General features: G+C 36.8%; 4 protein-coding genes and 2 pseudogenes across 5 annotated transcripts; 1 reads left to right on the forward strand and 5 right to left on the reverse strand.

Moving 5' to 3' along the window:
- Positions 1 to 16,439: 16,439 nt before the first annotated feature.
- LOC149148483 (early light-induced protein 1, chloroplastic pseudogene) lies at positions 16,440 to 16,793 on the reverse strand (annotated as a pseudogene).
- A 26,913-nt stretch (positions 16,794 to 43,706) lies between these two features.
- Positions 43,707 to 44,547, reverse strand: LOC149148484 (early light-induced protein 1, chloroplastic pseudogene; annotated as a pseudogene). Its single transcript, XR_016263642.1, has 2 exons — positions 44,361 to 44,547; positions 43,707 to 44,269 (listed from the first exon to the last, which is right to left on the reverse strand). The product of XR_016263642.1 is annotated as an early light-induced protein 1, chloroplastic pseudogene (transcript).
- A 9,898-nt stretch (positions 44,548 to 54,445) lies between these two features.
- On the reverse strand, positions 54,446 to 55,179 carry LOC149148485 (early light-induced protein, chloroplastic-like). The gene is made up of 3 exons (XM_089442192.1): positions 55,153 to 55,179; positions 54,898 to 54,939; positions 54,446 to 54,775 (listed from the first exon to the last, which is right to left on the reverse strand). The coding sequence occupies exons 1-3, from the start codon at positions 55,177 to 55,179 to the stop codon at positions 54,446 to 54,448; spliced, it is 399 nt and encodes a 132-aa protein (XP_089298318.1).
- LOC149148486 (early light-induced protein 2, chloroplastic-like) lies at positions 55,108 to 61,568 on the reverse strand. Its single transcript, XM_089442193.1, has 5 exons — positions 61,431 to 61,568; positions 56,683 to 56,823; positions 56,526 to 56,594; positions 55,707 to 55,748; positions 55,108 to 55,613 (listed from the first exon to the last, which is right to left on the reverse strand). Exons 1-5 carry the CDS (start codon positions 61,566 to 61,568, stop codon positions 55,227 to 55,229), a joined length of 777 nt encoding a protein of 258 aa, XP_089298319.1. The 3' UTR covers positions 55,108 to 55,226.
- Positions 61,569 to 82,566: 20,998 nt separating this feature from the next.
- On the forward strand, positions 82,567 to 84,415 carry LOC149148487 (CCG-binding protein 1-like). The gene is made up of 2 exons (XM_089445203.1): positions 82,567 to 82,831; positions 84,314 to 84,415. Exons 1-2 carry the CDS (start codon positions 82,579 to 82,581, stop codon positions 84,391 to 84,393), a joined length of 333 nt encoding a protein of 110 aa, XP_089301329.1. The 5' UTR covers positions 82,567 to 82,578; the 3' UTR covers positions 84,394 to 84,415.
- Positions 84,416 to 109,224: 24,809 nt separating this feature from the next.
- On the reverse strand, positions 109,225 to 109,933 carry LOC149148488 (early light-induced protein, chloroplastic-like). Its single transcript, XM_089442194.1, has 3 exons — positions 109,779 to 109,933; positions 109,666 to 109,708; positions 109,225 to 109,572 (listed from the first exon to the last, which is right to left on the reverse strand). Exons 1-3 carry the CDS (start codon positions 109,931 to 109,933, stop codon positions 109,225 to 109,227), a joined length of 546 nt encoding a protein of 181 aa, XP_089298320.1.
- Positions 109,934 to 144,179: the final 34,246 nt, after the last annotated feature.

A 144,179-nucleotide genomic window follows, 5' to 3' on the forward strand; every position in this document is an offset into this window, starting at 1 on the left:
CATATATTTTCATAGACAAAGAGTTGAATCAATAGCAGAAGCATAGTGTACAAAGAACGCATCCCACAGAGGTGGATCTATAGATCCAAGTCTCTACATTCTCTTCACATGTATAAACATTCTATTTTTCAATAATCCAATCAAAGTTATGCTATTTCCATTGGGTTCTCAATATATCATTTTATGGTACATTGTAAGGATTTGATATTTTAAAATGCAAATCTAAAGAGAAATGACAACCATTCAGTTTTGTTGTTAGGGTTATATATCACTATTAACATAAGTGAAGGATTTTGGTGCAACTTCCAGGAAACTTCATACTAGCAAATGGAAACTCGAGTAGCTTAAAAAATTAGAAATCTAGTAATTGTTGTTTTGACATTTTTCAGCAATTTTCAAGATTTTTTCTTTTTTCTCAATTTTCACTTCTATTTTTTTATTTTTACTATTTGATTGAAGAATATTTGTTATGATGGGCTTCCTTGTATTTTTTTCAGGTCACATGTACCATTCATGCAGGAGATGACACTAGTTGCAACAGATTTATGAAGAAATACCTTTGGGGAGGGAGAACAATTTTTTGACAAAATATTGCACCCACCTGCACATGTTTTTAGCCTTTTTATGCTCAAGGATGCATTAAACATGTCAAAACCTACGCCCCTTAGGGTTCAAAGTACACCTCTACCATTTTGGAGAAAATTTGTTGAGTTGAGGAATCTGGTTTGCAGAACATTTAGCCATTGGTTTCTAGCATTATTGCCATCATCCTGCAGTCCTTTTTAGGGCATTTTTACAACACTTTGTTTCCTTTTGAGATCTAGCCTTATATCCTAGTCCCTTAGACATTAGATATTTTGGTATTTTAGTTTCTTTTGGTTGCTTGTATTCCTCATTTGTTCTTTTTGTTTCATAGCGTTTTGGGTGGGGAATTGCGTGCTTCCGTTTGTTGTTATTTTACTATTCATATCTACTATTATTTATAGTTTATGCACTTTATTTCTCATCAAAATTTCCATCATAAAACATGCGTTAATAAACCCATCCGCATACACATTATACACACACTCACACCCTAAGAAAACTAGCACTTTGTTACAACCACCAAGCCAAGACTTGAAACACTCCACATTAATTGTAACTTAACTCACATAGATTAAGGCAACTTGGGAAATAGGGAAAAAAATCTTGTGATTAGGTTTAGGATCGGTGGGATAGGGTTCCAAAAACCCCCATTGATCACTTACATCGAAAAATAGTAATTTGTTGTTTTAGGGAGCTTAAAAGCCTTCATAATCCCGCGGTCAAAACCAGAACATGCCAGAAACCCAATTTAGAGGGCGTTAGACTTAGGTCTAAGTGTGTGAAGCTATCAACAAGGCCACCTGACTAGTTGGTTTAGGCCTCTACATTACTGACTCACTACCAAGAAGCAAAAGATCATGTTGGAAATTTATTGACTAGTGAGGGGGCATGAATCAACAGTGATGGCCTTTATATCAATTTTAAAACTTTTACCACAATATCAAATAACCAGGCCCATTCACAACATTAGCTTAAGCGAATATGAAATAAAAGATAAACTCAAACATAATAACCATGAGAAACATCAACACAAGCATGCACGCATAAGAAAACAAGTATTTCTGTTGAAAACCATTTCAAGAGAAAAAGACCCTACTATTGTTGTGCTACTCAATTATTTTAATAATATGCTGAAAAAATTATACATGGATTATATTACACCCACAAGCCAGAAGACTTAGATTCCTTAAAAGTATGATGACACCTATGAGACCGGAAACTTGTTTCCTCTCATGGATATATGGAAATCTATCCCTTGGAATCTCCCACAACCAAGGATCCTCTCCCAACTACCAATGGACTATCCAAATCTTACTGGATGGAGAAATATCTTCCTTTTACTGAATATTCCAAATCAATTTCTACTATGAGCCCTCCATGCCTTCACTTCCTCCATGCGAACCACATTTCATAAGCATTTCATAATGGGTTCTCAATCTCCTCAACATGAGAAACCCGTGAACACCATCATTCTACACATAAAATATGAATAAAAAAAAAATTCGTTAACAGGGTTATTTCTTCTCTTCTAGTCACAATAATCTATGCTATATAACACACCACAAGCTATCAATTTTATGCCACAATCAAAACATAAAATGTGAATCTCCTTCTCGACTATATCTCTGATTGCTGCACACAATACACTGATAAAACACTGCCAAAAAATGCGAGTCATTGTTGCAATCTATACTCACTCTCATGACCGTCACAATGGAATACTCTAATATTCACAAGAAAACCAATCGATTACAACCGCCCTCTATTTATCACTTTTCTGTGTTGAGTAACTTAGTAAATTGTATAGGTTATGGATCACTCAACCATTATTTTCACACTCTTTAGATTTGATTAAGATAGGATTTTTGACTAAGTCAACCACTAACTCCACTATCCATTTGATATTTTCAACCTTAATAACCTTCTAGAGGTCCTACAAACTTTTCCAACCATATGCTGAAAAAGTTTGATCAAGAACATACCACAATGCCAAAATTAGCTGAACAACACAAGGAATGCTTAGGAAAACTCATGAAAAAACTCGGCCGCACCTAAAACATAGGTTAAATTTCACTAGATCTCCTTAGTCTCTCCCATAGGCCTACCTACCAACAACTGGAGCTTCTTAGTTGTCTCGTGACTCATCATCCGTGCAACTGGTGTAGAGGATGAAGGGAAACAACTTTCCCGAGCTCAGAAATTTCTCAACCCTCTTCCAAAGCTTAACAAGCCTCTAAATGACCTTTGGAAGTCACTGACACCTATACAGCACTTCACAAAATCACTTCCATATCGCTATCAACATCATCAGTCAAACAAGGTTGACTTTGATGCCAACCAACAACAATAGTAGCACCCGGGCCATAAAAATGCTCCACAAACAGTCTGCCTTCAATATGCATCTTTTTGGGTTGTTGGGACTTGACCCAGGTTGGGAGTTTAATTAGCCAAACAAATCCTTGTACTACTGGCCCTTTCGGCAACAGTCCGTGGAGCGCGGACGGAGGTCTCCCCTAAGGCAGTATGGGGGGATGCTGGGACCAGGTTTCTGCACCCTTGATATGTTTGAGGGGTTTGTTTAGTCCAACTGTGAATACCTTCAGACAGGTTACTTCGCGTAATTCCTGGACCTGCAGGGCCTTTGCGACCTGTTATCTTCGCCTTCGCGCAGCACTAACCAGGGACTATGGGGCTTTTGCACTGCTGGAGCAGCGATTTGCACTATTTCCCCAAGTCGCATCGTGGATCTTACTTATCTCCCTATAACAGTTAGTTATCTTCGCGTAAATATATACCTTATATTACATTCACTTACTTAGCATATTCATATAATTTTAGGGAGTAATTAACCAAAAAACATGCAATTCATAACCAGTATACTTTAATGCATAAAACAGGAAAAGATACACAGAAATATGGTAAAACTTCTATTTATTAATGTTTCAAACAGTTACAGACTCAACCTACCCTGCGCACTTAGCTGCAGGGGTCTACGCACTCAGCTGCGACCTACTAGGCCTATGACCACTCAACTACAGAGCATTCTCCTATTCTATGACCTCAAGACACAAACCTACACTTCAGATACTTTTCTATCCTTATATTCCATGATCCTCAATCCATTCTTTAACTACTTAGAGCCTCGCTATATTTATACAATCCCATGGTCTACAGACCATTGGTAGATCTCTCTATCTAACACTACATTTACAAAAGTAACGACGGACAACCCTATGACTCTATTACAACTTCGTGCCCCACACCCCCAACTCGTTGAGTCTTTAGAATGGAATTTAGCCCAGAAACTTGCCTTGGGGGGGATTACACGCCCAACAGACCCCCAACACAAGCATCGTGACCCACCCTCGAGTCACTTTGTCGGTGCAGAGATCTTCTCGTGGAGACCTCCCAACTCTGCTCGGACTACTGCAAGGTCAGCAGCGCACCGGGCGGCTGCCTATTGAAACAATTGTACCACAACCATGTTTGGTCTATTTTTCTTAAGTAGCAATTCACTGTGGAATAATAAAAAACATACACATTTTTGTGAGTTTTGATTTCCTTTCCTACCAACTTCCCATTCATATATGTTTATATCTCATAGTCCTTTGAGTGAAAAGTCACATCATAGTCATTTTCAAAGATTTTACTTACACACAATAGATTGTGCTTGAGACCGTCCACATATAGGAAAAAATTTTCTTGGTATTTTCATCTATACTAACTATTCCCTTTCCTTTAATTTTTTCTAAAGAATTATTTCCGAATGTGAGATCACCTTTTCTTTTCTATTTCAGAATCAAGAATTCACTCTTGTCTACAATCATATGCTTAGAGAAACCAATATCTACAAACCATTTTCTTTTTTGTTCATGTGCATATAAAGAAATTCCACACTCAACTTTCTCAGTCTTATGTTTCCACCTCTTCATGTCTCCACTAATTATTCAAAGATTTATTGTCTAGCTACAAAAACAATTTTTTTTTTCATGCATTTTCCTTATGTCCAAAGTTATTACATTTAGAAAATTAAATTTCATTTAGAAAGGGTTGGGGGGGGGGGGGGGGGGAGAGGATTTTTCATGGCCATCAAATTAATTTCTAGACCTAGGATTCTGATTATCTAGATATTAAATTTTCATATATTTCAACTTTGACACTTCTATGGTTAATGGATTTTTGACCCAAATTGTGACATGAAAAACAATGTAATTTTGGGTACCTGATATTTGAGAATTAATCAGCTTGAAAAAATCGATGGTACCTCTGTTTTCCTGTTGGTTTATTTACATATCTACGTGGAGGAATATTTGAAAATTTTAAAACCTTCTCCATTTCTAAGTGCTTATGTGACTTATATTTCATTTATCCTCACTAGTGTTTCCTTTTAATTCCATTGAAAATCTTTTGATACCTTTGGACCTGAAACTAACCTTTCCTTTAAAATATTCTTATGTTTCTTGATATCCCAGACCTACCTTATTTGTTAGAAAACCTTGACTACTCATAATATGGTTTAGTTTCTTTTTTCCTTCAACAACGTTTTTGTCTAATTCCATCTCAATTTTGGAATTATCAAGGTTTGTTCTCAGAGCTAATATTTGCTTCTAAATTTATGGCAGTTATTTCCCAATCAATGATTAATCCATTCAAAACCTCTTCTTCCCTTTTTTCATCATCAAGCTTGAGATTTAGAGACAAAATTTCCTTTTTATATATTTTTATAATCATTTTCTCCCATTTCTTGGTCAATTATTGTTTCAAGAGGTTACTCTCATCTTCTAGCTTCTTACAATTATTTTTCCTTTCTTCTAATTGTTGTGCCAGATTGTCTCCACTCTTAACAGCTTCCTCAAATTTTTTACTTTCATAAACAAACTCTTCATTATTAGAGTTGTACATACCTTCTTTATCTCACAAAAACTTCTCTTTTATTTTCTTTTTCTTCCTTCAGGTCATCTTTAATTCATCAAGAGCATTGATGAGCTCCCCTTCAAGATCTACTACACTTTTGTCTTCTTCTTCCTTGAGGTTTGATTCGTTCTTAGATTTAGATTTAGATTATAATCCATGAGTAAGAATTCATCAACCTCATCTTTTGGAGACTCTTGCCTATTTCCTTCTAATGCAAAACTATCCTCTTTGGAGTAGAGCCCATTTTTTCTTGAAAGGATTCTTCTTATGAGATTTTTGAGCTTTATCTCTGGGCTTTTGATCCTTTCCCTTTCTTGTCTTATCTCAATAAGGAAACTTGGAGGAATATTTCCCAAACCTTCCACATTCAAAGAATTGGAAGGGTATATTTCCCTTATACTTTCCTCAACCACGTTTTAGCTTTCTAGCAAACTAAGCCAACTCTTGATAGAATTCATAGTTGGAACATTCTTGGTGATATTTGTGTTCCTTAGTCTTCATTGAGGCTTTAAATTCTACCTCCTTTTGCTCAAACTTCTCTTTTTCTATTCTCATCTCATAGGAAATGAGAGTTCCATGTAGCTCCTTCATTAAAAGAGATATTAAGTTTGACATATCTTCTGTAGATCAGATCTTAGAATTGAATCTCATAGGAAGAGATATCAATACCTTCTGCAAAACTACTTCATTCCTGAGCTCTTCTCCAAATCCTCTAATCATATTTTCTACCTTTTCAATCTAAGAAAATATTCTGGTATATTTTCTTCTTTATTCATTCTTAAGCTCTCAAACCTCATTCTAATGGCTTGAAGTTTGGCTTGCTTAACTTTCTCATCTCCTTCATAACTCCTCTGGAGCTTGTAGCATACTTCCTTGGTTGACTTACATTGAATTACCTTTACTAGGTCATATTTATTAAGGCCAAAGAGAATTGCACTCTTCGCCTTTTCATTGTTCCCATAAACATTTTTACCATTTGCATTTGTAGGAGGGGTTTCTGGGACAATATAATCAACTAATACAAAACTCCAAACATCTACACCTAGGGACATGCAATAGGCTTCCATACAGACTTTCCAAAATACATAATTTGTACCATCAAGGACAGGTATCTTACGTGAATAAGCATCCTGAATTTTTGGTTTAGCCATGATGCCTTATCAATTTACCTTTTAGTGTTAAAGTTATTCGTAAAGGAACCTATATCTTATACCAATTTTTGGGATCATGATTTATGTTACACTAGAACTCACGGGTGTTAGTAAACAGACACATTTCTAGATCTAATAGATCCTCGGGCGATGGTTAAGCACATGTCATGAAACACACAGGGAACATTGCCAAGTACAATAAGGGTAGCTATAATTTTACCGTGATTGTTCACAATTATTTTGCAGTATCATTTATTTCCTAAAAATCCCCTTAAAATCTAAGTGCTTTAGGATGGGGCTAATCATGGATATTCAAACCTAGGATCCCAAAAGGCACCTTTTGAATGCTTCATAAATAAATTTTCATCTCGAAAGAGTTTGAATGACTTATCAACATTCTCTATGTGTAATTCCCATGCTTTATTGTAGACCATAATATCCTCAAAGAAGACTAGCAAAACTTGCATAGAAAGGCTTTGAAAATTTTGTTCATGAGGCTCTAGAAGGTTGATGAAGTGTAATAAATATTGAAAGTAATCACAAAAAACTCATATTGACCTTCTATGTTTATTATTGAAGATCATTAAATATTTTTTATCATTAAGAAGATCACTAATAATTAGGACACTTGCACTAAGTTCCTTCCTTCTTTAATATCAAGACTGCTACTCATGAGTAAGGGATTGTAGTAGGTTGTATGACCTCCACCTTCAATAGTTCTTGAGTGATATTTTCTCTTATATTAGTTTGTAGAAAAGGGTGTTAATAAGAATCTACATTTTTTAGTTGAATTCCTGGGATCAAGGGAATGTTATGTTAATGCTCTCTTTAAGAATGGATCAAGTTTTTGGTGTTTGAAAGACTTGATGATTTTTGTGAAGGAACAATTGAAAATGTAAGTGTATTTCTTATGTCAAATTATGGATTATCCATAACTTATATGGAATTAAATTGGCAAATAATTCTAGAGTCGCCTTTATTTAATAATTTTTCCATACTATGGGCGTTGACTATTTCAAGGGACCTTACCAAAATCCATTGAAGGGTGTATACATGTCCCCCTTTAGAGAAATCTATATAGATTTATTTGAAATACGTTATGAGTGATCCCAATGTGCATAGATACTCTACCCCTAATATTATATCATAACAACTCATATCAATGGAAACTAAATGGGGTTTGAGTTAATAGTCTCCAGTATAGAGTTTGACATTTTCACATTTTCCCCCACAGTTCATTATCCCTCAATTGGGGATCATGATTTAGAATTTGTGTCCTAGGTATTTCAAAAAATAGGTTTATTCTACCACTCTCTTATGAATGAAATATGAGTACGACCATTATCGATGAGGACTACAACATTATGGAGCTTGATGTGGTCTGTAAAGTTAGAATGCCTCATAATGCACACATAGAGATTAGGGTTTCATCATGGGGAAGTGGAGGTTCAATATGTGCCTAAGCTTGAGTGCTGGTGTATACAACCCATAATTATGATGTCTATTTAATAGTTATGAATTTGGGTATGGCCTGAGTGGTCACAACAATTTGGAACAATTTATTTTCTTTAAACCTATGAATTAAAGCATATTTTTCTTTAAACCTATACAACTTCATGTATTTTTTCTAACCTTGAGTATCTTCCAAATGAGGCTTCCTTCCATGTAACAAAACTATTCAGTTGCAAGGAGGTTGTAAAACCCATAAATGGAAATTACAAATGCATCACTAATGACAGGAATGTTAAGGCATGGGATATCGAAAACACGAGTTATGGATGGAATTCATATTCATTATTTATCTATGCATGGGAATCACAAATGCACTAGGTCTTAACTTAATCCAAAATTATCATTCATTAGCTTGAATCAAGTCTCTTGCGACTCCACAACGTTTACCATCATCAAATGGAAAAAATTTCAACAAGTAATTGCAAAAAATCAAATGTCTGGGTGATGAAAGGGAGTGGCCTGAAGGGTTTTAAAGCCTCTAAGACCTTCACTCGCTTGAGTTTAATGGATCTGAGCTATTTACAACAATTTATAATGAATTAAAGTGGTTTGAATTATGTCCCTAACAAGAACATGAGAGTCCCACCCAACTATAAATTCATATTTACTTTGAATGGCATTTTCTCACCTGAATCACTCTCAAGTTTCGGTGCCCGTAGTTGCTAACATAGCCATCGATTACAGGTATAAAAATAACCATAAAAGAGGCTTGTCAAGTCTTGCAGCGCATCCCTATTGTACTAGCATAAAATCCCATGGCTAAATTGTGTGGCCATCTAACTGTTCTATAAAACTTACCATTTTCCCAGAGTACAACAACTCATGACAAACAGAAAAAAATTATACACAAATGCCTAACCATTTAACATGGAAACTATAGGCACTGATACAAGTACATTGTTTCAACAGAGATCCCCGATTTTAAGCATATTTGATTCTCTTTTATCTGTACTATTCTAGTAAAAAATAATAATTTGGTAGGGGTAGTTTAATGGCTTTTTTTATTCCTTGAATTTTGCACACTATGCTTTTATCTTTTACTTTGGGTATTTTATGAATGATGTATCAATTTTTTTTTTTAATTGGGATTATATATGAAATTAAAATATCGCCACTTATCATTTATATATAAATTAAAATACACTATAAATAGATTTTAATTACTTTTTAGAAAAAAATAATATTAATTAATAATATACTATAAACCATAGATTTTATAATCCATTCATTTTAATTAAGTTTAAATGATTGTTTCCAAAATTGGTTATTCTATGTTTTTAGCATTTTCTTAAAAACATATCAAATTAATATTTTTAGCTTAATACATATATATAAAATTTAAATTATAGAAATACTTTATATATAGAGAGAAAAATATTAAGTAATTATATATAAATATGTACAACTTAATATATAATAAAAATTCATAAAACTAAAATATTAATTTTTACAATATTTATTTAAATTTAAATATGTAAATACATACAACATATGGCATATATGTGGACTAATAAATTCCTTGTACAATGTTTCCAATTTAATAAATTTTAGTTCTTTCTTTGCACTTTTGAAATAATTACTAGTATTTAGTTAGCATGGAATTTAGAAATTTACAAGTACCAAAGGAATAAAAGTTTGTTTGTGTTACCGATCGTTAGGCTTGTTTTTATCCTTCCATGTTAGATCAACCTGTTAGGAACCTGGTATGGTTGGAGTCAATTAATATCCATTCAAGATTAGTGTGCCAAATTGTAATCAGAGTTTCTGCCAAAGATGTACTCAGAAATATATTTATATGATTGACTCGGTAAATATTCTAATCAAAATGACACAGATTATGAATGAACGTGTCAAATATATCATAAGCTGCCAAAGCAATTTTTTACAGTGCCATCTCGTGATAGCAGAGTGAATACAAGTTGGGTTGGATTACAACCTACACTAAGATGTTGAAATTGTAATTTCAACTGCAGTGACAGTTGAACAGCAGCGGCATATTTTACTTCTACAAAACAGTCAGTTTTTTTCCCTGCGATGCGATCAGATCGTAGATCGCAAATCGCAGTACCCTTATGCTAAGCCCTTCGCCTTTCTGGGATGCGATCGCAAATCGCAGATCGCAAGTTTCGCCTTATGCGCGTTATGCTCCTGTCTCTTACAATGCGATATGTTTTAGCGATGCGATATTATCGCACATCGCTGATCGCTCATCTCTCAACTTGTCTCAGCCTCCCGATAGCCTTCCTCGATGTGATCCAATTGATGTCAATGGTTGAGTACAGGGCTGCAGCATGAATTTAATGTGAAGTGAAAGTTACATTTTTTACCGCCAGTAAATGTGAGTAAAACAGTAAATGCAATTTACTGTGGGTTGGTAAGTTTTGGTAAGGATTTTAATTTTATTTCAGCGGGAGTATGGGCACAAGAAAAAGTTGGTAAAACCATTTAATTTTTATTATTTCTTTTACGAAAGCATGGAAAGTGAAAGCGTGAAGTAATTTCTTTTGGTTGTCATATATATGTAAGTTCTGTTTGTTGACCATGTAAATTTTGAAATGAGAATTGTAATGCACAGCAGTGCGAATCAAAAAAATAGAACGCAACAGTGTGAGAAAAATTGATCTGAAATTTCCAGACAGCAGTGCGTTGATCTCTTTCGCAGAGACAAAAGTTTTTTTTTGTAATGCAATGTAAATCCTTTTAAAAGGAGGGACAAAGTAATTTTTGTGTTGAACTCAAATGTCCCTGTGTAATCCCTCAGAGAGAGGAAGAAGTTTGTAAACAGTAGTTGCCTTTATTAATGAATAGAAATTTTTTCATGTGTGAAACTCTGTCCGCTGTAAATTTATTTTAAGTTTCCACTGTGTTAAAGATCCTGTGCTGAAAAACAGAGCATTGTTCTCTGTTCAGCTTTTGTTTTTGGAATTTTAGCAGAAAAATTCCCAACAGTGGTATCGGAGCTAGTATAGGCTTTTTGAAGGTGTCAAAGAAGCTGAAGATAGGTTTCTTGCTGAAGCAGCTTCTCCAGCAGCGTGAAGACTCAGCAAAAGAATCCAAGTTGAAAGTGCAAGAATGGCTGGCACCAGCACCAGCAATAGCATGGTTATGCAGCTCCCATTATTTGATGGCAAAAACTATGACTATTGGGAAATGACAATGAAAGCCTTGTTTGCTTCCCAAGACTTATGGGAAATAGTTGAGGATGGTTTTGAACAACCAGCAGATGAAAATGAGTTTAATAATCTAACTCAGGGAGAGAAGGATCTGTTAAAGAGCTACAAGTAGAAGGACTCAAAAGCCCTCTTCTTCCTGTATCAAGCAGTGCATGGAAGCGTGTTTCCAAGGTTAGCAGCAGCTAAGACATCCAAATAAGCATGGCAAACTCTCAAGACAGCCTATCAAGGCATGGAGAAAGTGAAGATAGCAAAGCTACAGTTGCTGTGGAAAGATATTGAGAATCTTAACATGAAGGAGTCAAACAATATTGACTCATTCTTCACACATGTAATTGGTCTCGTCACACAAATAAGATCTCATGGAGAGATACTTGAAGAAAGGAGGATTGTGGAGAAACTATTGAGGTGCCTACCCTCAAGGTTCCATGTGATTGTCACCACCATAGAAGAGACAAAGGATCTCACAAATTTCTCAGTTGATGAGCTTCATGCATCACTGATCACACATGAGCAGAGGTTGAGTAGAAATGAAAACTCATCTCTAAAGCAAGCCTTCAAGACCCATATGACCTTTGGAAGAGGAAGAGGTCAAGGCAGAGGAAACAAGAGAGGAAGAGGCAGAAGCCAGAACAGAGGAGGAAGGAACAGTCCAACAAATGCTCAAGGAAGAGGCAGCAATCCAAATCAGAATCAAGGCCAAGGCAGCAGTGAACAAAGTGGACAACATCATGCTCAAGGACAAAGGTATGAAAAATCCAATGTCCAATGTTATTACAGTAAAAAATATGGGCGTTATGCCAATGAATGTAGGAAGAAGCAGCATGATGTGAGTAATAGATCAAATGCAAATATTACTAGAGAAAATATCAGCCAAGATAATGTGTTGTTAGCTTGTAATATGGCTGAAACAAATAGTGAAGACATATGGTTTCTAGACTCTGGTTGCAGCAACCATATGACAGGAATCATAGCCTTGTTTTCTACTTTATATCAAAGTGTGAAGTCACAAGTCACACTTGGGGCTGATAGCAAAATTTCTGTTATGGGTAAAGGAGAACTTAAAATATCTACAAAGCAAGGTGAAAAGAAAACCATAGCAGATGTCTATTATGTTCCTCGAATGAGATTAACCTCTTGAGTATTGGATAGCTTGTTCAAAAAGGTTACAATGTTTTCTTTGAGAACGACGTATGCACCATCATGGATAGAGCACCCAGCAAGAGATGCATTGCTGAAGTGAGGATGACGAGGAACAGGATGTTCCCTCTCAGAATAAGAGCAGAATTGAAAAACAAAGAAGTAATTACAGTTGTTACCCAAGAGGCTTTCCAAAACCAAACCAAAAGATGAAAATTGGTTGTTGAATTTGAGATTTGGACATCTCAACTTTGGAGGCCTTAATTTGTTGAGTAGAAAAGAAATGGTAAGAGGTTTACCATTGATAGAGAAACCGGACAGCCTTTATGAAGGTTGCATTTTGGGGAAACAACACAGAGAAAGCTTTCCATCAGGGAAAAGCATAAGGGAAAAAGTACCCTTAGAAATTGTCCACTCAGATTTGTGTGGACCGATGCAAAATCCATCTTTAGCTGATAGCCAATATTTTCTAACATTCATTGATGATTTTACAAGAAAGACTTGGGTTTATTTCTTGAAAAACAAAAGTGAAGTGTTTGAAAAATTTCGAAATTTCAAAGCACTTGTGGAAAATCAAAGTGGGCTGTACATCAAATTTTTGAGAACAGACAGAGGAGGTGAGTATATCTCCAAGGCATTCCTACAGTTTTGCAAAGAAAATGGAATTCACAAGCAATTTACAGTGAGGTACACCCCATAGCAAAATGGAGTTGCTGAAAGGAAGAACAGGACCATTATGGATATGGCGAGGAGCATGTTGAAGGCAAAGCATTTGCCAAATGATTATTGGGCTGAAGCCGTAAACTGTGCAGTATATATCTTGAATAGGTGTCCTACAAAAGTTGTGACGAACAAAGTGCCTGAAGAGGCATGGAGTGGGAGAAAGCAAGGAGTCACCCACATGAAAATTTTTGGATGTGTGGCCTATGCACACATTCCTGATCAGCTAAGGAGGAAGTTGGACAACAAAGGGGAGAAATGTATCTTCATTGGATACAGTGAGGAATCCAAAGCTTACAGGTTGTATATCCCATCAACCAAGAAATTCTTTGTGAGCAGAGATGTTCAGTTCATTGAGGAGGAAGCTTGGGATGGAAGCATAGAGAAAACAGTGAATGTTAAAAATTGTTTATCTCATGATGAAGATGATGAGGAGATCGTTGAAATACATCCCCAAACAGCAGCGCAAACACAAGGACAGCAAGGAACACCCTTGAGGAGAAATGAGAGTGCTTCTCCAAGCACACCAAAAGGAGGAAATTCAAGTGCATCTTCAAGCACTTTCACACCAAGTGAAAGAGATAAGAAGTTCAGAAACTTGAGTGATATTTATAATGAAGGAATGAATTCCTTATTTGCGTTGTATTTTCATGTTGATGATCCTAATCATTTTGAAGATGCTATTAAAGATAAGAAATGGATAGAAGCTATGGATGAGGAAATGAATGCCATAGAAAGAAACAAGACATGGGATTTGGTTGAGCTACCAAAAGGTAAAGAAGTCATTGGAGTCAAATGGGTCTATAAGACCAAATGCAATGCTGAAGGAAAAATTGAAAGACACAAGGCAAGGCTAGTTGTCGAGGGATAGAAGCAGCAGTATGGGAGAGATTATGAGGAGACTTTCGCACCAGTTGCAAGAATGGAAACCGTGAGAGCAGTGTTGTCCATAGCAGCACAAAACAAATGGAAAGTTTACCAAATGGATGTGAAGTCGACATTCCTAAATGGAGTGTTAAAGGAAGAGGTTTACATTGAACAACCACTATGCTATGAGAAGAAAGGTCAAGAACACAAAGTTTGCAGACTGAAGAAAGCTCTTTATGGACTCAAGCAAGCGCTAAGAGTGTGGTACAGTAGAATAGATTCCTATCTACTGGAAAATGAATTTGACAAATGTGAAGGAGAACCCACCGTCTACATCAATGAAAACGACGACAAGATTTTAATTGTTGTCTTGTATGTTGATGATGTGATTTTTACAGGCAATGATGACTACCTCATTGAAAACTTCAAATCAGTCATGAAAGAGGAATTTGAAATGACTGACATGGGTTTGCTGAGATACTTCTTAGGAATAGAAGTAGATCAAAATGAAAATGGAATTTTTATATCTCAAGCAAGATATGTAAATGATGTGTTGGGCAGATTTAATATGCAAGAGTGCAAGGCAGCATTCACTCCCACAGTAATGGGATTAAAACTCAGCAAAGAGGACAGCAACAAGGATTTTGATCCTAGCTTGTATAAGAGCATAGTTGGCAGCCTTATGTATTTAACTGCAACTAGGCCTGACATAATGTTTTCTATTAGTTTGATTTCTAGATTTATGGAGAGGCCAAAAGAGGCACATTGGCAGGCAGCCAAAAGAATTCTGAGGTATGTCAAAGGTACAAAAAGATTTGGCATTTTGTATACTTTTTTAGAAAGTTCAGATTTAGTTGGCTACACCGATAGCGATTGGGCTCGAAGTGGAGATGATCGGAAAAGCACATCCGGTTACGTTTTTCAGATGGGTTCAGGAGCCATTTCATGGGCTTCCAAGAAACAGCCAATTCTGGTGTTGTCTACAACAGAAGCAGAGTACGTGGCAGCTACAGCAGCAGCGTGTCAAGCGGTTTGGATGAGGAGACTGTTAAAAAGTATATGCCAAGAGTAGGCAATAGAAACAATGATTTTCTGCGACAATAGTTCAACGATTGCATTGTCCAAGAATTTTGTGTTTCACAAGCGAACGAAACACATTGATACAAGGTTTCACTACATAAGAGAATTGGTGAACAACGGAGAAATTGTTTTACATCATTGCAGCACTGAAGAACAGGTTGCTGAAATTTTGACCAAGCCTTTGGGACAGAAAAATTTTGAGTATTTAAGAAAAAGTTTGGGTATGATTGATAACCCTGCAGTTGAAATTAAAGGGGAGTGTTGAAATTGTAATTTCAACTACAGTGACAGTTGAACAACAGTGGCATATTTTACTTCTGCAAAACAGTCAGTTTTTTCCCTGCGATGCGATCAGATCACGGATCGCAAATCGCAGTACCCTTGTGCTAAGACCTTCGCCTTTCTGGGATGCGATCGCAAATCGCAGATCGCAATTTTCGCCTTACGCGCGTTATGCTCTTGTCTCTTACAATGCGATATGTTTTAGCGATGTGATATTATCGCACATCGCTGATCGCTCATCTCTCAACTTGTCTCGGCCTCCCGATAGCCTTCTGCGATGCAATCCAATTGAAGTCAATGGTTGAGTACAGGGCTGTAGCATGAATTTAATGTGAAGTGAAAGTTACATTTTTTACCGCCAGTAAATGTCAGTAAAACAGTAAATGCAATTTACTGTGGGTTGGTAAGTTTTGGTAAGGATTTTAATTTTATTTCAACGGGAGTATGGGCACAAGAAAAAGTTGGTAAAACCATTTAATTTTTATTATTTCTTTTACGGAAGCATGGCAAGTGAAAGCGTGAAGTAATTTCTTTTGGTTTTCATATATATGTAAGTTCTGTTTGTTGACCATGTAATTTTTGAAATGAGAATTGTAATGCACAGCAGTGCGAAGTAAAAAAATAGAATGCAACATCCTGAGAAAAATTGATGTGAAATTTCCACACAGCAGTGTGTTGATCTCTTTCGTAGAGACAAAAGTTTTTTTTTGTAATGCAGTGTAAATCCTTTTAAAAGGAGGGACAGAGTAATTTTTGTGTTGAACTCAAATGTTCCTGTGTAATCCCTCTGAGAGAGGAAGAAGTTTGTAAACAACAATTGCCTTTATTAATGAATAGAAATTTGTTCATGTGTGAAACTCTGTCCGCTGTAAATTTATTTTAAGTTTCCCCTATGTTAAAGGTCCTGTGTTGAAAAACAGAGCGTTGCTCTTTGTTCAGCTTTTGTTTTTGGAATTTTATCAGAAAAATTCCCAACATAAGAGGGGTATGAAGTTTGGTATATAGTTGATGATGATCATGAGATGAGAGGACCTCCCTTGAGGTATTTAGTCAAGGCCAGCGCAATGAGGCCAATCATGGAAAAACTCCCATTCAACATCTCTGCCCCAGAAGACATTATTTCCTGTGATTTGCTCTCTTTGGACACTCCCTTGAACATGGGTATCAAAGAAGCAAGCGTGAAGAGAAGCGCGCTTCCAATAAAAAGTGGAACTCCTCCACTGGCCAGTTGTGCGACGAGGTCTTTCCCGCTCGCTATCTCCACTCCGATAGCTGAGACGAATCCGAGCATGGTGAGTCTCCCATTTATGGTTTCTGGGGCTGGCTCACTGAAAGAAAACACGTCCTTAAATTTTGTTCTCACTTGCATTATTATTTATGTCAATTCAATTTAGTTCAGTGCATGGGCAGTGCAGTGCATGTTAATGTTAAAATTGGCGCCTGCATAATCGCTTACCGTCTCAGGAGGGGTAGAAGGCGATTTCCTTGACTCCTTCAGTTGTGGATCCACATGACCCAAATTAAGTTATATATAGAATAACATAAAACCTTATAGAATAACATAAAACCTTATATTCGTGTATACAGAGACAGCGACAGAATTACTAACCCCTGCCATTCATTTTGCTCGAAGCTGCCTGCTGGTTGTTGACCTCTCCGCTGGCCTCCATTGCAGGAGCGATGCTCCATTCATTGCCATTATTGATGCATTTACAGCGGCCATGATTGCAATATAATAATGAACACTATGTATGAGAAGGAATCTAATTTATATGGACTTTGAGAACAAGAAGATAATGAACATATGAAATAACTAAAGAAGAATAGCCACTATTGATCTATTATGAGACTCCGGCACTGGTTATTGATATATATATAAGGGCGTGGAGGCCATATGGAAAAAGCTACCGGCATTCATTGAACGGTAAAAGCTTAGCCAAGTCGAGGTTTCTCTTCCTCGGACTATGTTTCCACGGGTTTGGATAAAAATTGAGATGTAGATCGTGGAACAACTGGCGCAATGCACTTGTATAAATCGTTTCCAACTAATGAAATAGTAGAGGGCATCACCATCACTACTGGAGACAATCTAGATTATTCAACCTGTAGTAAGTCTCAACTTCGTGCTAGAATTTAGGAGTTCGTATAAATCACCTTTTGAATCATTTCTATCCTTTTTTTTATAAAGGGTTATCGTAACAGGTGTGAGTAGGTTTTTAATGTCCATAGGGAGTGGGGATTTTTATTAGTTAATAAAGGTTTTGAAACTATTTTGATAATTTTAAGGTTCATTTACGTTAAGTTTGTTTAAAATTTTTTAATTATGCTTTCAGAATATCAAAAGATCGATTTTCACCGAGGGAAAATATTGATTTTTTTTATATTTATTATGGGAATAAGTATGGAAAATATTGATTTTTTTAATGTTCTATTATAATAATATTTATTTGTGAATAAGTATGGAAAATATTAATCTTTTTATATTTTATTATAATAAAATTTATTTGTGAATAAGTAGGTTATTAAGAAAAATATTCATTTTTTATATTTTATTATAATAAAATTTATTTCTGAATAAGTAAGTTATTAAGGAAATTAGGTTGAATTGGATAAGTGTCTATGGGAAATAAACAGGCTTTATTGTCCAACTTTCACTCTCACACATGGTTCAAATGGTATGTGTTAGATAAATGCAAATAAACGCAGTTTATTATCCAACTTTTCCCTCATTTGGATATTTTTTTTTTAAATTTACAAATTTTATGAAATAATAAGTTTATACATTAGCATTATCCATCTTATTTCTTTCTCAATTATTTTGTTGTGTATGATGAAGAAAGGTACGATGGAGGAATTGGCCTAATGGGTGATGTATGTAGGTTTATTTGGTTTTGAAATAACTAAAGAAGAATGTCCATAGAATAATTTTGCTTAAGTGATATTTGATAATTAATCAGCTTGAACAGATCGATTGTATCTTAGTTTTCCTGTTCGTTGATTTACATATCTATGTGGAGGAATATTTGAAAATCTTAAGACTTTCTCCATTGCTTAGTGCTTATGTGACTTATCTTTCATTTATCATCACTATCTTTTCCTTTTAATTTCATTGGAAATACTTTGATACCTTTGGACTTGATACTACCCTTTCCTTTAAAATATTCTTATCTTTCTTGGTATCCCAAACCTACCTTATTTGTTGGAATACTTTGACTGCTCATAATGTGGTTTAGTTTCTTTTTTCCTTCAATATTTTTTTTGTCTAATTCGATCTCAATTTTGGTCTTATGAAGGTTTGTTCTAAGAGGTAATCTTTGCTTCTAAACTATGGCAGTTATTTCCCAATCAATGATTAATCCATTCAAAACCTCTTCTTCCCTTTTTGCATCATTAAGCTTGAGTTTTAGACACAAAATTTCCTCTTTATATATTTTTATAATCATTTTCCCCTATTTCTTGGTCAGTTATTGTTTCAAGAGGTTACTCTCATCTTGTAGCTTATTACAATTATTTTTCTTTTCTTCTAATTGTTGTGCCAGATTGTCTTCACCATAGAAAATTTTAGGGGCGAATGTTCGCCCTTTGGGGAAATTAAGGGGTTTTAAATTTTTAGTGGGAGAATATTTTGTATCGTAGTACATATTTACAAATCACCTCAAATATCCCACCTAATTTTAAGGGAGAGGGTAAAAAAGGTAAATTTAGCCCTTGAAATTAGGAGTTACAACCTTCCATTTGCCCATTTTCAAGAATAGGTTTTATTTAAGTGAATCCTATGGGCCAAAGGCCCAAATACCATATTTATAAAAGAGGTATGGTAAATTAATAAAAATATAAATAAATGAGAGGTATGGTAAATAAATAAATAAAAATATTATATTTACTCCATAAGTCACCTTATATACATGCAAGGGTGTAAACAAATAAAAATATAAGTAAAGTGGAGGTATGGTAAATAAATAAAATGTCTTTTTATACTTACTCAAAAGGTATGGTAAATAAATAAGAATATAAATAAACTAGAGGCACGGTAAATAAATAAAACCTCTTTTTATATTTAGTCCATAACCCTCGTTCTATTTATCAAGGCTCAAGAAAGAGGTTTTATTTAAGTGAATCCTATGGGCCAAATACCATATTTGTATAAGAGGTATGGTAAATTAATAAAAATATAAATAAACGAGACGTATGGTAAACAAATAAAACATTTTTTTATATTTACTCCATAAGTCACCTTATATTTACGAACACTCAAAAAATGCGTTATATTTAGGTGAAACCTATGGGCAAAATACTATGGGACAAATACCATGGACTAGATTTTTATTAATACCATGCAAAATAACATTATTAACCCTACTAATAGTATTAATAAAAATAAAAATGGCACATGGTATTGACCCATGGTATTCACCAAAATGGCACATGGTATTGACCCATGGTATTCACCTGGAATGTAGCCTATTTCAATGGGGGAATTAAACCAGCATAGGTCCATCTTTACTCTGGATCTACCAACCCCGGAGAGGTATCAAATATTGTGATATGCAAACTAGCATAGAGTGAAAAAATATTTGATTCGATCAAGAGTAAAAATGGATGTTCTAATTTAATGTATGTTAAATATTTTAGCTTGGTTAAAATAAAAAATAAAATAAAAATCAACTATTAATTTTATTAATTTTTATAAATTACTAATAGTAATTTTTAAGCTCCAGGTTTATGATAACCCATAGTATTGACCCATGGTAATACCATGGTATTCATGTGAGCATAGACTTTTTAAAGGGGAAATTCTATTCTATCATCTTAGATCCATCTTAATTCTAGGTCTACCAAGTGCTCAGAGGGATAAATAGATTTCATCCCCCTAAGAGTGGTAGATGTGGAGTTAAGATGGATATAGGTTGGTTTTATGATAATGAAGATATTCAATAGACTTAGGAAATTATATTGTAAAAATATCTTAAGGTGAATGGTTAAAGCATAGACATTGGACAAGTATACATCTTAAGCTGAATGGTTAAAGCATAGACATTGGACAAGTATATTTGTATACTTGTGTTTTAAACTGAAACAAATCCAGGGCTAAAAAGAATGGATTGATTGCTCTAGTCATCCTTTTATAACTTTCCAAGATATACTGGAGTAAACAAATTGTAATTTGGGTAATTTTTCTAATTGCAAACAGGAACATACTTGTGTATTGGCAGGGTAGTTACGAGGTCTCTAGAAGTGATGAATTTGAATTTTTTTTGGTTTTATATATAGTATTAGGTTTTTTCTCATTCTTTCTGTGAATGGCATGGGTGAATTTTATCCTACACCCACTAGGTTATCGATATGTAATTTCGGTAATTTTGATTTCAAAAGATATTTTAAGAAATGCAATGATTTTATAATTCAGTAAAATATTCGCCATGCTTGGTGAGAGATTCGCCAAAAAAATTATATATACATATAGTATTATTGATAAAATCGCCTTCCATTTTTCCTATATACCATGGAGATTTGCCCATTTATTATACATGTACATTTGGAGGGGTTCTTAAAATTTTCCATGGTCTTCACTCTTAATAGCTTCCTTAAATTTTTTACTCAGATAAACAAACTCTTCATTATTAGAGTTATACATACCTTCTTTATCTCACAACAACTTCTCTTTTCTTTCCATTTTCTTCCTTCAGATCATCTTTAATTCATCAAGGGCGTTGATGAGCTCCCCTTCAAGATCTACTATACTTTCTTCTTCTTCTTCCTTGAGGTTTGACTCGTTCTTAGATTTAGATTTATATTCTAATTCCATGAGTAAGAATTCATCAACTTCATATTTTGGAGACTCTTGCCTATTTCCTTCTAATGCAATATTATCCTCTTCGAAGCAGAGCCCCTTTTTTCTTGAATGAATTCTTCTTATGAGATTTTTGACCTTTATCTTTGGGCTTTTGATCCTTTTCCTCTGTTGTCTTATCTCAATAAGGAAACTTGGAGGAAAATTTCCCAAACCTTCCACATTCAAAGCATTGGAAGGGTAAATTTCCCTTATACTTTCCTACCCCATGTTTTAGCTTTCTAGCAAACTAAGCCAACTCTTGATCAAATTCATAGTTGGAACATTCTTGGTGATATTTGTGATCATTAGTATTCATTGAGCCTTTAAATTATACCTCCTTTGGATCAACCTTCTCTTTTTCTATTCTCATCTCATATGAATCGAGGGGCATTCATCGAACGGTAAACGCTTAGCCAAGTCGAGGTTTCTCTTCCTCGGACTATGTTTCCACGTGGTTGGATAAAAATTGAGACGTAGATCCTCGAACAACCGGCGCGCCGCACTTGTATAAATCGTTTCCAACTAATGAAATAATAGATTTTTAGATTTCTAATAATGAAATAGTAGAGGGCATCACCATCACTACTGGAGACGATCCAGATTATTCAACCTGTAGTAAGTCTCAACTTCGCGCTAGAATTTAGAGGTTCGTGTAACTCACCTTTTGAATCATTTCTATCCTCTCCTCTTTTCTTTTCTTCTTCTTTTCTTTCTTTTCTTTTTTTTTTTTCCGATAATTTTAAGGTATATTTACGTTAAGTTTGTTTAAAGATTTTTAATTATGTTTTAAGAATATCAAAAGATTGATTTTCACAGAGGGAAAATATTGATTTTTTTATATTTATTATAATAAAATTTATTTGGGAATAAGTATGGAAAATATTGATTTTTTTATGTTCTATTATAATAATATTTATTTGTCAATATGTATGGAAAATATTAATTTTTTTATATTTTATTATAATAAAATTTATTTGTGAATAAGTATGTTATTAACGAAAATATTGATAGTTTTATATTTTATTATAATAAAATATATTTCTGAATAAGTAAGTTATTAAGGAAATTAGGTTGAATTGGATAAGTGTCTATGGGAAATAAACAGGGTTCATTGTCCAACTTTCACTCTGACACATGGTTCAAATGGTACGTGCTAAATAAATGCAAATAAATGTAGCTTATTATCCAAATTTTCCCACATTTGAATATATTTTTTTAATTTTACAAAGTTAATGTAATAATAAGTTTATACATTAGCATTATCCATCTTATTTCTTTCTCACTTATTTTGTTGTGTATGATGAAGAAAGTTACGATGGAGGAATTGGCCTAATGGGTGATGTATGTAGGTTTATTTGGCCTCGAATTAAGATGAAAATTGCAATATTTACCTTCTTCTAGATTCAAGCTCCTTGTCCAATAGCAAAGGACGCAACTATGCAATTATTTGGCTAGAGTTGGACTATGTCTATGTTATCCATCTTTGTTCTAAACTTTAGCCTCTAGTGCAAGTGAGATATAAAGCATGGTGGTCATTGGGATATTCCAGTGATTCTGAGCCATAAAGGAAGGGTCATAAAGCATGGTCTATCCTTGACTTTGAAGGGTCACATGGACATACTACACTACAAATTTTTTGAATTAAACAGTGTAATTCGTAAGTTCATTTCTATTGTCATATATGAGGATGAGAATTTCCAAAATCCTATTGGTGGTTATATGTTTCTAGTCCTCCCAAAAGAGTGAAAAGATTGTTATTTCAAAGGATTTTTGAAACCAAAATGACTTTCTGTTGGGGATGAATATATCCCCTATAAGACTCACAATTATGGGATCAAATATTGTGCTAAAACAATGTGCCCTTTATCGTACATTGTATCTTGTTTCCATGTATAACTTTTATGTGGGTTAGGAGCTATCAAAGCCTAGATGAGATACCTTAAAGTAAATTTTTCATAGTAATTCCCCCTAAGGTCCCTTGAGCCATATTTTGCCTAGTAATGATAAGGTAAGAAGTGACCCATCCTCCTCAAATTGTCTTGATAAAGCATCCACCGAAAAATTATCTTTTTTCTTCTTATATATGATCTCATTATCATACCCCAACATCTTAGTGACCCATTTATATTTTTGTGGTGAATTCAACCATCATCCAGGAAAAAAATTTAAAGTATGATGATCAATATTAATCTAAAAACAAACCCTATCAGATATGGTCACCAAGTAGCCATTGCATGAACGATAACCATCATTTCCTCGTATGTTGATCTTTCCAAATTGTGATCATACAATTGATTATTGGTGAATACCAAGGCCCCCCCTTCTTGCATCAATACTACCCATATATCTCTACTTGAGGAATTACATTCAAAGACAACAATATTTTTAAATTATAGCACTACTAATACTGCAATATTCTACATGGAATCATTTAGAGTGAGTTTGAAGGAAAATTTTAGGGGTTAAATTTGCATATGGGCTAGTTTTCCATGTTTTTTCTTGAAAAAAAAAAGATGCCTATTTCAATTTTTTCAAAAAATCATTCACCCAAATTTTATAGTATAAAACATTTAATATTAAAAATAGCCAATATTTTATACATACTACATCAAATTATTAGAAATTGTGAATATTATTATAAAAATATCACCAAACATTTTATAGTTTTCATATTAACTACTAGCAAGATTCACCAATGTTTCTAAACCTTAAGATAAACTTTATCCCTAAAATTTGCTTTGGTGAGTTCCTATGTTCTTTCTTTAGTCAAAATAAATGAATCCTTTTTAAGGATTGAGGTTAGAGGCCATAGAAATTTACCATGATTGTTAACAAATTTCATGTAGTATGGGGCCAATCTTGTTAAAATCTTTAGTGTTTTTGGATGGGGCCAATCTTGTTAAAATCTTTAGTGTTTTTGGATGGGGCCAATCTTGCATAGTTGTTATACCCCAAAAGATGATCACCTAGCCATTTCCTACTAGGTTGATCGAAATACACCATGTAGGATGAATTTTTACACATTAAAACCAACTTTTTGTTAAGAATCATTGTCGTTAGACCAAAACCCCTAGGTTTTATTCAACGACCGAAGCGCCAGAGATAAGGATCCACGAGAGGCGGTTAGTCCATGTCTAACCCACAGGTATTAGTCAATGATCTCTTCGCCAGAGGTAAGGATCCACGAGAGGCAGTTAGAGCATGTCGTGAAACACACAGGGAGCATTGGTTTATCTAATCTTCGACAATCTCTCCCACAATGCAAATTGGGTGTGTATCGAACTCGTGACCTATGCTATGATACCAATTGTTGGGAATCACAGTCATCATTAGACCCAAACCCATGGGTGTTAGTCAACGATTGCATCTTCAAAGATAAGGATCGACGAGAGGTGGTTAGTCCATGTCGGGAAACACACAGGGAGCGTTCGCTTATGCAATGTCCAACATTTTCACCTTAGGAAATAGTTTAGCAAACCATTTTCGTAAATTATTTATCATTAAAATCCAAAAAAATCCATAAGAATAATTAAATAAATTGTTATTTATTTATTATTCATTCCACATAATTATTAAATCATTATTTTTAATTTATCTTTGACTTTATCCCATGAAATAATTAATAAGCCTTTTTTTATTTGTTAATTACTTTAGTAATTTCTAAATAATGATATTTGATAATTTTAAATAACCTTTCGCTCTCTAAAATGCAATAAAATATTCCTAAGAGTTAGATCTTGATTTATTCCAATATTTTTTATTATTATCCTAAATCTAGATATATCATAATATTTTGTTATAAATAGAAGGGTTCTCTCCTCATTCTTCACCATGACCATTCTCATCATCCTGATTATCGTCTTGTGAGATTTGAGCTACCATCTTCAGTTCAGACCATCACCATTTCTTCTTGCCCATTACATACATTTTCATAGACAAAGAGTTGAATCAATAGCAGAAGCATAGCGTACAAAGAATGCATCCCACAGAGGTGGATCTATAGATCCAAGTCTGTACATTCTCTTCACATGTATAAACATTCTATTTTTCAATAATCAAATCAAAGTTATGCTATTTCCATTGGGTTCTCAATATATCATTTTATGGTACATATTCTTTTATATTTGCATAGTATTTGTTGTAAGGATTTGATATTTTATTTTGCAAATCTAAAGAGAAATGACAACCATTCAGTTTTGTTGTTAGGGTTATATGTCACTATAACATAAGTGAAGGATTTTGGTGCAACTTCCAAGAAACTTCATACTAACAATTGGAAACTCCAGTAGCTTAAAAAATTAGAAATCTAGTAATTGTTGTTTCGACATTTTTCAACAATTTTCAAGATTTTTTCTTTTTCTCAATTTTCACTTCTATTTTTGGATTTTTACTATTTGATTGAAGAATATTTGTTATGATGGGCTTCCTTGTATTTTTTGCAGGTCACATGTACCATTCATGCAGGAGATGACACTAGTTGCAACAGGTTTGTGAAGAAATACCTTTGGGGAGGGAGAACAATTTTTTGACAAAATATTGCACCCCCCTACGCACGTTTTCAGCCTTTTTATGCTCGAGGATGCATTAAACATGTCAAAATCTACGCCCCTTAGGGTTCAAACTACACCTCCACCATTTTGAAGAAAATTTGTTGCATTGAGGAATCTGGTTTGCAGAACATTTAGCCATTGGTTTCCAGCATTATTGCCATCATCCTGCAGTCCTTTTTAGGGCATTTTTACAACACTTTGTTTCCTTTTGAGACGTCTTGGATTTCTTCTTTAGGATCACTTTCAGCATCCATCTTTTCACAATTTGTTTTATGTTATTTTCTAGTACTTTCCCTTTTGTTTTTTGTTGGACTTTTTTGCATCATTTTATCAGATCTTTGCCTTATATCCTAGTCCCTTAGACATTAGAACTTTTGGTATTTTAGTTTCCTTTGGTTGCTTGTATTGTCATCATTTGTTCTTTTTGTTTCATAGCTTTTTGGGTGGGGAATTACGTGCTTCCGTTTGTTGTTATTTTACTATTCATTTTTATTATTATTTATAGTTTATGCACTTTATTTCTCATCAACATTTCCATCATAAAACATGCATTAATAAACCCATCCACATACACATTATACACACACTCACACCCTAGGAAAACTAGCACTTTGTTACAACAACCAAGCCAAGACTTGAAACACTCCGCATTAATTGTAACTTAACTCACATAGATTAAGGCGACTTGGGAAATAGGTAAAAAAATCTTGTGATTAGGTTTAGGATCGGTGGGATAGGGTTCCAAAAACCCCCATTGATCACTTACATCGAGAAATAGTAATTTGTTGTTTTAGGGAGCTTAAAAACCTTCATAATCCCACGGACAAAACCAGAGCGTGCCAGAAACACAATTTAGTGGGGGTTAGGCTTAGGTCTAAGTGTGTGAAGCTCTCAACAAGGCCACTCGACTAGTTGGTTTAGGCCTCTACATTACTGACTCACTACCATGAAGCAAAAGATTATGTTGGAAATGTTTTGACTAGTGAGGGGGCATGAATCAACAGTGATGGCCTTTATATCAATTTTAAAACTTTTACCACAATATCAAATAACCAGGCCCATTTGTTGTTGGGAAAAGTGTCTACTCAGAACGCCCCTATCCCACTAAGGTGTGACAGTGCCTTAGCAACAAACAGGGAAAACTACTTTCGTATTCTTCTTTATGAACTGTAAATGAAGAGGAATAGGATGAACTAACCTATGTCTTGCGCTAGTCCTTTGATCTAATCTCTCTCCTCTTTGACAGCTTCCAGCTACCTGCTCCTTCGCTTGCCCAGCTTCACCAAGTTCCTGCAAGATCACAGAAGAGGAAAACTACACAAAGACGTGGATTTACATTCATAAATAGCTTGGGATCATATTTAAGCTAAACATGCAAACATAACAAAACATCATTGATACACAAGCATGTAGGAGAAACTAAAATAGTTTTATTGATATAACAAGAAGGTCCAGGAGGAGTTACAACCGATGATTCCTGATCCAGCATCAACCCCCCAGCAAAGGAATCCCCTCTTCACCTCCAACAAAGCATAAATCACCCAATGCACTGATCTCTATCTCAAAACCAACAACAATTCTCTGCAAAGTACAAAATTCCAGCCTCTGGATCTCTGGGATGAGGGATCCATATATAGATGTATGCAAAGAGGATGAGTCAGCTTATGATTTGACTTGTGGCTTCTCTCTGTCAGTTCTTGCTTCCACTTGGAGACTGAGAGCCTCTTACTCATCCTTGGTCGAACTCAGTGAGGCAAGTGTCATTGGGGAAGATTCTGGAAGTTTCCATTATCTGTCCACCTCGCGGAATGACACTGCCATTTGTCATTTCCCGCTCAGCGCACCCTGGTAGTGCATTTAGGTGCATTGCAACGCACCTAGCTAGTGTACTGGGGTGCTATGCAACGCAGCTGGCTAGTGGAGCAGCTGAAATGATCCTGATTTGACTGTTTCTGAGCAGTTTTTGGTGGAGAACTTCTGGGAGAAGCTGAAATTGGTTGACCTTGTTCCTCTAGGGGTAGGAACAACACTTTTAGGGACTTAGGATCCCTTGGTTTATGGAAATTTCATGCTTAGAGCTCTAAGGCACAAAAATGTCTATAACAGTTGCCCCCTAAAGTATGAGGCCGTTTATCGGGTGAAATGCTTTATTAGGAGGATCCGAAGTTCTTTCAATGCTGGGAGGAGACCTGTAATAAGATACAATACAATACATTATCTTCATACTGTTTTCATGATCTAGCTGAGGCGGGCATTCCCATGCTCAGCTTTATAAATTCATTTTTATGTACACAGGACAGACAATCGTCTGATGGTAGAATGATGATTTTGATGAAGTCATCATCCTTTTGGTAGGATGACTATCTGTGCTGCAATGCTGTACATGTCAATGTCTTTATTTTTCTTGAATATATATCGCAGCCCAGATGGATGAAACTAGATCCAGGGTCTTCAATCTTGTCCGATCTTCACTCGAAGTACAAGTCGATCCATGTGAAAAATGTTTTGAAGTCGAACATCGAAAGACATCGCTTGATTACCAGTCAATGATGTAAATTGTTAACAAGCGCGAGAGGAATCACCGATAAGGATCATGACCCTCAAGGTACTGCAGTACAATTCACGTGGTGTGAATAAAGGACTTGGCGTCGAACACCACGCAAAATATTTCAGTCGAAGTTCATTGATGTATACCTGTCGCCGGAAGTGAGAAACTTGCCATTGAGGCATGCAAGCTTCAAAGTACTGAATGGGGTGTTCCTAGATTAACTTCTTGGATAATGAGCTGGTGTCGACAAGAAGCGATCCGTCAAAGGAGGGCCTTGATGAATCCCACATCAATGACACGGAATAGAGTAAATGACTTTGATGGAGGTGAAAACGATCTGATGATATATGGTTTAGGATGGCGGTCATGAAGGAATGAAGTATAATGTATGGTAGTGGATGGGACATGGGTGACTTCTCTGGATGACTTCTCTTGAACATGTCGGCGACACTTATGTGATGGATTGGTAGCATTTACCCCAAATGTGGATGGTATGGCGTGACCATGGTGATGTGACCGGTGAATGAAACAACCCAACCCGACTCAGGCACGGAGTGGAAGTGTCATGTTCAAGAGCGACTTGCTACCAATAAAGGTTCTTTGAGTTTCTTCCCAATTTTTCCCCAATCATTGCTGACCAGTACCTCTTTATTTTTGTCAAGCTTGAGGAGGATAAAATATGCTTGTTCTATAATTTGCCCTTCGGGCAAACCCATCGCTATGTTTTAACGAGCCTAGCGATAGTGAAACGCGTTCTCGTCTAAAGACAAGTTTGTCGCTATTAATCTTTTTAACGAGTCTAACGACAAAGATAACTTGGTCCTTTTCATTTTTAGAGAGTCTGAAAAGGTACGTAAAGTTAACTCCGGAATTCCTTTTTCGTCATCTAATCCCTTAAGTCCGAAAAAGTATAAAACAATACAGAAGGGATGAATTTTCGATAGTTTTAACGAGCCGAACAACACAAGCGCTCGATCTTTTTGTGCAATAATCCCTTAGGTCCAAAAAGATTAAAATCTAGAGGAGGGATAACACTTCCGGTCGCTTTAACGAGCTGGAAGGCCAAAACTCGGCAATCTTTTCATATTTTACGAGTCAGATGAAAAGAGCTTAAAGAAGACTCGTCTTTTGAGGAACGAGTGATAAAATGGGTAGCAGCTAATTCCAGGTAAGGGTTGGAATTTTCCAATCACGGCAGTGTCACAAGGATGGCTAGTGAAATCACTCTTCGCAGCTGTTCCTCAAAATGGGTAAACAATCAAATGGAGGTGAATGATCGGCCAATGAAAAGTGGAGGTGACGGTGCAAACACGACCAAGGCTTTAATGGCTGATAATGCTACATTCACGGTGGTTATTTACCGGAGGATAGTTCATTTTTTAAACGAGCTTAAACGCGGATTGAAACACTTGCTCGGTCTTATGTTTATTTTTTAACGAGCTTGAACTATGTGCTAAAACTGCTCGATGCGGGTTTATTTTTTAACGAGCTTGAACCCTGCGGTAACACTGCTCGAGGCGGGTTTATTTTTTAACGAGCTTGAACCCTGCGGTAACACTGCTCATGATAAGTTTGCATGCCCCCAGCATAATAACGCAAATCGAGGTGCATGCCCCCCAAGCTTCATTGCATTCGACTCGGTGGTTGGAATGAAGGTTTACCTTTGAGATTTGGAAAGGGGATTTGTTTCATTTTTTAATGAGGTTGACATAGTAAAAGAACCATCCTCAAGATTCCTTGTTTCATTTTTTAACGAGGTTGACACGAGATAAGAACCATCCTTGAAGTCCAAATCTATTAGATATAGAAGGTTTCATATTCCATTGTGGCCACTTCCGCCAGATTACTTAGAGGTGGTAGGGAAAAAGTACCCATTAAGGCAGGGTCTTTTAGGAGACCTACTACGATATTTTGGAGCGAATGATTGCTTCCATGGATCATTGGAATGCTTCCAGTCACTTGAGAACCATTGGGGAGGAATTTTTGCTGATCGACGATTGTAATCCCTCCTTGAAAGGGAAATGCAATCTTTCTGAAATAGGTCGACACAACAGCTGCCATGGCATATATCCATGGTCTTCCTAGTAGGATGTTGTAATCAAGATTCCCATCTATGACTTCAACATCTATTTCTACTGTTTTCCCTCCTAGTTCAACTTTCAAGTTATTTAGGATACCATATGGGGTATATGTCCTTCCGTCGAATGCTTTTAACATCGTCGCAGACCGCGACAACGTTGGAGATCCTAAAGTTTTCCAGCAACTCATCGACATAATACATGTAGATGCCCCCTCATCAATAATTGTTCGATGAACAGTTTTGTTGAGGGATTTCACTTGAATAAGGAAAGCTAGTTGAGCTGGTAATTGAGGGTCATATCCTTTATGATTAAAGGCCACAAGATTGGAATCCATTGGGTCAATCCCACCTATTGCTGATAATAAAGCTTGCTCTTGGGAGAGGTAATTTTGCGGTACCTCAAGTGTCGACATAGCGGACGGTGATTGGGCTAGGTCCTCTATTATATTATAATTCTGTGTTATTTTTGCACGAGGATTAAATGTCGATTTGTGCACTACTCCCTTTGGCGACTTTATCATTTGTTCAGGAATGATGGGTGGCACAACTTTGGTCAAAGTTGTTGTCGAAATACTAGGTTGTTCATTAGCCTTGTTATTCGATACCTGTGGATTCCCGTAATCTTTATTCCTTGCCAAAGCATCATTTTCCTGCTTTGAGATAGACAACATAAGCATTTGGGATCGGGAAGCATTTTGATTAGCAACCAGTTTGGTTCCCGGGCTTGGAAATGGATCAGTCAATACTGCTGAGGTTTTTGAACTCTTAAAGAGTTTCTTAACTTCAGCTTTATGTGGACAATCTCTCGTCCGATGATCCTCATCGCATATATGACACCCCGCATGGGGTTTCCTTTGCCCAGAAGGGTTTGTAGAAGGCTTTTCAGGAGATGACTCATCCTGCTTCCTTTTTCTCCCTTTATTTTTCTTCTTGCCCCCTGGTTGCTTCAGTTGTTTGCCCTTGTCAGTCGACACGGTATTTACTTCTGAGGCAAGAAGTTCCTCATTTGCATTTTGACTAAAAATCTTACAGGCCTTTTTAGATGTAGCCTTTGTCGATTTCGTGTCTGTCGCGCCAATCACGCCATTGATGGCATGAGAGTCATTGTTTGATTTAGGAGGAGGAGGAACTGAGAATTCCAGTCTAGGGGCATCAGGTATTTTATCGTAGAGCGTGCCAGACTGAGTGTAAATCAAGTCCAAATATTGCGCACGAGCGATAACTTGCTCTTCTGTGATGACTCCCCCTTTTGCCACATCTTCCGTGATGGAAGGCAGTAATGACTAAATAACCATTCAGCTAAAAGCTGATCGGGAACATACGTTTTCAGCATTCTACGACAACGTCGCCATTCATGTATATGATCAGATATGTGAGTGGCCGTCGTTTGTTTGAAGTTCGTGAGAAGTTCGATTCCCATTTCGTACCTTATCGGTAATTGAAAATGGGTTAAAAATGTTGTGGCTAGGGTACTGAAGTTGTCAAATGAAGCTCTGGGTAATTCGATATACCATTTTGCTGCCGGACCAGTTAACGTCCTCTGAAAAAGGCGAAGCCTAATTGAATCATCATTTAGGGTGTTTGATGAACACCACAGATGAAAGGTCATCACATGATTCGACGGATCTTCACCTGGATTTCCATTAAATTTAGGAATATCTGATGGAAGTTTATGCGGAATCGTCGGCCACCAAGGGGGATAAGCAATTGGATGATTCGTCAACCGGTTTAGATCTGGTAATTCTAGAGTTGCTACAAAGGGCAACTATTGATTCAGGTTAGGCGAAGCATACGCAGGATAAGATGGAATCGCCTGAACAGTGGGTCTTTGCATACCAACATAATGTATTTGATGTTGGCAACTTTGACAAGGTTGATGGGCATAACCATTATAGTATGGTTGTTGATAACCGCTTTGGAAATGCAGTTGCCCATTACTTACAAAGACTTGTTGCTCAGGTCCTTGACATGATTGCTGGAATGGCGGTTGTTGAGATTGAACCATCCATGGTTGTTGGACCATTTTCTCATGCCCAATATTGGATGATTGACCAAGATGAGGAGTCACAGTACTCGTTTGAGCCTTAGTCACTCCAGATAAGGAGGCACTAACCTAAGGTTGTGATTGAGTCGTTGAGACAAGAGGCTGTTGTATTGCAACCTAAGAAACTTGGGGTTGACATACAACAAGTAACGCTTGTACTTGCGATGCAGTCACCATAGCAGGTATAGCGGGATTATTCGACACAGGGTGGACTGGTTGCATTGAATATACAACCCTTGGTTGCTGATTCAGTATTGGTACCCAACCACTGGATGTAATTCCAATTTGACCTGAACTTTGTTGTAAACTCCCATATGGTTGTTCTCCGAGAGGGAACAATGAAAAAGCATACTGCCCTCCATATGGTGGAAATCCAGTACTTAAAGGGTAGATTGGCCTTTGAAGACACATTGGATCAACTTGTTGAGTTTCAACATAAGAAATACCAGATGATAATCCGGATGAAGAAATAGGAACTTACCATGTCGTCGAAACAGTCCCCGATTGGACTCCGGCATGTTGTTGATAACTTGCCGGGACAGTTGGTATACCATCGAACACCATTGGATTAGCAGTAGGAGGCTCTTCCACTGCTGCATTGGATGACACAGTCCTAGATGTTGATGGTTGTTCAGACATATCTAGTCTATCCAAAAGATTTCCTAGCGATTCTATAAGAACTTGTGATGAACGGAAACTAACTTCGAAGATCAACGAGGGAAAGGTGATGATTATTCCGTTTAAAATAAATTTTAGACGCTTTGACACAACTCGTTTTTTCATTTTTTAAGAGTCGAGAAAAAACAAAAGATGACTCTAGTCTCCTTCGATTTTTAATGAGCCTGAAGTGACAAGTGCTCAGATGGACCTTTTCCGTTAAGGAGTCTGAAAAGGAACGAAAGGGACTGCTCTAGAGATCTAGGTAGAGGGAGTACCAAACCAATCGCAAAACTGCAGAATACTTTTTACGGTACGGCAATCAATCTTCCCGAATGCTGTGTTCGGTGCATTGCGATCAGTAGGGCGGCCGACACGGCTTCCTATGGATAAAACGTTTTAAGCCTATAGGGGTCTCCCAATATATACTCGACGGTACGTGGGAGCACAAGTCCGTACTGGCACTAATTGTCTCAAAGTGGAGGAATCACCCAACCATCAGTGAGGACAACAGTTACCAGGCTTTACGACGCTGGAATACGTGTCTAGCCTAGACCTCTAAATGTTGTGCGTTAAGTTCCAAAGAGTTGTTAGATTCATTCAATTTATTTTAAGTTGATCTTTCTTAGAAGTTTGCCTTTGGGGATCACCACGAGATGTAGATGTAATTCCTAAAATGCAATATAAAGATGATAAGCAATCCTTTATCTCTTTTGAGCAATGAAAATCCTAGCTACAAGGGGAAAAGAAATACACAATCTTTTCTCAAAGAGCAAAGAGCACACTGTAGATGCACTTTTCCTAAATCAAGCCAAACGGACTATCAATATGCAAATGCACATATGCATGTATTTGTTTTCACTTTCTTAATATTGATGCCTAAAAAGAAAGTTGATGTACAAATCTGAATTTGCTTTCAAGTGAAAAACACAAACAAGCTTCTTTTCGAAATCAAAAGGTAGAGAAGATTACGACACTTTACGATTTTGAAATAAACACTCGTTTCGACACTAGAAAGTGACAAATTCAAACCAAAGACAAAATTAAAAGCATAATCGACTGTCAACAGCAAATAAACTTTCTCCTAAGATCAAAATCGACACTTACGACAGATCTAAATCCAAGGACGACAGTATGACTATTCTACTTTTTCAATGGAAAACTGTAAATGATGTAACAAACACACAAAGAACATCTACAGTCTTTTTGTACAAAGGAGGCAGAATTAAGGCAAAGAAAAGGGGTTTTTAAACAGACACACACTGATCACAGGCTGCAAAAATCAGAGACAAAACTGAAAAATGAAGCAAAGAACCTCAGCTGCAAAGGGCTAGGCTGATCAGCGCACCTGTTACACAGAGAAACTGGATTGCAGCACAGGTAGCCCTCTCGGGAACTGCGTTGAAATGCAGAATCTCTTCACAGAGCCTGCGCTGGGGCAGAAACGAGAATTCCTTCCGGGTTCCGGGTCACGGTTTGCAGTTTAATCTATGGTTTTTGGCCGAGTAAAAGGAATCAGTAATGCACAATCAGAGGGTGGATTTAAAGGAGGTCTAAGAGCTATCACAAAGGGTAATCAGATCATTTGTGAATCAGCTATTCAAATCATAAACAAATCCAGTGAATGGATTGAAGTAGCAGGTGTCTACTTTGCATTTGATAATGGAAAATGCAGTTCGATTGCTACTTCTGTGTTTATGAAACAAACAAGAAGAGAAACACAAACAAGCTAAGTAGACATGATCCCCAGCGGAGTCGCCATTTTGTTGTTGAGAAAAGTGTCTACTCAGAACACCCCTATCCCACTAAGGTGTAACACTGCCTTAGCAACAAACAAGGAAAACTACTTTCTTATTCTTCTTTATGAACTGTAAATGAAGAGGAATAGGATGAACTAACCTGTGTCTTGCGCTAGTCCTTTGATCTTATCTCTCTCCTCTTTGACAGCTTCCAGCTACCTGCTCCTTCGCTTTCCCAGCTTCACCAAGTTCCTGCAAGATCACAGAAGAGGAAAACTACACAAAGACATGGATTTACATTCATAAATAGCTTAGGATCAGATTTAAGCTAAACATGCAAACATAACAAAACATCATTGATACACAAGCATGTAGGAGAAACTCAAATAGTTTTATTGATATAACAAGAAGGTCCAAGAGGAGTTACAACCGATGATTCCTGATCCAGCATCAACCCCCCAACAAAGGAATCCCCTCTTCACCTCCAACAAAGCATAAATCACCCAATGCACTGATCTCTATCTCAAAACCAACAACAATTCTCTGCAAAGTACAAAATTCCAGCCTCTGGATCTCTGGGATGAGGGATCCATATATAGATGTATGCAAAGAGGATGACTCAGCTTATGATTTGACTTGTGGCTTCTCTCTGTCAGTTCTTTCTTCCACTTGGAGACTGAGAGCGTCTTACTCATCCTTGGTCGAACTCAGTGAGGCAAGTGTCATTGGGGAAGATTCTGGAAGTTTCCATTATCTGTCCGCCTCGAGGAATGACACTGCCATTTGTCATTTCCCACTCAACGCACCTAGCTAGTGTACTGGGGTGCTATGCAACGCAGCTGGCTAGTGGAGCAGCTGAAATGATCCTGATTTGACTGTTTCTGAGCAGTTTTTGGTGGAGAACTTCTGGGAGAAGTTGAAATTGGTTGACCTTGTTCCTCTAGGGGTAGGAACAACACTTTTAGGGACTTAGGATCCCTTGGTTTATGGACATTTCATGCTTAGAGCTCTAAGGCACAAAAATGTCTATAACACCATTCACAACATTAGCTTAAGCGAATATGAAATAGAAGATAAACCCAAACATAAAACCATGAGAAACATCAACACAAGCATGCATGCATAAGAAAACAAGTATTTCTGTTGGAAACCATTTCAGGAGAAAAACACCCTACTATTGTTGTGCTACTCAATTATTTTAATAATATGCTAAAAAAATTATACATGGATTAGCTTACACCCACAAGCCAGAAGATTCGGATTCCTTAAAAGTATGATGACACCTATGAGACCGGAAAATTGTTTCCTCTCATGGATATATGGAAATCTATCCCTTAGAATCTCCCATGACCAACGATCCTATCCCAACTACCAATGGACTATCCAAATCTTACTGGATGGAAAAATATCTTCCTTTTACTGAATATTCCAAATCAATGTCTACTATGAAGCCTCCACGCCTTCACTTCCTCCATGCGAACCCCATTTCATAAGCGTTTCATAATGGGTTCTCAATCTCCTCAACACGAGAAACCCATGAACACCATGATTCTACACATAAAATATGAATCAAATTTTTTTCCGTTAAGAGGGTTATTTCTTCTCTTCTAGTCACAATAATCTGTCCTCTATAACACACCACAAGCTACCAATTTTATGCCAGAATCAAAACATAAAATGTGAATCTTCTTCACAACTCTATCTCTGATTGCTGCACATAATACACTGATAAAACACTGCCAAACAACGCGAGTCATTGTTGCAATCTATACTCACTCTCATGACCCTCATAATGGAATACTCTAACATTCATAAGAAAACCAATCGATTAGAACCGCCCTCTATTTATCACTTTTCTGTGTTGAGTAACTTAGTAAATTGTACAGGTTATGGATCACTCAACCATTATTTTCACACTCTTTATATTTGATTAAGATAGGCTTTTGACTAAGTCAACCACTAAATCCACTATCCATTTGATATTTTCAACCTTGATCAACTTCTAGAGGCCCCACAAATGTTTCCAACCATATGCTGAAAAAGATTGATCAAGAACATACCACAATGCCAAAATTAGCTGAACAACACAAGGAATGCAGAGAAAAACTCATGAAAAAACTCGGCCGCACCTAAAACATAGGTTAAATTTGACTAGATCTCCTTAGTCTCTCCCATAGGCCTGCCTACCAACAACTGGAGCTTCTCAGTTGTCTCGTGACTCATCATCCATGCAACTGGTGTAGAGGATGAAGGGAAACAACTTTCCCGAGCTCAGAAATTGCTCAACCCTCTTCCAAAGATTAACAAGCCTCTAAATGACCTCTCGAAGTCGCTGACACCTATACAAGACTTCACAAAATCACTTCCACATCACTATCAACATCATTAGTCAAACAAGGTTGACTTGGATGCCAACCAACAACAATACTAGCACCCGGGACATAAAGATGCTCCACAAACACTCTGCCTTCAATATGGATCTTGTTGGGTTGTTGGGACTTGACCCAGGTTGGGAGTTTAATTAGCCAAACAAATCCCTGTACTACTGGCCCTTTCGGCAACAGTCCATGGAGTGCGGACGAAGGTCTCCCCTGATGCAGTATGGGGGGATGCTGGGACCAGGTTTCTGCACCCTTGAGATGTCTGAGGGGTTTGTTTAGTCCAACTGTGAATACCTTCGCACAGGTTACTTCGCGTAATTCCTGGACCTGCAGGGCCTTTGTGACCTATTATCTTCGCCTTTCCACAGCACTAACCAGGGACTATGGGGCTTTTGCACTACTGGAGTAGCGATCTGCACTATTTCCCCAAGTCACGCCGTCGATCTTACTTATCTCCTTATAACAGTTAGTTATCTTCGCGTAAATATATACCTTATATTACATTCACTTACTCATCATATTCATATAAGTTTGCGGAGTAAATAACCAAAAAACATGCAATTCATACCTAGTATACTTTAATGCATAAAACAGGAAAATATACACAAAAATATGGTAAAACTTCTCTTTATTAATGTTTCAAACAGTTACAGACTCAACCTACCCTGGGCACTTAGCTGCAGGGGTCTGCGCACTCAGCTGTGACCTACTAGGCCTATGACCACTCAACTACAGAGCCTTCTCCTACTCTATGAACCAAAGACAAAAATCTACACTTCAAATACTTTTCTATCCTTATATTCCATGATCATCAATCCATTCTTTAACTACTTAGAGCCTCGCTATATTTATACAATCCCATGGTCTGCGGACCATGGGTAGATCTCTCAATCTAACACTACCTTTACAAAAGTAACGGCGGACAACCCTATGACTCTATTACAACTTCGTGCCCCACACCCCCAACTCGTTAAGTCTTTACAATGGAATTTAGGCCCAGAAACGTTCCTTGGGGGGGATTCTACGCCTAACAGGCCCCCAACACAAGCATCGTGACTCGCCCTCGAGTCTATCTGTCAGCGTGGAGATCTTTTCGCGGAGACCTCCCAACTCTGCTCGGACTACTGCAAGGTCAGCAGCGCACCGAGCGACTGCCTGTCGAAACAATTGTGCCACAACCATGTTTGGTCTATTTTTCTTAAGTAGCAATTCACTGTGGAATAATAAAAAACATACACATTTTTGTGAGTTTTGATTTCCTTTCCTACCAACTTTCCATTCATATATTTGTATATCTCATAGTCCTTCGAGTGAAAAGTCACATCATAGTCATTTTCAAACATTTTACTTACACACAATAGTTTGTGCTTGAGACCATCCACATATAGGAAAAACGTTTCTTGGTATTTTCATCTATACCAACTAATCCCTTTCCTTTAATTTGTTCTAAAGAATTATTTCTGAATGTGAGATCACCTTTGGTTTTCTATTTCAGAAACAAGAATTCACTCTTGTCTCCAATCATATTCTTAGAGAAACCAATATCTACACACCATTTTCTTTTTTGTTCATGTGCAGATAAAGAAATTCCACACTCCTCAACTTTATCATTCTTATGTTTCCACCTCCTCAGGCCTCCACTAATTATTCAAAGATTTATTGTCTAGCTACACAAACAATCTTTTTTTTCATGCATTTTCCTTATGTCCAAAGTTATTACATTCAGAAAATTAAATTTCATTTAGAAAGGGTTTGGGGGGGGGGGGGGGGGGGGAGGAGAGGATTTTTCATGCCCATCAAATGAATTTCTAGACCTAGGATTTTGATTATCTAGATATTAAATTTTCATATATTTCAACTTTGACACTTCTGTGGTTAATGGATTCATGACCAAAATTGTGACATGAAAAATAATGTAATTTTGGGTACCTGATATTTAAGAATTAATCAGCCTGAACAAATCGATGGTACCTTTGTTTTCCTGTTGGTTGATTTACATATCTATGTGGAGGAATATTTGAAAATTTTAAAACCTTCTCCATTTCTAATTGCTTATGTGACTTATATTTCATTTATCCTCACTAGTGTTTCCTTTTAATTCCATTGAAAATCTTTTGATACCTTTGGACATGAAACTAACCTTTCTTTAAAATATTCTTATGTTTCTTGGTATCCCAGACCTACCTTATTTGTTAGAAAACCTTGACTACTCAAAATGTGGTTTAGTTTCTTTTTTCCTTCAACAATTTTTTTTTCTAATTCCATCTCAATTTTTGACTTATCAAGGTTTGTTCTCAGAGCTAATATTTGCTTCTAAATTACGGTAGTTATTTCCCAATCAATGATTAATCCATTCAAAACCTCTTCTTCCCTTTTTGCATCATCAAGCTTGAGATTTAGAGACAAAATTTCATGTTTATATATTTTTATAATCATTTTCTCCAATTTCTTGGTCAATTATTGTTTCAAGAGGTTACTCTCATCTTCTAGCTTCTTACAATTATTTTTCTTTTCTTCTAATTGTTGTGCCAGATTGTCTTCACTCCTAATAGCTTCCTCAAATTTTTTACTTTGATAAACAAACTCTTCATTATCAGAGTTGTACATAGCTTCTTTATCTCACAACAACTTCTCTTTTATTTTCATTTTCTTCCTTCAGGTCATCTTTAATTCATCAAGGGCATTGATGAGCTCCCCTTCAATATCTACTACACTTTCGTCTTCTTCTTCCTTGAGGTTTGTTTCGTTCTTAGATTTAGATTTAGATTATAATGCCATGAGTAAGAATTCATCAACCTCATCTTTTGGAGACTCTTGCCTATTTCCTTCTAATGCAAAACTATCCTCTTTGGAGTAGAGCCCATTTTTTCTTGAAAGGATTCTTCTTATGCCATTTTTGAGATTTATCTTTGGGCTTTTGATCCTTTCCCTTTCTTGTCTTATCTCAATAAGGAAACTTGGAGGAAAATTTCCCAAACCTTCCACATTCAAAGAGTTGGAAGGTTATATTTCCCTTATACTTTCCTAAACCACGTTTTAGCTTTCTAGCAAACTAAGCCAACTCTTGATCAAATTCATAGTTGGAACATTCTTGGTGATATTTGTGTTCCTTAGTCTTCATTGAGGCTTTTTATTCTACCTCCTTTTGCTCAAACTTCTCTTTTTCTATTCTCATCTCATAGGAAGTGAGAGTTCCATGTAGCTCCTTCATTAAAAGAGACATTAAGGCTGACATATCTACTGTAGATCAGATCTTAGAATTGAATCTCATAGGAAGAGATATCAATACCTTCTGCAAAAGTACTTCATTCTTGAGTTCTTCTCCAAATCCTCTAATCATATTTTCTACCTCTTCCATCTAAGAAAATATTTTGGTATATTTTCTTCTTTATTCATTCTTAAGCTCTCAAACCTCATTCTAATGGCTTGAAGTTTGGCTTGCTTAACTTTCTCATCTCCTTTATAACTCCTCTGGAGCTTGTAGCATACTTCCTTGGTTGACTTACACTGAATTACTTTTGCTAGGTCATATTGATTAAGGCCAAAGAGAATTGCACTCTTTTCCTTTTCATTGTTCCCATAAACATTTTTACCATTTTCATTTGTAGGAGGGTTTTCTGGGACAATATAGTCAACTAATACAAAATTCCAAACATCTACACCTACGGAAATGCGATAGGCTTCCATACCGACATTCCAAAATACATAATTTGTACCATCAAGGACTGGTATCTTACATGAATAAGCATCCTAACTTTCTGGTTTAGCCATGATGCCTTATCAATTTAACTTTTAGAGTTAAAGTTATTCCTAAAGGAACCTATATCTTATACCAATTTTTGGGATCATGATTTATGTTACACTAGAACTCACAAGTGTTAGAAAACAGACACATTTCCAGATCCAATAGATCCTCGAGCGAGGGTTAAGCACATGTCATGAAACACGGGAACGTTGCCATGTACAATTAGGGTAGCTATAATTTTACCATGATTGTTCACAATTATTTTGCAGTATCATTTATTTCCTAAAAATCCCCTTAAAATCTAAGTGCTTTAGGATGGGGCTAATCATGGATATTCAAACCTAAGATCCCAAAAGGCACCTTTTGAATGCTTCATAAATAATTTTTCATCTCGAAAGAGTTTGAATGACTTATCAGCAGTCTCTATGTGTAATTCCCATGCTTGATTGTAGACCATAATATCGTCAAAGAAGACTAGCAAAACTTGCATAGAAAGGCTTTGAAAATTTTGTTCATGAGGCTCTAGAAGGTTGACGAAGTGTAATAAATATTGAAAGTAATCACAAAAAACTCATATTGACCTTCTATGTTTATTATTGAATGTCATTAATAATTATTAATCATTAAGAAGATCATTAATAATTAGGACACTTGCACTAAGTTCCTTCCTTCTTTAATATCAAGACTACTACTCATGAGTAAGGGCTTGTAGTGGGTTGTATGACCTCCACCTTCAATAGTTCTTGAGTGATATTTTCTCTTATATTATTTTGTAGAAAGTGGTGCTAATAAGAATCTACATTTTTTAGTTGAATTCCTGGGATCAAGGGAATGTTATGTTAGTGCTCTCTTTAAGAATGGATCAAGTTTTTGGTGTTTGAAAGACTTGATGATTTTTGTGAAGGAACAATTGAAAATTTAAGTGTATTTCTTATGTCAAATTATGGATTATCCATAACTTATATGAAATTAAATTGGCAAATAATTCTAGAGTCACCTTTATTTAATAATTTTTCCATACCATGGGCGTTGACTATTTCAAGGGACCTTACCAAAATCCATTGAAGGGTGTATACATGTCCCCCTTTAGATAAATCTATATAGATTTATTTGAAATACATTATGAGTGATCCCAATGTGCATAGACACTCTACCCCCAATATTATATCATAACAACTCATATCAATGGAAACTAAATGGGATTTGAGTTAATAGTCTCCAATATAGAGTTTGACATTTTCACATTTTCCCCCACAGTACATTATCCCTCAATTGGGGATCATGATCCAGAATTTGTGTCCTAGGTATTTCAAAAGATAGGTTTATTCTACCACTCTCTTATGAATGAAATATGAGTACGACCATTATCGATGAGGACTACAACATTATGGAGCTTGATGTGGCCTGTAAAGTTAGAATGCCTCATAATGCACACATAGAGATTAGGGTTTCCTCATGGGGAAGTGGAGGTTCAATATGTGCCTAAGCTTGGGTGATGGTGTATACAACCCATAATGATGATGTCTATTTAATAGTTATGAATTTGGGTAAGGCCTGAGTGGTCACAACAATTTAGAACAATTTATTTTCTTTAAACCTATACAACTTCATCTGTTTTTTCTAACCCTGAGTATCTTCAAAATGAGGCTTCCTTCCATGTAACAAAACTATTTAGTTGCAAGGAGGTTGTAAAACCCATAAATGGAAATTACAATTGCACCACTAATGACAGGAATATTAAGGCATGGGATATCGAAAACATGAGTTATGGATGGAACTCATATTCATTATTTATCTATGCATGGGAATCACAAATGCACTAGGTCTTAACTTAATCCAAAACTATCATTCATTAGCTTGAATCAAGTCTCATGCGACTCCACAATGTTTACCATCATCAAATGGAAAAAATTTCAACAAGTAATTCCAAAAAATCTAATGTATGGGTGATGAAAGGGAGTGGCCTCAATGGTTTTAAAGCCTCTGAGACCTTCACTCGCTTGAGTTTAATGGATCTGAGCTATTTACAACAATTTATAATGAATTAAAGTAGTTTGAATTATGTCCCTAACAAGAACATGAGAGTCCTGCCCAACTATAAATTCATATTTTCTTTGAATGGCATTTTCTCACCTAAATCACTCTCAAGTTTCAGTGCCCATACTTGCTAACATAGCCATCGATTACAGGGATAAAAATAACCATAAAAAAGGCTTGTCAAGTCTTGCAGCACATCGCTATTGTACTAGCATGAAATCCCATATCTAAATTGTGTGGCCATCTAACTCTTCTATAAAACTTACCATTTTCCAAGAGTACAACAACTCATGACAAATAGAAAAAAATTATACACAAATGCCTAACCATTTAACATGGAAACTATAGGCACTGATACAAGTACATTTGTTCAACAGAGGTCCGAGATTTTAAGCATATTTGATTCTCTTTTATCTGTACTATTCTAGTAAAAAAAAGGTAATTTGGTAGGGGTAATTTAATGGCTACCTGGTATGGTTGGTGTCAATTAATATCCGTTAAAGATTAGCGTGCCAAATTGTAATCAGAGTTTCTGCCAAAGATGTACTCAGAAATATATTTATATGATTGATTCGGTAAATATTTTAATCAAAATGACACAGATTGTGAATGAACGTGTCAAATATATCATAAACTGCCAAAACAATTTGTTACAGTACCATCTCGTGATAGCAGAGTGAATACGAGTTGGGTTGGATTACAACCTACACTAAGAGGCGTATGAAGTTTGGTATAGAGCTGATGATGATCATGAGATGAGAGGACCTCCCTTGAGGTATTCAGTCAAGGCCAGCGCAACGAGGCCAATCATGGCAAAACGCCCATTCAACATCTCTGCCCCAGAAGACATTATTTCCTGTGATTTGCTCTCTTTGGACACTCCCTTGAACATGGGTATCAAAGAAGCAAGCGTGAAGAGAAGCGCGCTTCCAATAAACAGTTGAACTCCTCCACTGGCCAGTTGGGCGGCGAGGTCTTTCCCGCTCGCTATCTCCACCCCGAGAGCTGAGACGAATCCGAGCATGGCGAGTCTCCCATTTATGGTTTCTGGGGCTGCCCCACTGAAAGCAAACACGTCCTTAAAGTTTGTTCTCACCTGCATTATTATTCATGTCAATTCAATTTAGTTCAGTGCATGGGCAGTGCAGTGCATGTTAATGTTAAAATTGGGGCTTGCATAATCGCTTACCGTCTCAGGAGGGGTAGAAGGCGATTGCCTTGACTCCTTCGGCTGTGGATCCACACGACCCAAATTAAGTTAAATATAGAATAACATAAAACCTTCTATTCGTGGATACGCAGACAGCGACAGAATTACTAACCCCTGCCATGCATTTTACTCGAAGCTGCCTGCTGGTTGTTGACCTCTCCGCTGGCCTCCGTTGCAGGAGCGATGCTCCATTCATCGCCATTACTGATGCATTTACAGCGGCCATGATCGCAATATAATAATGAACACTACGTATGCGAACGAATCTAATTTATATGGACTTTGAGAACAAGAAGATAATGAACATATGAAATAACTAAAGAAGAATAGCCACTAATGATCTGTTATGAGACTCCAGGGCTGGTTATTGTGATATATATAAGGGTGTGGAGGCCATATGGAAAAAGCTACCGGCATTCATTGAACGGTAAACGCTTAGCTAAGTCGAGGTTTCTCTTCCTGGGACTATGTTTCCACGTGGTTGGATATGGTTGGATAAAAATTGAGACGTAGATCCTCGAACAATCGGCGCACCGCACTTGTATAAATCGTTTCCAACTAATGAAATAATAGATTTTTAGATTTTTAATAATGAAATAGTGGAGGGCATCACCATCACTACTGGAGACGATCCAGATTATTCAACCTGTAGTTCGTGCTAGAATTTAGGAGTTCGTGTAAATCACCTTTTCAATTATTTCTATCCTCTTTTCTTTTTTGTTTTGTTTTTTTTTTTGTTGATAATTTTAAGGTTCATTTATGGATAATTTTAAGGTTCATGTACGTTAAGTTTGTTTAAAGATTTTTAATTATGCTTTAAGAATATCAAAAGATTGATTTTCACCGAGCGAAAATATTGATTTTTTTATATTTATTATAATAAAATTTATTTGGGAATAAGTATGGAAAATATTGATTTTTTAATATTTTATTATAATAATATTTATTGGTGAATAAGTATGGAAAATATTAATCTTTTTATATTTTATTATAATAAAATTTATTTGTAAATAAGTAGGTTATTAAGAAAAATATTGATTTTTTTATATTTTATTATAATAAAATTTATTTAGTATAAGTAAGTTATTAAGAAAATTAGGTTGAATTGGATAAGTGTCTATGGGAAATAAACAGGGTTCACTGTCCAACTTTCACTCTGACACATGGTTCAAATGGTACGTGCTAAATAAATGCTAATAAATGTAGTTTATTATCCAACTTTTCCCACATTTCAATATATTTTTTTAATTTTACAAAGTTTATGTAATAATAAGTTTATACATTAGCATTATCCATCTTATTTCTTTCTCACTTATTTTGTTGTGTATGATGAAGAAAGTTACGATGGAGGAATTGGCCTAATGGGTGATGTATGTAGGTTTATTTGGCTTCGAATTAAGATGAAAATTGCACTATTTAACTTCTTCTAGATTCAAGCTCCTTGTCCAATAGCAAAGGACTCAACTGTGCAATTATTTGGCTAGAGTTGGACTATGTCTATGTTATCCTCCTCTTACATATATGAAGCATTTCATCTTGATTTCCTTCTCATTCTCAACATGAACCTTAAATATTTTCAACTTACTCTGGGATGCTAACTTGTCTTTCGGCAACATTATCTGCATAAACCTAGTAAAATCATTAGTAAATATAATAAAGTATCTTTCTCCTCTTGGACTATTTGTTCTTGTGGGACCATACATATTCATGTGATCCAACTTCAAAGGTATAGAAGATGGCAACTCCTTTATTTTGAATGGTGTCCTTATCTATTTTCCAAACTAACAACACTTGCAGATTGCACTATCGGGCATTAATAGTCTTGCTAAGCCTGAGACTACCCTTAAATTACTAATTTTGACTAGACTGTGGAAATTTACATGTTCCCCAACCTTTTGTGCCACAACCATGTTTGGTATGTTTTTCTTAAGTAGCAAGTCACTGTGGAATCATCAAAAACACACACATTGTGAGTTTTGATTTCCTTTCCTACCAACTTTCCATTCATATATTTTTATATCTCATAGTCCTTTGAGTGAAAAGTCACATCATAGTCATTTTCACACATTTTACTTACACACAGTAGGTTTTGCTTGAGACCATCCACATATAGGAAATTTTTTTCTTGGTATTTTCATCTAGACTAACTATTCCCTTTCCTTTAATTTGTTCTAAAGAATTATTTCCGAATGTGAGATCACCTTTGCTTTTCTATTTCAGAAATAAGAATTTACTCTTGTCCCCAATAATATGCTTAGAGAAACCAATATCTAAACACCATTTTATTTTCTATTCATGTCCAAATAAAGAAATTCCACTCCTCAACTTTCTCAGTCTTATGTTTCAACCTCTTCATGTCTCCACTAATTATTCAAAGATTTATTGTCTAGCTACACAAACAAATTTTTTTTTCATGCATTTTCCTTATGTCCAAAGTTATTACATTTAAAAAAATAAATTTCATTTAGAAAGGGGGCGGGAGGAGCATTTTTCATGCCCATCAAATGAATTTCTAGACCTAGGATTTTGGTTATCTAGATATTAAATTTTCATATATTTCAACTTTGACACTTCTATGGTTAATGGATTTATGTCCAAAGTTGTGACATGAAAAACAATGTCCATAAAATAATTTTGGGTACCTGATATTTGAGTATTAATAATCTTGAACAAATCGATTGTACCTTAGTTTGCCTATTGGCTGATTTACATATCTATGTGGAGGAATATTTGAAAATTTTAAAACTTTATCCATTGCTAAGTGCTTATGTGAATTATATTTCATTTATCATCACTAGTGTTTCCTTTTAACTCCATTGCAAATCTTGTGATACCTTTGAACCTAAGACTAACCTTTCCTTTAAAATATTCTTATGTTTCTTGGTATCCCAGACCTACCTTAGTTGTTAGAAAACTTTGACTGTTCATAATGTTGTTTAGTTTCTTTGTTCATTCAACAATGTTTTTGTCTAATTCCATCTCAATTTCAGACTTATCAAGGTTTGTTCTCAGAGCTAATGTTTGCTTCTAAACTATGGTAGTTATTTCCCAATCAACGTTTAATCCATTCAAAATGTCTTCTTCCATTTTTGCATCATCAAGCTTGAGTTTAAGAGGCGAAATTTCCCGTTTATAAATTTTTATAATCATTTTCTCTTGTTTCTTGGTCAATTATTGTTTCAAGAGGTTACTTTCATCTTCTAACTTATTACTATTATTTTTCTTTTCTTCTAATTGGTCTGACAGATTGTCTTCACTCTTAATAGCTTCCTCAAAATTTTTACTTTGATAAACAAACACTTCATTATCAGAGTTGTACATACCTTCTTTATCTCACAACAACTTCTCTTTTATTTTCTTTTTCTTCCTTCAAGTCATATTTAATTCATCAAGAGCATTGATGAGCTCCCCTTCAAGATCTACTACAATTTCGTCTTCTTCTTCCTTGAGGTTTGATTCGTTCTTAGATTTAGATTTAGATACTAATGCCATGAGTAAGAATTCATCAACCTCATCTTTTGGAGACTCTTGCCTATTTCCTTCTAATGCAAAACTACCCTCTTTGGAGTAGAGCCCATTTTTTCTTGAAAAGATTCTTCTTATGAGATTTTTGAGCTTCATCTCTGGGCTTTTGATCCTTTTCCTTTCTTGTCTTATCTCAATAAGGAAGCTTGGAGGAAAATTTCCCAAACATTCCACATTCAAAGAATTGGAATGGTAGATTTCCCTTATACTTTCCTAAACCACATTTAAGCTTTCTACCAAACTAAGCCAACTCTTGATCAAATTCATAGTTGGAACATTCTTGGTGATATTTGTGTTCCTTAGTCTTCATTGAGGCTTTAAATTCTACCTCATTTTGCTCAACCTTCTCTTTTTCTATTCTCATCTCATAGGAAGTGAGAGTTCCATGTAGCTACTTCATTAAAAGAGACTTTAAGTTTGACATCTCTTATGTAGATGAGATCATAGAATTGAATCTCATAGGAAGAGATACCAATACCTTCTGGAAAACTACTTCATTCATGAGTTCTTCTCCAAATCCTCTAATCATATTTTCTACCTCATCAATCTAAGAAAATATTCAAGTATATTTTCTTCCTCATTCATTGTTAAGCTCTCGCACCTCATTATAATGGCTTGAAGTTTGGCTTGCTTAACTTTCTCATCTCCTTTATAACTATTCTAGAGCTTGTAGCATACATCCTTGGTTCACTTACATTGAATTACTTTTATAAGGTCATATTGATTAAGGCCAAAGATAATTTCACTCTTTGCCTTTTCATTGTTCCCATCAACATTTTTATCATTCGCATTTGTAGGAGGGATTTCTCGGACAATATAATCAACTAATACGAAACTCCAAACATCTACACCTAGGGAAATGTGATAGGCTTCCATACTGGCTTTCCACAAAACATAATTTGTACCATCAATGACTGGTATCTTACTTGAGTAAGAATCTGGACTTTCTGGTTTAGCCATAATGCCTTATCAATTTACCTTTTAGTGGTAAAGTTATTCCTAAAGGAACCTGTACCTGATACGAATTTTTGGGATCATTATTTATGTTACACTAGAACTCACAGGTGCTAGTAAACAGACACATTTCTAGAGCTAACGGATCCTCGAGCGATGGTTAAGCACATGTCATGAAAAGCACAGGGAGCATTGCCAAGTACAATAAGGGGAGCTATAATTTTACCATGATTGTTCACAATTATTTTGCAGTATCATTTATTTCCTAAAAATCCCCTTAAAATCTAAGTGTTTTAGGATGGGGCTAGTCATAGATATTCAAACCTAGGAGTCCAAAAGGCACCTTTGGAATGCTTTATAAATAATTGGTCATCTCGAAGGAGTTTCAATGACTCATCGTCATTCTCTATGTGTAATTCCCATGCTTTATTGTAGACCATAATAGCGTCAGAGAAGACTAGCAAAACTTTCATAGAAATGCTTTGAAAATTTTCTTCATGAGGCTCTAGAAGGTTGACGAAGTGTAATAAAAATTGAAAGTAATCACAAAAAACACATATTGACCTTCATATTTTTATTATTGAAAAACTTCTCTATGCTTTTCATCTAGAAGACCATTAATAATTAGGACACTTGTGCTAGGTTCCTTCCTTCTTTAATATCAAGACTACTACTCATGAGTAAGGGCTTGTAGTAGGTTGTATGACCTCCACCTTCAATAGTTCTTGAGTAATATTTTTGCTTATATTAGTTTGTGCAAAATGGTGGTAATAAGAATCTACATTTTCTGGTTGAATTCCTGGGATCAAGGGAATGTTATGTTAGTGCTCTCTTTAAGAATGGATAAACTTAGTCTTTGGTGTTTGAAAGACTTGATGATTTTTGTGAAGGAACAATTGAAAATTTAAGTGTATTTCCTATTTCAAATTATGGCTTATCCATAACTTATATGGAATTAAATTGGCAAATAATTCTACAGTGGCCTTTATTTAATAATTTTTCGATACTATGGGCATTGATTGTTTGAAGGGACCTTACCAAAATCCATTGAAGAGTGTATACATGTCCCCCTTTAAAGAAATCTACATATATTTCTTTGAAATACATTATGAGTGATCCCAATGTGCATAGACACTCTACCCCAAATATTATATCATAACCACCCATATCAATGGAAAATAATGGGATTTGAGTTGATAGTCTCCGATATAGAGTTTGACATTTTGACATTTTCCCCCATACTTCATTATACCTCAATTGGGGATCATGATTTAAAATTTGTGTCCTAGGTATTAAAAGCAATGGGTTTATTCTACCACTCTCTTATGAATGAAAATATGAGTACCACCATTATCAACGAGGACTACAACATTATGGAACTTGATGTGTCCTATGAAGTTAAAATGCATGATAATGCACACATAGAGATTAGGGTTTCCTCATGGGGAAGTGGAGGTTCAATATGTGCCTAAGCTTGAGTGCTGCTTTATACAACCTATAATGATGATGTCTATTTAATAGTTATGAATTTGGGTACAGCCTGAGCGGTCACAACAATTTGGAACAATTTAATTTCTTTAAACCTATGAATTAAAGCATATTTTTCTTTAAAACTTTATAGCTTCATCTGTTTCTTCTAACCTTTAGTATCTTCAAAATGAGGCTTCCTTCCATGTAACAAAACTATTCAGTTGCAAGGAGGTTGTAAAATCCAGAAATGGAAATTACAAATGCACCACTAATGACAGGAATATTAAGGCATGGGATATAAAAAGCATGAGTTATGGATGGAACTCATATTCATTATTTATCGAGGGAGGAATACATAAAGAGCCAATTGTTTATCTAGGGATGTGAATCATAAACAATAGAGATGGAAGTCACAAGAAAATGCACCAGCAGCCTGCATGAATTTGTGTTTGTTAATTATCCAAATGCTTAATGCACCTCTTATTTATCTATGCATGGGAATAAAAAATGCACTAGGTCTTAACTTAATTAAAAATTATCATTCATTAGCTTGAATCAAGTCTCTTGCGACTCCAAAATGTTTACCATCATCAAATGGAAAAAATTTGAACAAGTAATTGCGAAAAATCTAATGTATGGGTGATGAAATGGAGTGGCCTCAAGGGTTCTAAAGCATCTAAGACTTTCACTCGCTTGATTTTAATGGATATGAGCTATTTACAACAATTTATAATGAATTCAAGTAGTTAGAATTATGTCCCTAAACAGAACATGAGAGTTTCGCCCAACTATAAATTCATATTTACTTTGAATGGAATTCTCTCACTTGAATCACTCTCAAGTTTCAATGCCCGTACTTGCTAACATAGCCATTGATTACAGGGATGAAAATAACCATAAAAGAGGCTTGTCAAGTCTTGCAGCGTGTCCCTGTGGTACTAGCATAAAAGCCCATACCTAAATTGTCTGGCCATCTAACTGAAGTATAAAACTTACCATTTTCCAAGAGTACAACAACTCCTGAGAAACGAAAAAAATTACACACAAATGTCTAACCATTTGACATGGAAACTATAGGCACTGGTACAAGTACATTTATTCAACAGAGGTCTGCGATTTTAAGCATATTTGATTCTCTTTTATGTATACTACTCTAGTAAAAAAAATAAAAATTTAGAGGGGTAATTTAATGGCGTTTTTTATTCCTTAAATTTCTACACACTATGCGTTTATCTTTTACTTTGGTTATTTTATGAAGGATGTATCAAAATTTTCATTTAGTTGGGATTATATATGAAATTAAAATATCACCACTTATCATTCATATATAAATTAAAATACACTATAAATAGATTTTAATTACTTTTTAGAAAAAAATAATATTAATTAATAATGAGGCTTAGTTGAGCATTTCTTGAGTTGCCTAGTCTGCACCAAAAAACTTGTTGTCTCGTGCAATAAAAAATGGCCATCGCTCCTGCAGCCGTTTCATCCACAACCAAAAGCGAACGGATCCACAAGCTTCTAGCCCAGGCCACGAAGCTAAACCAGATCAGAAAAAGCGGGAAGGAAGGATTTGTTCGACGGGTATCTCGCTACCGTAGCGGCGGAAAAGAGAAGAATGAATTGGAAAATGTGGATTTGGTATGCAAGAAGGGAAACCCGAGAGCCCTGATGAGCACAGGTTGAGTGGGTAGCAGGAATGTGCGTATACAAATTGAAGAGCGAGGGTTTGTGCAGATAGCTCTTCTACGTCTTTCCATATCCAATGTCGAAGGGGATTCAATGACTTTGCAGCCTGTTTCGCCAGTTTTTCTGAGGAAAACTCAGTCCCCCACCCTCCTGGGACTGGTCTCAGACTACCCTGCCATCGCTGGAGGTCACCTCTGCATCTGGAGAGGGCAATTCACACCAACTGATTACTTCTAAGGATGACCATGAAACATATGTCGCAGAGCAAATCGATACAGCCCATAAGGGCAGAAACCTGTATGTGCGCGACTCCAGGGCGCCGGAGTAGATCAATTTCTATGGAAACAAACACCATGCCCTAGATCGAAGGCTACTTGGAAATGCATGGGAGCCGAAATGGATTCTATCCTCTCAACGTGGAATATCGGCCATGCATTGACCTAGATCGACCTCCCTCACCAAGGGAGGGTGTATTAATCTCAGATCTGCCACTAATCTAATAGATCTGGTGTTAAAGAGACAGAACAACCCACACCAAGCACTGATCTGGAGGTATTTACTCACAAAGGATCCCTTCCACATTGGATCATAGCCCCATATCGTAGATCTGATTCAGGGACACGCACCTGTCAAGATAGATCTAGAAGGATCTGCTCCTAAAGTGCCCAAGGATAAACAAAGTGCCCTCTTTATCAGATCCGTGGAAGGGAACACACTATGCGTTAGGATAGGGAGCTGGGAGGAGATAAAAACACTCAAACCGAGGATACAAGAAAGGATAGGCATCCCATCGTGCAAAGAACTCCTGATCTACACAGGAAAAGTACTTCAGGAGGAGCACAAACAAAAAGAATACGGTATACGCAACGACTCAACCATCTACCTTAGCATAAGACTACATGGAGGACGTCCAGGCATGAGCTCAAAAGGACCTTTGGCCTTCAAAGACACAGTGAAAGGGAAAAAGGAATCGCAAGCACAAAGAGAACTGCAAGCTACAATCCCTGGAGCCTACATCGTCAATCCCTGGACCAAGCCGGAAGCCTTTTGTCAATGGATTTAGTCCATATGGACAGGAAACTGTGATATCCACCTTTGTTCAAAAGGGTTTTTTATTGTCAAATTCGATACAGTAAAAGGCAAGGAATATGCATTGAACGAGGGACCATGGTTCTAGGGTAATGCTTGATTGTTTATGACATCTTGGTTCCCAGAATTTGACCCCAACACTATGGTGGTTTCCAAAATGCCCGTGTGGGTAAAATTATACAACCTTCCCCTACACTTTTGGCACATCAAAGTATTAGCAGGCATTGGCAACGCTTTGGGGAAATTCTTAAAAGTAGACAGTGAACGCCTCTCCAAGGAAATCTATACTTTTGCCAGGATCTATGTGGAGGTTGATCTCAGCTAGGGATTACCAAACCACATCCTCTTACTCCACAACGAAAAGCAATGGGTTCAGCCGCTTGATTATGAAAACACAGCCCTCAGATGCCGCATATGACATCAAACTAGCCATCTACAAAGTGTGTGCCCACAAAAAAAAAAGACAGGAAAATAAGACAACCACCAAAGCCGAAAGGATGGAAGTTTTCAGCCACATGGACAGATGACAAAGAAGAGGAAGAAAACACAGAAGATATCAACATATTACAAGAAGCAGAATATCGTGGAAATAATCCAGAACACAAGGAAAAAAGCATCCTAGACAGCCCACAGAATGGTGAAAAACAGATGGGGTCTGCAATAGTGAAAACCAATCCCCAGCAGCAAAGTGAGAAACTCATCCCAAGACAAGAAATTGGAGGCAACAAGCAAGCACACTCTACAGAAAGCTCAGATTCTTAAAAAGAAATTTCGGTTATCACAAACGAAGCACACATGGCCATTGTAACAACGACGCCCAACAATGAAGGTTGGCGGAAAGTGGAGAAAAAGAAAGGTAGGAAAGCATAGATAGACAATAAATCATTTTAGATCCTGTTGCATCAGGACATGTTTTGATAAAACATATGTTGTTTCAGCATCTACAATATGTAATTTTACTCAATATGAATAAAATTACGATTTTTCCATGGGAAAAAATGTATTAATTAATAATCTAATATAAAGGACAGTCTAATATAAAGGACAGATTTTATAATCCATTCATCTTAATTGAGTTGAAATGATTGTTTCCAACATTGATTATTCTATGTTTTCAGTATTTTCTTAAAAATATATCAAATTAATGTTTTTGGTTTAAAAATATATATATATATATATATATATATATATATATATATATATAATATATCAAATTAATGTTTTTGGTTTAATATATATATATATATATATATATATATATATATATATATATATATATATATATATATATATATAATTTAAATTAACGTGTCAAATATATATATAGAATGAACGTGTCAAATATATCATAAACTGCTAAAACAATTTGTTACAGTGCCATCTCAGGATAGCAGAGTGAATACAAGTTGGGTTGGATTACACCCTACACTAGGAGGGGTATGAGGTTTGGTATAGAGGTGATGATGATCAAGAGATGAGAGGACCTCCTTTCAGGTATTCAGTTAAGGCCAACGCAACGAGGCCAATCATGGCAAAACGCCCATTCAACATCTCTGCCCCAGAAGACATTATTTCCTGTGATTTGCTTTCTTTGGACACTCCCTTGAACATGGGTATCAAAGAAGCAAGCGTGAAGAGAAGCGCACTTCCAATAAACAGTGGAACTCCTCCGCTGGCCAGTTGGGCGGCGAGGTCTTTCCGGCTCGCTATCTCCACCCCGACAGCTGAGACGAATCCGAGCATGGCGAGTCTCCCATTTATGGTTTCTGGGGCTGGCCCACTGAAAGCAAACACGTCCTAAACACGTCCTTAAAGTTTGTTCTCACCTGCATTATTATTTATGTCAATTCAATTTAGTTCAGTGCATGGGCAGTGCAGTGCATGTTAATGTTAAAATTGGCGCTTGCATAATCGCTTACCGTCTCAGGAGGGGTAGAAGGCGATTGCGTTGACTCCTTCGGCTGTGGATCCACATGACCCAAATAACATAACATAAAACATAATAGAATAACATAATATATTTCGTTCGTGTCAATTAATATCCGTTCAAGATTAGCGTGCCAAATTGTAATCAGAGTTTCTGCCAAAGATATACTCAGAAATATATTTATATGGTTGATTCGGTAAATATTTTAATCAAAATGACACAGATTGTGGATGAACGTGTCAAATACAGCATAAACTACCAAAACAAGTGCCATCTCGTGATAGCAGAGTGAATACAAGTTGGGTTGGATTACAACCTACACTAAGAGGGGTATGAAGTTTGGTATAGAGCTGATGATGATCCTGAGATGAGAGGACCTCCCTTGAGGTATTCAGTCAAGGCCAGCGCAACGAGGCCAATCATGGCAAAACGCCCATTCAACATCTCTGCCCCAGAAGACATTATTTCCTGTGATTTGCTCTCTTTGGACACTCCCTTGAACATGGGTATCAAAGAAGCAAGCGTGAAGAGAAGCGCGCTTCCAATAAACAGTGAAACTCCTTCGCTGGCCAGCTGGGCGGCGAGGTCTTTCCCGCTCGCTATCTCCACCCTGACAGCTGAGACGAATCCAAGCATGGCGAGTCTCCCATTTATGGTTTCTGGAGCTGGCCCACTGAAACCAAACACATCCTTAAAGTTTGTTGTCACCTGCATTATTATTTATGTCAATTCAATTTAGTTCAGTGCATGGGCAGTGCAGTGCAAGTTAATGTTAAAATTGGCGCTTGCATAATCGCTTACCGTCTCAGGAGGGGTAGAAGGCGATTGCCTTGACTCCTTCGGCTGTGGATCCACATGACCCAAATTAAGTTATATATAGAATTGTTAGAAACTGCTATTAGAAACAGCAAAAGGCTCATTGCTTTTTAACGTTAAAGCAGTTTCTAATCTTAATGTGACCCGATCTAATCTTAAAGCATTTAGATTTTATCCTAAAGCAGTTTCTAATCTAAAGCATTAGATCTTAAGCGTTGAATTGGTATATGATGGACGTACCAGATTAGAGTTAAATAATATATAAAGGATTGGGTCCTCTCTCTCCCACACACAAGAGTTGCATTCTTCTCCATCAAGAAGCACATAAAGAAAGTGAGGGCAAGAGGAGAGAAACCGAATTCTGAAGAAGAGGAACAGTCAGGAGTCAGATCAAAGTAGATGGAAGCCATTACATCTTCTGATGTTGATCAAGGTATGTCATCTCATATAAAGTTCTGTTTGTGAAATATTCGGTATTGATGATCTTTGGGCTGTAAGTTAAGACTTTTACATTTGGTATCAGAGCCAATCAATAACTGAATATTTCCTATGATTGCAATTGATCTGTTTTGTGCTTTACTCATGTGATTGAGCCTTTGGGAAATTGTGGGGTTTCATGAATGGTATCAATGTTGTTCTGTATGTACCAGAGCACGCCAAACCCTAAACGGCTTTTTGATTGTTCCCAACAATGGGTTTCCTTCGTTTGATTTTAATACTATGAATTTTCATGTTTGAGGAAAGGATTTCTCATCAACTGGTTGCTTCCTCATTTCTGTTTTCCAAATCACTTTGAGAATTCACGCCTTCTTGTGTCCACCCGGTATTCTCCCATTCATAGTAACGGCTAAAGTCGATTCCAAAGAGTCTTGCCTGGTAACAGCAGCGTATCGCTAACGTATGTTTTGACATTCACCCATCAAGGAAATGACTTGAATTTTTATAGTTATCTTCTGCATACGAGTGCGTGTATGTCCATTCGATGAGGATAGTCCTTGCAGTATTTGTTTATGAGCTCCCATCCAAGTTCAATAAGGATTAGCTTGAGAACAGCCGTTGCGCCAGTCATTTGTTCGCTATAGAGGTCGCCATACACCGTGCTCTGTTGAATAGATCAGTGCGCGTGTTACTGTCTCTTATCATGTCACTAAGGTGGTCATTGCCTTGAGCTTCTCCATTGTAATTCGTTTGATAGCCCGGAGCACGCTCAATTTAATTCGACAATCATCGCCTCGAAGGAAAACTCATCCTTGGAACTGTATCATTGTTCGGTTGTCACAACCCTATTGCATGTCACATAACCATAACGTCGGAGCCTTTAGCTTCCATACATTGCACAAATTCTTGCTTGGACTAGAACTCTGAATTATGCTCCGCGGTGAACCTTGGGTCTCGATGCTCTTTGTATTTTCGAGATGCCATATAATGATGGATCCAGGTCACCTAGAAAATTGCCGCATCATTGTGTGTTCGCTGTGTATGTTGGAATGAATATGCGGTGAATATAAGTTATTGAATCCTGGTAGATAGTCAAATTTGTGCACTGTAAGAAGACTAACAAAGCAATCATTTTTTGTACAGAGTTGAGTAGAACTCCTGTAGGAAAGTTACAGTTTCGATTGAATTTGAAATTTGGGCATAAAAGTAATTACTCTATGACTAATTGTTTTGCATAAGGTATGTGCTATAAATTATTTATGCACAGGAGATTTATGATCACCAAAGTGGTCAAAATCAGAATGTTGTTTCGCATCAAGTATGTGTTATAAATCATTTATGCACATGAGATTTATGATTTTGTTAATCACCAAAGTGGTCAAAATCAGAATAATCATTTAGTGCATAAGTGACATAATGATTATTGATATAAATTGCCAGTTATAAAAATACCAATTAAAGCTGGCGTCACTAATGATAGAACCTGAGAACTTACCCAAAGGAAAGTCTTGTTCTATAACTAGTTGACATGATGAGGTTTAATAGATATTTTGATTAAATAAATATTGATCATCCAAAGATGTCAGTTCTATTTGATTGAATATATTTATTACCTGCTTATGTTTTGGTATTTAATTATGTTAAGTATAAGATAGTATCTACCCAAGGGAGTGCTATATTATACTATTATGTCTACATCTGAATCGCGTTAGTTATGAGCTTATAGATATTTCAATTTTTTTTCGCAGGAGTTACCATGAATACACATGCTTCATCTGTTACATTGTTCACTGGTGCTAATTTTTCTGAATGGAAAGAACAAATCAATTTCCATTTAGGTATACAGGATCTTGACTTGGCACTCCTTGTGGATAAGCCTGCTGCTCTTACAAGAGATAGTACTGAGGCAGAAAAATCACACCATAAAGCATGGGAACGCAGTAACAGATTGAGCCTTATGTTTATTAAGATGACTGTTGCTAACAACATCAAGTCAACAATTCCACAAACAGAAAGTGCTAAGGAATATATGCAGTCTGTGGAAGAGCGTTTTCGTTCAGCTGATAAGTCACTCGCTGGTACTCTTATGGCAGAACTCACGACCATGAAGTTTGATGGGTCGCGAACTATGCAAGAGCACATTATAGAGATGACTAATATTGCAGCAAGGTTAAACTCCCTGGGACTTACAGTAGAGGATTCTTTTCTTGTCCAATTCATCCTGAACTCGCTACCTTCTGAATATGGACCTTTTCAGATTAACTATAACACTATAAAGGATAAGTGGAATGTTAATGAATTGGCCAGTAGTCTTGTTCAGGAAGAAGGACGTTTGAAAAATCAAGTGAATCACTCAGTAAGTTTTGTGAGTAATAAAGCTGGTAAAGAAAAGAAAGGAAAATCAAGTCATTTCAAGAAGAAAAAGGCACCTGCTAAGAATGGGCAGGATGAGGAAAATAAGGAACTAAAGAGTGTTCAATGTCGTATCTGTAAAAAGAGACTTATCGTATAATTCTAGAAAGTGGATATGTACTAAACTTATACAGTACCCTTTATGTTTTAGATGTATGATTGGATCTGGTTGTTTCGATTTATATAAGAATGCTGATAATGTTGGTTCTGGTATTCTAATTGATGGTTTATATAAATTGAAACTGAATGACACTTATGTGAATTCCTTGTTGAATGTAGTAAATAATGTTGGATGAAAACGTAGCATGTTGAATGAAAATTCTGCTTTCTTGTGGCATAAACGACTAGGTCATATATCCAAAGAAAGAATGATGAGATTAGTAAGTAATGAAATTTTGTCAAATTTGGACTTTAGTGATCCAGAATTATGTGTGGATTGTATTAAAGGTAAACAAACCAAACATAATAACATAATAAGAAAGGAGCCACTAGAAGCAGCCAGCTTCTTGAACTAATACACACTGATATTTGTGAATGTCCTTGAGACGTTTGTAAATGAAGTTGAGAGGCAATTAGAAACTAGTAATGCAAGATTCATTGAGAATGGTGAAGTCAGTGGGAGTACTAGAAGAGAAATAGTAGAAATAAAGGAAACAAGGGTAAATGTTACATTACCTAGAATAGTTCCTCCATCTACTATTACTCCAAATGTTGTTCCAGCTGTTGTATAACAGCATGATGATAAGGAACAACATATAAATGAAGAAGTACTTCCTGAAGGAAATGACTTACAAGAAGACCTCAAAGAAATCGTAGGTCAGCTATTTCTAATGATTATGTGGTTTATATGCAAGAATCAGATTATGATATTGGAATCAATAAGGATCCAGTTTCGTTTTCACATGCTGTAGAAAGTAAAGAGTCAAAGGAATGGATTAATGCCATGAAAGAAGAACTGAAATCCATGCAACAGAATCAAGTTTGGGATCTCGTTGAGTTACCACATGGCTGTAAAAGAGTCGGATGCAAATGGGTTTTTAAAACCAAACACGACTCTAGTGGTAATATCAAACGGTATAAAGCTAGACTTGTTGCTAAGGTTTACACTCAGAAAGATGGTGTTGATTACAAGGAGACATTTTCTCCTGTTTCAAAAAAGGACTCACTAAGAATAATAATGACATTAGTAGCTCATTATGATTTGGAGTTGCATCAAATGGATGTGAAAACAGCTTTTCTGAATGGAGATCTTGATGAGGATGTTTATATGGATCAACCTGAGGGTTTTTCTGTAGAAAGTAAAGAACAATTGGTGTGTAAACTTAAGAAGTCAATATATGGGCTTAAACAAGCTTCCCCGCAGTGGTATATTAAGTTCAATACCATTATTACATCTTTTGGTTTTAAGGAAAATACGGTTGACCACTGTATATACCGAAAGATCAGTGGGAGCAACTTTATTTATCTGGTCCTTTATGTTGATGACGTCTTGCTTGCTGCAAATAATTTAAGTATATTGCATGAGACTAAGGAATTTCTCTCAACGAAAGATTACATGCTCATCCAATGAATCGGAAGTGATTGGATATAGCGATTCAGATTTTGCTGGATTTGGTTACCTGTTTATGTTTGCTCAAGGTGCCATATCATGGAAAAGTGCGAAACAGACTATCGTTGCTTCATCCACTATGGAGGCAGAATTTGTGGCATATTTTGAAGCCACAATTCATGCATTATGGTTGTGGAACTTTATTTCAGGACTTGCGGTTGTCGACACCATTAGCAAGTCGGTGAAAATTTATTGTGATAACTCTGCAGCAGTATTTTTCTCAAAGAACGACAAGTACTCTAAAGGTGCCAAACATATGGAACTGAAGTATCTTGTTGTGAAAGATGAGGTTCAGAAACAAAGAATGTCAACCATACACATCAGGACAGAACTTATGATTACAGACCCTTTGACGAAAGGGTTACAACCAAGACAATTTAAGGAACATGTTCAAAGAATGGGTCTTGGTTGTATTAATGATAATTGATGTGTGACATTCTGAGCTCTTTTATGTGTTTCTGATATACAATCATGTGTTTCTTGTTTTAATGTAGTAATACGTATTTTATGTAATTTTAAACAAGAAAGAGTCTTATAAAGATATTATGTTTAATCGTTATGATATAAGACATTATGTGGACCATTATGCTGTTTTATATAAATTATGAGTATGAATTGATGGATTGCTGGTATTGTAGTATATGGAAGGGAATGCATTGAATTAATAGTGCACAACCACCATAACTCTCAGCAATTTATCATAGTATGATGTTCAACACTTAATATTATGAATAGTCGGGTCAAGTGGGAGAATGTTAGAAACTGCTATTAGAAACAGCAAAAGGCTCATTGCTTTTTAACGTTAAAGCAGTTTCTAATCTTAATGTGACCCGATCTAATCTTAAAGCATTTAGATTTTATCCTAAAGCAGTTTCTAATCTAAAGCATTAGATCTTAATCGTTGAATTGGTGTATGATGGACGTACCAGATTAGAGCTAAATAATATATAAAGGATTGGGTCCTCTCTCTCCCACACACAAGAGTTGCATTCTTCTCCATCAAGAAGCACATAAAGAAAGTGAGGGCAAGAGGAGAGAAACCGAATTCTGAAGAAGAGGAACAGTCAGGAGTCAGATCAAAGTAGATGGCAGCCATTACATCTTCCGCTATTGATCAAGGTATGTCATCTCATATAAAGTTCTGTTTGTGAAATATTCGGTATTGATGATCTTTGGGCTGTAAGTTAAGACTTTTACAAGAATAACATAAAACCTTATAGAATAACATAAAACCTTCTATTCGTGGATACGGAAACAGCGACAGAATTACTAACCCCTGCCATGCATTTTACTCGAAGCTGCCTGCTGGTTGTTGACCTCTCCGCTGGCCTCCGTTGCAGGAGCGATGCTCCATTCATCGCCATTACTGATGCATTTACAGCGGCCATGATCGCAATATAATAATGAACACTATGTATGAGAACGAATCTAATTTATATGGACTTTGAGAACAAGAAGATAATGAACATATGAAATAACTAAAGAAGAATAGCCACTAATGATCTGTTATGAGACTCGAGGGCTGGTTATTGTGATATATATAAGGGTGTGGGGGCCATATGGAAAAAGCTACCGGCATTCATTGAACGGTAAACGCTTAGCCAAGTCGAGGTTTCTCTTCCTCAGACTATGTTTCCACGTGGTTGGATAAAAATTGAGACATAGAGCCTCGAACAACCGGCTCACCGCACTTGTATAAATCGTTTCCAACTAATGAAATAATAGATTTTTAGATTTTTAATAATGAAATAGTAGAGGGCATCACCATCACTACTGGACACGATCCAGATTATTCAACCTCTAGTAAGTCTCAACTTCGTGCTAGAATTTAGGAGTTCGTGTAACTCACCTTTTGAATCATTTCTATCCTTTTTTTATAAAGGGTTATCGTAACTGGTGGGAGGTGGGCGTAGGTTTTGAATGTCCATAGGGAGTGGGGATTTTTATTAGTTAATAAAGGTTTAAGAGACATAAGGATTTTCCATAATTAGATAATATCGCGAAAAGTATTTTGAAAATTTTAATGTTCATTTACGTTAAGTTTGTTTAAATCTTTTTAGTTATGCTTTAAGAATATCAAAAGATTGATTTTCAGCAGGGGGAAAATATTGATTTTTTTATATTTATTATAATAAAATTTATTTCGGAATAAGTATGAAAATATTGATTTTTTTTTTATGTTTTATTATAATAATATTTATTTGTGAAGAAGTATGGAAAATATTAATCTTTTTATATTTTATTATAATAAAATTTATTTGTAAATAAGTAGGTTATTAAGAAAAATATTGATTTTTTTATATTTTATTATAATAAAATATAATTCTGAATAAGTTATTAAGGAAATTAGGTTGAATTGGATAAGTGTCTATGGGAAATAAATAGGGTTCACTGTCCAACTTTCACTCTGACACATGGTTCAAATGGTACGTGCTAAATAAATGCAAATAAATGTAGTTTATTGTCCAACTTTGCCCTCATTTGAATATTTTTTTTTAAATTTTACAAATTTTATGTAATAATAAGTTTATACATTAGCATTATCCATCTTATTTCTTTCTCACTTATTTTGTTGTGTATGATGAAGAAAGGTACAATGGAGGAATTGGCCTAATGGGTGATGTATGTAGGTTTATTTGGCTTCGAATTAAGATGAAAATTGCAATATTTACCTTCTTCTAGATTCAAGCTCCTTGTCCAATAGCAAAGGACGCAACTATGGAATTATTTGGCTAGAGTTGGACTATGTGTATGTTATCCATTTTTGTTCCAAACTTTAGCCTCTAGTGCAAGTGAGATATAAAGCATGGTGGTCGTTGGGATATTCCAGTGATTCTGAGCCATAAAGGAAGGGTCATAAAGCATGGTCTATCCTTGACTTTGAAGGGTCACATGGACATAATACACTACAAATTTTTTGAATTAAACAGTGTAATTCGTAAGTTCATTTCTATTGTCATATATGAGGACGAGAATTTCCAAAATCCTATTGGTGGTTATATGTTTCTAGTCCTCCCAAAAGAGTGAAAAACTTGTTATTTCAAAGGATTTTTGAAACCAAAATGACTTTTTGTTGGGGATGAATATGTCTCCTATACGACTCACAATTATGGGATCAAATATTGTGCTAAAACAATGTGCCCTTTATCGTACATTGTATCTTGTTTCCATGTATAACTTTTATGTGGGTTAGGATCTACCAAAGCTTAGATGAGCTACCTTAAAGTAATTTTTTCATAGTCATTCCCTCTAAGGTCCCTTGAGCCATATTTGGCCTAGTAATGATAAGGTAAGAAGTGACCCATCCTCCTCAAATTGTCTTGATAAAGCATCCATCGAAAACTTATCTTTTTTCTTCTTATATATGATCTCATTATCATACCCCCAACATCTTAGTGACCCATTTATATTTTTGTGGTGAATTCAACCATCATCCAGGAAAAAAATTTAAAGTATGATGACCAATATTAATCTAAAAACAAACCCTATCAGATATGGTCACCAAGTAGCCATTGCATGCACGATAACCATCATTTCCTCATATGTTGATCTTTCCAAATTGTGATCATACAATTGATTATTGGTGAATACCAAGCCCCCCCTTCTTGCATCAATACTACGCATATATCTCTACTTGAGGAATTACATTCAAAGACAACAATATTTTTAAAGTATAACACTACTAATACTACAATATTCTACATGGAATCATTTAGAGTGAGTTTGAAGGAAAATTTTAGGGGCTAAATTTGCATATGGGGTAGTTTTCCATGTTTTTTCTTGAAAAAAAAATGCCTATTTCAATTTTTTCAAAAAATCATTCACTCAAATTTTATAGTATAAAACTTTTAATATTAAAAATAGCCAATATTTTATACATACTACATCAAATTATTAGAAATTGTGAATATTACTATAAAAATATCACCAAACATTTTATAGTTTTCATATTAACTACTAGCAAGATTCACCAATGTTTCTAAACCTTAGGATAAAATTTATCCCTAAAATTTGCTTTGGTGAGTTCCTATGTTCTTTCTTCAGTCAAGATAAATGAATTCTTTTTAAGGATTGAAGTTAGAGGCCATAGAAATTTACCATGATTGTTCACAAATTTCATGTAGTATGGGGCCAATCTTGCGTAGTTGTTATCACCCAAAAGATGATCACCTAGCCATTTCCTACTAGGTTGATCGAAATACACCATGTAGGATGAATTTTTACACATTAAAACCTACTTTTTGTTAAGAATCATTGTCGTTAGACCAAAACCCGTAGGTTTTATTCAACGACTGAAGCACCAGAGATAAGGATCCACGAGAGGCGGTTCGTCCATGTCTAACCCACAGGTATTAGTCAATGATCTCTTCACCAGAGGTAAGGATCCACGAGAGGCAGTTAGTCTATGTCGTGAAACACGCAGGGAGCGTTGGTTTATCTAATCTTTGACAATCTCTCCCACAACGCAAATTGGTTGTGTATCGAACTCATGACCTATGCTATGATACCAATTGTTGGGAATCACAGTTATCATTAGACCCAAACCCATGGGTGTTAGTCAATGATTGCATCTTCAAAGATAAGGATCGATGAGAGGTGGTTAGTCCATGTCGTGAAACACACAGGGAGCGTTGGCTTATGCAATGTCCAACACTTTCACCTTAGGAAATAGTTTAGTGAACCATTTTCGTAAATTATTTGTCATTGAAATCCAAAAAAATCCATAAGAATAATTAAATAAATTGTTATTTATTTATTATTCTTTCCACATAATTATTAAATCATTACTTAATAATTATTTTTATTTTATCTTTGACTTTCACCCATGAAATAATTAATAAATCTTTTTTTATTTGTTAATTACTTTAGTAATTTCTAAATAAAGTTATTTGATAATTTTAAATAATCTTTCGCTCTGTAAAATGCAATAAAATATTCCTAAGAGTTAGGTATTGAATTATTCCAATATTTTTTATTATTATCCTAAATCTAGATATATCATAATATTTTGTTATAAATAGAAGTGTTCTCTCCTCATTATTCACCATGACCATTCTCATCATCCTGATTATCGTCTTGTGAGATTTGAGCTCCCATCTTCAGTTCATACCATCACTTTTTCTTCTTGCCCATTACATACATTTTCATAGACAAAGAGTTGAATCAATAGCAGAAGCATAGCGTACAAGGAACACATCCCACAGAGGTGGATCTATAGATCCAAGTCTATACATTCTCTTCACATGTATAAACATTCTATTTTTCAATAATCAAATCAAAGTTATTCTATTTCCATTGGGTCCTCAACATATCATTTTATGGTACATTGTAAGGATTTGATATTTTATTTTGCAAATCTAAAGAGAAATGACAACCATTCAGTTTTGTTGTTAGGGTTATATGTCACTATTAACATAAGTGAAGGATTTTGGTGCAACTTCCAAGAAACTTCATACTAACAAATGGAAACTCCAGTAGCTTAAAAAATTAGAAATCTAGTAATTGTTGTTTCGACATTTTTCAGCGATTTTCAAGATTTTTTCTTTTTCTCAATTTTCACTTCTATTTTTGGATTTTTACTATTCGATTGAGGAATATTTGTTATGATGGGCTTCCTTGTCTTTTTTGCAGGTCACATGTACCATTCATGCAGGAGATGTCACTAGTTGCAACAGATTTATGAAGAAATACCTTTGGGGAGGGAGAACAATTTTTTGACAAAATATTGCACCCCCCTACGCATGTTTTCAACCTTTTTATCCTCGAGGATGCATTAAACATGTCAAAACCTACACCCCTTAGGGTTCAGAGTACACCTCTACCATTTTGGAGAAAATTTGTTGAGTTGAGGAATTTGGTTTGCAGATCATTTAACCATTGGTTTCCAGCATTATTGCCATCATCCTGCAATCCTTTTTAGGGCATTTTTACAAAACTTTGTTTCCTTTTGAGACGTGTTGAATTTCTTCTTTAGGATCACTTTCAGCATCCATCTTTTCACATTTTTTTTTATGTTATTTTCCAGTACTTTCCCTTCTGTTTTTTGTTGGAATTTTTTGCATCATTTTATCAGATCTAGCCTTATATCCTAGTCCCTTAGACATTAGATCTTTTGGTATTTTAGTTTCTTTTGGTTTCTTGTATTGTCCTCATTTGTTCTTTTTGTTTCATATCTTTTTGGGTGGGGAATTGTGTGCTTCCGTTTGTTGTTAATTTACTATTGATTTTTACTATTATTTATATTTTATGCACTTTATTTCTCATCAACATTTCCATCATAAAACATGTGTTAATAAACCCATCCACATACACATTATACACACGCTCACACCCTATGAAAACTAGCACTTTGTTACAACCACCAAGCCAAGACTTGAAACACTCCACATTAATTGTAACTTAACTCACATAGATTAAGGCGACTTGGGTAATAGGGAAAGAAATCTTGTGATTAGGTTTAGGATCAGTGGGATAGGGTTCCAAAAACCCCCATTGATCACTTACATCGAGAAATAGTAATTTGTTGTTTTAGGGAGCTTAAAAACCTTCATAATCCGCAGTCAAAGCCAGAGCGTGCAAGAAACCCAATTTAGAGGGGGTTAGGCTTAGGTCTAAGTGTGTGAAGCTCTCAACAAGGCCACCCGACTAGTTGGTTTAGGCCTCTACATTACTGACTCACTACCATGAAGCAAAATATTATGTTGGAAATGTATTGACTAGTCAGGGGGCATGAATCAACAGTGATGGCCTTTATATCAATTTTAAAACTTTTACCACAATATCAAATAACCATGCCGATTCACAACATTAGCTTAAGCGAATATGAAAGAAAAGATAAACTCAAAAATTATAACCATGAGAAACATCAACACAAGCATGCACGCATAAGAAAACAAGTATTTATGTTGGAAACCATTTCAGGAGAAAAACACCCTACTATTGTTGTGCTACTCAATTATTTTATTAATATTCTGAAAAAATTATACATGGATTAGCTTACACCCACAAGCCAGAAGACTCAGATTCCCTCAAAGTGTGATGACACCTATGAGACCAGAAACTTGTTTCCTCTCATGGATATATGGAAATCTATCCCTTGGAATCTCCCACAACCAACAATCCTCTCCCAACTACCAATGGACTATCCAAATCTTACTGGATGGAGAAATATCTTCCTTTTACTGAATATTCCAAATCAATGTCTACTATGAAGCCTCCACGCCTTCACTTCCTCCATGCGAACCTCATTTCATAAGCGTTTCATAATGGGTTCTCAATCTGCTCAACATGAGAAACCCATGAACACCATCATTCTACACATAAAATATGAATCAAATTTTTTTCCGTTAAGAGGGTTATTTCTTCTCTTCTAGTCACAATAATCTCTGCTCTATAACACACCACAAGCTACCAATTTTATGTCACAATCAAAACATAAAATGTGAATCTTCTTCTCAACTCTATCTCTGATTGTTGCACACAATACATTGATAAAACACTGCCAAACAATGTGAGTCATTGTTGCAATCTATACTCACTCTCATGACCCTCACAATGGAATACTCTAACATTCACAAGAAAACCAACCGATTAGAATCGCCCTCTATTTATCACTTTTCTGTGTTGAGTAACTTAGTAAATTGTACAGGTTATGGATCACTCAACCATTATTTTCACACTGTTTGGATTTGATTAAGATAGGCTTTTTGACTAAGTCAACCACTAACTCCACTATCCATTTGATATTTTCAACCTTGATCAACTTCTAGAGGCCCCACAAACTTTTCCATCCATATGCTGAAAAAATTTGATTAAGAACATACCACAATGCCAAAATTAGCTGAACAACACAAGGAATGCGGAGAAAAACTCATGAAAAAACTCGGCCACACCTAAAACACAGGTTAAATTTGACTAGATCTCCTTAGTCTCTCCCATAGGCCTGCCTACCAACAATTGGAGCTTCTCAGTTTCCTTGTGACTCATCATCCATGCAACTGGTGTAGAGGATGAATGGAAACAACTTTCCCGAGCTCAGAAATTTCTCAACCCTTTTCCAAAGCTTAACAAGCCTCTAAATGACCTCTGGAAGTCACTGACACCTATACAACACTTCACAAAATCACTTCCACATCGCTATCAACATCATCAGTCAAATAATGTTGACTTGCATGCCAACCAACAACAATACTAGCACCCGGGCCATAAAAATGCTCCACAAACACTCTGCCTTCAATATGAATCTTGTTGGGTTGTTGAGACTTGATCCAGTTTGGGAGTTTAATTAGCAAAACAAATCCCTATACTATTGGCCCTTTTGGCAACAATCCATGGAGCGCGGACAGAGGTCTCCCCTGAGGCAGTATGGGGGGATTCTGGGACCAGGTTTTTGCACCCTAGAGATGTCTAGGGGGTTTGATTTAGTCAAATTGTGAATACCTTCGCGCAGGTTACTTCGTGTAATTCCTAGACTGTGGCGCTTTTGCACTACTGGAGCAGCGATCTGCACTATTTCCCCAAGTCACGCTATGGATCTTACTTATCTCCTTATAACAGTTAGTTATCTTCGTGTAAATATATACCTTATATTACATTCACTTACTCAGCATATTCATATAAGTCTGCGGAGTAACTAACCAGAAAACATGCAATTCATACCCAGTATACTTTAATGCATAAAATACGAAAAGATACACATAAATATGGTAAAAATTCTCTTTATTAATGTTTCAAACAGTTACAGACTCAACCTACCCTGCGCACTTAGCTGCAGGGGTTTGTGCACTCAGCTGCGACCTACTAGGCCTATGACCACTCAACTACAGAGCATTCTCCTACTCTATGACCCAAAGACACAAATTTACACTTCAGATACTTTTCTATCCTTATATTCCATGATCATCAATCCATTCTTTAACTACTTAGAGCCTTGCTATATTTATACAATCCCATGGTCTGCGGACCATGGGTAGATCTCTCAATCTAACACTACATTTACGAAAGTAACGACGGACAACCCTATGACTCTATTACAACTTTGCACCCCACACCCGCAACTCGTTGAGTCTTTACGATGGAATTTAAGCCCAGAAACTTGCCTTGGGGGGGATTCCACGCCCAACAGGCCCCCAACACAAGCATCGTGACTTGCCCTCGAGTCACTCTGTCGGTGCGGAGATCTTTTCCCAGAGACCTCCCAACTCTGCTCGGACTACTGCAAGGTCAGCAATGCACCAAGCGGCTGCCTGATGAAACAATTGTGCCACAACCATGTTTGGTCTGTTTTTCTTAATTAGCAACTCAATGTGGAATAATAAAAAACATACACATTTTTGTGAGTTTTGATTTCCTTTCCTACCAACTTTCCATTCATATATTTTTATATCTCATAGTCCTTTGAGTGAAAAGTCACATCATAGTCATTTTCAAACATTTTACTTACACACAATAGGTTGTGCTTGAGACCATCCACATATAGGAAAAAAATTTCTTGGTATTTTCATCTATAGTAACTATTCCCTTTCCTTTAATTTTCTCTAAAGAATTATTTCCGAATGTGAGATCACCTTTGCTTTTCTATTTCAGAAACAAGAATTTACTCTTGTCTCCAATCATATGCTTAGAGAAACCAATATCTACACACCATTTTCTTTTTTGTTCTTGTGCAGATAAAGAAATTTCACACTCCTCAACTTTCTCAGTCTTATGTTTCCACCTCTTCATGTCTCCACTAATTATTCAAAGATTTATTTTCCTTATGTCCAAAGTTATTACATTTAGAAAATTAAATTTCATTTAGAAAGGGTTGGGGGGGGAGAGGATTTTTCATGCCCATCAAATGAATTTCTAGACCTAGGATTTTGATTATCTAGATATTAAATTTTCATATATTTAAACTTTGACAGTTCTATGGTTAATGGATTTATGACCAAAATTGTGACATGAAAAACAATGTAATTTTGGGTACCTGATATTTGAGAATTAATCAGCTTGAACAAATCGATGGTACCTTTGTTTTCCTGTTGGTTGATTTACATATCTATGTGGGGGAATATTTGAAAATTTTTAAAACTTTCTCCATTTCTAAGTGCTTATGGGACTTATATTTCATTTATCCTCACTCGTGTTTCCTTTTAATTCCATTGAAAATATTTTGATACCTTTGGACCTGAAACTAACCTTTCCTTTAAAATATTATTATGTTTCTTGGTATCCCAGACCTACCTTATGTTAGAAAACCTTGACTACTCATAATGTGGTTTAGTTTCTTTGTTCCTTCAACAATTTTTTTGTCTAATTCCATCTCAATTTTGGACTTATCAAGGTTTGTTCTCAGAGCTAGTATTTGCTTCTAAATTATGGCAGTTATTTCCCAATCAATGATTAATCCATTCAAAACCTCTTCTTCCCTTTGTGCATCATCAAGCTTGAGATTTAGAGACAAAATTTCATGTTTATATATTTTTATAATCATTTTCTCTCATTTCTTGGTCAATTATTGTTTCAAGAGGTTACTCTCATCTTCTAATTGTTGTGCCAGATTGTCTTCACTCTTAATAACATCCTCAAATTTTTTACTTTGATAAACAAACTCTTCATTATGAGAGTTGTACATACCTTCTTTATCTCATAACAACTTCCCTTTTATTTTCTTTTTCTTCCTTCAGGTCATCTTTAATTCATCAAGGGTGTTGCTGAGCTCCCCTTCAAGATCTACTACACTTTCGTCTTCTTCTTCCTTGAGGTTTGATTCGTTCTTAGATTTAGATTTAGATTATAATGCCATGAGTAAGAATTCATTAACCTCATCTTTTGGAGACTCTTGCCTATTTCCTTCTAATGCAAAACTATCCTCTTTGGAGTAGGGCCCATTTTTTCTTGAAAGGATTCTTCTTATGAGATTTTTGAGCTTTATCTCTAGGATTTTGATCCTTTTCCTTTCTTGTCTTATCTCAATAAGGAAACTTGGAGGAAAATTTCCCAAACCTTCCACATTCAAAGAATTGGAAGGGTATATTTCCCTTATACTTTCCTAAACCACGTTTTAGCTTTCTAGCAAACTAAGCCAACTCTTGATCAAATTCATAGTTGGAACATTCTTGGTGATATTTGTGTTCCTTAGTCTTCATTGAGGCTTTAAATTCTACCTACATTCGCTCAAACTTCTCTTTTTCTATTCTCATCTCATAGGAAGTGAGAGTTCCATGTATCTCCTTCATTAAAAGAGACATTAAGTTTGACATATCTTCCGTAGATCAGATCTTAGAATTGAATCTCATAGGAAGAAATATCAATACCTTCTGTAAAACTACTTCATTCTTGAGTTCTTCTCCAAATCCTCTAATCATATTTTCTACCTCTTCAATCTAAGATAATATTCTGGTATATACTCTTCTTTATTCATTCTTAAGCTCTCAAACCTCATTCTAATGGCTTGAAGTTTGGCTTGCTTAACTTTCTCATCTCCTTTATAACTACTCTAGTGCTTGTAGCATACTTCCTTGGTTGACTTACATTGAATTACTTTTACTAGGTCATATTGATTAAGGCCAAAGAGAATTTCACTCTTTGCCTTTTCATTGTTCCCATAAACATTTTTACCATTTGAATTTGTAGGAGGGGTTTCTGGGACAATATAATCAACTAATACAAAACTCCAAACATCTACACCTAGGGACATGCGATATGCTTCCATATTGACTTGGCAGCAAAGCAAGCAATCCGAAGCTAGTGATCTAATTCATCCCAGCTAGGTAAGCCAACAATCATTCTTCTGCCCACCCCTTAGCCTCCATCTAGCCAGCAGCCACCTGTCGTATTAATTTAGCCAGCGGCAAGCCCGCCGTCAAGTTCATTGTCTCTAGTTTGCAAGAGAGACCCATCCAGCCAGATTTGACCAGCCCCAGCCTGTTTGTTTCTTGGATCAACGCCTGCCAGTAACGACCGATACAGGTAACGATTGGCCAATCAATGCCTTAACGAATTCAAAGCCAGCTCAAAAATCCAACTATCTAATTCATCCCATTGGTTCAATCCAACGATCCCATCCATCCTATCCAGAGAAGCAGCGATAAACGCCTCAGAATGATAGATGACTCACATGCACCACCCATTTGTACCATCAAGGACTGGTATCTTACGTGAATTAGCATCCTGACTTTCTGGTTTAGCCATGATGCCCTATCAATTTACCTTTTAGTATTAAAGTTATTCCTAAAGGAACCTATATCTTATACCAATTTTTGGGATCATGATTTATGTTACACTAGATCTCATAGGTGTTAGTAAACAAACACATTTCTAGATCCAATAGATCCTCGAGCGATGGTTAAGCACATGTCATGAAACACACAGGGAACATTTCCAAGTATAATAAGGGTAGCTATAATTTTACCGTGATTGTTCACAATTATTTTGCAGTATCATTTTATTTCCTAAAAATCCCCTTAAAATCTAAGTGCTTTAGGATGGGGCTAATCATGGATATTCAAACCTAGGATCCCAAAAGGCACCTTTTGAATGCTTCATAAATATTTCTCATCTCGAAAGAGTTTGAATGACTTATCAGCATTCTCTATGTGTAATTCCCATGCTTTATTGTAGACCATAATATCGTCAAAGAAGACTAGCAAAACTTGCATAGAAAGGCTTTGAAAATTTTGTTCATGAGGCTCTAGAAGGTTGACGAAGTGTAACAAATATTGAAAGTAATCACAAAAAACTCATATTGACCTTCTATGTTTATTATTGAAGATCATTAATAATTAATAATCATTAAGAAGTTCATTAATAATTAGGACACTTGCACTAAGTTCCTTCCTTCTTTAATATCAAGACTACTACTCATGAGTAAGGGCTTGTAGTAGGTTGTATGACCTCCACCTTCAATAGTTCTTGAGTGATATTTTCTCTTATATTAGTTTGTAGAAAAGGGTGTTAATAAGAATCTACATTTTGTAGTTGAATTCCTGGGATCAAGGGAATGTTACATTAGTTCTCTCTTTAAGAATGGATCAAGTTTTTGGTGTTTGAAAGACTTGATGACTTTTGTGAAGGAAAAATTGAAAATTTAAGTGTATTTCTTATTTCAAATTATGGATTATCCATAACTTATATGGAATTAAATTGGAAAATAATTATAGAGTCGCCTTTATTTAATAATTTTTCCATACTATGTAATTTTTCAATATTAATGAAAGATTACGATTTTTCCAGTGGAAAAAAATAATAATAATTTTTCCATACTATGGGCGTTGACTATTTCAAGGGACCTTACCAAAATCCATTGAAGGGTGTATACATGTCCCCCTTTAGAGAAATCTATATAGATTTGTTTGAAATACATTATGAGAGATCTCAATGTGCATAGAAACTCTACCCACAATATTATATCATAACAACTCATATCAATGGAAACTAAATGGGATTTGAGTTAATAGTCTCCAATATAGAGTTTGACATTTTCACATTTTCCCCCACAGTTCACTATCCCTCAATTAGGATCATGATTTAGAATTTGTGTCCTAGTTATTTCAAAAAATAGGTTTATTCTACCACTCTCTTATGAATTAAATATGAGTACGACCACTATCAATGAGGACTACAACATTATGGAGCTTGATGTGGCCTGTAGAGTTAGAATGCCTAATAATGCACACATAGAGATTACGGTTTCCTCATGGGGAAGTCGAGGTTCAATATGTGCCTAAGCTTGAGTGCTGGTGTATACAACCCATAATGATGATGTCTATTTAATAGTTATGAATTTGGGTATGGCCTGAGTGGTCACAACAATTTGGAACAGTTTATTTTCTTTAAACTTATGAATTAAAGCATATTTTTCTTTAAACCTTTACAACTTCATCTGTTTTTTCTAACCTTGATTATCTTCAAAATGAGGCTTCCTTCCATGTAACAAAACTATTCAGTTGCAAGAAGGTTGTAAAAGCCATAAATGGAAATTACAAATGCACCACTAATGACAGGAATATTAAGGCATGGGATATCGAAAACACGAGTTATGGATGGAACTCATATTCATCATTTATCCATGCATGGGAATCACAAATGCACTAGGTCTTAACTTAATCCAAAATTATCATTCATTAGCTTGAATCAAGTCTCTTGCGACTCCACAATGTTTACCATCATCAAATGGAAAAAATTTCAACAAGTAATTGCAAAAAATCTAATGTATGGGTGATGAAAGGGAGTGGCCTCAATGGTTTTAAAGCCTTTGAGACCTTCACTCGCTTGAGTTTAATGGATCTGAGCTATTTAAAACAATTTATAATGAATTAAGGTATTTTGAATTATGTCCCTAACAAGAACATGAGAGTCCCGCCCAACTATAAATTCATATTTACTTTCAATGGAATTTTCTCACCTGAATCACTCTCAAGTTTCAATGCCCGTACTTGCTAACTGTTAGGATATTCCTACACATAGGAAATAGTTAAGTACAACTTGGTCTAGTATAGAGTTAGGTAAAGTGTGTTTCTTTACTATGTACATTTTGTAACTTACAATCCGACAGTCACGATATGTAGTGATCCGACGGTTCATTCTCTCCTCGGTATTACCGACACTTGATCCATGGCTTGACACCCGATTGGTCCATGATCTCTATTTAAAGAGCATGGAGGGTCATTTGTAGGGTAATCTGTCTATGAGAGAAGCATATGTAAATTTTCATTCTTTTATTAATAAATTTCCTGAAGTGGCCGCGTTGGCTCAGGCCATGGATTGTTTCCCTCTTTGAGGGTTTTAACCACGTCAAAATACTGGTGTATTGATCTGTCATCTGTTTGTGAGAAGTGTCCTTTGGTGTTCTGTCTAAGGAACTTATCCTGTAAATTCCTACATGGTATCAGAGCTATTTGAGGGCCGCGTCTATTGGTGATCCAAATCTAAAGCCGGTAGAACTACATCCGACTACCGTTTCATAGATCTACTATTTCTGACTGCTTTCGGGCCGAGAGGATTTCTCTGTTGTGTTGGGAGCATCTGTTCAGTGAGGAACCCCTTTCGTTTCACACGAAAAGGTTTTCGATAGCCCTAGCTGCGTCATTTTTAAGATCTAGAGGTATACGATGTTTATTTGCAGTTTACAGTTATTTTCTCTCTGTTTATTTCAGTTTTCGGTTTATTTAGCTTTTTTTATCACCGGATCTATACCTTTGATTTCTGTGTATGCTCTTTGCCCTGCGAATTTCTGCGATCTCGGCAAATGATAAACAGAAAGGAAGGATTTTTCTTGTGCGTATGCTCTTTTTCGCTGCACCTTAGTGTGATCTCGGAAAATCAGAAACATTGAGGAAAATATTTAGTTTCCGGCTAAAGCTAACTTCGAGCTGCAAGGTTTGTTTCTGAAAATATTTAGTTTCCGGCTAAATCTAACTTCGAGCTACATGGTTCATTTTTTTTTGTACGTCCGTCTTGGGTTTTGTGTTTTTAGTTTTGTAGGGAAAAAGAGCTTTCTCAAAGCAAGCACGCAACCCAAAGCATCAATCCCTCTCTCTCTCTCTCTCTCTCTCTCCCCCAAACTTTTTGTATAGTTCACTTGGTGAAAAGATAATTTATTAGAGTAGAGGTCTTGGGTTTAAGTCTCCATTTTGTGGGGGCGGATTTTTTCATTTCCGCACATTCCCACACTTCGTCGGCGACTTCATCAAATTTTCTTCAAAAAGCCATAACTTCTTCATCCGGAAGCCATTTTCAGAACCGTTTTTTTTGAAATAGCCTATTCTTTCGAGATCTTTCCATTGAAACACTTAGTTTCAGCATCTATAGCTTCATTTTTTTTAAATGGAAAGTCCATGCCAAGTTATTCTTGACAGCACCAACTACTTCCAATGGTGGTCCTACATTGTGGATTTACTTAGAAGTAAAGGTATTTACAGAATAGCCACAGGCCAAGAGACCAAAGTGAAAGATGAAGACAAGGCATCTAAATGGGAAAATAGACAAGACCAAGCATGTGGGTTGATAGGAATGTCTATTTCTCTAGATCTTGGATTCCATATTGCAGAGCTTGATACTCTTGATGAAGCAATGAAACAGATTACTAAAGTCTTTAGAATTAAAAATGAACTCAAAGCCCATCAACTTGAAAATGAATTGCTTACATTGGACTCCAATAATTTTTCTTGCATTGAAGATTTTTTATCCAAGTTCAAGACCCTTAGACTTCTCTTGGAAGGTGTTAAGGTTAACAAAGAAGATAGTATTCTTATCTACTCCATTCTTACTAAGTTGGGACCAGCCTATTCTGTGTTTGTTTCCACCTTCCATTCTACAAGAGAAGCCTTCATTTCTCAAGGACAAACCTACAAGTCCCCTTCCTTTGATTTATTTTGTAATTCTTTAATAAGAGAACAAGAAAAACTCTTACACCTTGGTCTTCTTCATCTTGGAAACTCTTCTAAGAAAGCGTTAGCCGCCTAGCAACAACCAAATCCAAAGAATCCTAAGAAGTTGTATCCTAAAAAGAATGGTCCTAAACCAAACAAGGGTCCTAAGCAATTTTAGCCTCAAAATGAAAAATCATTTCAACAAAATGATAAGACAAATAAAAACAAAGGGAAGAAGACTGATAGACATTGCAACTTTTGTAATCAAGATGGCCACTTAGAATCCAAATTCTTTAAGAAGATGGGAGCCTTGGAAGCAGCAATGAAGAAGCATAACATCCATTTGGAGCACTCTTCAACTTCAACTTCATCTTTAGGAATGACACTTTCTGCATGTGGTTGTTAAGCATCTCGGTCTGGCTATGCACTAAATGTGTCTTCTTCTTCTCATTCTCATGAGTGGTTCATTGAATCTGGAGCTTCTTATCACATGGCAAAAAACAAAGCCATGTTTTCTTCTTTAAATGATTGTAACACCAAAAATATATATGTTGGTGATGATAGATCTCTTAGTGTTGTAGGGACCGGAACTGTTCATATAGACAATGGTTAGTTTAATGATGTATTATGTGTTCCAACCTTATCCTGCAACCTTCTATCTGTATATCAGATAACTCATTCAGGTGAAGGTAAAATCGTTGAATTTTCACCTCACGATGTTGTAATTAAGGACCTAAGAGATCCTAGACAGATTTTAGCTACTGGAATTGCTGATGATTCTACAAGGTTGTATAAGTTTCACAACTTTGGGTCATCAAATCTTCCCTCAGTATTTGTTGCTTATAATTTTGAAATGAGTAAACTTTGGCATGAGCGATTTGGTCACTTAAACTATCGCTCTCTTCAGAATCTATGTAAAGAAAATATGGTGTCAGGTCTTCCAATGGTATCTTGCAGACATGGTGTTTGTTCCGGATGTGTACTCGGAAAAAATAATCAGGACAATTTTGAAAAACGTGCCTCTTGGCAGGCTTCAACCCCTTTACAACTTGTGCATAGTGATTTATGTGGTCCACTTCCAGTTGCTTCATTCTCTGGCTACAAGTATTTCTTAACTTTCATTGATGATTTCTCCAAACGCACTTGGGTATACTTCTCAAAACTCAAGAGTGAAGTATTTAACATGTTCTTGGCCTTTAAGGCCTTTGTTGAAAAACAATTTGGACATCAAATTCTTAAGCTAAGATCTGATAACGGCGGAGAATATGTTAAAAACACATTCATCAACTTTTGCACTGAGAATGGAATTCAAATGCAACGTACTGTTCGATATACTCCACAATAAAATGGTGTAGCTGAAAGGAAGAATCACACCTTAAAGGAAATGGCTAATTGTATGCTTCAATCTAAAGGACTTAGTCTTAATTATTGGGCAGAAGCAATTAACTGTGCAAATTACATAATAAATCGCAGTCCTACTAAGGTTTTAAAGAATATCACTCCAGAAGAAGGATGGAGCTCAATCAAACTAGATGTAAGTCACTTTCATGTTTTTGGAAGTGAAGCATGGGCCCATATTCCAGATGAGAAACATAAAGCTTTAGAACCTAAGAGTGAAAAATGTATTTTTATTGGATATTCTGAAGATGTCAAAGGATATAGACTTATTCCACTTAAGTCCAAAAATGTTATCATTATAAGAGATGTAAAGTTCGATGAAAATATATCGGCCTGCGAGCCTAGTTTGGCGGATGTGCCACCTCTCCCTATCTCTTCTGCTTTTGAAAATATTTCTTCTTCAGATGATGAAAGCAAGGATGAAAATCCTCCCCCACCTTCTCAAGATCCTCCTTCAGCTCCTCAGCTTCCAAAATGGGTCCGTGCTACTTGGGATGCAGCAGGTGATCTTGTCGATGATCCTACAGATCAACGACGTAGACATTCTCAGTTTGAGAGAGCCTCTTCTTTACTAGCTCAAACTTCAGTGAATTATGATCCTGACACCTTTGAAGAAGCTTTAGGCCATCCAGATTGGGAAGCAGCTATGAATGAAGAATATCATTCACTATTGGCAAATGATACATGGGATCTTGTTCCTCTACCAAAGGGACGAAAACTTGTTAGATGCAAATGGGTTTACAGAACCAAGTATGGACCATATGGGAAAGTTGATAAACGTAAAGCTCGTCTTGTTGCTAAGGGTTTTTCACAAGTTGAAGGTATTGACTACCCTGAAACCTTCTCCCATGTTTCCAAAGTGAACTCTATCCTCCTTGTTCATTCCCTTGCTGCTTCTTTCAAATGGAAAGTCCACCAGATGGATGTTAAATCCGCCTTCTTGCATGGGGACTTGCATGAAGAAATCTATATGGAACAACCTATTGGCTTTATACAAACAGACTCCAGCCTTGTATGTCGGCTTAAGAAATCCCTTTATGGTCTCAATCAAGCTCCTCAAGCTTGGTATGCCAAAATGGATAACTTTCTTTTAGAATCTGGCTTCTCTAGGTGTCATTCTGACAATACTGTCTAAACCAAGAAAGTGGGCAAGTCTCTTATCATTCTTGTTCTTTATATTGATGATCTTATCCTGACTGGTAGTGATCCCAACCTTATAAACCATGTGAATTCTAGCCTTAAAAGGAAGTTTGAAATGACAGACTTAGGACACTTACATTATTTTCTCGGTCTTCAAGTCTTGCAATCCAAGGAAGGTATTTCCCTTTCTCAGTCCAAGTATGCCTTTGATATTCTACGCCATTTTCACATGGAACACTATAATCCAACCCCTTCTTCCTTTCATTCTGGAGTCAAACTTTCAGTCACTTGTACTTCTCCTGAAGTTGATGCTACTTTATACCGTCAACTTGTAGGAAAACTTTTGCATCTAACCCATACTCGTCCTGACCTTTCCTTTGTCGTTGGCCTTGTTGCTCAGTTTATGCAAAACCCACATGAAAGTCATTAGAAAGCAGCTAAAAGAATACTTCATTATGTTCGAGGTATAGTTTAGTTTGGGATTCATTATAGTGCCGAAGTAGCTCCTATATTGGTTGGTTTCACTGATTCCGATTGGGCTGGTGACCCTGATGATCGGAAGTCTACTGCAGGTTATGCGTTCACTCTTGGTTCAGGACCTATTACATGGGCTTGCAAGAAACAAGGTGCCATTTCTCTTTCTTCAGCAGAAGCAGAGTATCGTGGTGCCGTAGAAGCTAGTAAGAAAGCCTTGTGGCTTCGTTAGATACTGTCAGAGTTTGGCTTTCAGCAGCAACATCTGACTACACTTTGGTGTGATAATCAAAGTTCCATTCAACTATGAAAATATGTAGTCCAACATCAGCGCAACAAACACATTGAACTACACATGCACTTCATCGGAAAGCTCATTCACGACCATGTTCTTGAAGTGCAATATTGTTCAACAGATGATCAAGTTGAAGACATCTTTACAAAGGCTCTCACAGAGGCGAAGTTCACTAAACTTCGATTTATGGTTGGAGTTTAGGAAGTTGTCACTAAGGGGGGATAGGCTCTAGTGCCTCCTTCCTTCTCCTATTTTGTCATATTTGTAAATCCTTCAATCCTATTCCAAGTTGTTCTTAAGGGGGGATGTTAGGATATTCCGACACATAGGAAATAACTAAGTACAACTTGGTCTAGTATAGAGTTAGGTATAGAGTTAGGTAAAGTGTGTTTCTTTACTATGTACATTTTGTAACTTACAATCTGTCGGTCACGATATGTAGTGATCCAACGGTTCATTCTCTCCTCGGTATTACCGACACTTGATCTGTGGCTTAACCCCCGATTGGTCCATGATCTCTATTTAAAGAGCATGGAGGGTCATTTGTAGGGTAATCCGTCTATGAGAGAAGCATATGTAAATTTTCATTCTTTTATTAATAAATTGCTTGAAGTGGCGGCATTGGCTCAAGCCATGGACTGTTTCTATCTTTGAGGGTTTTAACCACGTCAAAATACTGGTGTATTGATCTGTTATCTATTTGTGAGCGGTGTCCTTTGGTGTTCTGTCTGAGGAACTTACCCTGTAAATTCCTACACTAACATAGCCATCGATTACAGGGATAAAAATAACCATAAAAGAGGCTTGTCAAGTCTTGCAGTGCATCCCTATTGTACTAGCATAAAATCCCATAGCTAAATTGTGTGGCCATCTAACTGTTTTATAAAACTTACCATTTTCCAAGAGTACAACAACTCATGACAAACATAAAAAAATTATACACAAATTCCTAACCATTTAACATGGAAACTATAGGCACTGATACAAGTACATTTGTTCAACAGAGGTCTGTGATTTTAAGCATATTTGATTCTCTTTTATCTCTACTATTCTAGTAAAAAAAAAAAAAAATGGTAGGGGTAATTTAATGGCTTTTTTTATTCCTTGAATTTTTCACACTATGCTTTTATCTTTTACTTTGGGTATTTTATGAATGATGTATCAAATTTGTTATTTTTTTTGGGATTATATATGAAATTAAAATATCACCACTTATCATTTATATATAAATTAAAATACACTATAAATAGACTTTAATTACTTTTTAGAAAAAAATAATACTAATTAATAATATACTATAAACCATAGATTTTTTAATCCATTCATTTTAATTAAGCTTAAATGATTGTTTCCAAAATTGGTTATTCTATGTTTTTAACATTTTCTTAAAAATATATCAAATTAATGTTTTTAGCTTAATACATATATATAAAATTTAAATTATAGAAATACTTTATATATAGAGAGAAAAATATTAAATAATTATATATAAATATGTACAACTTAATATATAATAAAAAATCATAAAACTAAAATATTTTTTTTTACAATATTTATTTAAATTTAAATATGTAAATACATACAACATATGACATATATGTGGACTAATAAATTCCTTATACAATTTTTCCAATTTAAAAAAATTTAGTTCTTTCTTTGCACTTTTGAAATAATTACTAGTATTTAGTTAGCATGGAATTTAGAAATTTACACGTACCAAATGAATAAAAGTTTGTTTGTGTTACCGATCGTTAGGCTTGTTACGTCGTAAGGCGTTTCCCTCTGAAATCAACTCCCCTTCATGTCTACTTGTCACCCTTAGATACCATTAGATAATATGTTAGATGATTGGGAAAGGTTAAACCGTTCGATCACAAAAAAGTAGTTATGAATTCGTTGGGTAGGTAGGCAGTGGAAGAGAATGCAAGAGCAGAAATCCAAGCAGCTCCTCAAAGCCCGCCTCTGAGAGCGCCAGCTTTACGAAATGCGGAAGCGAGCATAGCTCAGAGCACCCACGACCAATCTTGAAAAGCCCTGTGAAAAGTCTGCCAAAGCACCTCCTTTGTTTGCCGTTGCGACTGAAAAGCATCTCCAAGCCTTGGCTGATAGGTTTCAGAAGCCCTAGGGAATTGATCTCTGGACCGAGAAAGATGGACCAGAAAGCATCGCTTTCGATGGAAAGCTCTTCGTTCGGAGAGCGACGTTGTACAGTAGGGTTAACAACATCGATGCCGACGATGCGAGGTCATCCCGCTCACAGCAGGTCAGTGGATTGACTCCGGCCAGGCAAAGGTATAGTTCTTCATCCTCTAATCAACAACAATCAGACAAATACTCCAAAGTGACAAGAAGAGCGAGAAATAGTAATGATACTCAGAAATCAACTGCTTTCACAAGAAGAGCCATAAATAATAATGGTACTCAGAAATCAATTGATTTCTCTACAAGGCGCAAAATAAATTCGCTTGTGGGTTCTAATTTGGTAAAAGATGACAATTCATATACTTCCGACGTGGTCTATGATATCGGACTCCCGAATGTCTTCTATGAATTTTTTTACTTTACTAGATTATGGTCACAATGAAAATTTCCAATATCTTAGCGATAACTGTATAGATCTACATTTCATAGTTCGAAGAGTTTAATTTTCCAAGTTTATGAACTATTTTATGCTTTGGGAAATTCATACTTCATAACCATATACCATATGAAATTCACCCAATTTTTGTTTTGGGAAAAATGTTGTGTGTATCATCATCTGCTTGTTGCGGCCCTCTTCACGTGGGTTGTGCTTCAGCACAGCCTCAGAAGAAAATTGGTGGGCTTGGAAGGAACAATATGAATCAGATACTTGCAATGTCAGACCAGAAATCTGAGAGCCCATCTCATCAGACTGCTCAGACACCCAAGCTTGAGCCATTCAGCAGGGACAAGATTACTAGGGGAGTAAGGGAACCTCGCCTGTTGAAGAAAGCAGAAAAGGCCATTATGGGTAAGTTGGTATCTTCTCAGTTTTGTATGTTCAATGAATGCATGCTTTAGATCAAACTATATTCTGAGGCCTTTACATTCAATGGACTGCACTCAAAAAATTCCTCCTTGAAGAAAGCAGAAAATGTGATTACGGATTAGTTGGTATCTTCTGTATCTTGAATGAATGAATGGGCTAGATAAAACTGTGTTCTGAGACCTATGCATTTCTGATATGATTGAACCACATGGTTCAGTTTAAATCTATGGGAAATCAATGAATTTCTTTCAAAAACGATGTTCAGAACTTAAGAGACCAATATTTGGGATCTAAAATTCAAAATTTATTGTAGGAAGATGTGGGTGGATTAACCTCTCAAGACCAAACTTTCTAAAAGATGTATTTAAAATCTTAGGCTATTTATAATTTGTGCGGTAATTTACCTATATTTTGTAACTATATGAATTACAATGGCTAAGATAGTGTCTATGTTCTGCTGTCTCTATATATCGCTATTGCGTACCTACTTCCTTGCGTTGAACTATGATTAAGACCTTTTAGGATTACTTTTACTTTTAACTTCTCCTGTAAGACCTTCCAGGGCCAACCATATGAAGGGTTGGTCTTTCAGGATCTTTCCCTAAAGATGGATAACGAAGTCTTTGTAAATGGGGTATATCATATGAAACACGTATCTATCTTTTAATGACTTTTGAATGAAATTCCATTAAATGGATAGGCCACTGTAATAATATCTTCTAATATCACATAGATAACAATCATAACTTTGAGAGTTACTTCAATTGGTTTAACCATCCGACATAAATAGTAAATACAACTACAAACTAGAAAGAACGAACCATCCCACATAAATACAACTACAAACTAGAAAGAACCTACAGAATATGACACTAACATTCTTAGTGATGCCAGTATCAAAGAGAAATGAGGTGCTTTAATGCCCTGATGGGGAAGATGTCATTTCTTCATGTCTTTGTTTTCATAATGGTCCTATCCATACAAAAACAAATAGGATATATATAAACCCTGGATCTATTAATTGTTGTTTAATTGCCTTTTGATCCCTGTATTCAGGTTTAAGTTAGATTTATGGTACTTGGAACATCTTAAATTGGTAAGTGAATGAGTACTTATTTCAAAATTAAGATTTGACATTGATATCTCTGTTGGACCTCACAACAAAAGAGCACAAGTTTTTATATAAGTTACGTTGAGCTGCTAGTGTAATGGTTTCTTTTCCAAATAAAGAGTTAAGATGGATTTATGTTGAATGGAACTTTAGTAAATCGATGCTTCTACAATTCAAATTTGAGATTGATGAAGACCTATTGGACTACTTTGCCTAGGACTTAATTATTACTTCGAGATTGTGCAAATTTCTTGTACTTGAATCTTCTACAATTGCTGAGGAGCATATTCTTTATTTCTTTTTATGTTTGATATATCCAAGTCCAGTTAAGGTAACTTAAATTTTCTCTGCAGAGCGATGTTCAACTCTAGAAGGCGAGGAATCATTCAACTGCTGGGAGACATTTTTTGAATTTGAGAAGATGAAGGTTTGATTTTCATAAACATTGATATTTGTTTTGTTCAGCATGTAAGAGTAAGAGGCCAAATGTAAGAAGTGATTATTATATCAGAATAGGTTTAAATCATTAAGGAACTACAAGCTTTCTTAAATAGTTGGTGAACGTTCCAAATTTTTATAGTGATGCAAGAATTCTGATCAGCAGATGAAGAGCTTGTATCCACTTTTATATATTTTTCTCGGCTGACAATTGCTAAAATATAGCATAGACGCAAAAAAGATATAGAATGCTAGCCTTATGAGCTAGATACACATTCTAATGTGTTTAACGAGAATATAAAATGTAAAATTTGCAGAAGGAATCTGAGGACCTGTGTAATGTTTCATCTTAAGAGGATGGAATCTCTGATTGTCGGCCCTTGGGACGAATGGAAAACTTAGTGAGACAATCAGGGGGCATCAAATCTCTCATTGGCAATGTAAGCATGGTTGCAAAAATGACAAAGCTGCAAAATGAGGCTCAGAGCAAAGAACAAATCCCAATGAATTCATCCAGTTCTCCAGTTAGTGATGCCAATTCACCAAAAGAACATCCTTTCATTCAACCAGATGAATTACCAAAATCCCAGGAAGATCTGGATGGAGAGGAGAGGGAAAAGATGCCTGATTCACCCTATACAAAAATGTTGAGACGATTTTCGATATTTACTTCATCCAGAGAGTGAAACTATTTGTATGTTTTGAATTGTGTTCGAGTTTGTGACACTGGTCACCTCCAGCAGGTCATTTGTAAGATACAATAAGTAGGGCTCTACTTTCATTTCATTATGATCACGGTCCACTCTGTTTCCTATATATTCCCAGTGTTCTTTGGGAGGAAGAAAGCTGTTGACTGGAGTTTTCTAAGAGCCTTTACTGTTTATGGCTAATGTAAATATTATATGTATGATACATTTTTCTAAACGTGATGTGCTCTCCACCAAGAATGGAGTAGAGCATATTGTGAGTAAATTAACGTACAAAAACAAATAGGATATATATAAACCCTAGATCTATTAATTGTTGTTTAATTGCCTTTTGATCCCTCTATTCAGGTTTAAGTTAGATTTATGGTACTTGGAACATTTTAAATTGGTAAGTGAATGAGTAGTTATTTCAAAATTAAGATTTGACACTGATATCTCTGTTGGACCTCACAACAAAAGAGCACAAGTTTTTATATAAGTTACGTTGAGTTGCTAGTGTAATGGTTTCTTTTCCAAATAAAGAGTTAAGATGGATTTATGCTGAATGGAACTTTAGTAAATGGATACTTCTAAAATTGAAATTTGAGATTGATGAAGACCTATTCGACTACTTTTCCTAGTACTGAATTATTACTTTGAGATTGTGCAAATTTCTTGTACTTGAATCTTCTATAATCGCTGAGACCAACATATTCTTGATTTCTTTTTATGTTTGATATATCCAAGTCTAGTTAAGGTAACTTAAATTTTCTCTCGAGAGCGATGTTCAACTCTAGAAGGCGAGGAATCATTCAGCCGCTGGGAGGCATTTTTTGAATTTGAGAAGATGAAGGTTTGATTTTCATAAACATTGATATTTGTTCTGTTTAGCATGTAAGAGTAAGAGGTCAAATGTAAGAAGTGATTATTATATTAGAATAGTTGAAAAGTATTAAGGAACTACATGCCTTCCTATAGTTGGTGAACTTTCCCAATTTTTATAGTGATGCAAGAATTCTGATCAGCAAATGAAGAGCTTGTATCCACTTTTATATATTTTTCTCGGTTGAAAATTGCTGAAATATAGCACAGACACAAAAAAGATCTAGAATGCTAGCCTTATGAGCTAGATACACATTCTAATGTGTTTAACGAGAAAATAAAATGTAAAATTTGCAGAAGGAATCTGAGGAGCTGTGTAATGTTTCATCTTTAGAGGATGGAATCTCTGACTGTCAGCCCTTGGAACAAGTGGAAAACTTAGTGAGACAATCAGGGGGCGTCAAATTTCTTATTAGCACAGTAAGCACGATTGCAAAAATGCCAAAGCTGCAAAATGAGGCTCAGAGCAAAGAACAAATCCCAATGTCTTCATCCAGTTCTCCAGTTAGTGATGCCAATTCACCAAAAGGACATCCTTTCATTCAACCAGATGAATTTCCAAAATCCCAGGAAGATCTAGATGAAGAGGAGAGGGCAAAGATGCCTGATTCACTCTATACAAAAATGTTGAGATGATTTTTGATATTTACTTCATCCAGAGAGTGAAACTATTTGTGTGTTTTGAATTGTGTTCGAGTTTGTGACACTCGTCACCTCCAGCAGGTCATTTGTAAGATACAATAAGTAGGCCTCTACTTTCATTTCATTATGATCTCGGTCCACTTTGTTTCCTATATATTCCCAGTGTTCTTTGGGAGGAAGAAAGCAGTTGGCTGCAACTTTCTAAGAGCCTTTACTGTTTATGGCTAATGTAAATATTATATGTACGAAACATTTTTCTAAATGTCATGTGTGCTCCACCAGGAATGGAGTAGAGCATATTGTGAGTAAATTACCATACAAAAACAAATAGGATATATATAAACCCTGGATCTATTAATTGTTTTTTAATTGCCTTTTGATCCCTCTATTCGGGTCTAAGTTAGATTATGGTACTTGGAACATCTTAAATTGGTATGTGAATGAGCACTTATTTCAAAATTAATATTTGACATTGATATCTCTATTGGACCTCACAACAAAAGAGCACAAGTTTTTATATAAGTTACGTTGAGCTGCTAGTGTAATGGTTTCTTTTCCAAATAGAGAGTTAAGATGGATTTATGTTGAATGGAACTTTAGTAAATGGATACTTCTAAAATTCAAATTTGAGATTGATGAAGACCTATTGGACTACTTTGCCTAGGACTGAATTAATACTTCGAGATTGTGCAAATTTCTTGTACTTGAATCTTCTACAATTGCTGAGATGAGCATATTCTTGATTTCTTTTTATGTTTGATATATCCAAGTCCAGTTAAGGTAACTTAAATTTTCTCTGTAGAGTGATGTTCAACTCTAGAAGGCGAGGAATCATTCAGTTGCTCAGAAACATTTTTTGAATTTGAGAAGATGAAGGTTTGATTTTCATAAACATTGATATTTGTTCTGTTTACCATGTAAGAGTAAGAGGCCAAATGTAAGAAGTGATTATTATATCAGAATAGTTGAAAAGAATTAAGGAACTACACACTTTCCTAAATAGTTGGTGAACTTTCCCAATTTTTATAGTGATGCAAGAATTCTGATCAGCAAATGAAGAGCTTGTATCCACTTTTATATATTTTTCTCGATTGAAAATTGTTGAAATATAGCACAGACGCAAAAAAGATCTAGAATGCTAGCCTTATGAGCTAGATACACATTCTAATGTGTTTAATGAGAATATAAAATGTAAAATTTGCAGAAGGAATCTGAGGAGCTGTGTAATGTTTCATCTTCAGAGGATGGAATCTCTGACTGTCAACCCTTGGAACGAATGGAAAACTTAGTGAGACAATCAGGGGCGTCAAATCTCTCATTGGCAATGTAAGCACGATTGCAAAAATGCCAAAGCCGTAAAATGAGGCTAACAGCAAAGAACAAATCCCAATGACTTCATTCAGTTCTCCAGTTAGTGATGCCAATTCACCAAAAGAACATCCTTTCATTCAACCAGATGAATTTCCAAAATCCCTGGAAGATCTGGATGAAGAGGAGAGGGAAAAGATGCCTGATTCACCCTATACACAAATGCTGAGACGATTTCGATATTTACTTCATCCAGAGAGTGAAACTATTTGTATGTTCTGAATTGTGTTCGAGTTTGTGACACTGGGCACCTCCAGCAGGTCATTTGTAAGATACAATAATTAGGGCTCTTCTTTCATTTCATTATGATCTCGATCCACTCTGTTTCCTATATATTCCCAGTGTTCTTTGGGAGGAAGAAAGCAGTTGACTGCAGTTTTCTAAGAGCCTTTACTGTTTATGGCTAATGTAAATATTATATGTACGATACATTTTTCTAAATGTGATGTGTGCTCCACGAGGAATGGAGTAGAGCATATTGTGAGTAAATTATTCTAGTTTCATTGTTTGTTCTTCACTGGATAATAAAAACCAAACACTCATGCCTCATATTTGAATTATGAGTATTCAGTATGTGAATTAGCTGTCCATGATAACATATGATTGAAGTCACTCTTCTTAATCAACACTTTGTTTAATTGTTGGTTTCTGGGGGAATTCTTAATTTGGCATATTAGATTTTGGTGTCCATGAACTATCCTTAAGTTAGTTTTCATTTCCATTTAGGGATTGTGGATTATGTCAATGGGATATTTGCTTCTTCAAACTGAGGCCCCCCATCCGTTGATTGTTGTAGAAAATGTGGCTAAATTCAAGCTATCCTTGATTCAATAAGAGGCCATAGATATACCTTATTAAGTTATTAGGTGTTTATGAGGCTTGTCTTTATATCTTAGTGATTGAATAGGGTATTCAATCCAGTGAGTGATTAAGAGTATAACCTTTATGGTTGATCATGATTGGAGACATGACCATGTGAAGCTGAGTATTGCAACCTTTTGATATGGACTGTTGCAACATTCCTCAATTATTTTTAGAGTTTATGGTTGACTCAGCCATGCCTGGTATATATGTCCAATTTGAATGAAATTCTTTTTGTTCCTTTGTTCAGTATCAGTAGACAAGTGTGTTAGTGTCTATGCGTCACCAGTGATCAAATGTACTCTTTCAATATGGTTGATAGGGTCCTAGGTCAAATTGTTATAGTTTCAAATAAATTTTGAAATAAAATTTGATCATTGTTTAGTTCTAGGTCATTACTACTCCCTCCATTTGCAAGGTCAATAAAAATTGTCATGGTCTTGTCATCACTCCTTGTAAAGGGTCACTAAAGGGTATCTTGGTTATCATTTCATGGTCACTTATACTGCAAAGGTCTAAAGGTCCAAATCATGATCTTAGATGTCCATTTGTTGTCATTGTTAGGTCATATCATCGAAGAGTCATATAGGGGTCATGTCATCACCTCATGTCACCATTATGGGAGTAGTAATTAGGGAAAAGTGTTCAAAGAGTTTTCTAAGGTTCATTTTCCTCCTTGTGAAGATGTAACTATGCTGAATAAAGTAATAAAACTGCAGTACACTACCATATTTCATCATTTCTCAAAAAGACATATGATGTCATGCCATCATCAAAAAATCGACTTCCAGCCTATAAGAAGACCATCGAAGTTTCCTAATTGCTCATTTCACCTTCATTGAGCATCTCTCTACCATCGAGCATCATCCCAGCCACCAGATCATCGAAATTCCTCATTAAAACCCTTGCTTTCCCAGTTTCGCTACGCTTCTTGCAGTTTTGTTGCGCTTCTGGCAATTTCACCGTGCTTTTTGAAAAGGAGGAAAAAGGAAGCTATAGCAGGGTGATTTCATCAGTCTACATGATCCATAGCCTTCACACCAAGTAAGTACAACATCACATCAGCTTTTATATTGAGATTTTCTTCAGCAAGTCATGAATTCCCTCTCCTAGGGATTTCACTGCGCTTTGGTTGTCCTTTGCTTTCTGCTTCAATTCAAGGTTAAAAATCTTAGTTTCTTGCCCTAATACCCTTGAAAACACATCATACACCTCCCTCAACCCTTTTCCACACTCCTCTCCCTCATTCCCATAATTTTCCCCAAAACCCTAGCCCCACGTTGCGTTTTTGGAAAATTCCTAGGCTAGGACATTTTTTTGTCCTTTTTCCATACTTCCCCTAACTATTTACAGGAAATTCCACCTACCTACACTCCCTAACACCTGTCCCTACCCCCTAGAATTTTCCCATAATTTTACCTAACCCCTAACCCCTTCATTCCCTTCCCTCAACACAATTGTCCCATTTTCCCTGTTTTCCCAATACTACCCTACCCGTTCCTCCTACCAAACCAAGGGTTTTATCATGCAGACTGAAACCATGGACAGTGAGAAGAAAGAGTACAACAAAGGAGGGAAAATTTCGAATGGTGTATATGTATGGCTTTTGTGAATTTTTTTACTTGTCCAAGTTCCGGCCACAATGAAATTTTCTAGGTTGTTTTGAATATAATATGCCAGTTCTGTGTATGATAAAAATGATTCAAAACCATCTAATTTCTTGTCAATCTCAAGGCAAAACATGGGATAGAAATTTGAGATGCATGGTATGGGTTCACCTGTCAAAATTCCTACGACATAGTTCCTCCATGCTCTACTAGTTTCTGAGGCTTTTGAAATCATTCAGAACCTTACAATTTCCTAAAATGGCTTGTATCTACGCCATCCATGAATTATCTTTACTTAATTGGATTGTGGGGACAATGAGCTTTTCTAGGGACAGGCTTTAGGCTTTTTCAAGGCATTTGAAGTGACAAAAAAAACCTTGAAGAATTGTTTGGATCTGTGAATCTATGCCTTCTCTGTATTTTTTCCTTCATCTGATTCCAATGACAATGATTTTTACCAAATAATATAATATGCCCTCCACCCCACTTGTCTTAGTTACCCATATAATATGGCCCTGAATCCTCGGTGTAGTTTTCGTACAATGATACTATACTGATGGTTTTTTTTTTCAACTTCAATCCACCTATCATGTGAAAAAGCATTGATATATTGTTAATTTGTTTGACCGGGCGAAATAGGATATATTCCCTCTTTTCTTAGAAAAATTCCTCACATTAAAAAGTTGGTCAAGTCTAAATTTCTTAATCAATTAAACATGTTACATTTCACTTTCTTCTGATAATGTTGTGAATTTGTCAATATGATCTGCAGGGCTTCTTGTGATTCCAGACATTTTCGAAAGATTCGAAGTTGTTTCAGTGAATGGAAATGAGTGGTTGTATTTGCTTTTGGAGGATGTGAGTGGTTTAGCAAGATTTCTTCTCCAGCAACTTAAATAAGCCACGCAGTTGACATTGGAATCTTCTATAATGTGTTCCACTCAAATTGACTCTTCCAAATCTTTCAGGTGGGAGTACATAACACTCTATTTTTATTCTTATTTGCAAAGAAAAGTGTACTTTAATGATATGTATGATATAGAGGTGCAGCCAAATACCAGATGGCAGCATCTTGTATGAATTGTTTAGAATAATAAGAAGAATTGGTAGAATTATAAATGTTGCTGAGACTTGTAATTATAAGGTGAAACAGTGAAAATTTTGGTTTTATGACTGTTCGTTATAATTCTAGACAATTACAAATTTATAATCTGCTTTTGTTTTTTAATCATGTTTTAAGGTTAATTATAATAAAAATAAGATCATAAAATTTTATGTTTCATCCTTTCCTCTCATGACTTGGTTAATCCAAAAACTCATAATGACAGTTCTGTCATGTGTTTGAAGGTTCTTCGTTATGGAATGTCTAACATGTAAAGATGAACGTTCTAATGAAATTTCATTAATTTTAGGTTTTTATCAATTGCAATAAGCAAGCACAATTTGGGCATACTCTTTATTTATCTGTATGCTCCAAACCCGACATTCTAGCACCGACGTGGTGTATGATATCGGACTGTCGAATATCCTATGTGATTTTTTTTACTTTACCAGGTTATGGTCAGAATGAAAATTTCCAATATCTTAGTAATAACTGTATAGCTCTACATTTCAGAGTTCGAAGGGTTTAATTTTCCAAGTGCCAGAGTTTTCCAGGGTTTTTGGTTTCTGAAATGACCTAGTATCTTGAAAAATGTTCGAATGGTCTATATGTATGGCTTTTGTGAATTTTTTTACTTGTCCAGGTTCCGGCCACAATGAAATTTTCTAGGTTGTTTTGAATATAATATGCCAATTCTGTGTATGATAAAAATGATTCAAAACCACCTATTTTCTGGTCAAGCTCAAGGCAAAACATGGGATAGAAATTTGAGATGCCTGGTATGGGTTCACCTGTCAAAGTTCCTACATCATAGTTCCTCCATGCTCTACTGGTTTCCGAGGCTTTTGAAATGATTCAGAAGCTTACAATTTCCTAAAACAGCTTGAATCTACGCCATCCGTGAATTATCTTTACTTAATTGGATTGTCGGGACAATGAGCTTTTATGGGGACAGGCTCTAGGTATTTTCAAGTCCTTTGAAGTGACAAAAAAACCTTGAAAAATTGTTTGGATCTACGAATCTATGACTTCTCTGTATTTTTTCTTTCATCTCATTCCAATGACAATGATTTTTCCCGAATAATATAATATGCCCTCCACCCCATTTGTCTTAGTTACCCACGTAATATGCCCCTGACTCTTGGGTGTAGCTTTCGTACAATGATACTGTACTGATGCTTTTTTTTTCAACTTCAATCCACCTATCATGTGAAAAAGCATTGATATATTGTTAATTTGTTTGACCAGGCGAAATAGAATATATTCTCTCTTTTCTTAGAAAAATTCCTCACATTAAAAAGTTGGTCAAGTCTTAATTTCTTAATCAATTAAACATGTTACATTTCACTTTCTTCTGATAGCGTTGTGAGTTTTTCAATATGATCTGCATGGCTTCTTGTGATTCCAGACATTTTTGAAAGATTCAAAGCTGTTTCAGTGAATGGAAATGAGTGGTTGTATTTTCTCTTGGAGGATGTGAATGGTTTAACAGAATATCTTCTCCAGGAACTTAAATAAGCCATGCGGTTGACATTGGAAGCTTCTATAATGTGTTCCACTCAAATTGACTCTACGAAATTTTTCAGATGGGAGTACAAAACACTCTATTTTTATTCTTAATTGCAAAGAAAAGTGTACTTTAATGATACGTATGATATAGAGGTGCACCCAAATACGAGATGGCAGCAGCTTGTATGAATGGTTTAGAATAATAAGAGGAAGTGTACTTTAATGATATGTATGATATAGAGGTGCACCCAAATACCAGATGGCAGTAGCTTGTATGAATGGTTTAGAATAATAAGATGACCTGGTAGAATTATAAACGTTGATGAGACTTGTGATTATAAGGTAAAACAGTGAAAATTTTGGTTTCATGACTGTTCGTTATAATTCTAGACAATTACAAATTTATAATTTGTTTTTGTTTTTTAATCATGTTTTAAGCTTAATTATAATAAAAATAAGATCATAAAATTTTGGTTTTATGACTGTTCGTTATAATTCTAGACAATTACAAATTTATAATATGCTTTTGTTTTTTAATCATGTTTTAAGGTTAATTATAATAAAGATAAGATCATAAAATTTTATGTTTCATCCTTTCCTCTCATGACTTGGTTAATCCACAAACTCATAATGACAGTTCTGTCATGTGTTTGACGGTTCTTCTTTATGGAATGTCTAACACGTAAAGATGAACATTCTAATGAAATTTCATTAATTTTAGGTTTTTATTGATTGGTTTTTATTAATTTTAGCTTTTTGGTTTCTGAAACGACCGAGTATCTTGAAAAATGTTCGAATGGTCTATATGTATGGCTTTTGTGAATTTTTTTACTTGTCTACGTTCCAGACACAATGAAATTTTCTAGGTTGTTTTGAATATAATATGCTAGTTCTGTGTATGATAAAAATGATTCAAAATCATTTATTTTCTTTTCAAGCTCAAGGCAAAACATGGGATAGAAATTTGAGATGCCTGGTATGGGTTCACCTGTCAAAATTCCTACAGCATAGTTCCTCCATGCTCTGCTGGTTTCCGAGGCTTTTGAAATCATTCAGAACCTTGCAATTTCCTAAAACGACTTGTATCTACTCCATCCATGAATTATTTTTTCTTAATTGGATTGTGGGGACAATGAGCTTTTCTAGGGACAGGCTCTAGGCTTTTTCAAGGCCTTTGAAGTGACAAAAAAAACCTTGAAAAATTGTATTTTTTCCTTCATCTGATTCCAATGACAATGATTTTTCCCAAATAATATAATATGCCCTCCACCCCACTTGTCTTAGTTACCCATATAATATGCCTCTGACTCCTCGGTGTAGTTTTCGTACAATGATACTGTACTGATGGTTTTTTTTTCAACTTCAATCCACCTATCATGTGAAAAAGCATTGATATATTGTTAATTTGTTTGACCGGGCGAAATAGAATACATTCCCTATTTTCTTAGAAAAAATCCTCACATTAAAAGTCTGTCAAGTCTTAATTTCTTAATCAATTAAACATGTTACATTTCACTTTCTTCTGATAGCATTGTGAATTTGTCAATATGATCTCAAGGGCTTCTTGTGATTCCAGACATTTTTAAAAGATTCAAAGCTGTTTTTGTGAATGGAAATGAGTGGTTGTATTTTCTCTTGGAGGATGTGAATGGTTTACCAGAATATCTTCTTCAGCAACTTAAATAAGCCACGCGGTTGACATTGGAAGCTTCTACAATTTGTTCCACTCAAATTGACTCTACCAAATTTTTCAGATGGGAGTACAGAACACTCTATTTTTATTCTTATTTGCAAAGAAAAGTGTACTTTAATGATACGTATGATATAGAGGTGCACCCAAATACCAGATGGCAGCAGCTTGTATGACTGGTTTAGAATAATAAGAAGAAGTGTAATTTAATGATATGTATGATATTGAGGTGCACCCAAACACCAGATGGCAGCAGCTTGTATGAATGTTTTAGAATAATAAGAAGTGGTAGAATTATAAACGTTGCTGAGACTTGTGATTATAAGGTAAAATAATGAAAATTTTGGTTTCATGACTGTTCATTATAATTCTAGACAATTACAAATTTATAATTTGTTTTTGTTTTTAATCATGTTTTAAGGTTAATTATAATAAAAATAAGATCATAAAATTTTGGTTTTATGACTGTTTGTTATAATTCTAGACAATTACAAATTTATAATTTGCTTTTGTTTTTTAATCATGTTTTAAGGTTAATTATAATAAAAATAAGATCATAAAATTTTATCTTTCATCCTTTCCTCTCATGACTTGGTTAATCCACAAAATCATAATGACAGTTCTGTCATGTGTTTGACGGTTCTTCGTCATGGAATGTTTAACATGTAAAGATGAATGTTCTAATGCAATTTCATTAATTTTAGGTTTTTATCGATTGGTTTTTATTAATTTTAGGTTTTTGGTTTCTGAAACGACCCAGTATCTTGAAAAATGTTCAAATGGTCTATATGTATGGCTTTTGTGAATTTTTTTACTTGTCCAGGTTCCCGCCACAATGAAATTTTCTAGGTTGTTTTGAATATAATATGCCAGTTCTGTGTATGATAAAAAGGATTCAAAACCACCTATTTTCTGGTCATGCTCAAGGCAAAACATTGGATAGAAATTTTAGATGCCTGGTATGGGTTCACCTGTCAAAGTTCCTACGGCATAGTTCCTCCATGCTCTGCTGGTTTCCAAGGCTATTGAAATGATTTAGAACTTTACAATTTCCTAAAATGGCTTGTATCTACACCATCTGTGAATTATCTTTACTTAATTGGATTGTGGGGACAATGAGATTTTCGAGGGACAACCTCTAGGATTTTTCAAGGCCTTTGAAGTGACCCAGTATTTGGTTTCTGAAATGACCCAGTATCTTGAAAAATGTTCAAATGGTCTATATGTATGGCTTTTGTGAAATTTTTTACTTGTCCAGGTTCCTGCCACAATGAAATTTTCTAGGTTGTTTTGAATATAATATGCCAGTTCTGTGTATGATAAAAATGATTCAAAACCACCTATTTTCTGGTCAAGCTCAAGGAAAAACATGGGATAGAAATATGAGATGCCTGGTATGGGTTCACATGTCAAAGTTCCTACGGCATAGTTCCTCCATGCTCTGCTGGTTTCCAAGGCTTTTGAAATGATTTAGAACCTTACAATTTCCTAAAATGGCTTGTATCTACACCATCTGTGAATTATATTTACTTAATTGGATTGTGGGGACAATGAGCTTTTCGAGGGACAACCTGTAGGATTTTTCAAGGCCTTTGAAGTGACAAAAAAAACCTTGAAAAATTGTTTGGATCTGCGAATCTATGACTTCTCTGTATTTTTTCCTTCATCTGATTCCAATGAAAATTATTTTTCCCAAATAATATAATATGCCCTCCACCCAACTTGTCTTAGTTACCCATATAATATGCCCCTAACTCCTAGGTGTAGTTTTCGTAGAAACATACTGTACTGATGCTTTATTTTTCAACTTCAATCCACCTATCATGTGAAAAAGCATTGATATATTATTAATTCGTTTGACCTAAAGAAATAGGATATATTCCCTTTTTTCTTAGAAAAATTCCTCACATTACAAAGTCGGTCAAGTCTTAATTTCTTAATCCATTAAATGTTTTACATTTCACTTTCTTTTGATAGCGTTGCGAAATTGTCAATATGATCTGCAGGGCTTCTTGTGATTCCAGACATTTTCGAAAGTTTCGAAGCTGTTTCAGTGAATGGAAATGAGTGGTTGTATTTTCTCTTGGAGGATGTGAATGGTTTACAGAATATCTTCTCCAGCAGCTTAAAGAAGCCACACGGTTGACATTGGAAGTTTCTATAATGTGTTCCACTCAAATTGACTCTTCCAAATTTTTCAGGTGGGAGTACAGAACACTCTATTTTTATTCTTATTTGCAAAGAAAGTTGTACTTTAATGATATGTATGATATACAGGTGCAGCCAAATACCAGAGGGCAGCAGCTTGAATCAATGGTTTAGAATAATAAGAAGTGGTAGAATTATAAACATTGTTGAGACTTGTGATTATAAGGTAAAACAATGAAAATTTTGGTTTTATGACTGTTCGTTATAATTCTAGACAATTACAAATTTATAATCTGCTTTTGTTTTTTAATCATGTTTTAAGGTTAATTATAATAAAAATAAGATCATAAAATTTTGGTTTTATTATTGTTTCGTTATAATTCTAGACAATTACAAATTTAAAATCTGCTTGTGTTTTTTAATCATGTTTTAAGGTTAATTATAATAAAAATAAGATCAAATTTTTTTATTTTTCATCCTTTCCTCTCATGACTTGGTTAATCCACAAACTCATAATGACAGTTTTGTCATGTGTTTGAAGGTTCTTCGTTATGGGATGTCTAACATGTAAAGATGAACGTTCTAATGAAATTTCATTAATTTTAGGTTTTTATCGATTGCAATAAGCAAGCACAATTTGGGCATACTCTTTATTTATCTGTATGCTCCAAACCCTGCATTCTAGCACTGACGTGGTGTATGATATCGGACTCCCGAATGGCCTCTGTGAATTTTTTTACTTTACCAGGTTATGGTCACAATGAAAATTTCCAATATCTTAGTAATAACTGTATAGATCTACATTTCAGAGTTCGAAGGGTTTAATTTTCCAAGTGCCGGAGTTTTCAAGGGTTTTTGTTTTTTGAAACGACCTAGTATGTTGGGTCCCTATAATACTAGTGATTACCCCATTACTATTGTAGTTATACCCCTTATTTATATTGTTGTGCCCCTATTACCCCCATATTTTTATTTTTGTGCCCCATAGAATCCCTCTATTGTTATTTTTGTGGCTTTATATTATTATTGTTAGGTCGGCTTGATTATATTGTGACTCCTTAGACTCCTATATATAGAAAGGAGGTTTTGTCATTTGTATCATCCAAGAATTGTTCATTTATGTAATGTAAAGGAGGTTTCCCCTCGAAGAGGCTGAATTCTAAGGCGTTGATCTATCTTTTCTATCTTTTCTTGAGCTGGTTTCATAACATTTGGTATCAGAGCTTTGGATTCTAGGGTTTCGCTGCTCCAAACAGGTCATCGTGGAATTTTCGCTATAACTTTTTTTTTGTGACGTTTCAGAAGTCGCAAAAAAAACCCATTTGAGAAGAAATCGCGTTGAACCTTGGGTCCAAATTTCAGAGCTTTTCGCGCGATATTTGTAGAGATATGATCTGAGGAAGTTGGTCTTTTTGCAGACTCCTGAATTACATTCAAAACAGGTGACCTGGGGAAAATCGTCATAACTTTCTCTCTAGGGATCGGATTGAAATTTCGTAAGAAGGTATATAAAGAAGACGGATGTTAGTTTCTTGTGTGTCTGTTTCAGATTCAAAGGTTGAAACTATGATGCATGGCACGTCGTACAAGTTCGCTCTACTGAACCAGTCTAAAAGCAAGTCACTGTGGGAGATTTCACATAACTCTTCCTTGGAGAATCCAATTTGGCTCAGACTTGTGGCATTGGAAAGAGGACGCAGAAGGCTACTACAGGTAGCAATTTCAGAACTAGATGATCTGAAATTACAGAGATACATCAGATTCAATATCAGGCTTCTATAAAGTGAAAAAAGGTGTGTAGTTTTTTTTAAATTTTTGTGTAAGCTTGGTTTAACGGAATTCAAAGGGCATAGTAAAGCATTATTATCGGTAACTGATGCCCCGAGGAAAGAAAATGCAAACACCTAGTAAGGAACCTGAAAGCTCTAGCATGACTCATGAAGAAGAGGAAGAAATGCTACATGATATATCAAAATTACAAGAACAAGTGCAACAAATGTCATGCTCACAAAAGTTAACAGATGCTAAGATAAATGGCGTGGAAGCTAAGATAAGTGGCATGGAATCTAATATAAATGGCGTGGAATCTAAGATAAAGGGCATGGAAGCTAAGATGGATGAGTCAAAGACAGATTTGAAGAGAGACATGGCAGATTTGAAGATAGATTTGAAGACAGACATGGAAGAATTGAAGAAGTTGCTACAAGAAAGGGTCACTAATGGTGAAAAGGTAGTAAAGGAAACTCATGATGAGAACAAAAGAAATGTTAATCATGATTCCATAGACGCTAATGTTGGATCGAAGAATCACCATATTCCAAAAATCGATATGAGGAAGTTTGATGGCAAGGATCCCGCCACATGGATATTACAGATGGAGCAATTCTTCGATCTCAATAATGTGCAAAACACACAAAAGGTACGTATGGCAACTTTATATTTGGAACCAAATCAGTTTGTATGGTATCAATGGCTTTGTTCTCGTAAACAATTTATCACTTGGGCAATTTTTACGGAAGAATTGATAGCACATTATGAGGATACAAAAAGCAACACTTTTTTTAGCCAATTGATAAGTCTCAAACAAAAGGGTTCAATAATGGAGCACATTGAGGAGTTCCAAAAATTGAACATAAGGGTAAAAGATATTCCAGAGGAGCATAGGATTGATGTGTTCATAGGGTCTTTAAAGGATAATATCCAACATGATGTTCGCCTTTGGGAACCTGATTCATTAGAGAAGGCATTCAGGTTAGCAAGAAAAATGGAAAGCAAAATTATGGCAACCAGGAAGCATACCACTCACAACTATAAAGACGGAAGTGTTGTTGCCCCTAGTCTTCCACAACCTATAAGGTTGACACCACAACAATTGGAAGAAAAAAGAGCAAAAGGGCTTTGTTACAGTTGTGATAGCAAATACACTAAAGGTCATAAGTGTGCTGAGAAGAAATTATTCTACATAGATTGTGAAGAGGAAGAAGAAAAGGAGCAAGAAAGGTCAAAAGAAGAAGATATACTCCAGGAACAAAGCCTAGATGAAGAACAAATAAATCCGACCATATCTTGTAATGCATTGGCGGGAATTACCACTCCTCAAACCATCAAGATAGAAGGACAAATCAAGAAGAAAAAGGTAATAGTGTTGATTGATTCAGGAAGCACCCACAATTTTATTCATTGTAGGGTAGCAAAAGAATTGAATTGCTTCCTATATCCAGCACCAGAGTGTCAAGTGATGATTGCAAATGGAGGAACAATAAATTGCTCTGGAAAGTGCCATAATATCAAGCTATCCATGGGAGAATATGTATTGACTAGCCCAATGCTTTCCATTCCAATGGGAGGTGCTGATGTTGTACTAGGAGTCCAATGGCTACAATCCTTGGGTACAATAGCTTTTAATTTTCAAGAACTTTTCATCAAATTTTCTACGGAAGGAAAGGAAGTTGAATTAAGGGGTATTGCAGGGAAACCAGGAAAGATAATCAGCTCTAATGGTATGACAAAGCTTCTAAAAAAGGAGCAAAGAGGTGTAATTGCACAATTATGTTCGCTAGATGTTTCCACATTGGAATCATCTATTTCTCCAGATCTCCAAAAAGTCCTGGACAATCATTCCAAGGTATTTGAGACTCCCAAAGGTCTCCCACCTATGCGTGATCATGATCATGCTATTCATCTGATTCCAGGAAGTGTTCCTCCAAACATCAGGCCGTACAGATATCCCTATGTCCAAAAAAGTGAAATTGAACGTATGGTTGCAGAAATGCTAGAGGCTGGTATAATTCAACCGAGTCAAAGTTCTTTCTCAGCTCCAGTAGTATTGGTGCACAAGAAGGATGGATCATGGCGCATGTGTCCGGATTATAGGGAGCTCAACAAGCTCACTATTAAAGATAAGTTCCCCATTCCTGTCATTGATGAATTACTGGATGAATTGCATGGATCAATTTACTTCACCAAGTTGGATCTTCGTTCGGGATATCATCAAATCAGAATGAAGATTGAAGACATTCCAAAAACAGCATTTAGAACTCATGAGGGTCATTATGAATTTTTGGTCATGCCTTTTGGCCTTACCAATGCACCTTCAACATTTCAAGGTTTGATGAATTCAATTTTCAAACCATTCCTTAGAAAATTTGTGTTAGTATTTTTTGATGATATACTAATCTACAGCAAGTCTTGGAAGGATCATGTTGAACATGTTGACAGGGTGCTACAACTATTGGAGGAGAAACAATTATATGCAAAAAGATCCAAATGTTTCTTTGGAGTCCAGGAGGTGGAATATTTGGGTCATATTGTATCTCATGAAGGAGTTAAGGTAGACCCTAGCAAAATTAAAGCCATTAAGGAATGGAAAATCCCCACATCCATAAAGCATCTGCGAGGATTTCTTGGGTTGACAGGGTATTATCGCAAGTTTGTTAAGAATTATGGGAGAATAGCAGCACCTCTAACAACATTATTGAAGAAAGATTCATTTTCATGGACTCCGGAAGCAACAAAGGCCTTTGAACATCTTAAAGAGGCAATGTGCCAAGCACCGGTCTTAGCTACACCGGACTTCACAAAAACCTTTATTGTGGAATGTGATGCTTCAGGAAATGGAATTGGTGCTGTTCTAATGCAAGATGAAAGACCCATTGCTTTTGAAAGTCGTCCAATCAAGGGAAAGTTTTTAAGCAAAGCTATTTATGAGAAGGAAATGTTGGCAATACTCCATGCACTTAAGAAATGGCGACCCTACCTAATGGGAAGACACTTCAAGGTAAAAACGGATCATGATAGCCTTAAATACTTTTTAGAACAAAGATTATCCTCTGAAGAGCAACAAAAGTGGGTCACAAAGATGTTGGGTTATGACTTTGAAATCATCTACAAAAAAGGGAAGCAAAATGTGGTGGCAGATGCACTCTCAAGAAAGGATGAGGATGTGGAAGCATTGTTGTGTGCCATTTCTATTATCCAACCAGATTGGATAAACGAAGCAAGGGAGGAATGGAAGAATGACGAAGAAGTGTGGGCACTTATTCGAAAGCTACAACAAGATTCCAGTACTTCTGATACATTTAGCTGGAAAAATGATTCGTTATGGTACAAAGATCGCTTATACCTCTGTAAGAATTCCCAGCTAAAACAAAAGATTCTTATGGAATTGCACACTTCTCCCTTAGGAGGGCACTCAGGATTTTTAAAAACTTACCACAGGGTTAAGAAGGAATTTTTTTGGGATGGCCTTAAATCAGATATTCAAAAGTTTGTGGCGGAATGTTTGGTTTGCCAACAAAATAAAGTTGAAACAATTAAGACACCGGGTCTATTACAACCTTTATCCATTCCAAGCCAACGTTGGGAGGAGGTTTCAATGGATTTTATCACAGGTTTACCCAAGTCTGAGGGAAAGAGTGTCATCATGGTGGTAGTTGACAGACTTACCAAGTATGCACACTTTTGTGCATTATCACATCCATTTAAAGCCAGTACAGTTTCTACTGCATTTATGGAAACAGTTCAAAAGCTACATGGAAACCCAAAGATTATTGTAAGTGACAGAGATCCCATTTTCACTGGAAATTTTTGGACAGAATTATTTTCTTGTCTTGGTACTCAGTTAGCTCATAGCTCATCTTATCATCCTCAATCTGATGGGCAAACTGAGATAGTAAACAAATGTTTGGAAGGATATCTTCGTTGCTTTGTATCTGATAAACAGACACAATGGGTCAAATGGTTGCCTCTGGCTGAATGGTGGTATAACACTTCCTTCCATACAGCAACAAAAATGACCCCATTTATGGCACTTTATGGGTATCAACCACCATCCATCACATCATATTTAAGAGAAAATTCTAAGGTTCAGGCAGTGGAACATCACATCGAACATCAACAACAAGTCCTCCAACTCTTAAAGGATAACCTCGTGTTGGCACAAAATAGAATGAAACAACAGGCAGATCAACATCGCAGTGAAAGAAGTTTTGATGTAGGTGATTGGGTATTCCTACGGCTACAACCATATAAGCAAATGTCCCTAAAGCAAGCTAAGAAGGATAATAAATTATCACCAAAGTATTATGGTCCGTACAAGGTGTTGCAAAAGATTGGTACTATGGCATACAAATTGGAGCTTCCTGCAGCTTCTCGATTGCACCCAGTTTTCCATGTTTCATGTTTAAAGAAGGTTATAGGTGACAAGCTCCCAATTCAAACAATATTGCCAGAACTTGACGAGGAAGGAAAAATTATATTGGAACCGGAAGCAGTCACAGAAACAAGAACTCGACAGCTACGAAATCGATCAATTTCAGAGTATCTTATCAAGTGGAAGAACTTATCCGCTGAAGATTCCACATGGGAGGATGAGAATTTTATGCAGAAGTATCCAGAACTACTCAAGCGTTGAGGACAACACTTTTTTGAAGGAGAGGGGCATGTTGGGTCCCTATAATACTAGTGATTACCCCATTACTATTGTAGTTATACCCCTTATTTATATTGTTGTGCCCCTATTACCCCCATATTGTTATTTCTGTGCCCCATAGAATCCCTCTATTGTTATTTTTGTGGCTTTATATTATTATTGTTATGTCGGCTGGATTATATTGTGACTCCTTAGACTCCTATATATAGAAAGGAGGTTTTGTCATTTGTATCATCCAAGAATTGTTCATTTATGTAATGTAAAGGAGGTTGCCCCCTCGAAGAGGCTGAATTCTAAGGCGTTGATCTATCTTTTCTTGAGCTGGTTTCATAACAATAAGCAAGCACAATTTGGGCATACTCTTTATTTATCTGTATGCTCCAAACCGTACATTCTAGCATTGACGTGGTGTACGATATTGGACTCCCAAATGGCCTCTGTGAATTTCTTTACTTTATCAGGTTATGGTCACAATGAAAATTTCCAATATCTTAGTAATAACTGTATAGATCTACATTTCAGAGTTCGAAGGGTTTAATTTTCCAAGTGCCAGAGTTTTCAAGGGTTTTTGTTTTTTGAAACGACCTAGTATCTTGAAAAATGTTCGAATGGTCTATATGTATGGCTTTTGTGTATTTTTTTACTCGTCCAGGTTCTGGCCACAATGAAATTTTCTAGGTTGTTTTGAATATAATATGCCAGTTCTGTGTATGGTAAAAATGATTCAAAACCACCTATTTTCTGGTCAAGCTCAAGGAAAAACATAAGATAGAAATTTGAGATTCCTGGTATGGGTTCACCTGTCAAAGTTCCTACGGCATAGTTCCTCCATGCTCTACTGGTTTCCAAGGCTTTTGAAATGATTCAGAACCTTACAATTTCCTGAAACGGCTTGAATCTACACCATCCGTGAATTATCTTTACTTAATTGGATTGTGGGGACCATGAGCTTTTCTGGGGACAGGCTCTAGGTATTTTCAAGGCCTTTGAAGTGACAAGAGCTTTTCTGGGGATAGGCTCTAGGTATTTTCAAGGCCTTTGAAGTGACAAAAAAACCTTGAAAAATTGTTTGGATCTACGAATCTATGCCTTCTCTGTATTTTTTCCTTCATCTGATTCCAATGACAATGATTTTTCCCGAATAATATAATATGCCCTCCACCCCATTTGTCTTAGTTACCCATATAATATGCCCCTGACTCCTGGGTGTAGTTTTCGTACAATCATACTGTATTGATGCTTTTTTTTTTCAACTTCAATCCACCTATCATGTGAAAAAGCATTGATATATTGTTAATTTGTCTGACCAGGCGAAATAGGATATATTCCCTCTTTTCTTAGACAAATTCCTCACATTAAAAAGTCGGTAAGTCTTAATTTCTTCATCAATTAAACATGTTACATTTCACTTTCTTCTCATAGCGTTGTGAATTTGTCAATATGATCTGCAGGGTTTCTTGTGATTCCATACATTTTCGAAAGATTTGAAGCTGTTTCAGTGAATGGAAATGAGTGGTTGTATTTTCTCTTGGAGGATGTGAATGGTTTAACAGAATATCTTCTCCAGAAACTTAAGGAAGCCACGCGGTTGACACTGGAAGATTCTATAATGTGTTCCACTGAAATTGACTCTTCCAAATTTTTCCGGTGGGAGTACAGAACACTCTATTTTTATTCTTATTTGCAAAGAAAAGTGTACTTTAATGATATGTATGATATAGAGGTGGACCCAAATACGAGATGACAGCAACTTGTATGAATGGTTTAGAATAATAAGAAGAAGTGGTAGAATTATAAACTTTGCTGAGACTTGTGATTATAAGGTAAAACAGTGAAAATTTTGGTTTTATGGCTGTTCGTTATAATTGTAGACAATTACAAATTTATAATTTGCTTTTGTTTTTTAATCATGTTTTAAGGTTAATTATAATAAAAATAAGATCATAAAATTTTGGTTTTGTGACTATTCGTTATAATTCTAGACAATTACAAATTTATAATCTGCTTTTTGTTTTTAATCATGTTTTAAGGTTAATTATAATAAAAATAAGATCATAAAATTTTATGTTTCGTCCTTTCCTCTCATGACTTTGTTAATCCACAAACTCATAATGACAGTTTTGTCAGGTGTTTGAAGGTTCTTCATTATGGAATGTATAACATGTAAAGATGAACGTTCTAATGAAATTTCATTAATTTTAGGTTTTTATCGATTGGTTTTTATCAATTTTAGGTTTTTGGTTTCTGAAACAACCCAGTGTCTTGAAAAATGTTCGAATGGTCTATATGTATGGCTTTGGTGAATTTTTTTAGTTGTCCAGGTTATTGCCACAATGAAATTTTCTAGGTTGTTTTGAATATAATATGCCAGTTCTGTGTATGATAAAAATCATTCAAAACCACCTATTTTCTGGTCAAGCTCAAGGCAAAACATGGTATAGAAATTTGAGATGCCTGGTATGGGTTCACTTGTCAAAGTTCCTACGGCATAGTTCCTCCATGCTCTATTGGTTTCCGAGGCTTTTGAAATGATTCAGAACCTTACAATTTCTTAAAACGTCTTGTATCTATGCCATCCATGAATTATCTTTACTTAATTGGATTGTGGGGACAATGAGCTTTTCTAGGGACATGCTCTAGGCTTTTTCAAGGCCTTTGAAGTGACGAAAAAAACCTTGAAAAATTGTTTGGATCTACGAATCTATGCCTTCTCTGTATTTTTTCCTTCATCTGATTCCAATGACAATGCCTTTTCCCGAATAATATAATATGCCCTCCACCCCATTTGTCTAAGTTACCCATATAATATGCACCTGACTCCTGGGTGTAGTTTTCGTACAATGATACTATACTGATGCTTTTTTTTTCAACTTCAATCCACCTATGATGTGAAAAAGCATTGATATATTGTTAATTTGTTTGACCAGGAGAAATAGGATATATTCCCTCTTTTCTTAGAAAAATTCCTCACATTAAAAAGTCAGTCAAGTCTTAATTTCTTAATCAATTAAACATGTTACATTTCACTTTCTTCTCATAGTCTTGCAAATTTGTCATTATGATCCGCAGGGATTCTTGTGATTCCAGAGATTTTCGAAAGATTCAAAGCTGTTTCAGTGAATGGAAATGAGTGGTTGTATTTTCTCTTGGAGGATGTGAATGGTTTAGCAGAATATCTTCTCCAGCAACTTAAGGAAGCCATGCGGTTGACACTGGAAGCTTCTATAATGTGTTCCACTCAAATTGACTCTTCCAAATTTTTCTGGTGGGAATACATAACACTCTATTTTTATCCTTATTTACAAAGAAAAGTGTACTTTAATGATATGTATGATATAGAGGTGCACCCAAATACCATGTGGCAGCAGCTTGTATGAATGGTTTAGAATAATAAGAAGTGGTAGAATTATAAACTTTGTTGAGACTTGTGATTATAAGGTAAAACAGTGAAAATTTTGGTTTTATGGCTATTCATTATAATTGTAGACAATTACAAATTTATAATTTTCTTTTGTTTTTTAATCATGTTTTAAGGTTAATTATAATAAAAATAACATCATAAAATTTTGGTTTTATGACTGTTCGTTATAATTCTAGACAATTACAAATTTATAATCAGCTTTTGTTTTTTAATCATGTTTTAAGGTTAATCATAATAAAAATAAGATCATAAAATTTTATGTTTCGTCCTTTCCTCTCATGACTTGGTTAATCCACAAACTCATAATGAAAGTTTTGTCATGTGTTTGAAGGTTCTTCATTATGGAATGTATAAAGATGAACGTTCTAATGAAATTTCATTAATTTTAGGTTTTTATTGATTGGTTTTTATTAATTTTAGGTTTTTGGTTTCTGAAATGACCCAGTGTTTGAAAAATGTTCGAATGGTCTATATGTATGGCTTTTGTGAATTTTTTTAGTTGTCCAGGTTCCGACCACAATGAAATTTTCTAGGTTGTTTTGAATATAATATGTCAGTTCTGTGTATGATAAAAATCATTCAAAACCACCTATTTTCTGGTCAAGCTCAAGGCAAAACATGGTATAGAAATTCGAGATGCCTGGTATGGGTTCACCTGTCAAAGTTCCTACGACATAGTTCCTCCATGCTCTGTAGGTTTCTGAGGCTTTTGAAATGATTCAGTACCTTACAAGTTCGTAAAACGGCTTGTATCTACGCCATCCGTGAATTATCTTTACTTAATTGGATTGTGGGGACAATGAGCTTTTCTAGGGACATGCTCTAGTCTTTTTCAAGGCCTTTGAAGTGACAAAAAAACCTTGAAAAATTGTTTGGATCTACGAATCTATGCCTTCTCTGTATTTTTTCCTTCATCTGATTCCAATGACAATGCCTTTTCCCAAATAATATATTATGCCCTCCACCCCATTTGTCTAAGTTACCCATATAATATGCACCTGACTCCTGATGATACTATACTGATGCTTCTTTTTTTTCAACTTCAATCCACCTATGATGTGAAAAAACATTGATATATTGTTAATCTTTTTGACCAGGCGAAATAGGATATATTCCCTCTTTTCTTAGAAAAATTCCTCACATTAAAAAGTCAGTCAAGTCTTAATTTCTTAATCAATTAAACATGTTACATTTCACTTTCTTCTCATAGTGTTGTGAATTTGTTAGTATGATCTGCAGGGCTTCTTGTGATTCCAGAGATTTTCGGAAGATTCAAAGCTGTTTCAGTGAATGGAAATGAGTGGTTGTATTTTCTCTTGGAGGATGTGAATGGTTTAGCAGAATATCTTCTCCAGCAACTTAAGGAAGCCACGCGGTTGACATTGGAAGCTTCTATAATGTGTTCCACTCAAATTGACTCTTCCAAATTTTTCCGTTGGGAGTACAGAACACTCTATTTTTATTCTTATTTGCAAAGAAAAGTGTACTTTAATGATATGTATGATATAGAGGTGCACCCAAATACCATATGGCAGCAACTTGTATGAATGGTTTAGAATAATAAGAAGAAGTGGTAGAATTATAAACGTTGCTGAGACTTGTGATTTTAAGGTAAAACAATGAAAATTTTGGTTTTATGACTATTAGTTATAATTCTAGACAATTACAAATTTGTAATCTGTTTTTGTTTTTTAATCATGTTAGGTTAATATAATAAAAATAAGATCATATCGTGCTAAGAGACAAACTCCATCCCTAGCTAAGGGAAGGGAAGTGATACTCTCACTCTCTTTTATAAGTGACACATAGGGTTCATAAAAATATATATATTGCTTAGATATATGGATCTGCACTCTATCTAACTGATAAAAAATGAATTTAGAAAGACGCGAAAAATAAAAGAGAACTGGGTGATCTAATTTTAGCACTGTATCTTTAACCTGAAATATAACGATAAACTTATCCTATTCTAGAGAAGTTGTGCATGCCCTTGGTTTGAGTAGATTGTTTGATTGTATTACATTTAACATTTAGATTTATTTTTTCATTTAGATTTGGCTATAGTTAGATCACCTAACATATCACATATTTTTCATTTATCTTCTTCTTCCATATGGGCTACCGACTTACGCGTTTCCTTTAAGCATCTGGTGCAAATGCTAGTTTTTATCCTTCCAAGTTAGATCAACCTGTTAGTAAGCTGGTATGGTTGGTGTCAATTAATATCCGTTCAAGATTAGCGTGCCAAATTGTAATCAGAGTTTCTGCCAAAGATGTACTCAGAAATATATTTATATGATTGATTCGGTAAATATTGTAATCAAAATGACAAAGATTGTGAATGAACGTGTCAAATATATCATAAACTGCCAAAACAATTTGTTACAGTGCCATCTCGTGATAGCAGAGTGAATACAAGTTGGGTGGGATTACAACCTACACTAAGAGGGGTATGAAGTTTGGTATAGAGCTGATGATGATCATGAGATGAGAGGACCTCCCTTGAGGTATTTAGTCAAGGCCAGCGCAACGAGGCCAATCATGGCAAAACGCCCATTCAACATCTCTGCCCCAGAAGACATTATTTCCTGTGATTTGCTCTCTTTGGACACTCCGTTGAACATGGGTATCAAAGAAGCAAGCGTGAAGAGAAGCGCGCTTCCAATAAACAGTGGAACTCCTCCACTGGCCAGTTGGGCGGTGAGGTCTTTCCCGCTCGCTATCTCCACCCCGACAGCTGAGACGAATCCGAGCATGGCGAATCTCCCGTTTATGGTTTCTGGGGGTGGCCCACTGAAAGCAAACACGTCCTTAAAGTTTGTTCTCAACTGCATTATTATTTATGTCAATTCAATTTAGTTCAGTGCATGGGCAGTGCAGTGCATGTTAATGTTAAAATTGGCGCTTGCATAATCGCTTACCGTCTCAGGAGGGGGTAGAAGGCGATTGCCTTGACTCCTTCGGCTGTGGATCCACATGACCCAAATTATGTTATATATAGAATAACATAAAGCCTTATAGAATAACATAAAACCTTCTATTCGTGGATACGGAGACAGCGACAGAATTACTAACGCCTGCCCTGCATTTTACTCGAAGCTGCCTGCTGGTTGTTGACCTCTCCGCTGGCCTCCGTTGCAGGAGCGGTGCTCCATTCATCGCCATTACTGATGCATTTACAGCGGCCATGATCGCAATATAATAATAATGAACACTATGTATGAGAACGAATCTAATTTATATGGATTTTGAGAACAAGAAGATAATGACCATATGAAATAGCTAAAGAAGAATAGCCACTATTGATCTGTTACGAGACCCCAGGGCTGGTTATTGTGATACATATAAGGGTGTGGAGGCCATATGGAAAAATCTACCTGCATTCATTGAACGGTAAACGCTTAGCCAAGTCGAGGTTTCTCTTCCTCGGACTATGTTTCCACGTGGTTGGATAAAAATTGAGACGTAGATCCTCGAACAACCGGCGCACCGCACTCGTATAAATCGTTTCCAACTAATGAAATAATGGAATAAGTATGGAAAATATTGATTTTTTTTGTGTTTTATTATAATAAAATTTATTTGTGAATAAGTATGGAAAATATTAATCTTTTTATATTTTATTATAATAAAATTTATTTGTGAATAAGTAGGTTATTAAGAAAAATATTGATATTTTTATATTTTATTATAATAAAATTTATTTCTGAATAAGTAAGTTATTAAGGAAATTATGTTGAATTGGATAAGTGTCTATGGGAAATAAACAAGGTTCATTGTCCAACTTTCACTCTCACACATGGTTCAAATGGTATGTGCTAAATAAATGGAAATAAACGGAGTTTATTATCCAACATTTCCTCCATTTGAATATTTTTTAAAATTTTACAAAGTTTATGTAATAATAAGTTTATATATTAGCATTATCCATCTTATTTCTTTCTCACTTATTTTGTTGTGTATGATGAAGAAAGGTACAATGGAGGAATTGGCCTAATGGGTGATGTATGTAGGTTTATTTGGTTTCGAAATAAGTAAAGAAGAATGTCCATAGAATAATTTTGGGTAAGTGATATTTGATAATTAATCAGCTTGAACACATATCTATGTGGAGGAATATTTGAAAATCTTAAGACTTTCTCCATTGCTAAGTGCTTATGTGACTTATCTTTCATTTATCATTGCTATCTTTTCCTTTTAATTTCATTGGAAATACTTTGATACCTTTGGACCTGATACTAGCCTTTCCTTTAAAATATTCTTATCTTTCTTGGTATCCCAAACCTACCTTCTTTTTTGGAAAACTTTGACTGCTCATAATGTGGTTTACTTTCTCTGTTCCTTCAATAATTTTTTTTGTCTAATTCCATCTCAATTTTGGACTTATGAAGGTTTGTTCTAAGAGCTAATCTTTGCTTCTAAACTATGGCAGTTATTTCCCAATCAATGATTAATCCATTCAAAACCTCTTCTTCCCTTTTTGCATCATTAAGCTTGAGTTTTAGACACAAAATTTCCTCTTTATACATTTTTATAATCTTTTTCCCCTATTTCTTGGTCAGTTATTGTTTCAAGAGGTTACTCTCATCTTGGAGCTTATTACAATTAATTTTCTTTTCTTCTAATTGTTGTGCCAGATTGTCTTCACTCTTAATAACTTCTTTAAATTTTTTACTTTGATATACAAACTCTTCATTATTAGAGTTATACGCACCTTCTTTATCTCACAACAACTTCTCTTTTCTTTTCATTTTCTTCCTTCAGATCATCTTTAATTCATTAAGGGCGTTGATGAGCTCCCCTTCAAGATCTACTATACTTTCTTCTTCTTCTTCCTTCAGGTTTGACTCGTTCTTAGATTTAGATTTATATTCTAATGCCATGAGTAAGAATTCATCAACTTCATCTTTTGGAGACTCTTGCCTATTTCCTTGTAATGCAATACTATCCTCTTCGGAGTAGAGCCCCTTTTTTCTTGAATGAATTCTTCTTATGAGATTTTTGACCTTTATCTTTGGGCTTTTGATCCTTTTCCTTTGTTGTCTTATCTCAATAAGGAAACTTGGAGGAAAATTTCCCAAACCTTCCACATTCAAAGCATTGGGAGGGTAAATTTCCCTTATACTTTCCTACCCCACGTTTTAGCTTTCTAGCAAACTAAGCCAACTCTTGATCAAATTCATAGTTGGAACATTCTTGGTGATATTTGTGATCGTTAGTCTTCATTGAGGCTTTAAATTATACCTCCTTTGGATCAACCTTCTCTTTTTCTATTCTCATTTCATAGGAATTCAGAGTTCCATGTAGCTCCTTCATTAAAAGACACTTTAAGTTTGACATCTCTTGTATAGATGAGACCTTAGAATTGAATCTCTTAGGAAGAGATATCAATACCTTTCGGGAAACTACTTCATTCATGAGTTCTTCTCCAAATCCTCTAATCATATTTTCTACCTCATCAATCTAAGAAAATATTCTAGTATATTTTCTTCTTTATTCGTTCTTAAGCTCTCAAACCTCATTCTAATGGCTTGAAGTTTGGCTTGATTAACTTTCTCATCTCCTTTATAAGTATTCTAGAGCTTGTAGCATACTTCCTTTGTTGAATTACATTGAATTAATTTTACTAGGTCATATTGATTAAGGCCAAAGAGAATTGCACTCTTGGCCTTTTCATTGTTCCCATAAACATTTTTACCATTTACATTTGTAGGAGGGGTTTCTGGGACAATATAATCAACTAATGCAAAACTCCAAACATCTACACCTAGGGACACGAGAAAGGCTTCCATACTAACTTTCCAAAATACATAATTTGTACCATCAAGGACTACTATATTTCTTGAATAACCATCTCGACTTTCTGGTTTAGCCATGATGCCCTATCAATTTACCTTTCAGTGGTTATTTTTCCTATAAACTACCTCATTCTATTTTGGTCTTCTTACTACTGAGTACTGCCTATTTATCCTATGTTTGGCACAGAAATGTTCGAACTCTTTCGATAAGAATTCTCCTCCTCTTACATATATGAAGCATTTCATCTTGATTTCCTTCTCATTCTCAACATGAGCCTTAAATATTTTCAAGTTACTCTGGGCTGCTAACCTGTCTTTCGGCAACATTATCCACATAAACCTAGTAAAATCATTAGTAAAAATAATAAAGTATCTTTGTCCTGATGGACTATTTGTTCTTGTGGGACCATACATATTCATGTGAGCCAACTTCAAAGGTATAGAAGATGACAACTCCTTTATTTTGAATGGTGTCCTTATCTATTTTCCAAACTAACAACACTTGCAGATTGGACTATCGGGCTTTAATAGTCTTGCTAAGCCTTAGACTACCCTTAAATTACTAATTTTAACTAGACTGTGGAAATTTACATGCCCCAACCTTTTGTGCCACGACCATGTTTGGTATGTTTTTCTTAAGTAGCAATTCATTGTGGAATCATCAAAAACATACACATTGTTATGAGCTTTTATTTCCTTTCCTACTAGCTTTCCATTCATATAGTTTTATATCTCATAGTCCTTTGAGTGAAAAGTCACATCATAGTCATTTTCACACATTTTACTTACACACAGTAGGTTGTTCTTGAGACCATCCACATATAGGAAATTTTTTTCTTGGTATTTTCATCTAGACTAAATATTCCCTTTCCTTTAATTTGTTCTAAATAATTATTTCCAAATGTGAGATCACCTTTGCTTTTCTATTTCCGAAACAATAATTTAGTCTTTTCCCCAATAATATGCTTAGAGAAACCAATATCTACACACCATTTTATTTTCTATTCATGTGCAGATAAAGAAATTCCACACTCCTCAACTTTTGTCAGTCTTATGTTTCCAACTCTTCATGTCTCCACTAATTATTCAAAGATTTATTGTCTAGCTACACAAACAAACCTTTTTTTTCATGCATTTTCCTTGTTTCCAAAGTTATTACATTTAAAAAAATAAATTTCATTTAGGAGGGGGGGGGGGGGGGAGCATTTTTCATGCCCATCAAATGAATTTCTAGACCTAGGATTTTGATTATCTAGATATTAAATTTTCATATATTTCAACTTTGACAGTTCTATGGTTAATGGATTTATGTCCAAAATTGTGACATGAAAAACAATGTCCATAAAATAATTTTGGGTACCTGATATTTGAGAATTAATAATCTTGAACAAATCGATTGTACCTTACTTTTCCTATTGGTTGATTTACATATCTATGTGGAGGAATATTTGAAAATTTTAAAACTTTATCGATTGCTAAGTGCTTATGTGACTTATATTTCATTTATCATCACTATTATTTCCTTTTAATTCCATTGCAAATTTTTTGATACCTTTGAACCTGAGACTAACCTTTCCTTTAAAATATTGTTATGTTTCTTGGTATCCCAGACCTACCTTATTTGTTAGAAAACTTTCACTGTTCACAATGTTGTTTAGTTTCTTTGTTCCTTCAACAATGTTTTTGTCTAATTCCATCTCAATCTCGGACTTATCAAGGTTTGTTCTCGGAGCTAATGTTTGCTTCTAAACTATGGTAGTTATTTCCCAATCAATGATTAATCCATTCAAAACCTCTTCTTCCCTTTTTGCATCATCAAGCTTAAGTTTTAGAGGCAAAATTTTCTGTTTATATATTTTTATAATCATTTTCTCTCGTTTCTTGGTCAAATATTGTTTCAAGAGGTTACTTTCATCTTCTAACTTATTACAATTATTTTTCTTTTCTTCTAATTGTTGTGCCAGATTGTCTTCACTCTTAATAGCTTCCTCAAAAATTTTACTTTGATAAACAAACTCTTCATCATCAGAGTTGTACATACCTTCTTTATCTCACAACAACTTCTCTTTTATTTTATTTTTCTTCCTTAAAATCATATTTAATTCATCAAGAGCATTAATGAGCTCCCCTTCAAGATGTACTACACTTTCTTCTTCTTCTTCGTTGAGGTTTGATTTGTTCTTGGATTTAGATTTATATTCTAATGCCATAAGTAAGAATTCATCAACCTCATCTTTTGGAGGCTTTTGCCTATTTCCTTCTAATACAAAACTAACCTCTTTGGAGTAGAGCCCATTTTTTCTTGAAAGGATTATTCTTATGAGATTTTTGAGCTTTATCTCTCGGCTTTTGATCCTTTTCCTTTCTTGTCTTATCTCAATAAGGAACTTGGAGGAAAATTTACCAAACCTTCCACATTCAAAGAATTGGAAGGGTAGATTTCCCTTATACTTTCCTAAACAACATTTTAGGTTTCTACCATACTAATCCAACTCTTGATCAAATTCATAGTTGGAACATTCTTGGTGATATTTGTGTTCCTTAGTCTTCATTGAGCCTCTAAATTCTACCTCCTTTTGCTCAACCTTCTCTTTTTCTATTCTCATCTCATAGGAAGTGAGAGTTCCATGTAGATACTTCATTAAACGAGACTTTAAGTTTGACATCTCTTATGTAGATGAGATCTTAGAATTGAATCTCATAGGAAGAGATACCAATACCTTCTGGAAAACCACTTCATTCATTAGTTCTTCTCCAAATCCTATAATCATATTTTCTACCTCATCAATCCAGGAAAATATTATGGTATATTTTCTTCTTTATTCATTCTTAAGCTTTCACACCTCATTCTAATGGCTTGAAGTTTGGCTTGCTTAACTTTCTCATCTCCATTATAACTATTCTAGAGCTTGTAGCATACTTCCTTGGTTGACTTACATTGAATTACTTTTATAAGGTCATATTGATTAAGGCCAAAGAGAATTGCACTCTTTGCCTTTTCATTGTTCCCATAAACATTTTTATCATTCACATTTGTAGGAGGGGTTTCTGGGACAATATAATCAACTAATACAAAACTCCAAGCATCTACACCTAGGGACATGTGATAGGCTTCCATACTGACTTTCATAAATACATAATTTGTGCCATCAAGGACTAGTATCTTACTTGAGTAAGCATCCAGACTTTCTAGTTTAGCCATAATGGCCTATCAATTTACCTTTTAGTGGTAAAGTTATTCCTAAAGGATCCTCTATCTGATACCAATTTTTGGGATCATGATTTATGTTACACTAGAACTCATAGGTTTTAGTAAACAAACACATTTCCAGAGCTGGCGGATCCTCAAGCGATGGTTAAGCACATGTCATGAAACACAGGGAGCATTGCCAAGTACAATAAGGGGAGCTATAATTTTACCATGATTGTTCACAATTGTTTTGCAGTATCATTTATTTCGTAAAAATCCCCTTAAAATCTAAGTGTTTTAGGATGGGGCTAGTCATGGATATTCAAGCCTAGGATTCCAAAAGGAAACTTTTGAATGCGTCATAAATAATTGGTCATCTCGAAAGAGTTTCAATGATTATCATCATTATCTATGTGTAATTCCAATGCTTTATTGTAGACCATAATATCGTCGAAGAAGACTAGCAAAACTTGCATAGAAAGGCTTTGAAAATTTTGTTCATGAGGCTCTAGAAGGTTGACGAAGTGTAATAAAAATTGAAAGTAATCACCAAAAACACATATTGACCTTCATATGTTTATTATTGAAAAACGTCTCTCCAGGATTTTCATCTAGAGGATCATTAATAATTAGGAAACTTGTGCTAGGTTCCTTCCTTATTTAATATCAAGACTACTACTCATGAGTAAGGCTTGTAGTAGGTTGTATGACCTCCACCTTCAACAGTTCTTGAGTGATATTTTCTCTTATATTAGTTTGTGCAAAATGGTGTTAATAAGAATCTACATTTTGTGGTTGAATTCCTGGGATCAAGGGAATGTTATGTTATTGCTCTCTTTAAAAATGGATAAACGTAGTCTTTGGTGTTTGAAAGACTTGATGATTTTTGTGAAGGAACAATTGAAAATTTAAGTGTATTTCTTATTTCAAATTATGGATTATCCATAACTTAATGGAATTAAATTGGCAAATAATTCTAGAGTGGCCTTTTTTTAATAATTTTTCGATACGATGAGCATTGACTATTTCAAGGGACCTTACCAAAATCCATTGAAGGGTGTATACATGTCCACCTTTAGAGAAATCTATATAGATTTCTTTGAAATACATTATGAGTGATCCCAATGTGCGTAGACACTCTACCCCCAATATTATATCATAACCACCCATATCAATGGAAAATAATGGGATTTGAGTGCTGGTGTATACAACCTATAATGATGATGTCTATTTAATAGTTATGAATTTGGGTACGGCCTGAGTGGTCACAACAATTTGGAACAATTTATTTTCTTTAAACCTATGAATTAAAGCATATTTTTCTTTAAACCTATACAGCTTCATCTGTTTCTTCTAACCTTTAGTATCTTCAAAATTAGGCTTCCTTCCATGTAAAAAAACTATTCAGTTGCAAGGAGGTTGTAAAACCCAGAAATGGAAATTACAAATGCACCACTAATGACAGGAATATTAAAGCATGGGATATCAAAAACACAAGTTATGGATGGAACTCGTATTCGTTATTTATCGAGGGAGGAATACGTAAAGAGCCAATTGTTTATCTAGGGATGGGAATCATAAATAACAGAAATGGAAGTCACAAGAAAATGCACCAGCAGCCTGCATGAATTTTTGTTTGTTAATTATCCAAATGATTACTGCACCCGTTATTTATCTATGCATGGGAATCACAAATGCACTAGGTCTTAACTTAATCCAAAATTATCATTCATTAGCTTGAATCAAGTCTCTTGCGACTCCACAATGTTTACCATCATCAAATGGAAAAAATTTCAACAAGCAATTGCGAAAAATCTAATGTATGGGTGATGAAACGGAGTGGCCTCAAGGGTTCTAAGGCCTCTGAGACCTTCACTAGCTTAAGTTTAATGGATATGAAACATTTACAACAATTTATAATGAATTAAAGTAGTTTGAATTATGTCCCTAACAAGAACATGAGTGTCTCGCCCAACTATAAATTCATATTTACTTTGAATGGAATTTTCTCACTCGAACACTCTCAAGTTTCAATGCCCGTACTTGCTAACATAGCCATCGATTACAGGGATAAAAATAACCATAAAAGAGGCTTGTCAAGTCTTGCATCGCATTCCTATGGTACTAGCATAAAAGCCCATAGCTAAATTGTCTGGCCATCTAACTGAGCTATAAAACCTACCATTTTCCAAGAGTACAACAATTCCTCACAAACGAAAAAAATTATACACAAATGTCTAACCATTTGACATGGAAACTATAGGCACTGGTACAAGTACATTTATTCAATAGAGGTCTGCAATTTTAAGCATATTTGATTCTCTTTTATGTATACTATTCTAGTAAAAAAAGATAAAAAATTAGAGGGGTAATTTAATGGCTTCTTTTATTCCTTAAATTTCTACACACTATGCTTTTATCTTTTACTTTGGTTATTTTATGAAGGATGTATCAAATTTGTCTTTTAATTGGGATTATATATGAAATTAAAATATCACCACTTATCATTCATATATAAATTAAAATACACTATAAATAGATTTTAATTACTTTTTAGAAAAAAAAAATATTAATTAATAATGAGGCTTAGTTGAGCATTTCTTGAGTTGCCTGGTCTACACCGAAAAACCTGTTGTCTCGTGCAATCGAAAATGACCATCGCTCGTGCAGCCGTTTCATCCACAGCCAAAGGCGAACAGATCCACAAGCTTCCAGCCCAGGCCACGAAGCTGAACCAGATCAGCAAAAGTGGGAAGGAAGGATTTTCTCGATGTGTATCTCACTACCCCAGCAGCGAAAAAGAGAAGAATGAATTGGAAAATGCGGATCTGGTATGCAAGAAGGTCAACCCGAGAGACCTGACGAGCATAGGCTAAGCTGGTAGCAGGAATGGTGCGTATACAAATTGAAGAGTGAGGGTTTGTGCAGATAGCTCTTCTGCATCTTTCCATATCCAAGGTCGAAGGGGATTCAATGACTTTGCAGACTATTTCGCCAGTCGGTCTGAAGAAAACTCAGTCCCCCCACCCTCCTGGGACTGGTCTCAGACTACCCTGCCATCACTGGAGGTCACGCTCACATCTAGAGAGGGTGATGCACACCAACTGATCACTCCTAAGGATGACCATGAAACAGATGTCGCAGAGCAGATCGATGTAGCCCATAAGGGCAGAGACCTAAATGTGCGCGACTCCAGGGCATCGGAGCAGATCAATTTATGTGGAAACCAACACCATGCCCTATATCGGAGGCTACCTGGAAATGCATGGGAACCGAAATGGATTCTATCCTCTCAACGAGGAATATCGGCCATGCATGGACCTAGATCGACCTCCCTCACCACGAGAGGGTGTATTAATCTCAGATCTGCCACTAATCTAATAGATCTAGCGCTAAACAAACAGAACAACCCACAACAAGCACAAATCTGGAGGAATTTACTCACAAAGGCTCCCTTCTGCACTGGATCACAACCCCAGATCATAGATCTGATTCAGGGACACACACTTGTCACGATAGATCTGGAAGCATCTGCTCCTAAAGTGCCCAACGATAAACAAAGTACCCTCTTTATCAGATACATGGAAGGGAACACACTATGTTTTATGATAGGGAGCTAGGAGGAGTTAAAAACACTCAAACAGAGGATACAAGAAAGGATAGGCATCACATCGTGCAAACAACTCCTGATCTACACAGGAAAAGTACTGCACGAGGAGCACAAACAAAAATAATACAACATAGGCAATGAATCAACCATCTACCTTAGCACAAGACTCCGTGGAGGACGTCCAGGCACGATCTCAAGAGGACCTTTGTCCTTCAAAGACACAGTGAAAGGGAAGAAGGAATCGTAAGCACAAATAGAACTGCAAGCTACAATCCCTAGAGCCTACATTGCCGAGTAGACAACACAGAACCCTGCAATAAAAATTGTTGTACTTGAGGTAAATGAAATACATGATGATTATTTATCTAAAGCAATGATATGCAGGTTCAATGGATTTTGGCCCAAGCCGGAACCCTTCGTCAATGGATTTAGTCCATATGGACAGAAAACTACGACATCCACCTCTGTTCAAAAAGGTTTTTTATTGTCAAATTCGATACAGTAAAAGACAAGGAATATGCACTGAACGAGGGACCATGGTTCTAGGGTAATGCTGGACTGTTTATGACATCTTGGTTCCCAGAATTTGACCCCAACACTATGGTGGTTGCCAAAATGCCCATGTGGGTAAAATTATACAACCTTCCCCTACACTTTTGGCACATCAAAGTATTAGCAGGCATTGGCAACACTTTGGGGAAATTCTTAAAAGTAGACAGTGAACGCCTCCCCACGGAGATCTATACTTTTGCTAGGATCTGTGTGGAGGTTGATCTCAGCCAGGGATTACCAGACCACATCCTCTTACTCCACAATGAAGAGCAATGGGTCAGCCGCTTGATTATGAAAACACAGCCTTCAGATGCCGCATATGACGTCAAACTAGCCATCTACAAAGTGTGTGACCACAAAACAAAAAGGACAGGAAAATAAGACAGCCACCAAAGCTGAAAGGATGGCAGTTTTCAGCCACATGGACAGATGACAAAGAAGAGGAAGAAAACACAGAAGATATCAACATATTCCAAGAAGCAGAATATCCAGGAAATAATCTAGAACACAGGGAAAAAAGCATCCTACACAGCCCAAAAAATGGTGAAAAACATATTGGGTCTGCAATAGTGCAAACCAATCCACAGCAGCAAAGTGAGAAACTCATCCCAGGACAAGAAATTGGAGGCAACAAGCGAGCACACTCTACAGAAAGCTCAGATTCTGAAAAAGAAATTCTGGCTATCACAAACGAAGCACACATGGCTATTGTAACAACCACGCCCAACAATGAAGGTTGGCGGAAAGTGGAGACAAAGAAAGGTAGGAAAGCATAGATAGACAGTAAATCATTTTAGATCCTGTTGGATCAGGAAAATTTTTGATAAAACATATGCTGTTTCAACATCTACAATATGTAATTTTACTCAATATGAATAAAATTAGGATTTTTCCATGGGAGAAAAAAATATTAATTAATAATATAATATAAACGATAGATTTTTTAATCCATTCATCTTAATTGAGTTGAAATGATTGTTTCCGACATTGGTTATTCTATGTTTTCAGTATTTTCTTAAAAATATATCAAATTAATGTTTTTAGTTTAATATATATATACATATATACATATATACATACACACACACACACACACACATATATATATATAATTTAAATTATAGAAATAAATTATATATAGAGAGAGAAAGATATTAAATAATTATATATAAATCTGTACAACTTAATATATAATAAAAATTCATAAAACTAAAATATCATTTTTTATAATATTTATTTAAATTTAAATATGTAAATGCATACAACATATGGCATATATGTGGACTAATAAATTCGTTATACAATTTAAGTTTTCCAATTCAAAATATTTTAGTTCTTTCCTTCCACTTTTGAAATAATTACTAGTATTTAGTTAGTATGGAATTTAGAAATTTACACGTACCAAATGAATAAAAGTTTGTTTGTGTTACTGATCGTTAGGCTTGTTTTTATCCTTCCAAGTTAGATCAACCAGTTAGGAACCTGGTATGGTTGGTGTCCATTAATATCCGTTCAAGATTAGCGTGCCAAATTGTAATCAGAGTTTCTGCCAAAGATGTACTCATAAATATATTTATATGGTTGATTCGGTAAATATTTTAGTCAAAATGACACACATTGTGAGTGAACGTGTCAAATATATCATAAACTACCAAAACAATTTGTTACAGTGCCATCTCGTGATAGTAGAGTGAATACAAGTTGGGTTGGATTACAACATACACTAAGAGAGGTATGAATTTTGGTATAGAGCTGATGATGATCATGAGATGAGAGGACCTCCCTTGAGGTATTCAGTCAAGGCCAGAGCAACGAGGCCAATCATGGAAAAACGCCCATTCAACATCTCTGCCCTAGAAGACATTATTTCCCGTGATTTTCTCTCTTTGAAAACTCCCTTGAACATGGGTATCAAAGAAGCAAGTGTGAGGAGAACCTCGCTTCCAATAAATAGTGGAACTCCTCCGCTGGCTAGTTGGGCGGCGAGGTCTTTCCCGCTCGCTATCTCCACCCCGACTGTAACGCCTTGGAGGATCGTGCGAAGACACGCACCCCTCTCACTTGGAAAACGACTAAGTGTTGATGCGAGCGCTCCATAAACGATGAAGGCATAAGTAAAATGCGTGCGGTTATGGAGAGCGCTCGCCTACTTATATGGTGGACAGGCGGTTCACCTTGTGCGTTCAAGCCGACCAAGGGCACAACCACATATTGGGCGAGCCGATAGTGGAAGGAGCGTTTGGTGGGCAAGTTTGATGTAGTTTGGAGGTCAGCCAAGATGGAGAGGTGACACACCATGGCACATATAAACATGGAGGAACGCACTCTCATTTGGCATCAATCTCATCGCAAGTCTCTTCGCACAAAGGGGTGTGCGCACAAGAGTAGTGTGTAGATTCCCACAGCTCGCATGGAGGGATGAGCCCGCCGAGCCCGGAGAAGGGTTTGTGAGATTTGTGGTGGTGTGCATGGGCGCCCACGCTGGTTACGCATTCAGATTGGGTTGAGGTTTGGGCACGGGTCGTGCACGGGTGTGCCTGCCCACCCAACGCCAAGGTTATGTGTATGTATTGTATTTCAGTGGATTATTAAGGCAGACCACTGTGCGCTCTTGCACGGGTGGGCACCCACTTGTATTATTAACGCCGGTGGAGCGCGGCTCCCGACCATTGTAATTCCTCTTATATAATAAAAGATCGCTTCTTTTATATTATTGTTGAGTTATTATCATTCTTATATTGTTGATGGTTTCCGCACATTAATAATATGTAATTCATGTTTAAGGCATAGTTCGTAAAGTTAATTAACGATGGAGCAAGTTATTAACTTAGGCGGTGCCGCACCCGGTCAATTAAACTAGAAAAGAATTGGGGGCGTGACAGTTGGTATCAGAGCAGGTTCACACGTGGTGAAGCCGTTGCTTATGACAGGTGAAGCTGATTCAGGGTTGAAGAGGCTTGATGAACAGGGAAGAGTTATGGAGATATCATGGATGAACAGTCTGGGTTTCGTGGATTTGATGGTTCATGGTAAGACCATTCAAGCTCTAGTGGACATGGGGGACACTCATAACTTCATGACGACACGGTTGGCAAAGGAGGTTGGACTGATGATCTTCCCATCAAATATGGAAGTCAAGGCAGTGAACTCTAAATCTAAAGTGGCGGGTTTGGTACACGAAGTACCTGTGCAGATAAAAGACTGGAAGGGTCAGTTGTCTTCACGGTGATGGAGATGAACGACTTTGATGTGATACTCGGACATGATTTCTTGAAGGGCGACAAGGCTATTGTTGTCCCCTTTTGTGATGAGGTGGTGCTGATTGGACAGTCATAAACTTGGACTTTGCCCACTCATAGGCAAAGGAGGGAAGTCAAGGTGGAGCATGTTTCGACACTGAGTTTGGAGAAGGCTATGAAGGAGTCAGATATGGAGACATATGCGGTGATGTTCAAGGATGTCGAAGGTGATGGAGTGGGGACGCCTATTCTAGCTGAGATATATGATGTGCTTACCAAATATGCGGATTTGATGCCTGATGAGCTTCCGAAGAAAATTCCACCAAGGCATTGAGCTTGAGCCAGGAAAGCAACCCCCGGTTAAAGCACCTTATCAGTTGTCAGGGCCTGAGTTGGAGGAGCTGAAACGACAGTTAAAGGAGTTAACTGATGCACGTCTCATTAGACCTTCAAGGTCCCCTTATAGAGCTCCGGTATTGTTCCAGTGGAAGAAGGATTCGAATGAGCTACGGATGTGCTGTGATTATCGTGCATTGAACAAGCGGACGATAAGGAACAGGTATCCTTTTCCATTGGCTGCTGATTGCTTTGATAAGCTTGTGAAAGCCCGAGTGTTTTCCAAGCTGGACTTGAGGCATGGGTATTATCAGGTGCGGATAGCTAAAGGAGATGAGAAGAAGACCGTGATAGTAACAAGGTATGGTAGCTTTGAGTTCCTTGTTATGCCATTCGGGTTGTGCAATGCTCCTGCTACGTTTTGCACTTTGATGAACGATGTTCTACGACCATACTTGGATTGGCAGGTAGTAGTGTACTCGGACGAAGTAGTGGTGTTCAGTGACAACATGGAGGATCATAAGAAGCACTTGGCAATGGTGTTCGAGGCACTGAGGGCAAATCAGTTGTTCTTGAAGAAGTCTAAGTGTGTGTTCGCTCAGACTGAGATTCCGTTCCTGGGCATATTGTTGGTCAAGGGTACATATGGATGGAGCCGAGCATACTGAAGGCGATCGAGGACTGGGTTGAACTGAAGAACTTCCATGAGATGAGGGTGTTTTTGGGCATGACCAACTACCAACGGAAGTTTGTAGAGGGGTACTCCAAGGTGACATCGGCACTGGCAAACTTATTGAAGAAAAACAAGAGGTGGAGTTGGACGAGCAAATGTCAAGAGGCATTTGATGACTTGAAGAAGAGGATGGTTACAGCACCGATACTGAAGTTTCCTGACATCGAGAAACCGTTTGAGGTACACACTGATGCTTCAGATTTTGCCATAGGAGGAGTTCTTATGTAGGATGGACATCCGGTTGTGTATGAGAGTCGGAAGTTGCAAGATAGAGAACAGAGGTATCCGGTTCATGAAAAGGAGCTGACTACCATCATCCACTGTCTTCATGTATGGAGGCATTACCTGATTGGGAAGCCGTTTGTTGTCATGACTGACAATGTTGCAGCAAGTTCTTTTGCATCACAACCGAAGCTTTCTATGAAGCAAGCTCATTGGCAGGACTTCTTTGCAGAATTCGACATGACTATCGAGTATAGACCGGGAAGGCACAATGCGGTAGTAGATGCCCTTAGCAGAAAGGGACAACTTGCGGCATTGGAGGGAGAAGACTGGGCATCTAGGAGTAGGAGTCGTGTTCAAATGTCAGAAGAGATGTAGAATAATATCAAGGAAAGTGTTGAAACCGATACTTTGGTGTAGAATATAGTGAATTAGATAAAGGAAGGGAAGACACGAAAGTTCTTTCTACGAGACGGGTTCTTGTTCTTTGGAAACCGACTCTATGTTCCAAAGTCATCTAGGGTCAGGAGGCACCTTTTGAAAGAGCGCCACGACTCGCCATGGGCTGGCCACCCAAGGATGCGTCGTTCTTTGGCATTGTTGGAGAGAGGGTTCTTTTGGGAGAAGATGCGGGAGGATGTAGAGGAGTATGTACATACATGCATCATTTGCCAGCAGGACAAATCGGATACTCAAAGGCAAGGAGGATTGTTGCAGCCATTACCGATTCCAGAGAGGTCATGGATGAGTGTCTCGATGGACTTCATCACTTAGTTGCCACAGGTTCATGGGTATAATGGGATTATGGTCGTGGTTGATCGTTTTTCCAAGTATGCTCTCTTTGTTCCTACAAAGATACCTTGTGGAGCCGAGCAGACTACGGAGTTGTTCTTTAAGAACATAGTGAAGTATTGGGTGATGCCATTGAGCATTGTGTCGGATAGAGATCCGCGTTTTACAAGCAGATTTTGGACCACATTGTTCAAGCTAGTCGGGACAGAGTTGTTGATGAGTTCGAGTTACTATCCGCAGACAGGTGGGCAGACCGAGAGGATCAACGCATTGCTGGAGGACTACTGGCGACATTATGTGAGGGCTGCTCAGAATAATTGCCCTGAACTCTTGGATATTGCTCAGTTTAGCTACACTATTCAAAAGAGTTCTGCGACAGGGTATAGTCCATCTGAGTTGGTGAATGGACAGATGCCGGTTGCACCACATACCGTAGTGAAGAGAGGCTTCTTGAGAATTCCTCATGCGAAGAAGTTCATGAAGGCTTGGGAGGAGACCTTGGAGTTAGCACGGTTACGCTTGCACGATGCTACAAGGAGGATGAAAAAGTATGCTGATCGTGGAAGACGGGAGGCACACTTCAGTGTGGGAGATATGGTGTCTCTCAGGATTACCGGAGAGCAGTTTCAGCCAGCCAAGGGGATGACGAGCAAATTGACATGGAAGTATGAGGGACCATTCCAAGTGAAGAAGAGAGTGGGGGGAGTTGCTTACGAGTTGGAGCTTCCACGCCATATGCACATGAAGCACCTATTTTTTCATGTGAGCGAGTTGAAGAGATGTAGACTTGATTCAGACCATCCGGAGAGAGTTGAACCGAAGAGAGGACTAGCCAGGATTGTGGACAGACCAAGACTAGAGTTGGAGAAGATTTTGATTCTCATAACTACAGGAGTTGGTTGCCACATGCGACGGGAATTTCTTTGCAGATGGAAGGATGCACCAGAGGAAGACAGCTGGGAAACGGAGGACTCACTTTGGAGATGGAAGAACAAGATCGAGAAGTACGACAGGAAGTTGAGGAGAAGAGTAGGATTGTCAAGGGTGATAATGATTTCTAGTGGGCGAGGATGTAACACCTTGGAGGATCGTGCGAAGGCGCGCGCCCCTCTCTCTTGAAAAACGACTAAGTGTTGATGCGAGTGCTCCATAAACGATGAAGGCATAAGTAAAGTGCGCACGGTTATGGAGAGCGCTCACCTATTTATATGGTGGACAGGCGGTTCACCTTGTGCATTCAAGCCAACCAAGGGCGCAACCACATGTTGGGCGAGCCGATGGTGGAAGGAGCGTTTGGTGGGCGAGTTTGATGTAGTTTGGAGGTCGTCCGAGATGGAGAGGCGACACACCATGGCATCAATCTCATCGCAAGTCACTTCGCACAAAGGAGTGTGCGCACAAGAGTAGTGCGCAAATTGCCGCAGCTCGCATGGAGGGATGAGCCTGCCAAGCCGAGCGAAGGGTTTGTGAGATTTGTGGGAGTGTGCACGGGCGCCCACGCTGGTTACACATTCGGATTGGGTTGAGGGTTGGGCACGGGTCGTGCACGGGTGCGCCCGCCCGCCCAACACCAAGGTTATGTGCAGGTATTGTATTTTGGTGGTTTATTAAGGCAGACCGCCGTGCGCTCTTGCACGGGCGGATGCCCACTTGTATTATTAACGCCGGTGTAGCGCGGCTCCTGGCCATTGTAATTCCTCTTATAATGTTGATGGTTTCCGCACATTAATAATATGTAATTCATGTTTAAGGCGTAGTTCGTAAAGTTAATTAACGATGGAAAAAGTTATTAACTTAGCCGGTGCCGCACCCGACCAATTAAACAAAAAAAGAATTGGGGGCATGACAACGACAGCTGAGACGAATCCGAGCATGGTGAGTCTCCCATTTATGGTTTCTAGGGCTGGCCCACTGAAAGCAAACACGTCCTTAAATTTTGTTCTCACCTGCATTATTATTTATGTCAATTCAATTTAGTTCAGTGCATGGGCAGTGCAGTGCATGTTAATGATAAAATTGGCGCTTGCATAATCGCTTACCATCTCAGGAGGGGTAGAAGTCGATTGCCTTGACTCCTTCAGCTGTGGATCCACATGACCCAAATTAAGTTATATATAGAATAACATAAAACCTTATAGAATAACATAAAACATTCTATTCGTGGATACAGAGACAGTGACAGAATTACTAACCCCTGCCATGCATTTTACTCGAAGTTTCCTGCTGGTTGTTGACCTCTCCGATGGCCTCCATTGCAGGAGCGATGCTCCATTCATCGCCATTACTGATGCATTTACAGTGGCCATGATCTGTTACACTAAAAAATGTCGCCATGACTACTTACAGTTAGTATGGCTCAAATCAACAGTCATGCTACCCTCTTAGGCAAGTCTTATGCCTCTGCTATCCATCTCAAACTCAAAGAAGAGAGAAAGTCTTGTAAAAAAATGTGTTTATCTCTGGGGTCGCAGGTTCTCTCTAGCCTTACCTGCGGGGACGCTCACAATGTTCACAAAAGTTGCGTCCTTGGACGCTCTGTATGTTAAGGGACAGGTGCGTCCTTCTGTAAAAGGCAAAATGCGTGAGTTTCATCTTAAAAAAGTTACTTGTGGTTACTTCTAGAACTTTCTAGAGGTCGGTTTGATGAAATGGATGCGCCTCCAGTTGGTTCATGTATCCCTATTAAGGAGGAACTTATCCCATCAATAAGGGAGCTATCCCACCCAAAGAGGGGGATTATCCCATTGATGGTGGACCTGAATAACCTCTTTACAGCACTATAAATAAAGGCATTGAGCCAGAGGGAGGAGAGGTTGGAGCTATACATTTTCTTTGGGTAAATGCTGCAGGAATTAGGACTCCCATTTAGAACCTTGTGAGGAGAGATTGTCTTTGCTTGATTCTACTTGGAAGTGGGTGAGCTTTGTCAAAGTAGAGGAAAACCCTTGATGGACCCTGGGAGGAACTTGCACAACACCAAGGCCAGGTTGTAAGAGTTTCTTTGTTTCGTTATTAATACAAACTGGTTTATTTTTCTCAATAGCTTGTGTTAATGAGTTATTTCATGTGTTCCTTGGTCTGCATGTTGAATATATGTTTTATTATATGAAATGCAAGTGCTTGGTAATTGTTTGATTGTTTGTGGTTGCAGGAATTGATTGAAGGAGGAGCTCATCCGGATCGGCAAGGACGGACTACAACAACAGCGTTTTGGAATAAGGTAAGCCTAAACACTTGTAGTTTTCATGTTTTAAAAGGTATATTTAGAGAAAGATCACTCCATTTTGTCTTGTTTGTCGCTAGAGAGTTTAGACTCCTAGGGAGGTCAGTTGTGTCCGCACAAACGACTTTTTCCGCCACGACAAATTGGCGACTCCGCTGGGGAATCCATTAATGAGAAAGTCTTTTCCTTTGTGTGAACTTTGCTCTGAGAAAATCATTTTTATTTTCTGGTTTTTGACTGTGAGAATTAGTATTTGGGTGGCTTAGCTTTAGATTTAGTTAGATTTGTTTTTCTTAACTTTTCCAGAAGGACGCACCCTCTGAGTACTGCACAGTGCGTCTTTGGACGCGCTGTTGCCGTTTGCACAGAGCGGGCCCGCACCTGTTATAACGGGTTGCCTGCGTCTTCCTGTAAAATTTAGGAAAATTCCATTTTTTGCTTTAATTGCTTTTAGATTTTGATTTTTCTTAGTGTTTTCTGCCCAGATCCTTTAGTACCCTGTCAAAAATTTTCACCTGAACTTGTTTTGTGAGCTTTGAGTGTTTTAGTGGATTTCAACGAAGTTTAGGCCTAGGGTTTGATTTTTGGATAGGTCCTGTAGTGACTTTGACGGTAGAAAGTTGTCCAGCCTTAGATCTCTCTGGTTAGTCAGCCTTCTTAGAAGTCGGGCCTGTCGTAAAGTCTCCTTGTGTGAGCAGCTTGCCATTTAAGTTGTTTTGGGTCAAATTTCGAATTACTTGTTTATAAAGTGTTGATTTCCATTTTACAAAAGAACAAAAAGATTAGAGTTTTGTTTTGACTAGTTTTTGGTTCTGCAATAAGCTAGTCCTTGATTTGATTGTGATCAAGTAAAACACCTTAGAATAATCATTGTTGGTTTTGGCCTCGTTAAGATTGCTTAGAGTAAATTTACCTTTTAGTTTGCTTATGAGTGAATTTTCATAGATTTTAATAGTTGTTAAGATTGATTTTTGGTTATATTAGATTTATTTGCTTTATTAAAAGAAAAATACAAAAACATCTTCTTTAAAAGTCTTGTTTCAAGTAGCTTTTTGTTTTTGAAAGAGAAAAAGAGTTTTTTCGTGCATGTAAAGAGCGGTCATGTTTTTATGCTTGGAAAAGACAAACGAATTGTTTCTTTGATTGTCTTCAATTAAGAAGTTGCTTTTATAAAGATTGCATTCTCTCAACTTTTTAGTTAAGCAATTCATCGAAAAAGTAAAGTAGTGGGTAAATCATCCTAGGTGCATTTTGTAGTGGTTTCGAGTCGAGTCAACACACCACTGGTTTCACTTCCATCACCTTTTGACTTAAGAAACAACCTTAAAAGTAACGCTTAAATTAAAATCAATCTAGTAATTTTTATTTTTCTAGGGCTCTGAAACACCAACATAGCTTAGGCTAGGGTCTTGGAGTAGGTGAGTACTTAACTCTCCAAGACTACAAAACCAAACAGATAGTTTATCTTGAGTAGATTAAATCCAATTGTTTCAGTTACACTTTGGGAAAGCTCCTCTTAAAGGAGAAGCACGAGCTCGTGTCCGAACCAGTGAGGGGATCATTCCCCCCTCGTTGGGAACGACGCCAGACAGTACGTATTACAAACGGTAAACCTCGGATTAACCATTGTCGAGGAGCCAGGGGTCACTTATCGGTAAACCTTGGATTATTGTCAAGGAGCCGGTAAGGGGATTGAGCTTGTTACTCTGCCCTTGCGTGCTGTCGGAGTTTAGACTGTTCCCCCAGGTGTAATTGTTGTGATTGGTAACTTTAGTGACCATAATCTTTAGGGTTCTACCGAGGTGACGGTGGAGGGAAGGTCCCACTGTACCTGGAGCAGACGTCGGTTATACTCACTTGGATTTTCCGGGGGGTTCACTTCACTTCGAGACGGTTAAAGTGGAGGAACTTGTGCCGGTCTATTCATTAAGCAGGTTGCCGGGGTAACTGTTCCACCCGCCATTTCTGTACTGAATCCTGCGAGGTTGGGCCTAATCACCAACTAGCGCTTTTGGTCCGGAAGACTACTGTTTGTGTTTGGTTTGACGCTCTAGATTATTTAGGCGTGTGCTTCAAATTTGTTTGCTTCTTTAGAAGACTTTAGGTGGTTTGATTTGAAATTTTTTACTTTGTTTTCGTGTGTTGTAGTTAAAAATCTTTAATTGTGGCGGAATTACCGAGACAGTCCCGTCGACTTCGGGGCAAGTCTCCTGAGATTGTTACCGGAATAGATTTGTTAAGAAAACTCCGTAAATCGCGGGGTGAATCTCCTGAAGACATTCCGGGTCAGTACGAAGGGTTAAAGGTCCTTGTAACTCCTCCTAGTGACAGTAGAGTAGGTTCACCTGAAGAAGGAGAATCTTCCTTGGTAGTCCATCCAGATTACCAAAGTTTAGAAACAGGTTACAATCCCGAAACTGTTACAGTTTCCGAGCTTGCTGGTAGTTTTTCATCTGCCAGTGAAACAGGCGAAGAACCTGAAATTTCGAACCTGTTACTCCAACTTCTAGTGTCCCTGATTCACCGAGAATAGAAAGAATTATCACCGAAAATCTACCTTCTGGTTTGATTGCTATAGAAGAACTTGCTCCAGAAGAAGATATAGGTGTCTCTCACCTTGAAGGTCAACTTACTATTGATCTAAGGGAGCGTGAATCCATCTTTTACAGTCCTCCTAGAAGTACTTCTTGGTACCTTGCGTTAACCAATTTTTTAGACAACTCAGTAGGTTTTTCTACACCTCGTACTCCTTTTCCACCTGGAGGTATTCATACTCCTGTAAATATGTCTGGTCAGTCGTCCGTGTTTACTCAAAGTCCTGAATCTTTTTTACACGGCGGTCCTTCTGTTCCCACTGGGTATCAGTCACTTTCTGGTACCTTTGCGGGGGCATCTCCTCAACCCGTTGATCATGGGTTATTTGCTGGAAACAGTGGTAATATACCATTGGGTGTAGGAGACATTTACATGATGTCAGGTTCAGTTCCCGTTTCCCAACCTCAAGGTGGCCAATTACCGCCTGGGGGGCAACCGCAGTTAACGCCTGGGGGGCAACCTCAAGGTACACAAATCGTGTCTGGGGGGCAACCTCAAAGTCAGTATGTACCTATGGTGCAATACGTGCCTCAAGGTCAACCTCAGCCTCAATATGTACCCCAAGGTCAACCTCAGTATCAATATCAACCTCAAGGATGGCAACCCCAAGGATGGCAACCTCAAGGGTATCAACCCCAAGGTTATCAACCTCAAGGGTACCAACCTCAAGGTCAAGGTCAACCCCAGTATCAGTATTTACCTCAAGGTTATCAACCTCAAGGTCAATACTCAAGTCAAGGTTATCAACCGCCTCAAGGTCAGTCATATGTTCCAAGTATGGGAACTGCACCTTACAATTATCAATCCTACCCTCAATCTGGTTATGGATCTCAGTATCCTCAACCTGTTACGGGTCAATACCCTGGAATGTTAGTGTGGGATCCATCACAGGGTCAACAGGTGTTGCAGCCAAGTGTACAGATGGTTCCTCAAGCTGGACAACCGTAGTTTCTGGTCCAACCCAGCAACCGCAACCTGTCCAGCCAAATGTTCAAACCTCTGTAACTTCGGTAGTTACTCAGCCGTCAATTGCACCTAGTACTCCATCTCAAACGGCTGCTGCAACTACCGCTACATCTACCATACTTACTTCTGGAGTATCGACGGCTCCAGTTTCTACTGTCCCTGTTACCACACCTCAGACATCTTTACCGTTGTCTGGATCTACGATTCAAACCACGGTCCAGATGCCTGTAGGTCAGCCTGGTATAAGTACGGTTGTCACTACTCAACCTCAATTTGTTCAACCTCCGTACCAGGGACAGTACCAACCTGGGCAAGCTGTCCAACAACCGGTTTACCAGTATCAACCGTATCCTGGGTACACTTATCAACAACCTCAACAACCCCAGTACGGTCCGGTTAATCCTGGTTTTCCAGGAGGATATAATATCCCAAATGCGACTCCTGTTCCTAGTTATCCTGGATATCCTCCTCCTGGGGCTGGTATTGTGACCCAGAGTTTTAGAGATCCTAACCGGCAGTTACCGTTTATTGCAACTTTGGATTTACCCGACTTGACGCGCCTAACGAACGATCCAATTCAATATCTTCAGTTCTGGCCGCCAATGCCAAATAAGTTGCCCAGCGATATACCCAAGTTCGAAGGTAAGTCTGGAGAGGATCCGTCCAATCATGTGATGACTTACCACCTCTGGTGTGCTTCGAATTCTATCTCAGATGATTCCATCCGCTTACGTCTTTTCCAGCGTACACTCATTGGTCTCGCGGCCAAGTGGTACATTGAGTTACCACGGGCCTCTTTTTACAACTTTAGCCAGTTAGCTACCTCGTTCTTAACTCACTTTCAGTTGCCGGTCAGATACGATAACGGCACGGAGTTATTAACTTCACTAAAACAATCGACGTCCACGTATATTTCTGATCACATCCATGAGTGGAGACGTCGAAGGAGATTAGTGAAAGTTTTTATCCCGGACCAAATCTTAGCTGAATGGTTTGTCAAATCATTATTACCGAAGATTACTGAAGATGTAGCTAAGGCCGGAGTAGTTACTGAGGAGCAAGTCATTGCTCAGGCACAATACCTTGACTTAGTTTACACTCAGTCGGGTACGTTACACGAGAAGATTCCGGATCTTCCAAAGTCGAATCAAATCGCTGCTGCTCCTTCGGGATCTCATGCCGCTGATGGTATGATTGGTATCGTGACTACGAAGAGCAAGAAGAAGTCTTCCAAGGCTTCAACTACTCCAATTATCACTTTGCCTGATTCTCCGACAGGAGAGTCTTCTCCTGAACTTACCGCCGACATTCACGCTGTAGAGTCATCTACGGCCAAATCAAAAAACGGTGGAAAGAAGAAAGGAAAGAAGAAGGCTAAAGCAGACAAGGCTCCAAAGGAGAAAACTGAAAAGTCGGAAACCAATGACGAAAAACGCAAACCTCGATATCCTTGTCTTATTTGTGAAGAGGATCATTTTACGAGAGATTGCCCTCATCGGGCCGAGGTTGTGAAAATAGTCAAAGGTTCTCCCACTCCTGCTGTGTTAAAGAATCCATTTCCAGAGCAGGAGAATAAGATGATAGGTTCTTCTTCGAATGCCAGTGAAGAACCCATTTTGATGATGTCTCATGTGAGGATTGCGACTCGATCGCAAGATTATGGTAGTAAGGCTCCTGTTGATGGTAAGGAAGCAGAATCTTCTCACTCTAACCCATCAACCTCAGCTCCTGGTTCCGATCCACTACAGATCGAAAAACCTAACCCAGACTTAGTGATTAAGCCGCCCGCCAAGGGTGTACTTCGAAGGTCTGCTTTCAATCCACATGCGAGAGCAGCCCAGAATTACAACATTGTTGAGGACTTAGCTGTTTCACCTTCAGCAATGTCGGCACTCGAAGTGCTGCAATCATGCCCAGCACAACGGAAATTGCTTTTGTCGGCTATCGGAGCTGTCGATGTTCAGGACCCGAACCTAATGATCTTTGATCTAGAAAATAGTACACCACGTCTCCCCCATCAAATGGCTTTCCAAATTCCAGTGATAGTCAAAAACAGGCCTATTCATCGGACTGTGATTGATGAGGGAGCTTCTACGTGTATTATGTCGATTCAATGTTGGAGATCGCTTGGTTCTCCTTCGTTGAACCAATCCCCCACCATCCTTAAGGCCTTTGATGGCCGTGGGTTCCGTCCGTTTGGTATTCTACAAGAATTGCCTATAGGGGTTGAAGGTAAAACCGTTAGTCTGGATGTGGAAGTGGTTGATGCCCCTCTAGACTACAACCTTCTTTTGGGTCGAAGTTGGTCATATGCTATGACAGCGGTCGTTTCATCGGTCTTCAGAGTAATTAAGTTTCCACATAACGGTAAGATCGTGACTATTGATCAGCTGACATACTTTTCATCCGACCCAGCCTCTTCAGAGAGTATCCAGCATGTCGGTAAGACGACAATCCCTTATAGGGACGTTGGTGTAGGTTTAGTTAAGGATTCCGGTTTACTGGGAACTTTTCCTCTCCCTCCACTCAGCGCAGATCCTTCGTTTGCAACAATTCATATGATTACATCAGAAAACATTATTTATGATGATCCTTGGTTCGTCCCATCTGACTCTGAGATAGACTCACTCGGTGATGCTATGCCTTTGAGTCCATATGAAATTGCTTATGAAGCTCTCATGTCTTTTACCGACTTTCATTCAACCGAAGTCGACCAAATGAATGTGGTCAGTGAAGAGTCACTTTTCACCTCACCCTTAGAACGGATAACGTTTCCCGAAGTCGTGTCATCTGACGAACAACTTCGCGAAATCCTAAGTGTAGATGATCTACCATGGGAGGATCTCCATCACAGATCTTCGTTTTTACCTAAGGATGATGCATTTGAAAATGATTTTTCATCTATCTTTACCGCTGAATATGTCAAAGACGCTCAGGATCCAACGAAACATTCTGATTCAGAGTTGAATTTAGGGAATATTTCTCGTACTATTCCCATTGATATTTCAGTGAAGCCCGGAATCGAGGAAAACATTCATATAGGTGCCGCATGTACTGAAGAAGAAATCCAAACTTACAAGGCCCTATTCCAAGAATTCCGCGACGTGTTTGCCTGGTCTTACGAGGAAATGCCGGGAATTGATCCTGCCATTGTTGTTCATGAAATAAAGACCTACCCGGATGCTAAACCCGTCCGATTCACCCTCGAAAAGCGGCTGCGATTAAAGCAAAAGTCGAAAAGCTGTTGAAAGCAGGTTTCATTTATCCGATCCCGTTAACGGATTGGGTATCGAATATTGTTCCGGTCAATAAGAAACAAGGAACAATAAGAATCTGTATCGACTATAGGGATATAAATCGAGCTTGTCCAAAAGACAACTATCCTACGCCTTATATCGATCAAATTATTGATGATTGTGCCGGAAGTGAAATGTTTTCCTTCATGGATGGTTTCTCGGGCTATAATCAAATCAATATTCTACCTGCCGACCAACCAAAAACGGCATTCATTTGTCCATGGGGGACATTTGCTTATTGCAAATTACCTTTTGGGCTTAAGAATGCCGGGGCCACTTTTCAACGGGCAATGTCTTATGCATTTCATGACATCAAGCACATTGTGCAACCCTATCTCGATGATTTGCCTGCTCATTCTTTACATCGAGCTGATCACCTTGTCCACCTACGAGCAATCTTTATGAGGTGTAGGCATTATCGAATTCGGTTGAATCCCCACAAGTGTGTTTTCTGTATAGAAACAGGTCGATTGCTGGGATTTGTTGTTTCAAAAGCCGGCATTCGCGTCGATCCCTCGAAAGTCGAGGCTATCATCAAATTGCCTCCTCCTTCGAGTTTGCGCCAACTCCAAAGTTTGCAAGGGAAAGCGAACTTTTTACGCCGATTCATCCCAAACTACGCCGAGGTCACTAAAGGTTTTACACGGTTGTTGAAACAGAACGCACAATTCTTTTGGGACGAGATTGCCCAACAATCTTTTGATGCACTTAAACACGCGTTGACCCATGCACCGTTATTGCATCCTCCCAACTACAACCAGGACTACTTCTTATACCTCGCAGCTTCGCATTCCACCATTGGAATGGTGTTAGTTCAAGAAGATGAATTCGGAGCGGAGCATGTGATATATTATCTTAGTAGGACCTTGAATCCCACTGAGCTAAAATATTCGCATGTGGAGAAATTGGCCCTGGCAGCCGTTCAAGCTGTCCAGCGTTTTCGTCACTACATTCTTCTCCGCAAAACTACAGTTATTTCGGATTGCAACCCTATGATTTATATTTTGACAAAACAACTGCTAGGGGGCAAGTACTCTAAATGGATTGTCATCCTGCAAGAGTTCGACTTGGAGTTCGAGAAGTCCAAGTCTAAGAAATCCTTAGTTTTTGCGGAATTGATGTGTGATTTCCCGAGTGCTGACACAGAGACTGTGGCAGAGGAGTCCATTGCGGACGAATCTTTGTTTCTTATCAGTACGTTAGATCCGTGGTACGGGGATATAATCATCTATCTCCAAACCCAAACCTTTCGGCCTGAAGCTTCCAAAGCGGAACGTCGAAAAATTCGGTTTCAATCCCAGCCATAGAAAATTATTGGAGATACACTTTATCGCCGGGGGGCAGACTTAGTTTTTCGACGTTGTTTAACTCACGAAGAGGTGTTACACTAAAAAATGTCACCTTGACTACTTACAGTTAGTATGGCTCAAATCAACAGTCATGCTACCCTCTTAGGCAAAGTCTTATGCCTCTGTTATCCATCTCAAACTCAAAGAAGAGAGAAAGTCTTGTAAAAAATATGTTTATCTCTGGGGTCGCAGGTTCTCTCTAGCCTTACTTGCGGGGACGCTGACCATGTTCACAAAATGTGCGTCCTTGGACGCTCTGTATGTTAAGGGACAGGTGCGTCCTTCTGTAAAAGGCAAAATGTGCGAGTTTCATCTTAAAAAAGTTACTTGTGGTTAGTTCTAGAACTTTCTAGAGGTCGGTTTGATGATTTGGATGCGCCTCCAGTTGGTTCATGTATCTCTATTAAGGGGGAACTTATCCCATCAATAAGGGAGCTATCCCACCCAAAGAGGGGGATTATCCCATTGATGGTGGACCTGAATAACCTCCTTACAACACTATAAATAAAGGCATTGAGCCAGAGGGAGGGGAGGTTGAAGCTATACATTTTCTTTGGGTAAATGCTGCAGGAATTAGGACTCCAATTTAGAACCTTGTGAGGAGAGATTGTCTTTGCTTGATTCTACTTGGAAGTGGGTGAGCTTTGTCAAAGTAGAGGAAAACCCTTGATGGACCCTGGGAGGAACTTGCACAACACCAAGGCCAGGTTGTAAGAGTTTCTTTGTTTCGTTATTAATACAAACTGGTTTATTTTTCTCAATAGCTTGTGTTAATGAGTTATTTCATGTGTTCCTTGGTCTGCATGTTAAATATATGTTTTATTATATGAAATGCAAGTGCTTGGTAATTGTTTGATTGTTTGTGGTTGCAGGAATTGACTTGAAAGAGGAGCTCATCCGGATCGGCAAGGAAGGACTACAACAACCGCATTTTGGAATAAGGTAAGCCTAAACACTTGTAGTTTTCATGTGTTAAAAGATATATTTAGAGAAAGATCACTCCATTTTGTCTTGTTTGTCGCTAGAGAGTTTAGACTCCTAGGGAGGTCAGTTGTGTCCGCACAAACGACTTTTTCCGCCACGACAAATTGGCGACTTTTTTAGACTTTTACACTAAAAAATGTCACCTTGACTACTTACAGTTAGTATGGCTCAAATCAACAGTCATGCTACCCTCTTAGGCAAAGTCTTATGCCTCTGTTATCCATCTCAAACTCAAAGAAGAGAGAAAGTCTTGTAAAAAAAATGTTTATCTCTGGGGTCGCAGGTTCTCTCTAGCCTTACCTGCGGGGACGCTGACCATGTTCACAAAATGTGCGTCCTTGGACGCTTTGTATGTTAAGGGACAGGTGCGTCCTTCTGTAAAAGGCAAAATGCGCGAGTTTCATCTTAAAAAAGTTACTTGTGGTTACTTCTAGAACTTTCTAGAGGTCGGTTTGATGATTTGGATGCGCCTCCAGTTGGTTCATGTATCTCTATTAAGGGGGAACTTATCCCATCAATAAGGGAGCTATCCCACCCAAAGAGGGGGATTATCCCATTGATGGTGGACCTGAATAACCTCCTTACAGCACTATAAATAAAGGCATTGAGCCAGAGGGAGGGGAGGTTGAAGCTATACATTTTCTTTGGGTAAATGCTGCAGGAATTAGGACTCCCATTTAGAACCTTGTGAGGAGAGATTGTCTTTGCTTGATTCTACTTGGAAGTGGGTGAGCTTTGTCAAAGTAGAGGAAAACCCTTGATGGACCCTGGGAGGAACTTGCACAACACCAAGGCCAGGTTGTAAGAGTTTCTTTGTTTCGTTATTAATACAAACTGGTTTATTTTTCTCAATAGCTTGTGTTAATGAGTTATTTCATGTGTTCCTTGGTCTGCATGTTAAATATATGTTTTATTATATGAAATGCAAGTGCTTGGTAATTGTTTGATTGTTTGTGGTTGCAAGAATTGACTTGAAGGAGGAGCTCATCCGGATCGGCAAGGACGGACTACAACAACAGCGTTTTGGAATAAGGTAAGCCTAAACACTTGTAGTTTTCATGTTTTAAAAGGTATATTTAGAGAAAGATCACTCCATTTTGTCTTGTTTGTCGCTAGAGAGTTTAGACTCCTAGGGAGGTCAGTTGTGTCCGCACTTTTGACTGATTCCGTGTAATTTGTCGTGGCGGAAAAAGTCGTTTGTGCGGACACAACTAACCTCCCTAAGAGTCTAAACTCTCTAGCGACAAACAAGACAAAATGGAGTGATCTTTCTCTAAATATATCTTTTAACACATGAAAACTACAAGTGTTTAGGCTTACCTTATTCCAAAACGCGGTTGTTGTAGTCCGTCCTTGCCGATCCGGATGAGCTCCTCCTTCAAGTCAATTCCTGCAACCACAAACAATCAAACAATTACCAAGCACTTGCATTTCATATAATAAAACATATATTTAACATGCAGACCAAGGAACACATGAAATAACTCATTAACACAAGCTATTGAGAAAAATAAACCAGTTTGTATTAATAACGAAACAAAGAAACTCTTACAACCTGGCCTTGGTGTTGTGCAAGTTCCTCCCAGGGTCCATCAAGGGTTTTCCTCTACTTTGACAAAGCTCACCCACTTCCAAGTAGAATCAAGCAAAGACAATCTCTCCTCACAAGGTTCTAAATGGGAGTCCTAATTCCTGCAGCATTTACCCAAAGAAAATGTATAGCTTCAACCTCCCCTCCCTCTGGCTCAATGCCTTTATTTATAGTGCTGTAAAGAGGTTATTCAGGTCCACCATCAATGGGATAATCCCCCTCTTTGGGTGGGATAGCTCCCTTATTGATGGGATAAGTTCCCCCTTAATAGAGATACATGAACCAACTGGAGGCGCATCCATTTCATCAAACCGACCTCTAGAAAGTTCTAGAAGTAACCACAAGTAACTTTTTTAAGATGAAACTCGCGCATTTTGCCTTTTACAGAAGGACGCACCTGTCCCTTAACATACAGAGCGTCCAAGGACGCAGATTTTGTGAACATGGTCAGCGTCCCCGCAGGTAAGGCTAGAGAGAACCTGCGACCCCAGAGATAAACATATTTTTTACAAGACTTTCTCTCTTCTTTGAGTTTGAGATGGATAACAGAGGCATAAGACTTGCCTAAGAGGGTAGCATGACTGTTGATTTGAGCCATACTAACTGTAAGTAGTCAAGGTGACATTTTTTAGTGTAACAGATTGCCCCCTAAAGTGCGAAGCCTGGAATAGATTAGGGTTTTGTAATTCTAGGAAGGGTGAAGCGCTTTATCATTTCAAGGATTGTCTTGTGGATGACCTGGTTGGAACCTGCAATTTTCAACACAAAATACATGGATAAGATTATATCATCACTGAGGTAGGCATTCCCATACTCAGATTCAAAACTTTAACTAATGGACTAACTATTCTGATACAGGAATGATCTTGCAGTACATCATTTTTTATAGACTTTTGTAGACACAGTATGGACGCAGCCATCTGTTTATGATTAGTCTACATAGATAATGAATACAAAACTCCTCGCAGCCTGGATGGTAGAAACTAGATCCAGGGTCTTCACTTCTACTTCCCGAATTGGTACGATTCTAGCCATGTGATTAAATGATTTGATGTCGAACATGTTAGAAACCACTTGATTACCAGTCGATGATGTAAACTGTTAACAAGCGTGAGAGAGACCACCAGTAATGTCAATGGTTCTCAAAGTACCAAGCACAACCCGTGAAATGTGAATAGATGTTTTGATGTCGAACACTTCACGGAATCCTTTGATCGAAAGTCAATGATGTAAACTGACGTCAAAGGCGAGAAACCTGCCATTGATGCATGCAGACTTCAAGGTACTGTCGATTCCTAAGTCATCTTTCTAGATAATGTGTCGATGTCGATAGAAAGCGACCCGTTGCAGGCAAGCCCGCAACACGAAATCATTGTTCAAGTTGAAGAAATGTTGCTGTAAGGACTGACTCAGGGATGGTCAAATGGATGACAAGTATTTTGCAGATGAAAGTTTTTCTTGCAGACCTCTTGAACACATAACGACACGACAGATGGCTTGGTGACGAATAACTCAAAGTTAATCCCCGGAACCCGGTTAAAGACTTTCAAAGTGGTTTGGTCAACTGTGAGGTAAAAGATTTCCCAACCCAGGTGAATGAAAAGTGTCGTGTTCAAGAGTGGTAATAAAGTTTCTTTTGAGACAAAAGGTGACAAACAGGTTCATTCTTCTCTCTTTTCCCCCACCATTTCTGGCAAGTACCTCTTTATTTTTAACAAGCTTGAGGAGGATAACATATGCTTGATTATAAGCTCATCCTTCGGACGAGTCCAACCTAGTTTAAATTCGAACCCTAGGAAGGAGTGGTTCGTTCCTGTTTGTAATTGAACAGGTCCTCTACTGTAAAAGTTTAACGAGCCCAGTATAGGAGAAACTCGGCGTTTTTCAATTTTAGAGAGTCTGAAAAACTTAAGAAGACTCCACGTTGAACTTTTTCGTAGATTTGTGTCCCTCAAGCCCGAAAAAGTATAAAATAATACCTGGGGGAACCGCTTGATCTTGCGACCAAGGAGTACTTTCATAATAGTGTCGTTGACCTGAAAAGTAAAAAGCGATCAAGGACACGTCGTTTTATTTCCTTATCGAGTTTGAAACGACAAAAACCCGGCAATCTTTTCCTGATTTTACGGTCAGAAAAGAGCTATAAGGGGACCGTCTTTTAATTCCATTTTAACGAGTGTAAAAGAAACGCTCGGCAATCTTTTCATGTTTTAGGAGTCAGAAAAGGGCTTAAAAGATGACTCTGAGGTTTCACTTTTTCGTAAGTTTTAACGAGTTCGAAAAAATGATAAAAATGTACTCATGGTTTTCACTTTTTCGTAAGTTTTAATGAGTTCGAAAAAATGATAAAAATGTACTCATATGGCCGACTTTCAATTTAATTTACGAGTAGGAAAAGACGGAAAGAACTCGGCATTTTCATTTGTTTTACGAGAATGAAAAATAGCAAAATAATCTCGGTATTTTCATGAGTTTAACGAGTCTTGAAAATAACTGAAATTGACTCGAGATAGGTTTCATTTTTACAAAAGCTTGAAACAGATAAAAACTATGCTTCAAAGTAGTTTCATTTTTACACAAGCTTGAAACAGAGAGAAAACTGTGCTTGATGCCCCCTAAGCATAACTGCTAGAGCGCATGCCCCCCAGCTTCATTTCATTCAACTAAGTACAAGCCGGATGAAATGAAGGTTCATGAATGAGATCATTTGAAAGACTCGACCTAAAACTGTAAGAAAATTATGCAAAAACTGAAATAACTAACCTAAATACTTAACATCTATAAGATCTAGTCAATCTCTCGACTCAAGTAGAGGAGGATTTGTTTCATTTTTTAACGAGCTTGACACAGGAAAAGAACTATGCTCGGATTCGGTTTCATGTTTACGCAAGCTTGAAACGAAAAACTATGCTTGTTATAAGTTCACATGCCCCCAGCATAATGACGCAAATCAAGGTACATGCCCCCCAAGCTTCATTGCATTCAATGAGGTGGATGGAATGAAGCTTTACTTTCAAGATCTTGGAAAGATTCGACTTGAAAAGGGAGTTGTTTCATTTTTTAACGAGCTTGACACAAGACAAGGAACTATGCTCATAACTACTCTCTACAATCTACCTAACAAAAAACTTTACTCTAAAAACCTTGATTCATTTTTTAACGAGCTTGACACAAGACAAGGAACTATGCTCTAAAATCCTTGATTCATTTTTTAATGAGCTTGACACAAGACAAGGAACTATGCTCATGACTACTATCTACAATCTACCTACTTAACCTACCCTTGTTTCATTTTTTAACGAGCTTGACACAAGACAAGGAACTATGCTCAAAAAGTTCGCATGCCCCCAGCATAATGATGCAAAGCGAGGTACATGCCCCCCAGGCTTCATTGCATTCAACCGGCTGGATGAAATGAAGGTTTACTTTCAATATTTAACTTGAAAAGGGAGTTGTTTCATTTTTAAAGAGGTTGACACAAGAAAAGAACTATCCTCATACCTGATTCATTTTTTAACGAGGTTGACTCAGTAACAGGAACTATCCTCATACTCACTGATTCATTTTTTAACGAGGTTGACACAGTAAAAGGAATTTTCCTCGTACCATCCAATTTCATTTTTTAACGAGGTTGAGAGAGGAACAAACTATCCTCGTACTAGCCTGTGTCATTTTTTAACGAGGTTGGCACAGGAAAAGGAACTGTCCTCGAACACACTGATTCATTTTTTAACGAGGTTGACTCAGTAAAAGGAACTTTCCTCGCTAATCCTACTATCTACCTGATTCATTTTTCAACGAGGTTGACACAGTAAAAGGAACTTTCCTCGTACCTGATTCATTTTTTAACGAGGTTGACTCAGTAACAGGAACTATCCTCAAAATCCTATTTTCTACAATCTATATAGCCTAAAATCTACCTGATTCATTTTTTAATGAGGTTGACTCAGTAACAGGAACTTTCCTCATAACATCCAATTTCATTTTTTAACGAGGTTGAGAGAGGAACAAACTATCCTCGTACCTGATTCATTTTTTAACGAGGTTGACTCAGTAAAAGAACTATCCTCGTGACCCACTGATCATGGCTTCCAACTGGAAGAAAGACATGTCAATGGACACACCTTGATCATGGCTTCCAAGAGGTCTTCATCCGAAGGAAGAATACTTCTTGGGAAGGAACACATGTCAAGGGACTCAAAAGGGATAAGAACATCGTGTTCAAGTAATCCCATAGAGTTTTCCATGTCAATTACCGGAGCTAAATCAAAGGAAGATGAGCAAACAGTGAGAGGCTCACTTACATCGGTAACTGAAATCATGGGACCGGTTGCCACATAATTAACCCGTGGCAGGGTAGATACCACTTTAGAATCAGGAACATTTAGGGGTGTCATATTATTGGTAGTTGAGACAAGACTAGGGAACGAAAGCTGGTCTACAGTCACAATACTGCCATTGTGAGGGAAAGACATCACGCGAAAGAGTGTCGATACGACAGCTTTCATTGCATAAACATAGTCTCGCCCAAGGAGTAAATTGAAATCCAAGGGACCTCGAACTACCATAAGATCAATACAGACAGTTTTACCTTCCAAGGTAATAGAAAACTTAGGAAGGATCCCTAAAGGTTCACTAATGGTTCTGTTAAAAGCTTTCAGATTCTGCGTAATAGGCGCAAGCTGAGGGGAACCCAAAGCTTTCCAAACAGTTGAGGATAAAATACTAACAGAAGCACCTTCATCTACCTGAGTACGATGTATGTCCCTACCACCAGCCTTGACAATGATTTGGAAAGGGATGGAGGAAGGAAGACGAGGTTCTGTCAGTCTATTCCAATCAAAGGAAAAGACCTCAGTGCTTGGAGGGGGTTCTGTAGAAACAGGTGAAATGCCCCCCGGCATAGAAGAATCTGATGTAACAAGAAGAACCTGAGCGGTATGAAGTTCACTCTCTAAA

The sequence above is a fragment of the Pinus tabuliformis genome, chromosome 9 (genome assembly GCF_031772625.1).
Source record: "Pinus tabuliformis cultivar Carrire ecotype Pingquan chromosome 9, CPIR1, whole genome shotgun sequence".
Classification (NCBI taxonomy): domain Eukaryota; kingdom Viridiplantae; phylum Streptophyta; class Pinopsida; order Pinales; family Pinaceae; genus Pinus; species Pinus tabuliformis.

Excerpts from the sequence above, each read along its gene's own strand:
- LOC149148485 (XM_089442192.1), bottom strand. The coding sequence starts at position 55,179 with ATGGCACTTGTTTTGGTAGTTTATGCT. Across the intron at positions 54,940-55,152 it reads TTGTTTTGGTAGTTTATGCT|CCGAAGGAGTCAACGCAATC; the intron begins GTATTTGACACG and ends GTGGATCCACAG. Across the intron at positions 54,776-54,897 it reads CTTCTACCCCTCCTGAGACG|GACGTGTTTGCTTTCAGTGG; the intron begins GTAAGCGATTAT and ends GGACGTGTTTAG.
- LOC149148486 (XM_089442193.1), bottom strand. The coding sequence starts at position 61,568 with ATGGCCGCTGTAAATGCATCAGTAATGGCGATGAATGGAGCATCGCTC. Across the intron at positions 56,824-61,430 it reads GTAATTCTGTCGCTGTTTCC|AGCACGGTGTATGGCGACCT; the intron begins GTATCCACGAAT and ends TCTATTCAACAG. Across the intron at positions 56,595-56,682 it reads GAATGGACATACACGCACTC|GCAAGACTCTTTGGAATCGA; the intron begins GTATGCAGAAGA and ends TGCTGTTACCAG.
- LOC149148487 (XM_089445203.1), top strand. The coding sequence starts at position 82,579 with ATGTTGTGTGTATCATCATCTGCTTGTTGCGGCCCTCTTCACGTGGGT. Across the intron at positions 82,832-84,313 it reads AGCAGAAAAGGCCATTATGG|AGCGATGTTCAACTCTAGAA; the intron begins GTAAGTTGGTAT and ends TTTTCTCTGCAG.
- LOC149148488 (XM_089442194.1), bottom strand. The coding sequence starts at position 109,933 with ATGGCCGCTGTAAATGCATCAGTAATGGCGATGAATGGAGCACCGCTC. Across the intron at positions 109,709-109,778 it reads TCCGTATCCACGAATAGAAG|CCGAAGGAGTCAAGGCAATC; the intron begins GTTTTATGTTAT and ends GTGGATCCACAG. Across the intron at positions 109,573-109,665 it reads TTCTACCCCCTCCTGAGACG|TTGAGAACAAACTTTAAGGA; the intron begins GTAAGCGATTAT and ends ATAATAATGCAG.